The sequence below is a fragment of the Manis pentadactyla genome, chromosome 10 (assembly GCF_030020395.1).
Source record: "Manis pentadactyla isolate mManPen7 chromosome 10, mManPen7.hap1, whole genome shotgun sequence".
In the NCBI taxonomy this organism is placed as follows: domain Eukaryota; kingdom Metazoa; phylum Chordata; class Mammalia; order Pholidota; family Manidae; genus Manis; species Manis pentadactyla.
Window position 1 is genome coordinate 4,026,364 of NC_080028.1, and position 105,503 is coordinate 4,131,866.

The following is a 105,503-nucleotide window of genomic DNA, read 5'->3' on the forward strand; positions in this document are numbered from 1 at the left end:
AATGGTAATGACCTCCCAGTGTTGACTGAAGGTGGTGTCTGCCAACTTGGTGATATTTCTCTAAAGAAAGTCTCCTAGTCCAGTTGGAAATGTCTTTTCTTCTCCAATCTCCAGCAGAAACAGAGCACTGGATGGCTCCCATCTCCAAGCTCTGTGTGCACGTCCCCTGTGGTGCCCGCCCTGCCCCTCCCTAAACACCCACTGTACACAGGCCCCAGGCTGCTGACCCACCAGGCTGGGCCTTACCTCCAGCCGCATCCATCTCACTGTGGCATAATAAACAGAAGGCTTGGCAGGAAAGCCACTGACCGACCTAATAAACTTTCTCATGTTTCCCTAGGTTAGTATTCTCTGCCAAATTTTTGTGGCAGAGAAAGAAAAAAAAAGCCCTTTTTTTCCTTCAATGGAACTGAAGAAGTCTGGAATGTAGAACATGCCCCTAAATCCCAATGGATTAATTATGCTGAAATGAATTTCTTCTTGTTCACCAAAACCACTACTGTTATCAACAGTGAGCCATCACTGGCACAGGCCAGAGTGGGCTCTCCTGAATCCTCAGTGCCATTAGCATGTGGTCTGAGGATGCCCAACACTTTCTCGGCTGAGATTGGCTCCTGGAAGGTCCTCTTTGCTCCTAACAGGAAGGGCTCAGGACGAGCATCTAGGGAGACACGGAAATAATTCCTGTGTGCAGATGCAAACTCTTCCCACTGGGGCAGGCAGGCTCTGCTCTCTAGAGCAAGAATCAGACGCCTGCTGTGTAGACAGCAGTGTACCAGTCAGAGAAGAAAGGATGTTCAGGGGAGAGCTTTCTTGGGAATCAAGATTTCTCCTAGGTTCTTCCTGACTGTGCCCACTTAGGAATACAGAATAGGCTTTCGCCTCTTAGGAATGATCCCAGATCACTGGCTAATAAACAGACCAAATGGAATAGTTTGCCCATTAAGTGCAGGCATGGGCGGGGTGGCTGGGGCGGCCGGGGTTTGGGCCTCTGAGAGCGAGGGTGTGTGCGGGAGCCCAGGCCGGGGAGAGAGGTGGTGAGCGTTTCCACCAGTCGGCTCTGGTGAGCACTTCGGATTCCCATGCAGGATGCCAGAACTGGCCACTATCCCGAGCAGGGGCATCAGATGGCCGCCTCTGTTCCGTGACTTTTCCATAGCTTCTGGGTCCCACTCTCCAGGTGAGCCCCTCTTCCTCAGCCCAGTTCCACGGCCCCTGCCTCGGCCACTCCCCTTCCTCAGTTCCACAAGGGGCACCCGCCTCTCCCCCTGCCCCCACTTCCCACCACAGCCTGTCCCTTTTCTAAATAGTCTTACCCAAAGCTAGGGTTCCAGGACAGACTTTGGGTGCATGCAGGATGTAGGGGTGAGAGCGGGTTCTGGAGGGGGCTCTAGGCTTCCCCGTAGCCTGGGCTTCGGCACCAAACCCTAAGGTTACCTCAGGTTCACAGGTAAATGGACACAAGCTGACTATACACAGAGACCATGTGCTTTGTTCCCGGATGACCTGCAGAGGGAGGGAGATGGCAGCACACAGGCCAGCAGCATCATGGTGCTATTTCACCACTGCCTTGACACCAAACCCAGGTTGAGGCCCCCCATGCCTGTCCCTCTGGCGCCCACAGCTGTGTCTGCCCAGATGGTGGGAGAGCAGAGTGGGGAGAGGCCCTTGGAAGGCTGTGCCTGACAGACAGGGCACCAGAGGCTGAGCGTGGTGGTGATGGTGGTGGAGACCACGCTGGGGCACATCTGGTCCAGACAGCAGCCCCGAGTGACAGCCCAGCTCCTGAACCTGAGGCCCCCTGGGTGGGGGCTCCGTGATCAGATGTGACTGCAGAGGACGTGGCGTGCCGGCGGGCGGCTGCTCCATGCCCAGGCCTAGCAAAGGGGGAGCCTGGCGACTTTCCCTGCTGCTAACAGCCACCTTCGCTGGGTGCGTTACCTGCACGCAATCAGCTATGCAATTACCTAGGCTGGTTGAGGAGAGCAACCGTCAAGTTGTCAAGATGGGCCGTGGGATAAGAGCATTTCCCACTCGGCAGAGTGGGGCACATTCCGGTCTCATTTCCAGATCCCAGAGGGCCGGCCGTGCTCAAGCACCTAGTACTCTGGGGACGGCCCAGCATAGGCATGTATGCACAGTTTTAAAACCTGAACTGCAGTTATGGAGGTCTCTGTCAGACAGGCCCTTTGTATCGTTACTGCCGCCTCTCCTCCCAAAGCTGGCAGTGTTCACACAGTAGGGCAGCATGGAATTTAAAGAGGATGGGCGGCCTTGGTTCAGGCCAGAGGCCAGAGGGCAGGAGGAGGCAGCTGAAATGGCTCCTGGTCCTGCTGACACAGATATCCCGTCAGAGAGGCCGGTCCATTCCATGCAGCAGGGCCCGGGGGACCTGGCTGGGTCCCGGGGTTTTTTGAGGAACTCTCTCCTGGAGAGGCTGAAGTCAGAGTATGGGAGAGACGGGCAGGTGAGGAGGGGTGGGTGCGGGTTAGATCTCAGAAATAACACATGCCCAGAGACTCCAAGGCATCTGAATTCCAGGGGGGATCAAGAAACCCCCTAGAAACTCATTGCCCTCTTCAACCACCACTGCCAGCTGTGCCCACCTGCTGCCACACTGACGTGATGGTTGTCGGGTGGCGCTGCGGTCCTGTGTCTGGGAGCGTTGCAGCCACTCCTGTCTATCTGCAGTGTCTTAGCTCAGGAGCCCACAGCAAAGTACCAAAGACTGGGGGGCTTGAACCGCAGACGTTTGTTTCTCACAGCTCTGGGGTCTGGGAAGTCCCAGATCAGGGGCAGGAAAAGTGCGTTTTCTGGGGAGGACTATCTTCCCGGCTTGCAAACGGCCACCTGCTCACTGTGTCCTCACATGGTACAGAGAGACAGATCTCTGGTGTCTCCTCTTCTTCCCAGAAGGACAATGACCCTATCAGATCAGGACCCCACCTCCATGACCTCATTTAATCTTAAGTACCTCCTAAAGACCCCATATCCAAAGGCAGTCACATTGGGGGTGAGGCTTCAGCATGTGAATTTTAGGGTTGGGGTGCGGGGAAATTCAGTCCACAATGCAGTGTTTGCATATCTTCCATCCAGTAAGCATTTCCTGAGAGCCTGTTCCCATGCCGGGCACTGCGCAGGGGTAATCCAAAGAGCACAGAAGTGAGTCCCTGCCCTCCAGGCACCCCCTGCCTGGCAGGGGACAGACACAGGAATGGACATTTAAAGTGCAGTTCAGCAAGCAAATGCCACGGAAAGATCCTGAATCGCAGCAGAGAAGGGATGAACTGAGCACACCTGGGAAAGGAGGTGTCTCAGAGAAACAGGCATTTCTTTTTTAGCGTTTTTTAAAAATTACGGTAAAATACACATAGCATAACATCACGTTAACCAGTTGTAAGTGTATAATTCACTGACCCTAAATACATTCACAGTCCTGCTGTGTCTCTACTCTTCGTACCCAAAGGGTTTTCATCAACCCAGTGAGAACTCTGTGTCTACTAAACACGAGCTCCCTGTAACTCCCCCTCCCCCACAGCCCTTGGAAACTTCTAATCTGCTTTCTGTCTCTGAGAATCCTTTCTTATAAAGGGGATCACACACTATTTGTCCTTTCGTGTCTGGCTTATTTCATTAAGCATGATGTTTTTAAGGTCCATTCATATTGTAACATATATCAAAATTTCATTCTTTTTTATGGATGAATAATATTTCCTTGTGTGTACAGACCACATTTTGTTTATCCATTCATCTGCTGATGGACACCTGGATTGCTTCCACCCTTTGGCTATTGTGAGCAATGCCGCTCCGAACGTGCATGTACAAACATCTGCTGGAGTCCCTGTTTCAATTCTTTCGGATCCACACCTAGAGCAGCCAGCACTGGGTCTCAGAGCATTAGGAGAAGCTCACCGGGCAGAGGAGGTGGAAAGGTCATTATTCCAGGTGGCAGGATCTGTGTGTGCAAAGGCTCAGAGGCCTGTACATCAAGGCTAATGAGTTCTTGGATCCTGCATAGAGGAGGTGGGGGGGCTGGGGGGAAGTTGGGTTGGGGCCCGAATGTGAAGGGTCCTGCAGCCACACTGCAAGGCTGGTGTGGGAGCCCCCTAAGGATCCAAAACTAGGAGGAGCGCCATCTGATCAGGGTTTGGGAAAGATAACCTGACAGCTTCAGGGAGGATTGGATAGTGAGGGGAGGAGCCTCAGGTGAAATAATTTGCCATTGGGAGGGGGTGAAATGAGGTGAATGAATGAATGAATGAACTAAAGGGAGCCCATAGAAGGAATGGGACCAGAGGTGTAGTGTCTTGCAAACGAGGCAGAGGATTGAGATCAAGTGTGCTTTACTCTAAAGGAGCAAGTTACCAGGATGCAGCAGGCCCAGGGGTGGGTGGGCGCAGCCGTAGTGGGTGAGAAGGGTTTGGGTATTTGGAGACCTCATGGATGGTCCAGGAGGAGCTGCACTGGGAGGATGCCTGGGTTTATTTCCTGTGGCAGCAAATACATCACCCGGAAGGCAGCTCATAGAATTAAAGCACTGGACTCTAAGCACCTGCAGAAAATCAACAAAACACAAGTCAAAGTGACATTTATCTGCAGGGAGATCAAGTCCAGGAGGTTTTAATGATTCAAAGTAATCACTTCAGCCTGTCTTGTACCATTGACCCTTTCCCATACCTGACTTCATGTATTACAGTACCATCGCTTAAGTGACACTGATCCATGCAGGAGCTGCCACAGGTATTAATAAAGAAGCTGTGTTAAAAATGGATCACTCATCATCACGTGCCCAAGCCTCCTAATGCCCCGTGGTGCTTAATTATTAAACATAACACCTTGAACCTGCAGTGGACACTGAATCTCAATTAAATCCTGCAAATGGAACACGGCTGCCTTCTGTCCTCTGTGCTGCTTGCTGTCCCTGAGGACGTCTGATTTCACGGAAGCAGTCGTGCGGAGGTGGATATTTTCCCGTGCTCTGATTCTCCCTCCTGGCAACAATTCCCAGGGAAACAGGTGCCCTGGATGGAGCTGCTCTGCTCGAGATGGAGACCAAGGGGACACGGAAGGTGCCTGCATCCACACTCGAGTATGCCTTATTGTTCAGAAACATGAGAAAGCAGCAGTATTAGCTCGCTGTCTATGCTCTCAAGAAATACATAAACCAAGAGATATGTTATTATTAGGGCAGGAACTTAAAATTACCTGTGCACACATGGTCTCAGTCTTCCAGGGCTGCTGGAACAAACCACCTCAGACTTGGTGGTTCAGAACAGCAGATACCGATTCTCTCACCCTGAGGGAGGCCCTGAGGAGGCTTCTTCCCTGGCCTCTCCCCCAGCCTCTGGGGCTTGTTGGCCAACTTCGGTGTACTCTTTGGCTTGTGGACACATCACTCTACTCTCTGCCTCCTCTTCACCCAGCCTTCCTGACGGGTCTTTGTGCCAAATCTCTCTCTCCTTTCTTTCATAATGACACCAGAGCCCTTAGGTTTAAGGCCTGTCTTAAATCCAGGATCATCTCATTCTGAGATCCTCAACCTGATCACATCTGCCAAGACCTTATTTCCGAACAAGGTCACAGTCCCAGGTTCCTGGGGTTAGGACCTGGGCATATCTTTCTGGGGGACACTATTCAATTGCTTACATGCTGATAAACTGTACCTTCTAACCGCAAACCTTATTTCAATCACCAGAGTGGGGGTGGGGGCACTGTCCTTCCAGCCTCCCATCTCTCCTCAGTCCCCCTGCCCTCCTCTATCCAGACTTGGGAGCTGGTGCCCTGGGGTCCTGCGCACATTGTCCTGCCTGGCCCCTAGTTCTGGCTCAGGTCACCCAGCCTGTGAGTGGCGGGAGCCCTGCCTGGAACCAGGCAACCACGTCTGGAGACCCAGGTCAGGCAGTCCTGGGACCCCTCGGGGAATGCGTTCAAAACTCATGTTGTATAAGGGAGGTCTGAGTCCTGGGTGGTGGGTGCCCAGGAGAAGCCCCAACTCTGGGAGACAAGTTTGGGTTGAGGTTTGAAAGATAAGGGGTGACATGTCCATTTTTTGTATGCCATGAACACAAAGTAGGGGTGGTTTTGTTAAACAGTCCCAGGGTGAATCCTTTGGTAAATGAAAAATTCCTTTTGTTAAGGAAATACAGTTGACCCTTGAATAATGTGAGGGTTGGGGTGCTGATCCCACCACAGTTGAAAATAAGTATAATTTTTGACTCCCCCAAAGCTTTAACTAATAGCCTACTGTTGTCCCAAAGGCTTACTGATAACATAGTCGATAAACACATATTTTGTATGCCATATGTATTATTCTTACAGTATGCAATATTCTTACAATAAAGTAAGCTAGAGAAAATTTTTTCAAATTGTCACAAATCTCCAAAAATATTTCCAATGTATTTATCAAAAAAATATGCACATGTAAGTGGACCCACAGTTCCAACCCATGTTGTTCAAGGGTCAACTGTACTTATCTTCTGCTTGGCACCCACGCCCCACCCCGGGGAGCTGGGATGCTGTCTTCTTTATCTTTGTGTCTCCCCCAGAGAGACACAAAATGTTTGTTGAGTTGAAGCAGAAATATAAGCCATTTAGAAAATATTAAGGAATCGTTGTTAATACAGTTAGGTGCAACAGGTATAAGGATTTTAAAAAGCCCCTATCATTAGAACTTTAGACCTACTGTGTAACAGTTCTTGTGCTGTTTTACATAATCACCCCATTTCATCCTTACAGCCACGCCTGTGAAGCACGTGGGGTTGTTTTCATTTTGTAGTGAAAACCGAGGCTCTGCAGCATTAAGGAATGTACTCAAGTGGCTGGGTCGGAACCTGAGCCTGCAGAACCCACAGAGCTTCTTTAATGTTAAATTTACTATCTCATCAAATCATCGTTTCTTGGAAATGCAGATCAGCCCTGTAAGACAGCCGCAGTAGACCTGGACCCCGGTACCCCTGCGTCAACTGCAAAGCATTCCAGCCGTCTTTCACCGAGGGCAGCTTGCACTGGAGCCGCTGAGTGTGGGAAGGACCCTCTCCCGGGAGGAGCCGGCGCTCCCATCTTCCCACGGTGCCCCATCCAGGCCTCAGGGTGAGAAGCCTCCAGAAACCGCCCTCTCCAAGGGCCCCGGCTCAGCACTGCCCACTCCTGCAGACTTGCCTCGACGCTGCAGTGGGAAGCCGGGACCACAGTGGCCACCCTGTTTCCTGCTCTTCATCCTGAGGTTGCCATTCCTGCAAACAGACCTCAGCCCCCCCCCCCCAACTTCCCGGCCAAGACCCCAGTTCACTGGCATCCAGAGGGTTCAGATGGCTCCCTGGGCTGTCTGGCCTCACATCAGTTCTGCCCTGTCCTGCCAGATCAAGATGCCCAGGCCCTAGCAGGCCAGATGACTGGCTGTCCCAGGCCTGGCTTTGACAGACTGGGGCCCCAAATGAGTGACCCCAGAAATGCTGGGAGTTCCCAAAGGTGGCTAGTGACTGTGCTCTGCAGAGAGGGAGTGGTGCTGGTGTGAATTACCAGGACACAAGCCACGCTGAAATCCCGGAAGGGTGAAGTCCTATGAGGGGTCTGAGAGCTCAGCCAGTGCCGGGGTCCAGGCTGCTGAGCTGAGCTGAGGCGTGGGGGTGGGCCAGGGAGAGACCTTGAGCTGAGAACGGGGTCAGCACCTAAGATGGGATAAAGCCCAGCAAGGATTCCAAGGAGAGGCATGTGTGAACACCAAGGGCCCTGATGCTGAATCCCTGTAGGCCTAGTGGGCCTTGGGGTCAGGGCTGCAACTGGCTTCACCATGAGCTGAGGGTGGTGCTGGAATGCCCTACAAATCCAGTCCACCCACGGCTCTTCTGACCCAGGGTTTTAGAGAGAATGGAGTTTGAATCTGACACGCTGAGTTTGAGTCCCCTCTTGGTCTTGGTTGTGTGACTTGGGGCTGTTGGCTTCTTACTGAGCCACTTGCTCAGCTCACCCTTAAACTGGGGGTGACCACGCCCACCTCACTGGGCTCCAGGAGGAGTAAATGAAGCATCACAGGCCCAGCGCGTGGGGACCCAGCACACACAGGTGGTCATGTCTTCCGGCTGAAGAGACTCGTTATTTCTCCCCAGTGACTTCTAGAAGGGATCAGAATGCCCACAGGGGACACCATCAGAAGCTAGAGCTCTGTGACTTCTCTAGCAGCGCTGGACGTGGGGCATGGAGTGGGCCTGAGCAAACTGGACGTGCGGCATGGAGTGGGCTCGAGAGACACTCCTCAAAGGGCAGGCATGACATCACGTGGGAAGCTTTCCCAGGACACATGCTGGGCTCCACCCCAGGAGGCAGGTCTTGGGGGACATTCCCAGACCTTTTGCTAAGGGAGGGCCTCTTCTTGAAAGACTCTCACACACAGCCCATCAGGAATACCACAAAGCTGTTTATTTTCCCACCTATGATAGAAAACATGGATGCAGGGTACAGAGAACCAGCTGTTCCCCTGGTGAATGTCCAGGGGCCACACACGAATCTAACAGGCTGTGTCTTTACCAAAGGGTTTTTCTGTTTCAGCAAAACTGCAGTTCACCATCTAAGTGCTCCCAAGGCACTGTGCCGAGCTGCTTTGGAGTAGAATTTATCAGCCCTGCTCTTTATCACTGGGAGACCAAATTGAATTGGCAAAAAGTACCAAATGTCACATTCCATACAATCAGGGTGAGCACTCGTCTTCTTGCAGCATTTGGACAGGCTGGCCCCTGAAAACTTCTTCCCTTTGTCCTTAGCGATGCCAGCCCACAGGCAGAGAAAGGGAGCTACATTTAACCATTGCATTAAAAAATAAGCAAGGTTTTCAACTAAACAGTTGAGTAATTGGACCCTATTTAAACACCAGAATACATCAGAGGGACTTATTCATCTGGCTCAGCTTAGTACCTGTCAGCCTAACACTACAAATACATAAAAATAAGAAATGTCTTAGGGGGTACAAACAGGGACAGGGCATAGTCCTTGGCAGCAATGACTTGGCCTGGGGGAGCAAACTTGGCTGCGCTGTCGATCGGCCCTCAGAACCAGTACTCGGAGACAAAGATGTGGACGTTGACAACATTTTGGTGGGACACCACACCCCCGACCACGTAGTTCATCTCTAGCTTCAGGACGGCGTGGAAAGGCCCCACGATGGGCCGCACTTGGCGCACGACACCTGGGGAGAGAGCAGAAGGGGCTTAGACCTCACCAAGTCCCATTCTTAGCCGGAGGCTTGGGTCCCCTGTGCAGCCTCTTCCTCCCAGGGGTCATCCCTGGGCTCTGCCTCCGCCTCCAGGCATGAGTGGCAGTGAGCTCACCACAGCCATCTACCCGACAGGAATGTAGAGAGCCAGGAAAAGGGCCTGGCATGGTGTGGATGCCCAGTACACACCCGGCCCCTCCTGTGCCCAGGTCTGACCCTTTGGAAAAAACAAAGCAGATGTGATGCTTCACTTTGTAATACTGGAAACCCTGTATCCAAGCAGAGCAGCCCCCATGGGACATGGCCCTGGAGCCCTCACTGGCCAGGCCTCTGAGGAGGGTGGCACCTCAGCTCATTGTTCAGTGTTTGTGGTAACAGGTGAGCCAGAGGCGATTCCAGCCCCGGGGGCTCGGAGTGGGTCCAGCGCGAGCAGCGGGGATGGGCCAGGGCAACCAGGAGGACGGGGCAGAGGGGAGACGGGTGTCAGCTCTGGGGGAGCAGGAGCCCGCTGTGGGAAGCGGCATGGGTGCAGGTAGCTGTGTCTGGACCAGGGCAGGGACCACGCACAGGCTGTGACCGGTGGCCTCCTCTGCCGGGGCACAGACCAGCTCAGCTTGGCCGGGTGGACGGGGAGCACCCCAGGTGTTCTGCAGGCGGGCAGGGAGCCAGGCTGCATACTAAGAGGACTCTGAACCTCTCCGCAAACCTGGGCCTGGCCTGCTCCCCGCTTCCAGGCCAGGCCCTGCTGGCACTACCTTGCTTCTGCAAGGCACCCAAAGGCCCAGGGAGAACTCCCCTGCACCCTGAATGAGAGGGACAGGCCCAAGGTGAGTGCTGTCATCCTGGCTGCATTATGGAGACTGCTGTCCTTTCTGAGCCTCAGATTTCTCAGCAAGCAGACGATGCCATGTGACCCTGCGCTTCTACACCACACGGTCCCAATGACCCACAGTGTCTGCCAAAGGTGTGAGCTCCAGGTGTGCAGGGCGACCTCCCTGGCAGACTGAGAGCTCAGCTCGTCACCTCCACACACATGCATGCATTCCGCGGCGGGCACCAGGAGCTGTTCTCAGTGACAGGAAAACTAATAGAGTCCTGGGTGCAAAGCCAGAGGAGGATCCAGGAAAGTGTCGTGCTCTGATAGAAGCCTGCACATTGGCCAGCAGTGAGGAATGGAGGTGAGGACGGCTGAAGAAGTCAGAGAAGGCTACTCGGAGGAGCTGCCCCCAGCTGTTGACAATAGGAATGAATGATCTCCAGGGTCCCTCCTTTATCCCACCTGCTCTTACGTTAGGGCGTTTGCCCAAAGCCACTGGGCTGTAGGGGTGTGCTGGTACCTGCAGAACAGCCAGCTCTCTGGTGGTTCTATATGACGATGTCTACAGCTGATTTCAAGCTTCCAGTGTGACATCGCTGAAGGCGGGTCTGGGGGAGTGCATTACTGGCTCCGTGCACCACACATGCTTGTAAAGGGCGTGCTTGAAGCCTACAGCTCCACAGCCATGCTGAGAAACAGCCACCAATCCTTTGCTGCAACAAATTGCCAATTCCAGGCTGGTTTCTACAAACAGCGCCATCACTGACTTAGGCAGCGTGCACGGGGCAGTGCGGTCAGACCCTTGGTGCCCACCCTGCAAGCAGCAGAGGCTCCGGGGAGACTCAAGGGTCACACTGGCCTCCCACACTAGAGGCTGGCTCCCAGTCAGGAGCACCAAGTTCATGCTCAGAAGGGGAATTTGGGCGTGCCGTCCCCCCTTTCACCCCCTAGGCTTATGTTTCAGAAGTGCAATGCCCAGCGGCCGGGTGGAATTCCAGGCTATTCTAAGCAAACAAGGGTTTTAGCTCTGATGGCGAGATAAGCACAGGCTTCTGTGGGCTGTCAGCACCCTTTCTCTGCCCCTACCTGGCGATGACACTGCAGCTTTGTCCTGTTGGAACGCCCACAAACATCTTCAGCTCCCACCTAAAGACGGGGGCCTGTCACCACCCTCGGTTTGCCAGCGGCCCCTGATGACCGGCCCCTCCCTGGGCACAGTCTGACGGGTCGGCTGGGCTCACGGGTGCAGAGTCACACTTGCCTCCCACCCCCATGAGGAGCACGGCCCCATGCCTTCCTGCCCCCTCAGAGTCCCCATCAATATCACCTCCTCCTCTCCCCGAGACAGGGGCTGCCAATGGCACCCAGCACTCTCAGTGGTCTGGGCTGCCTGCTGGCTTCACCCACCCTAGGGACAAAGGAGGTTATTAACTGCAGGCCTCAGAATTCCAGAGCCTTGAAGGAAAGAGGCGGGAGGCTGGGTGAGCCTGAGAACTACTGCAGACACAGGAACAGTGGGAGTGGACAGGGTGTTTCTGCAAGCTACGGTCAGATAGGTATTCATTCCTGCATATCATTATTCTGTTTCTGTAGCATATAATTAATACATAGTATATATTAGTACATAGTATTATTATTATAAATACAAAATATCTAATATAATTACATAATATAAAATACATAAATGTATTTAAAATATACAAAAAAATCTAACTTATATATAAGATATATAAAAGATGTATTTAAAAAATTTACTTTGATACATAGCTATATATTGTTTCCTATAAATGTAATTTATATTACTATGCAATATGGTTCGTATATTAATATATGAAATATAGTTGTTATATTACAAAGTATCATGAAATAATTATAGTATACACACACAAGTTTAAATACAAATTTCTTGCTGCATGTGGAGGCTTTGAGAGCATCAACAGTTCAGACCCACAGAAGTTTCTGGGCGTACCTCTAAGCACTAGGCACCTGTTAAATAAGTACAGATGGAGTGATGGGCTGTGCTCGGGGGGCTCAGTGTGGGGGCAGAGGGGGACAGAGACTGCGGCCTCGGGGGCCAGAAACAGCAGCGCGGCTCCAGAGGAGTCATTAAATTTTCTGAGTCTCAATTTCCTCTTTGTGCAACGGGGATTAAAAATAGCAAACTTCAAAATCAGAAAGAAAATAAACACAAGGGCCTCCCTCTTTGCCCCCCCTCACAAACGACTCCTGGATATCAAAAAGCATCCCCATATTTAAATATGATCTGGTTTCCAGTTAAAGGGCAGCTGAATTCTGCATAATTGAAAAACAGAGCAACTGTTGAGGATTCTTATTGGACTGATTTTAAGGTTTTTTTGAGAAAGGAAAGCCCTGAATGTGGTGATGTTTGTATCTCAAGACACCATACTAGTGTCCTTTCCACGGCTGAGTCTCTGCGATGGCCAAAGACCAGACCCCGTGCTGTAGGCTGACTGTTCAGACCACAGGCAGTGAGGGGGCACATGGAAACCCAAAAGGGGGCGAGGGCTGCTTGTGAGAAGGGCCGGGCAGGGGGCAGGCCCAGTTTCCGGTGCAGGTCACACTCGGCACCTGGGTTTTCACGGGATCTTTGGGAAAAGACTGAGGTGGAACAAATAGGCATGCTGTAGAGTTAAGTGGGGAGCCATATAAGTGCACTTAGCAGGTGTTCAAGGAATGTGGTCTTCTTTCTGCCTCCCCACAATCAGCCACTCAGGTCGCTTCCCTCTGACCTGAAGTCATCGTTGAATCTCCAAGTCCATCCATAATCCTAGTCAACCCAGGGCTCCCTTTTGCAGGCCATGCCCACTCAGGGGCCCTGACCACTACTTCTCCAGCCCAGCCACACTTCCCCTGGGGCTCCGGTTTGGGTGAACATGATCCCTCCATTTCTAGGTTAGCTCAAGCTTGAGTTCCACCTCCTAGTCCTTATACTTTGACTGAAGCCCGGCTTTCTCCTAATATCACATCTTACTTCCTGTCCCTCTATCCGTCCACCCACCCATATATCTATACACACATTTACCCATCCATCCCACGGAGGACATCTTGCACAGGGGAGGCTTAAGGAAAATTCTACCGAGGAGCTGACATTTAAATTGGATTTTGAAGAATATGTAGGCACCCAGGAAGCAGGGAGGACAAGTGTAAACCCCCCAATGTATGAAGGTTCAGGCCAGTTCTAGGAATAGTGTCCATCTTAGGGGAGAAACAGGCAAATGGGAGGTGGTAAAGGGCTGCTCCGGGGACCCACACCTCATCAGCCTCACAGAACCAGGAATCTGGGTGGCGTCTTTCCCACCGCCGATCCGTTCAGAACCACTGACGACCTTCCTGCTGCAGGGAAGCCAAGGAAGGAAGAAGAAGATACACTTGCTGCCCACACGTGGCATCAGGAACATGAGAAAGCCTCCACCAGCCATCCCAGTCCATCTAGTCACTCGATTCTGCAGACACGCAGCTGGCTTCGCTGGCACTGGGGACCGGCTGGACCACTTACACCTTTGTTTGGGAAACCTCCCCACCCCACATCATGCCACCTGTACCTGGTCTCCCTCAGCTGGAACACAGCGCCTGCCAACTGCAGGGAACTTCAGTTGCCCACCTCCCACCCTCCAGGGACATGGTCTGCATCTCTGTCCCACTGTCCCCAGCCCAGGGTCTGGGGCAGGACACAGGAGGAGCTTTGTCCTGATTACTGAGTGGGATGAAGGCAGAGGAAGAGAGGAGAAAGAAGGGGAACAGAAGGGGAGGAGAGAGGAAGGGACCTCAGTCCTGAGGCCACCCCGCTATCCGGGAAGGGAGGCAAAACTTTGTTCTGAAGGAGAGAGGAGCCACAGAAGGCTCTGAGCAAGAGCAGTTTTATTTGGAAAGACACTCTAGCGGCAAAATGCAGGACAAAGGGAGGGGAGTATTTCCGTCCTGCCTGGCTTGTCCGTCGTACCTGCTGGGCATTTACCTGCTCAGCTTTCCAGAGCCCCAGAGGAAAAAAAAAAAGGCAACATTGCTGAGTTCAACGGTGTTGATCTTGCAAATCCTCGTCCTTGGCATTTCTGCTTCGGGTCTCAGACGCTGCTGGTATTCCTCGGCATGTCTGTGCCTCTTAAAGACATAATTAGGCCTTTTTTTTCCCCTTTGAAAAATGTAGGCCCCCTCGGGCACTTCGCCTTCTTGCCTCGTCCCTGCTTTGTGAGCTGGAGCTGAGCTGCCAGAGGTCCGGGAGCCTGAACGCGGAGTACACGCGGGGAAACTCAGCCGCGGGGCTCCGGGCTCGACTCAGCGTCTCTGATGTGAGACGCTGGTCCACAAAGAGGCCTGGTGTCCCGGCCAGGGGTTCCTGCATGGGTTCCTCACTGAGCAGCAGGGTGACCCTTGTAAAGTCACCCTTCTTGTGAAGTTCACCCTCCAACCCCAAAATCCTGCGACTCTAATTCAAAAAGTAGAACGGTGTGAACAAGGTTGTTACAGACTATTTTACCAAGCCAGGTGGTGATTCAGGAGACTTGGTGATATCTCATGCTGATGGATTAATTAACCGTGCTTTTTAAAAGAGATTCGAGTCAGGAAAGAAGGAGGTAAGAAAGTCACAACATCAACATCATAAAAGTCAGAGGCGGTCATGACCTGACATCAGGTCAGAGAGCCGTCTGCTTTCCTCACTACCACCAATCCACATCCCTGCTGCAATGCAAGACCAGAGGCCAGTGGCACTGTCTTTCTTAGCTACTCCGGCACCTCTGGCTCTTGGAACATAGTATGTCGTTGGTCATACTTTATACCTGACACACGGGAGTCACGCAACCAACAGTCAGGAATGAAACAGTGAACCAAAGAGCACAGCATTCAGCACAATTTACAAAGTCAAAAATTTATCACCCGAAAATGAAAGTGTTGGGAGAGAATGGATGACAGCCAAAGGCCACTGAGTTTTCGGGTGTTGGCCACTTGGAAGGAGAAGGAAGACAACCGAGAGCCCAACACACTGTCTGGCCTTGGTGGCCACCATGCAGAGCCAGGAGAAGGGACGAAGGTGGGATGTGGGTCTGTGTGGACAAGATGCTGGAAAGGAGAACGCAGGAGCTCAGAGGAGACCCACCTGGTCTCACCAAACACAAACCCAGGTCAGGACGAACAGCAGAGACCAAGGGCAGGAGGAAAAATCAAGAGCACAAAGAAATACTGGCATACTTGCCAAGGAAAAACTAGAGAAGGGGTGGCTGGGGAAGAGGCACACAGCAGGGGACCGGGAGTCGTGGACCCCAGGTGCCCATCGCTGCTTTCGGTCCTCACCACAGCCTGTCGGGAGCGACCTCCACCCTCCCTTCCCAGATCACACAGCTCACGGGAATGGACCGCATCTGGATGGGACTGACCCCAAAGCCCAGCTCCTCCTATGCCCCTGCATCTCCCTCCTCACAGTGCCATGTGATGCTCTCAAGGGACTGGAGAAGGGCAACCGGCTTGGGGAGGAGGGCAGGTGTGGTGGGGCTGCCCTTGGCTGAGTCATAAACACAGCAAAAGTGGACACAGGGCGAGAGTGGCAAAGAGGAGTGGTAAGTAATCACTTCAGTAACTGGCAGTGAAGGAACTGAGTTCTGGAAACCCTGTCTTCTCTTCTTGCTCTGAAAACCCAGGTAGGAGCTTGGAAGGAAGGTCAGGTGTCTGGGCTGCATATTTAAAATACCAAATGGTACTCAGCGTGTCTCAGCAGTACTCATCACCCGCATCTCTCAATTACTGTAAACGCGCTACACAGTCTCCCGAGAGCCGAACCACCCAGTATAGACGGAGCAGCTGTGGGCAGCTGAGGAAAGGACTCAAGCCCCAGGGTCCTCCTTCCCTCTGCAGCAGAAATATGGAAAGAAATGTCATCTTTGCGCTGAACTTTGAGCCCTCCTTCCTGATCGGGTAACTAACATTTCTACAGCACTTTGTCGCCATGAAACCCACTCCCCTCCAGTCTCCTTCCCCCTCATCCTGACCTCGTGTCCGTGGTCCATGGAGGAGGGAACAGGCGAAGTGGGCTCTGAACATCATCAGGGAGGCCGGAGCCTGTCACAGCCCCTCCACCACGCCGTGCGGCCTGGCAGTTTCCTGGATGGGATTTGCCATCCGATGCACCTGCTGTACCCAAGTTGCCAAAAATGTGACTGACGGGACAGGAAATCATATCCACTCCCTCTGTGGCCTTCCTGCTGGACCAGCCCCTACCCGCCTGCCTGCTGGGTCCTTCACCCCCCGAGACCCAAACTCATCAGCCTGCTCAAATCCCTCCAGATGCCCCAGAGGGCAGCTCCCACACAACCTGCCCCCCTCCCCCAAGCCTGTTGCCCTTCTCCAGCCCCTTGAGAGCTTGGAGTCCTCCTGGACAGGCCGCCTGCTGCCATCCCTCACGCGCAAACACTGCCCGGTGGGCACGTTCTGTCCGCAAGAGCCTTCAGGCTCCTCTCTGCTCCACTCCCAACCTCACCGGCCTCAGCGTCACGCTGACCGCTCACAACGCCCTCCTCCTTCCCCGGCATGCACCCTCCCACTGCGGCCACAGCCGGCCCTCTAGAGCACCAGGCAGCCCGGCTAGTGTTGTGGCTCTGCTTAAATCTCTCCTCACCCACTACAGCCCCCAGGCTCGTTGCAGGTAAAGGCCACCTTGCCACGCTGATTAGGCTCTGGCCACCCTGCCCAGCCCAGCTTCTTGGCACACTCTGCCCCAGTCACGCCAAATCCCTGGGAATCCCAAGGAGAGCAAAGGCCACAGAAAGGCAGGATGTGTAAAGGCCTTGCTAACTTGACTTGGCTTAGACCTGGGAATACCAGAGGGTGACAAGCCCTACCTGGGCTTTCCAGACACTAAGGCTATACAACCTCTTTCCTCAGAGGCAATTAAGGGCTGGGAATGCAGAATAGGCACCTCAAACCCCATGCCTACTGGCAGGAGCGAAGTGCCCTTTCTTCTCCACTCCTTTGGCAAACATGCAGCGTCTGTTCCGGGCACATGCTGGAGGCTGGGGTTACAAGTGCTGGTCTGGCTCCTCATGGAGCTCTTGGCCTGCTGGGGAAGACAGACGTAGATGACAAGGCCCAGAGGCTGGTAAAAGGTAAGCAAAAGCTTCAGTATAGCCACGGAGAAATGTTCACCCCAGACCGGGCACCAGGTACTCGTGGAAGCTTTGTCAACGAGTCTCAAGCTGACCCTTGGGACAAGGTGGCCTGACAAGAAATAGTTTGGAGGAGGGCCTCCGAAATGCAGGGAAATACAGATGCAGAGAAATTTTAGGACTGGGCCGGACCTTGAATAGCAGGACTCTGCCCTGCCCAAGGTCATATAGGAAGGTCATAGCAGCAGGAACCCCACATTGAGTCCCAACACTGCATGCACTCCTAACTCATGCAGCCTGAGCCTGAGACCTCCTCTGTGCCTCAGTGTCCTCATCTGGAGAATGGGGATAATCACCTACAGAGTTGCTATGAGGAGCATATAGAACATTCTGGAAGAGTGCCAGGCACAAAGCGAGGGACACCAGGGGGTGAGCTGCTTATTTAACAACTGTGAAAATCGGGACCCGCTTCCTTGTGCTCTCAGCCTCGGCGGCGTGTTGAATGTTCCCAGCAGAGTCTATCTGGAAGCAGCCGAGGCGGAGGCTGTAGGATGGTCTCCATGACGGTGGGGGTCGTGGGGGTCTGGGTCCTTTATGTATTTATGGCTGTCAGGTGAGGCCATCGGGAGATCTGTATCATCAACAGACTTTTTTCCCTAATTTTGCACAACAGGCCTCTACTGCTGTTTGACTAAAACACTTCAGTTCTTTTAAAAAGAGCAATTTATGAATGTGCACGGTGATATCAAAGGCTTTTCAAAAGGTGCATAACAGCAGCAGTAAGAGGGTCACAAATCATTCTGGCTGTACACAGATGATCCCCAATAGAACCTCAAGAGATGCTAAGAGGCTGCTCTGGGCTCCTTAACCCCTTTATGACTCTGGAAGTCAGCAGCTATGTGTGATCCTGCAGGCTGCCGGGTGTCGGGTCTGGGGGACTCCCTAGTGGGTGTGCGTGTGCATGTGTGTGCATGAAAGAAAAACAAGCAGGGTGACAGAAGTGGCTATTGCACAAATGAGCCCATCGTAGGTCCTTGTCACTGGGAATTCACAACTGGAGGAAGAGGAAGTCAAGCAAAAACTCTCAATGACGTGACCACCATGTCCTTCCCGTGCGCAGCCTGTCTCTGCTCCGTCCACAGCATATCTAGGAGGAGTCCGCAGCGCTGTAGCACCGCCAACCAGAGCACCTTCCCTCCACCCGCCCCACGGGGCTGGCCTTGCCAAGGTCACCTTTGTGTTGCTGAATCCCATGGTGGATCCTTGGTCCTCATCTGACTAGACTCAGCAGGCGTGACACAGTGTCATGACATTGTGGGGACGTGACCACCTGGACACACTGTCCCCTCTCCTAGAACATCACAGTCCGCCTCCGCTCCCTCGGCGGCCCTGCTCATCTCCCCGACCTCTGAGCACAGGAGGGCCTCCCTGCCTGCCCTCTGGCTGCTTCTGTCCACACACGCTCCCCTGGTGAGCCTGTCCGGCCCTGGGGCTCTAACCACCATCCACACGCAGACGTCTCCCAGGCCCATTTATCCCAGTCCACGTTGCCACGAGGTGTACAGGCACCTCAATCTTCGTGTCCACAGTGAGCGTCTGTCCTCCCCAAAGCCGCCGTGTCATAGCCCTCCCTGTCTCAGCCTGGGGCCACCCCAGTCTTCTCTTTTTCCAGGCCGGAACCTGCGGAGTCATCTCAGCCCACATCCAGCTCGTGAGCAGCACCGTCACCACCTGCCGATTATTTGCCGGGGCCGTCACGCCTTCTGCTGGAACCCGCGGCCGGAGCCGCCACCCCCTCCAGCTGCCTGCTTCCAGCCTCAGCAGCACCCAGAGGGAGCCCCCACATGTTAGGTCAACTCACTCCTCGTCTTGAAGCCCTCACTCGGCTCCCACCCTGCCCAGCAGAAAAGCCAGCGGCGTTAGGACGCCTCAAGACCCCACCCACCTCATCGCCCCGCCTCGTGCCCTGCTGTGCCCTGCTGCCACTCCTGGGGCCCCCTTGCTCTGGTGCACACACAGGATGCCTCTGCCTCAGGGACTTGGCATGTGCGGTTCCCTCTGCCTGGGGCTCTCTGCCTCCAGATGGCTGCAGGGTTCATTTCCTCAGCTCCTTGGGCCTTAGACACACCACCAGGTTTGAAGTTGCTCCTTTACCACCACCCCTCTGCACAGAACTCACCACCATCTGACTGTGTATATATCATGCCTGTGTCTAGTCTGCTTCTACTCTCTGGACTAGAACGTGCACATGGGGATTTGCGTGCCGGCCTCGGTTGCTGCTGTGCCCCCTAGAGCAGGGCCTGCTTCCACAGGCACACACACTGTTTGCCCTAAGAATGTGTATGAGAAAGGAGGGTTCTGAAAAAGGACCACCTAGGGCACCATGGAAGCCCACAGGGAGGAGTTGCATACTCTGCCTGTGGAGGAGTTGATGGCTGACCTGGGCTTTGAGGGGTGGATAGGAGTTCACCAAGAGGAGAAGGAGGTGAATGTCATGGTTGAAGTCCAAGAGAAGAGAGAGACTGTGGAATGTGTGGGGCCTGGGGCATGGGCTGGTGTGGCAGGGGCAGAGTAGAGGGGAGAGGAAGGGAGAAGGGTGCTGGATTTTGAGGAGATGGGGAGGCCTGGGCTGAGGATGCCTCAGGGTTTAGAACCCAGCAGTCCCAGTAAGAACTGGCTGTGGGGCCAGGAGGAGGGGAGGGCCCCCAGCTTCCAGCTCTAGGAACCAAGTGGCTGGTTTCGCCATGACACGGAAGCACATCTTGCTGGGACCTGGAAGCACATTGCTAGAGCAGAGGGATGCTTTGGCTGGCTCAGCGGCGTGCGCACAGGGCCCTGCAGCCAGGGGAAGACGTCCGGGAGGCAGGGGCACCTGCGTGTCTGAGAAGCAGGCCAAGCCTCACACATGGGGGTACAGTGGGGCTGTGAGGCCGTAGGAGACATGTGAGAAAGGCAGCATCTTGGGGTCCCAGGACTCACAGCCGGCCTTGTTAGGAGGTCACAAGAGGGGCGTCTGTCCCCACACTGTCCCTGGACTGGGCCATATAGCCCACTACTGGCCCTACGCATGAGCTCCCAGTGCTGGCGGATGGCCTGATCTCAGCCACCAGAGGGCACTGCTGGACTCCCTCCCGTGGGCCAGGCCCCCTGGTGTCCAGGGTGAATGGACATACTCGTTCCCACCTCTTGTCCCTCTCTATGCCCTCCCAGACTCCCCGCATGGCACTGCAACAGGCTGTGACGCTGCTGCCTTTCACCTGCTGGGTGTGCCTCCATGTCTTCATGCACCAGAGATTTGTAGCCGCGCTGACTCGGGCATGTGTCTATGGGGACCAAGTAGGCATGGGGGTGCGAATTCACAGATGCCCGCCGGGCCGGTGAGTCTTCCAGCCCTAACTGGGCACCACTGCCCACCAGCGAGGCAGGCATCTTGAGTTCTGTCTCCTCCCACCCTCCTGCTGGGGCTGTAACAGTCCATCTACACTGACCCCACCAGACGTGGACACAGGGCTGTCTGGCCTACCAAACCATTTAACCGTGCCACCTCCTTGGAGCAGCACCACAAAAGCCTGTCCAGGGAGGGCTCGGACCCAGCGTGGCGGGCCTTCTGCCTCGAGCCAGGGTGTCCTCCTCATGCGCTCTTCTCTCCCCCACACTGTCCCTTCTCCGAGGGGGCTGCTGGCGCAGGAGGCACGCCCCGGCCAAGTCCTGGGCTGCCAGCCTAAGATCTGGCCCGGAACGCTGATCTGGGCGTGCGGCGCGGTGCTCCGCGGGCAGGCTCCCTCACGGCAGACGCCTCGGGCCCCAGACAGAGCCGTTCATCCGCTTGGGCCACCAGGGGCTGCCGGGCAGGGGCAGGGAGGCCCCTGCAGCCTCAGTGTGCCTCACCCGGGGGGCCTCAGAGTGGGCGCTGTGCCCCAGGGAACCCCCCGAGCCCTCCTGAGTCCAGCCTGAACCGGTGGGGTGCCTGGGCCTCACCGGCTGTGTGACTGGGGCTGACCTCTGAGAGTTTCTGAATCTAAGAAGTCGGGGGCTGTGAGCCCCTTGCAGGGCTTCGGAGGGTAAAAGCCGCAGTCTCAGGATGGCTGCGCGCTCAGGCAGAGCACTAGGCCGGGTGCCTCCGACCCCTCCTCTGCTCCCTGGGGTCCAGCATGAGGAGCATGGAAATATCTGCCCCCTCTCATCCCCCATCTCGTCCCCTCTGAGAGACGCTCCCACACGCCCTCCGCCCCCCACTGCCCTAAGTGACTGCCGGCCTGAAGGTGAAGTCAGGCCGCAGCCCGTCCCAGGCCCCGAGGCGGCTGGGCCATCACCCTGGGAAACAACTTGGCTGCTAGCCAGGGTGTGGCCCCGGGGTGACGGGGCTGTGCCTCCCCGAGAAGAGAAAGCGCCTAATCCCTGGGATTTGGCGTGAAAGCCGGGACAGGGCCAATCACTCATCACTAGGCAGGGACAGCCGCACTGTTGTTTTTAGGTGGAATTTCTGAATCTCATTGGTAATGTGTACTGATCCCCGGCCAAGCTTTCCGAACCAGGCTGGAGGATGGGGTCAGCTGAACACGGTTAACCCCTTAAGAGGTAATGATTGTTAAGAGGTGCTCTGGGTCCTGCTATCTGAGATGGCTGATGGTGACTTGAAGCCAGGTTGCTGGCTCTCGAGCAAGCTTTCCTTTGAATGAGGCCTCGCCTGGCCAGGGGCAGAGGTACAGCTAGGTTGGTATCTTCTCCCACAAGCTCTTGTACTAGGACTGCTGTGCACAGTTGAGTAGGTTGTGTACTGCTCATCGAAGAGGCTGAGGATGGTGCCCACCTCAAGGGTTTTGCAGTGCACAACATATTCAGCTATACATGGCAGTCCTGCCACACACCACTTCTGTCTCTGAGACATTAACAGGTACGAGCCTACCACTGAAAACCATCATGTTCACCTGCAGGAGCTCACCAGCTCAGGCCACAAGACGTGCCTATGAACTAGCTCCCAGATAGCTGGAGCCACTATGGGGTAAACAGACCTGGCACAGTCCCGTGTGCCTCACTCCGGCCTGTTGTCCCCTCAGGGGCCTCCGAGTTCTCCCCAGCTCTCACCTCCAAATGCTTTCCTCACAAAGGCATTTTCTCCCTAACTACCTACCCAGCTATGTTAAAATACGCACACTTCCTCTTATCCTCATACCACGGCAAGGCAAGTATTGTTACAGCAATATTGCTGAGAAGGAAACAGGCTCAGAGAGGCCACCCCAGCCACCGATATTTTTCAAACAGTAAACCTGAAATAGTAGTATCCTTATACACTCACAGATGAAATTAAGAATGCTATTGCAAAGTGTAAACATTTTTTAGTTCCCTTTAAGAGGGGGAGTGAGGGTATTGCATGAGGCTGTCAGCAACAACAGTCAAATTTAGAGGCTCCCACACCACGCTTCGGCACAGACGATGTGGGAAGTGGGGACTGTCAAGCCCGTTTTCATGGAAGGCTGTCAGGTTCCTGTTCCTACCGACCTTCTGCACCTATTGCATGCCAGGCGGTGCTCGGAGCCATCACAGAATCCTTTCACCTAATTACATTAATGGGCGTCTGTAATTAGGGCGTAGCCCTCCTCCTCATACAGGCAGCCACCTCTACAGTGAGCCGGACACTTGAGGGATCCTCTACTCACTCAAGACTTTACTGAGGGCAGGACTGGCCTCCATGCTGCCCAGCCAGCCGGGCCCAGGCCAGAAGCAGGGGGACGCAGGGGCCCTCAGAGCCACCAGGGGGGCTGAAGAGCTCGAGGAATGGAGAACAGACGTGGCAACTTGCCGACCTGCTTGCCGACTGCAGCCCTGACGCCCTAGCTTGGGGACCCTGGGCTGGCACTTCAGTTTTTTCTTATTTAAGCAGTGATGCCAGCCCAGGGTAGCTGACCCAGGAGGCTGCTCAAGGATCTAAGTGTGTGGAGCTCAGGCAGGGCTCTGTGCACAGGGATGAGTGACCTCACATGGGGCCGCCAGGCAACGCCACCACTCCCATGCAAAACCGTGAGCAGACTTTCCAGACTCTGCCCTTGGGCCCAGGGTGGCCTCAGGCTGGGACATGAGGCCAGGCCTTGATACTACAGGGCTCTCCTTTCTCCCAGCCAGCGAGTGTGAAACATCTCAGAAATCAAAGCCTGGTGCAAACACACTTGTGTGAGTCCCCATCTGCATACACACGCACACATGTACACACTCACCCCCATGTGCACGCAGCCACACACTCCCTACACATCCACACTGAGTCAGACTGGAGGGCTTTCCCAAAAACAAGTTCCCAAACTGGAGTGGGGTCTGAATTTCTTTTCAGATCTGCAGGTTATAATTAAAGCATATTTCCAGCCAGAGAGGATCCTGCCCAGCCTACAATAATCTCCCTAAATTGCAGCGTCTGCCTGAAGGGGGTGCAGCCCGGCCCAGACTGAGCAGCCCTGCCCTGCAGCCCTGGACCACCCGGCAGCCCTGCCGGCAGACGGGCAGGAGGCAGACCTGGGGGTCCCGGGCAGCAGCCCCTGGTGCAGCCACCTGTGTAAGCAAGAGCGAGTGGGCACTGGCCGGGTGAAGAACCAGAGGGGGATGTTCCATGCTCCAGGACCCTGCTCCCACCCTCGGGATGGTGGTGTTTGAACCCCACCTCTTGACCATATAGACTTGAAGGGGTTCTTTACTCAAAAGGGGTGGCCCAAGGCCCCAGGCCCCATCCAGGATCATTTCAACTGCCTAAAAGGAGGTGCTTCACTCCGTATCCTGTGTGACTGGGGCACAGAGCCCCGCTGGCAGACACCAGCCAGTGTAGACACCAGAGAAAAACAGGGCTGCCCGCAGGACATGGGGATGGGAGGCACTGGAGACGGGTGGCCCTGGGTCTAACTCTGGTCCTCAGATGCTCCCCAGCTGAGAGACCCTGGGGCGCAGCTAAGTTCCTCTGGCCTCGGTCCTCTCATCTGCTAAGTGGGGACAGCCGCGCCCCGTGCTGCAGGAGGCTGCAGTGAGAGCCAGTAACACAGGCAGTGCAAGCCCCCCAAGAGGCATCACAGACCCCAGAGGCCTGGTGGGCCGCAGAAGGGAGCCCTGGCCCTTTGGCCCCTGCCAGCTTCTCCCCTCGCCCCCACATTGGTATACCCTGGATTCTCCAGCAGTGCCACACTGCATGGGATGCCTTTCCACCTCCCTGCCTCTCTTCATGCCACCCTTGGGCCGGGAATGCCCCTTTGCCTGGCTCACTCCTACTCAACCATCAAGACTCAACCCTGTGTACCTCCTCCAAGAAGCCTCCTTGGCCTGCTCCGTGAGGCCAGCTGGGCTGCCTCTCTTCTGCATGTCCAGTGCTTTCCACACAGTATTAGAAGGGTGTGTGGTTTGGCGTCTGTCTCTCTCTGCAGGCTGAGAGCACCCAGGGGTGTGGGGTATGTGTCTCTCAATAGTCTCAGCCTCCCCAGAGCTGACCCAGGGCCTGACCATGGGCGGCCTCAGTCTTTCGTGGATGGCAGGGGTGGATAGGCGATGGAGTGACAGTCTCAGCAGGAGCCCCAGGTACATGGGACTCAGGGTGAACCAGGAGAAAGGTGTAGAAGAGAGCTGATGTGTGGGTGCATGAGTGTGTGTGTTTGTGCATGAGTGTGTCTGTGTGTCTGTGTGTGCGTGCATGCCCATGTGTGTGTGCCTGTGTGTGTGCACACAGCCAGAAAGATAAAAGCCCAACCTGCACTTGACACGTGGGGTGGGAGGTCCCGGGGCCAATGAAGAGTGTGACAATATTCCAAACCCCAGAACTTGTGGATGTCACCAGTGAGACTTGCCGACCTGCACCAGCATTTAAGGCAAAGAACTGAGTGAGACTCAGGCTAAGTCACTCCGCGGTTTGCATAGGAGCGATTGTCTTGGAGCTTCAAGGCCATCACTGCTATGAGTGAAGAACCACTTCAAGTCTATATGGTCAGGACGTGAGGTTCAGACACTACTATGCTGAGGGAGGGAACATGGTCTTGGAGCATGGAGTATCCCCCTCTGACTCTTCACCCAGGCCAGTGCTAAGCCAGCCCAGGGGCCACCTCCTCCCTGCAGCCTGCCCTGATTTGCCCAGAGAGGGGCAACCCACACTTTGCTAAGTGGAGTCTCTGGTCCCTAGTGTGTGAGTTGAGATTCATAAAATTCAACCATCCTGGTGGATGTCCCTTATAAGTAAAAATAATTAAAATTAGAACATCTTTAAAACTACTAGCTAGCTAGCACTGCCAACCCAAAAGTAAACAGAAATAAAAGACAGATTTGCTAATTGCTCTTTCCGTGGTTTTTTTTAGTTAGTCTTGCATAATGAAAAGGAAGGCTCTACTTTTATTAAAACAAGGACAAACATGGAACAACAAATGCCAGCACCTTGGGACAACACCCCTCTGAGTGATCCTGTCACTCTCTGGGGACGGTCAGCCTCCCTGGAGGCAGAGACTACATCCTCTTCACCCAGCACATAGTAGGTGCTCAGGAAACACCACCCACTTAATGGGTTAGCCCTGGCGCCCTCTGGGCCCCCTGCCGACTCCCCACAGCCCAGGGCTTGCCGCCCTCTCCCAGCGCAGCCTCAAGGGAGCAAAGCCAGGCTGGGCAACGTCAGCTCCCGCTTAACCAGAAGGGAAGGGACGGCGAAGTGCTTGGGGGCACCCGCCAGCTTACGGAGCGGCCCGCATCTGAAGCTGCCGTTCATATCTGAATGGAATCTGGGCGAGAGTCAGACTTGTTCATTGCCTGACCTCTGAAGCTGTGACACAGGGACTGTCACATTACAGTTTAAGTGAAAATCTCACGAGGGCCAATGCTAACACCTTGGGCAACTCCAACCCTGATTGGTTCTTTTGTGTTTGTCCTTGTTTTAATGAAAGTAGAGCCTTCCTGTTCATTATGCAAAGACCAAAGAAATGCAGAGGGAGGAGCAATTAGCAAATCCATCTTTTATTTGTTTACTTCTGGGCTGGTAGAGCTAACCAGTCGTTCCAGGGATGTTGCTATTTTTATTTTTTTTATTTATAAGGGACATCCACCAGTATGGTTGAATTTTATGAATCTCCACTCATACGCCAGTGACCAGAGCAGCTGATTCCTCTCGACAACAGGAAGTGGAGAGGTAATAGCATAAGGGGGCTGTGCATGGTGTCAAGATTCCCTTGTGTTCTGATGGCTCTTCAGAAGGCTGCTTGCCTGCTGAGCCTGCGGGAGCTCGGTGGGGCCTGCGTGTCTTTTCCACTTGGCCTTCGGTAAATATCCGATTGCACGCTCTATGTCAAATGCCTGGTGGGGAAGCAAAGTCCCAGCCCCCCCAGCGCTCACGCTGCGCATGGCTGATGTGACCACACTCTGCGTGTCCTTAACCTCATGAAGCGTCTGGGGGATCTTGCAAAAGCTGCTAAATCGATCCGGTCGGCTACCATATGGACCAAAGCTCAGGCGAGCCATATACCAAATCAACTGGCGGGTCTAAAAAGCAACTTAAGCTGAATGCTGTCCAATTCCTCTTGGATATGGAGACGGTTTAACAGAAACATTGGCAAAGCTGACCCTCATCATAGATGAATTTTTTTTTTCTGTCCTTAGAAAAATAGTTAAAAATAAGGGGTGAGCGTGGAGGATGGCAGAGAGGGCCGAAGCTCGGAGGTCTGCCGAGTCCAGGAGGGGCCCCAGTTGCTGGTGGCTGATGATATGTATGTGGCCTGCGCCCCCCTCGGCCAGGGCTCCCCCGTTCGTCATCTCTCAGGAGCCATTACCTGAAAGACCCCTTCTCAGAGCAGTCCCTGATTACAGCCTGGACCCTGCAGAGCAAGGAATGAATCTGGGGCTGGATAGGGAAGGCTTTGTAGTGGCCTGAGAATACCTCAGGCATTAATAGAGCATTTTTGCACAGGTTGAAAACGCATTCTTCATTTTTCCTTGACAGCTGGTTAAAGAGGAATGCAACAGGCCGGCTGTGCAGGGCTTTAGAAAGACAGCAGGCTCAGCCCAGCTTCAGAGCCGCCTTTATCCCTGCGCAGAACTGGTTTTTAAAGGCTACGTTAGGGGAAGGCCTGACCTTTCTAGGTTCTCAGCCGATGTGGGGCACTTTCTTCTTCTGCTGTCTGGGGAAGGCCCGAGCTCCCCGGCCCAGGGGTTGGGTGGATTGTGTGCTAGTTCTTTTCCTGGGACTCAGACTCTAAGCAACTTTGGCTAAGCCAGCCCATCATCCATGGGTCCCAGTTCTGGCGGTTGGGGAGGACGGAGCTCCAGGCCCGCTGCACCCCCAGCCCTGTGGCCCAGGACAGGTCCCTGCCCTCTCTGGTCCTCGTTCCCTCATCTGTTAGGGGTAACTCATCTGTTACAGGGTTGTGGTCATGACGAACACGTGCTCCAGGTATTCACTGTTAGTCACTCCTTCACATGCATCGAGGCTCAGCGTGACCTCACCTCTTCCAGGAAGCCCTCCTGACCCCTGTATTCAGTGTTCACAAAGGGCATGGGCTAGAGCAGGCGGCGGTTCCACCAACACCTGGAGTAGGTACATGTCCCTTCCTGGATACTGCAGGAAGCTGGGGGCTGCTTGGTGGTTCCCAATGGGCCTGGAAGCCCCCCCCCAGCCCTTGCTGGGGTGCAACAGATGGGAAGTTTGAGTGGCCCCAGAAAAATGCTTTCTCTCTTTCCACTGACAGAGAGAGCTTCTGGCTAAGGTTGCTTGAAATGAGAAGAGCATGGGTGCACATCAGTCTGCAAACACGGGACCTGCAGTGTCGGAGGCGCTGGGTCACAGGTGGTCTTTGGCCAAGGGAGACAAGCACATCCATGATTTGCGAGGATGGAGGTGTGTGTGTGAGGTATTTGTGAGGCTGCGGGCTGGTGTGCTCGGCGATGGCTCCTGGGCTCCCGGCCAGCGGCAGGATGCCCCGCTGCAGGCAGACAGGCCCAGAGCGGCAGCACCAGGCCCAGGTCTGGGGCCGCGTGTGCCAGGGCTGCCCCCAGAGGCCCAGGAGCTCCTGGGCTGCACAGAAGTTACTTGGGGCAGAAGCAGAGAGGGAAGGAAGGGGGATAAGGAGGCCCAAGGAAGAGACCCCAAGCAGAGAAATAACACAGCAGCTGGTGGGTGTACAGACAAGAGCCCCACCTGAAACACGGCCTGGGCCCCACCTCAGGGAGACTTGTGCCCTCTGGTCTTAGTCCTCCGTACCGGCACCAGGCAAACTCCAGGACCCCAGCCAGGTGGACATTCTACAACCACACCACAAGTGGACGAGCCCACCGGGGAGGCAGGTCTACATGCAGATGAACTCCCAAGGACCGGCCAGGGCCTCCCACACACAGCTCAGGGGGTGCAACTAGGCGGTGAGAGAAGCTGCTCAGCCGGTACTTTCCCACAGTCCACTCCCAGGAAGTCCACGCGGGCTGGCCCCGTGGTCGCCCCTCAGCCCCAGGGGCTCTGTTCCAATCCCCCCTCTATCTGAGAGGCACCTGGAGAGAATGGTGAGCCCTCTCACCTCTCTGGCCCTCAGCTGCCCCTCTACAAAAGGAAGGGGTGCAGGAGATGGTCTCCAGGAGCCTGCAGGCTCTGGCACACCAGAATTTTCTGCCCCAGTGGATGGGAAGCTTAGAAGCAGAGACTCCCAGGTTGGTTCTGTTTGGAGTACAGATGCCACTAGAAAATGTGCTGGTGGGCACTGGATCTGAGCCCAGACGCTGCCCGACCCTCTGGCGTCGGTCACCCCAGGAAGGATTTAGCTGGGACCGACTACAGGAGCAAACGCGGCATGGAGCCCACCCCCAAGACAGCCCTGGCCATGGGGCTTGTTACAGTCTCTCTGGGCATGCCTGTCTCAGCATCACGTTTTGATGATCCCGTTTATGGGGCTTTCTCCCCTGCTGGAATGCAAAGCCCTCGGGCAGGGGCCGCATGGTACTTATTCATCTGTGCATCCACAATGCCCAGCCCAGAGCCTGGCGCAGGTGGGGGCTCAGGAAGGCGCAGAAATGGAAAGAATGAACAAGTAAATCAGAAAGTTCTGATTCCAGCTCCTCTGGTTCCAAAAGCTGAGAATTACCCCAGGGCAGCCATGGTGCGGACGCCCTGGCAGGCCCCGCATCACGGGCGGCAGGAGGTGGGTTTCTGTGCACAAGTGCTGCAGGTTGCTCACCATTCTCCCGACCCAAGCCAGACAAACCCTTGACCCCACCTCCGCCTGTCCCGCCTCCTCCTCAGGCCCCGAGGTCCCTTAGGGGTCTCTTCATCCGATGACGAGGGAAGCTGAGGCTCAGAGCGAGCAGTGACTCAAGGGTAAGCAGCAAGTTTCCTGACTACTGACAATCAAACCGCACGCCCTCCCCTTGGAATCCCAGCAGGACTAATGGACCATTAATTGTAATTAACTAATTATTCCTGCTGCCAACTAGCGGAGGAGGAGGCTGGGGGTGGGGAGCCCCTAAATGAGTCAGTCATGTTTACAACATGCAAACCCATTTAAGAGCTTGTAAAGTCGCTATAAATGGCTCTTGGCAACAGGGGAAATAATGATTCCCAGTCTCCAGATGCCAGTTTAACAACCGTCGGGTTTGGGGGCAGGCGGCCCGGGATTCCAAGATCCAACAGCGCCACCTAGAGGCCGTGTCCCAGAACGCTCCGCTCCGGGGCCCGCCGCTCCGAGGGGACGCCCCTGTTCACCACCTCACGAATTCAGGGCACAAGAGACCCCGAAGCCCACTTCTCCCCGTTCACAATGGGGAAACTAAGGCACAGGTGAGGATACGGCCTGGCCCTCGGTTGCTCATCTGCTTTGAAAATTTTCAGTGTCTAAATCTAAGTCCAAAACGCAAATGGGAACGTTTTCATTTGCCCATGAACTTAAACTCTGAAACATGGCAGTTCAGGAGAGGTACTGTTCCCAGACTCACTCACCTCTCCACCTGGGCCTGTGGGTGCCCTTTCACCCCCAAATCACCCCCAGCCCTCCTATTGCTCCACGGCACTGAAGCCCCAGGGGGAGGCTCCACGTCAGGGGTGGACGCCAACCCCGCACTCTAAGGGACAGCCATGCGGGAGGGACAAGTGGACACACAGCCAGGCAAGCCAGTTCCAGCCAAGACCAGGCCAGGCTCCAACTGCCCGCCTGCCATTCCTTCTGTTGGGCCACAGGGATAAGAAATCGCACCGGCCCCCTTTGACAGGGGTCTGCGTGAGCCCTGGGACGGACCGGCCCTGAGACCACCTGTGTGATCTCGTCTTACCTCCACGGTCCTGAGACACAGAGATCTGGTTAATCCACCCACTTACAGGTGGGGAGACCAAGGCCCACGGGGTCACCCTGGAGCCAGCCAGGCAGCCGGGGGCAGATCCCAGGCAGGCTCCACCCTGGGTGCTCCTCGAGCTGGGACTGGCTGGGGGCGTGGGGGTCCCGGCTGGGCCCTGAAGGACAAGTGGGACCGGCTACAGGAGGGGGACTCAGACCAGAGCCAGGGCGGTCCAGGGAGGCCTTCCCTCCCGAACGGCACAACAGGTCCCGGCTGAGCAGCCAGCAGGGGCCGAGGGGGCCCGGATGCCTACCCACAGTCATGCCGTCCATGTAGCGCTTGATGATGTCGAAGGAGTCCCGCAGGTTCCCTTCTGTTATGTCGAAGATGATGTCAGCATGGTTGGCAGGATACACCGGCATGATGGCCCGGAGAAAGATGATCTCTGTGAGAGAGGGGCACAGTGTGGGAAGGGGTGCAGGGCCAGACCCCACCAGCCCCAGAAGTGGAGAAGATGGAGGAGGGGTCTTGAGGGGCCATACACCACAGCCTAAACCCTTTTCGTCAATGGGGAAACTGAGGCCTGCAGAGATTTTTAGATCTCCCCTGAGGTCGCTGGAGCTTATCAGGGGCAGTGCCAGAACTAAGAAGTAATTAGTGATCAGCCATGAAGCTTCATGAGGCCGGGGAGACAGGGAAGGGGGATGGATGAGGGGGCAAAGGGGGAGAGGTCAGAGGGACAAGGCAGCGGGCTGGTGTCCTGCCCTAGGGTGACTCGGGTCAAAGCCACTTCTTCGGGTGGGCTGGGCAGTTTGGTGGCTGGGTGCCTCTCCCAGACCACCCGACGTGATGCAGGGCGAATTGCCCTGGGCTGGGGGCACAAGGCCCTGATTCTGCCCAGGCTCTGGGCGATCTTGGGGGTGTCCTCTCTCCGGGCATCAGTTTCTTCACCCTTAAAGTGAAGAAGGCAGACGCCTGGTGCCCACTAAGTGTCCTTTCAGTGCTAAAGGTCAAAGTCTGGATTTCCTGAGCCCAAGATACTAACAAGTGTCTTTAGCCACATTCACTTCCCTGTAGAACCAACTCCCAGATCATCCTGGGCTGAGAAGCCACAGAGCTGGCCAGCAGGGATTTGGGAAGAATTGTATGTGGTTTGGTAGAACCTGTCATTCCGCACAAGGCAAACACCACTCAGTGATTTTTTCCGATCCAAGTCCGTGCCACCTGCAAAGATTCTGGGCTTCCCTTCCTAGAGGAAGGAGTCGGCGAGTAGGGGGCCCGGAGGCCACTGCTCCCACGGGCACCCAAGCCTTCGGGGAGCCTCTCCGGCCTTGCCCTGCCCCCACCAGGTTTCTGCTCTGGCTGTGCTCCTGCGGCACCCTGCAGGGTGCTGTCACGGCTGTCCCACAGGGGTGGTCAAGCTGGCCTAGTCCTCTCCCCTGAAGGATTCAGAGGGCCCTTCTTGTTGCTGTGTCCCAGAGCCTGGCCTGAGTCGGAAACACAGGCAGCCCAGGCAGTGTTTGCTGAATCAACCGTGGTGAGCTCCTCCCAGGAGGGGCGAAGACTCTGCAGAGGAAGTGGGAGGCTGCCCACCACCAGCCCTGACACCTGGCAGCACTCCTTGCAGGCAAGGCGGACAGAGCATCCTTCTGCCGAGGGCTGGAGAGTGCTGCCCTGAGAAACGGGCACTGTGATGGCAGGTCCACACAGCAGGCCCAGAGCCGCCTGCAGGGAGGGGGCGGGCATGGGAACCCTGGCCATCTACTCCTGGGCTCCCTGCAGCCCATCTGCCCCTCAGTCTCCAGGGTGACATTTCTGTACCCGAATAGCATCAGGTGCAGCCCTTTGGGGCTTTGGAGTTGGAGCCCTGACTCCAAGTTCAGGCTCAGCCTCTCAAGCCCAGCTCTACCACTCCAGCCAGAAAAACTTGGTTTAGTTCCTCAAATGCCCAGAGCCTCCGCTCACCTCTAGAACTTTCTAGATGAGTTCTGCTCTGCTCGGTACCCTCCACTCTCCCTGCTCCCTACTTCTACTAGATTACCTCCTATTGACCTCTTAGGCCCCAGTGTGGAAATCACTTCCTCCTGGAGGCCCTCCCTGACTCCCCAGTGCCTGGCACAGAGCCCGCGCATAAGAGCTGTTTGCTGTAGGACTGCCAAGAGACCCCTGAACTGAGAACCAGGAACAGGCTGGCACAGTGCTGGGCCTGCTGGGGACATGGAGGAGATGGAGGCAGACCCCCTCCTTCCAAGGAGCGGCTCCTTTGGGCCGAGATCTCAGCTCAAGCCCGGGAGGCCAGGGAGGGGGCTGCCTCACAGGGATGCTTCTCTAGACAATAGCCTCCTCCGGGAGCCCCCATGCCAATTCCAGGCCATGGGAGTCGGCACTCACCTTCCGGGCGGGTGAACTCGCGGAAGGTGGGCAGCGAGACGACAGTGTGGGAGATGGTGTGCACTGGGTCCAACACGCAGGAGACGTCGCTCGGGCGGCAGGACTTGATGCAGCGGACTGTGTCTGTCTTCTCCTGGCGGAGCCTGTGGGGAACCACAGCACAGAGGCGGGTGGGTAAGTCGGAACCGCAGTGCCCACACAGGCTTTGGGAGGAGCGGCAGGTGGCCGGGTGGGGAGCCCCATCCCAGAGGCAGCTCCATCCGAGGACCAAAGCGGCCTCTGCGGCCTGGCTCCGGGCCTTCCTGCAAACTGGACCAGGACCCAAACGCCAGAGACACACTCCAGTTCCCATCTGCTCTGGCTGTGGGTAAGCAAAGCTTTGCTATTCGCCAACTGTACACACTGAGCTTCAGTTACAACAATTGTAAAATGCGTTCATTCATTCACTCGCTCTGCGGGTGTGTTTGGAGTGTCTGCTGGGTGCCAGGCACCAGGGAAACCAAAGCAAATGGTCGTGCCTACCCAGAGCCCTGAGCTAGGGGAGGCCCAGGGGAGTAAGGGAGGGAACACACAGAGTACCCTGCCTGGTGGCCAGCACGCAGGAGTGAGGTCTACAGGTCATGGCATGGACAGGAAGGGAGGAGAAGTTGAAGTCTGTAACGGGTCTATGTTCCAAGCATCGCGCTAGACTTAGTTTTAGAACCATCATCATCACGTGATTTTTAAAAATATCAGTATGAACTCACAGATGTCAACTATTTGATGGATTTAAACTCATTACAATTATTATCTTTTGTTGGAGTTCAAGTTTTCCCATCTTCAGCCAGAGGGAAAATCAGGCTGGCTCCTGAGTCCCTTTGACCCGGCCCCAGGAATCTGTGATGGGCCTGCTCTCCGGCCTGACACGGTGGCCCAGCCTTGTCTGGTACTCTGACTGGCCCAGCCATTTCTCCAAGAAGTCTTGGGCTTTTTGTTTTGTGTTGTTTTTTAGTGGCCAATGACATTTCAATCTGGATACCAGGCATGCTCAGGGCTACTGCGTTGGTCCTTGTTTCTAAGCCTCTTCAGTGGACATTTTTAAAAAGAAAATACATGGGGAGTTCATACTGATAACTCTAATTCAAATCAAGAACCACACAGTTCTCTATTACAAAGGATTCTTCTCTTCTATATTGCAAATCTCTTCTCTATTACAAAAGATATATTACTTTCTTCCATATGAGAATCCCGGTTCTTAAGAACACAGGAGATGATAGCCTATCCCATTGTTATTTATTTAGTTTATTTGATATTCTGACATAGTAGTCTCAGAATAGCAAAACTAAAATTACAATAATAACATAATTACTTAAAATAATACTTTTGGGGTGTGTTTTCTGTTTTACCTACAATTTTTAAATAGATGCACCGTAGCTGCATTGTCTGAGCATATAGTGCTTCATACTATTCTTTTTTCTCGCTTAGTTGTAGTCCTATGAGTAACCGTGCTTAATGCTTGTATGTTAATAATAGTTTGCGCCCTTTGTAAACACAGGTCTGTTTTGTTGGGTATAAATCCTTGGCTCACCTTTTCTTAAATATCCTAAGCATTCATCTTCCTCTGGCGTAAGTGTTGCTGTGAAAAAGTCTGAAGATAATAAACTTTTCCCCTTATAAGTCACTTGCCTTTTTTGCCTAAATGTTCATAGGTGGTTTGTTTTCTCTTTTCTTTAAAGTCCAATAATATCTTGGTGCTGATTTCTCTGAGTAGATATGTTCAGCTATGTTGTGTGTTCTTTCAATATGGAATTTCACATCTTTTTTTTTAATTTCTGGGAAGTTTCTTGAGTTACCATTTTTAGTGTTTATTTTGTCGCCCTGTTTTGAGTGAGTTCTTCAGAGATTTCTATTATCTATGCTCATCTTCTTGGCCTCCCCTCAGCACCTGTCACTTTGCTTTTTTATCTTTTTTTTTTTAACTTAAAAAATGTTTCTTCTTTTTGGTTTCTCTTTTTCATTAAGTATTTATTTCTGAAATTGCTTTTTGCTTTAATTTTAAATTACTTCTAGTTTTGTCACCTCACTTCTCAGTTTTTCCTAATTCCGACTTACATTTTCCTTCCACTTTTGATGGTTTTCCTCACGCTTTTACTATGTGTTGATGCAAGTTGCCTTTTCTATCTCATCTGTGAGTGGATCTTCCTGTTGTACTTTCATTACCCAGAGGGAGGTCATTCTGGTCCTTGTCAGCCCACAATAACTTGTATGGATTCAACCTTGATACTTTTTGGCTCATCATTTTTATATGAAATGAGTTTTCCTGAAATTTGAGACAGAGCCGTGTTTCACGGCGGGTTTTCTGAGTTCATGGAACTCCCTCTCCTGTCACCATGGGCGGCTTGCTTTCTGATATTCCTCTACATTCCCCTGTATCTTCTTCATCTATAGGTGCCTCTATATTGCCTCTTCATATATCACAACCTATATTGCCTCTTTCCTGCTCCACTTTCTACTGTTGACCCTTGAACAATGCAAGGATTAGAGTTGCTCACTCTCCACAGGGTCAAAAATCCCTGTATAACTTTGACCACCCAAAAAGTCACTACAAATAGCCTGTGGACTGGAAGCCTTCCTGATGAAATCATTAACACATTCTATATATTTTACATGTTATATACTATATACTGTATTCTTACAATATAGTAAACTAAAGAAAAATCTTTTCAAATTGTCACAAATCTCCAAAACATTTTCCAATATATTTTTTGAAAAATACTCCACATATAAACAGACCCACACAATTCAAACCCATTCTGTCCAAGGGTCAAATGTACTTTGTATCCAACAGTTTCACTGGAGTGTGAGATGCTGACCTTATGGGAAACCCTGATGGCTCAGCTTCAAGAGTTCTTAGGGGCTAAACGGCGCCATCCCTCCTGTCCTTCCGTGAGTGCCTTGCCCACACCGGTCCACTGGAATGAGCAAAACGGTCCCCAGTCTCAGCCGCTGTTCCAAAACAGATCTACCGCACTTCCTAGGGAAAACCTGTTGACTATTTTGGGGTCCTCACTGCTTTCCTGAACAGATGCCAGTATCATGCGGGTGGGCACGAACTGTACTGGGGGGACTCATAGGGGTTTTGTCACCTTGTTTACTTGTAAATGTTTTCTATGAATTTCTAAATTTTTTATCTAGTTGTTCGGTGTATTTTTTGGTTGGGAGCCAGAGAGCTTCAAACACTATGCTACGGCCTCTTCCCGGGGTCTGCGGACACGGCACCCGGCATCTCATTTGACCTGCCCGGCTCTTCCCTCTCCACCACCCTGCCTCCTGTTTAGCTCATAAAATACCCCGCCTGTACTTGACAATTACAGAATGGGCTTAAATACAGGGATTTCTGAGATGAGGCTAGAGTGATAATCTGACCAGGGCTGACTGATCCCAGGAACCCCGCCCTCATCATGGCATTTTAAGCAGCAGGGGCAGAGCATCAGAGAAGAGTGCAGAGCCAGATGCCTGGGTTCGAGTCCCAGCCCTGCCTGATTCTAGCTGTGCAACATTGGGCAGGTCAATCATCCCCTCTGGGCCTCCATGTTTCCACTGTAAAATGGGGACCATAATAGTCCATCCCCAACAAGACTGCTGTGAGGATTGAGTTGCTTGGACAGAGCCTGGCCCACAGGAAGTAGTAAATGCATTAGCTGTCATAGTTACTATCGTTACAATAATGATACTCATGATTGTCATTTCCCTTTGGGAGCTTGGCTAGTACAGTGACACACTCAAAAGTTCTACAGGTCAGGCCCTCTACATATCTGGCCCTGCTTGGACGCGTCCAGACCCTCTGAACCTTCATTTCCCATTTAAATCAAGATCCAAATGAATATCCAAGTACCTTCCAATGAACGAAGAAACCAACACTTAGTGACTACCGACTGTATGCTAGATATGGTCTCCTGTGTAATTAATTGCATGCAATCTTCAAAATAACCCAAGGTGGGCTTGAAGCTCTGAAGGGCAAATGATTTATTGAAGGTCACAACTAGTAAATGGCAAGGAGGACATTCAAACTGTTGCTTGTTTTTTTCTGCCCTGTGTGAACTCAGCAGCATATTAGACTACGGATATGGAGCCACAAGGAACAGCACCCAAGTAATTCAGGTATCACCCCCCGACACACACGCACTCGGGCACACACAGAGAGCCATCTGAGATGCCCAGCAGACCCCCTTACCAGGCAGGGAGTTCCGCAAGCAAGGGAAGGTGAGGACAGCTGGATGCTCCGTTGGCAGGAATGTTGTACAGGGACCTTGGTCGGGTATGTAAGGTCACTGGATGGCCTCTAACACCCCTGAGGGTTTCTCCCCCTTATCACTCCCATGGACATAAAGGCAGAGGGCTGCTCCCACCCTGGATTGTCTGAACCACGATGAGAGAGTAACTGAGAACAATGACTGAGTGAGTCCCTGCTGTGCCCTGCTGCCTTCACTCAGGACGTAAAAGTTGAATTAAGCCTTGAAAACGCCATCCATCCATCCGTCCATCCATCCATCACCCACCCATCCATCTGTACGTCCATATATTCATTCATGTTTACTGTCTCCTCCACTGGCCAAATACTGTGAAGTCACAGAGACTGGAGACACACCCCCTGCCCTCAAAAAGGCCCTGGTGCGGTGCGGGTGAGGGAAATAACAGCCACAAGATGACAGGGTGAGCGCTCCGATGGGGTATGCCCGGGGCTGGGGGAGCGCCACGCGGGAGGGGCTTCGCTCGGGAGCTGACTTCCGAGCTGAGCCTTCAGGGAGAAGGGTGATTTGCAGGATGGCGTGGCCCATGATAAAGCCAGGGGAAGGCACGGCCCTGCATGACCAGAACACGGGTAATGGGGTGAGCTGGAGTGGGAGGGTGGTGGGGCTGGCAGGGCCTTGAGTGCCATTCCAGGGGAGTTGGGCCTTTTGTTAGTAAGAGAAACACAGAAGGTTCTAAAGAGGAGGGACGTCACCAGACTGGCCCTTCAGACAGGTCCTCCGGCTACAGCTTGGAGAACGCACTGGAAGAGGGGAGGCGGGAAGCCCGTCCGGACCCAAGGACGGCCGCATGGGAGGCCTGGAGATGACTGGCGGGAAGCGCGCATGCTTCCGCGGCCCGTCACCCGCTGCCTCTGTCGTCAGGTTGCAAGGCAGAGTTATCCGCATGCTTGTCTTCCTCACAGGATGGCAAGGCTGGGGACCCCGCCCTCACACGTGATTGGAGGAAGAACCTTAGGATCGTGCCGGGTCCTTTACTTGATTCCTCTGTGGTGTTCTGCCTTCCCTCCTTCAGGTTTCTGCTTGGAAACAGCGCTGGCAATCACAGAAATGCCAGATAGTAGCATAAGCTGATGTGGCAGAAAGCTATCCATTCCTTCAACAGGTATGGGCAGAGTGCCCACCGTGTGCTAGACACCTTGCCAGGAGCTAGGGACACAGCACTGAGACAGACCTGGGCGCTGCTGTCACAGAGCCTTCTGCGTTGTGGAGAAGATGAATACAAAACACAGATAAACGGGAATTGCACTGTGATACCATCATGAAGGACTTAGAGGAAACAACTCAAGGGTACCCAGGAAGGCCTCACTGAGAAAGAACACTTTAAGCTGAGGTTTTACCAACATTCAGGCCAAGGGTGCAAAGCACGTGCAAAGGGCCTGAGGCAGCAAAGAGCTCGGCAGCACGGCTCAAGGAAAGAGAGCAAGGGGAGAACAATTTGAGGTCAGGCTGAAGGTGCACACATGGACCAAATTATGCAGGGCTTTGAGAGGCACGCTGGGGCTTGTGATGATGGCTTGGCTGGAATCACGAAGGAAATGAAGAGAGGGAGGTGGGTCGAGGCCCATGCTGAAGGTATTGTGCCAGAATAGAACAGTAGGAGCGATGGAATCAGCAGCTGTGGGATCTTGGGCTAACTGCTTGCCCTCTCTGAGTCACTATGGGGATGATACACCTGCCTTGCAGGACTGGAGGTAATGCAGAGGAAGGACCCGACGCACACTTAGTGGTTTCCACGAGCAGCACATGAATCGTGCTGTCCTTGGCCTCCTCCCAACACAGGGCTGGGATGCTCAGTGAGGCAACTGACCTCACTTGAGCAAGAGCCACATCCAAGATGCTGCCCATGTTCAGCGTTTTCCCACCAGGGGCTCAGGCTTCTCGTCCAGACAGACAGAACAGGAGGCTCGATCTCAGGATAGAGCTTTCGGTCTCCACTAAATGCTCAGCTCCAGGAGACACAGCAAGGAAAGCAGGCCGGGCCTGAGGACCGGGCTCCGCGGCCTGGCTCTGTCCCCCACAAATAGGCCGTGTAACGTTGGCCAAGCCCTTGCCCTTCTCTGGGCCTCGGTTTCCACATTTGTAAAATGCAAGGGGATGGAGCTCGAGACTCTCCGAAGACCCTTCTCAATCACCTCGTCCTTTGGGTCAGCACAAAATGGAGAAGAGATCATTCATCAGAAATGATACCCTGAGCCTCGTTCTCCTGCCCCTGGGCTCCCTGGTGGCAGGTGAGGTGACCCCCGCTGACAGGGACTCCCAGCACACACCACCATGTGGAAAACACGGTGGCACCTTCATCCCCTGCGGGCACCGGGCAGTGGCCGATGCTCGGCATGGCCTGGGGTGACGAGCAGCACAGACTCCCCACCACGCCAAATAAAACCCAGGCACACGAGGCATGCTGTGTGGGATCGCCTGCTCCAGCTTTATTAAAATCCCGGAGGGAGGGTCAGGAAAGCAACAGGAGGGAGCCCCCCACGGCCCAAAGCAAGTGCTCAGAGCTCTGCGGACACAAAGACGTAAAGCTTGGCCACAAAGGAGCTGACGGTGCCGTGGCGATAGAGGTCCATCTTGACGGTCAGGAGCAAGTCCCTGGGCTCAGGGACGGGCTTGGTGAGGGCCACCACCCCACTGTGGTGGCTCACCTTCCGGGTGGTGAAAAAGCCCTCCTCATTGCCGTCGGTGATGGCCAGCTGCATTCTGTCCCCGGGGACGGCACTGGAGGGGCCCATGCGGAAAATTACCGCGGGTACTTGGATGTTGGTGGGGAAAGAGAGGTGGTAGTAGGTTATTCTCAGAGGCAGCTTGGGGCACTCCTGAATCTCATGGCAAGGCAAGCGCTCGCAGCGGCTGTAAGAAAGGTGGACAGAGAGACAAGAAGAGGGTTAGGGCGAACTCAGCAAGCGGAGACACGACAGAGAGCGGGGGAAGCAGGGGCTTGCTGTGCAGGGCCTCCCGCCCCCCCTGGCCAGTTCAGCCGGGAAGAGCACCCCTCACTCACCTGGGGGAGGTGCTGTGGACCTCCGGCCGCTGACTCAGGCACTAGCCTTGTCCAACACCCTCAGGGGGTGCTGGGTGGCTGGGGTCAAGGGCTGCGCCTGGAGGGAGGTGTGCCCCTCCTCACTGGCAGAGCCCCACCCCGGCCACTCACCAGGCACACCCTGCCCTCTGAGTGTCGTCCGGGCTCCTGGCCCCTCGCCCAGTGCTCAAGGCAGCACAGGGCTCATGGGCGGGTTGTGGAGATGCCCCTGGAAGTGATCACCTCCACCCCAACCACCATGGCTACTGCCATTTATCAAGCGCTGGCCATTCACCACTGTGCATTCTCTGGCAGGGCCACTACAGCTGCACTGTGCGGATGCGTTGAGCGCCATTTGTCCGATGAGGAAACTGAGGCTGAAGGAGGCAGTGACCTCCCCAAGGTCACACAGTGAGGGAATAAGCCAGATCTGTGCTCAGACAGTGAGGCAGGGTCCCCATCCCCTCACCACGGCCTGCACTCCAGGCCCAGTTCCCCGCCTGGGACCACAGGACCACCCAGGCTTGGCGTGGAGACCGGGACAGGTTCCAGCTGCCCGTGACAGGTGGGGACAGGGACTATCTTTTGCCTTCTGAATGCCAACACCCCTTCCTAAGGCAGGCACAGACGCCTTAGGTGGCAAAGCCGAGGGGTGGAGCCCCACAGGACTCGGCAGAGCCCGCCCCGGCACGTCCTGCCGGCTTGACGCGGCTGGGACTCTCCAGGCAGAAGCACCTACTGTCCTCGCCTTCCACACAGCGACCTTTCAGCCTTTTACGTTTCTGTGCCTCGTGTGGGCTTACTCGGACTCATTTTACACTTGGCATTTACTGAGTGGGGTCCTTCTTATATCCTGCTCCCGGGTTCCTTCTTGGGCACGACAGGAGTCCTTTCACGTACCGACCTGAGCTCTTGGAAAGGACAGCCTGGAACGGGCTCCGCGGTACTAAATGCATGTGAGGGTCAGGAACGCTGAAGGGGGTGCCTGGGAGGGGCCCAGAGGCAGGGGGCGGGAAGGAGGAGATGGGCTTGGGCATGGCTGCAGGGCAAAGTCACCCAGTCCCGGAGCCACCCAGGCCCGACCAAACAGGAATGCTCCTGCTGACGTGGGAGACACACGGGGTGGTGCCCGGCACTGTGCTGGGCACGCCAGGGCTCCTGCTTCCACAGTTCACTTCCCTGTCCCACATCATTCTCCTTATGGTACCGACAGGAAGATGGAGCTGGTGAGAACACCGTCACTTCACACACACACACTCCCACACACCACACACGTGCACGCCAGTTGCTTCAGGTCTGGTCAGCAGGTGGCGCCAGAGACTCCTTCATGTGAATTAAGCTTTCCCACTTCCCCAGTGTGGCCTGTACCGTGTCCAAGGACAGGGTTTTGATGAGCCAGCTGGAAGCATCATTACCCTAGTCTGTGTGGGAGGCGGGGACTTGGGGTGTGCGTGATGTTCGGGTATAGCTCCTGCAGCCATTGCACACGAGAGCGTGATGCTCCCTCCTTGATGGTCTCCAGACCCCCAACCCAAGCCATTCACCAGAGCACCGCAAGCCCTTCCTCACAGTACACGTTTCTAGGCCTGGTTCCTTCTAGACCGCTCACCTCCAAGGGCGGGGTGTGTCCCTCTGGCTTTATCCCCAGTGCCCACAGGCTCGGCACCTACTGTGTGCCTAGCAAACATGCACACATGAATACAGCCGTCATTTTCCGGTCAGGTCCAACTTCCACTACCCTATCCTGCCCGGCCCCAAACCTCCTGGAACATCCCCTAAGCCACAGCTGCTGCATCCGGCGAACTGCCTGTCGGCCCGGGAATGGCACCGTCTTTGTCAGCGCGTATGTCTAGTCTTTGAGGAGGGACAGCCATCACGGCAACTACCGCAGAACAGAGCAGGGCCAGGTCCCTGGGACACACACCCTGGCTTCCCTCTAATGGCGCATGACGGAACGACATGCCCAAATTTTTCAGTTCAATGAATTTGATCCAAACCCCCAAGTTCTGCAGTTACTGAAAGCCACCAGACACCAGAGAAACAAGGTCCTCAAGGCCCAGTCCCCTCTCCCGGGAGGCGTGGCCACTCTGGCTACCCCCGGTCCGTCTGATGCCTGCAGCCATCCGTGCTGGCACTTCCCTGACTCTCGCGCTCTTGTCCTTCCGGAGATGCGCCCCAGGAAGCGGCCAGGCAGGGGGCTCCACCCGCTCCCCACCGGTGTGACACCCTCGGGCCAGGAGCTGTGCCTCGGAACCTGCCCCGCCGCAGCCTTGCTCTGGCCTCCAAGACCATGACTCTCAGGGGCTGGCCCCACCGAGGGGGTAAAGAGGATGTCTTCAGGGCCATCCCAGGCTCCGGGACACGGTGAACACCCCTCCTGTGGCGGAGGGGATCATGTGGTCGGTCTTCCCGGCCTGGTTGGTCTGTGAGGCCCAGGCCTGTGGCCTGTGGCCTGCGGTCCAGCCTGCTGGGTCGCGCTCTAGTTACCGCCCCTCAGCCACTGGGACACTGCCCAGGAGGAGGCTGTGTAGAGAGACAGAAGGCTGAGGCCCGGGAGGTGGGGAGGCGCCAGACGGAGACCGAGAGAGTCTGAGACCTGCCTGCCAAGTCTCCTGAATGTTAACCACAGAAGTGCTGGCCACTGGGTCCTCGAATACAACTCTTTTAGATTTTACTAATTGCTTTCTGAAGGTCAGACAATAAATTCTTCAAGAGGATTTTTGAGGAGGAGGAGGAAAATGGCCTGTAAAATAAAACACTGCAGGCTTAGGAGTTTAGTTTGGAGAAGGTCGGCCCCCATCACCTGGAGCTCCGGCTGGTGTCCAGCGACGGCTTGTCACTACGCTCACACTAAGCTCCTGTGGTTCAGAGTGACTTCCCTGACTGTGAAGGGGCAACCAGGATAAGATCCCCCTGGTCCTTCTACTTGGGGTTCCAGGCCCGGCACCCACTTCCTACACCAGACACTGGAACCCTGGCTGGTCCGTGATTCCTCAACAGGGATCCATAAAGGAGAAAACTGCAACCAGATAGATTCCTGCAGGCACACAGGCCCTCAGGAGCCCACGTGTTGTGCCATCTGAGGACCAAGCAACTGGGCAGTCACAGCTGGCAAGCTGCAGAGCTAGAACAGCGACAGTCCCCTGAGGAACGCTACTCTGACTTGCTGTGTCCCCAGGAAGAGAGACTGGATGGCTAATTATCACCCTCCTCGCCGCCTCCAGCCCTGACCCTCACTGCCCTCCAGTCCTTGGCGAGCGGGTACTCTCAGCCCCATGTTGCATGCAGAAAGGGCCCCTGGGTGGCCAAGAGACTGACCCAAGGCCTTGGCACCGAGAAATAAGAGCCAGGCCCTGGTTGCTCCCCTCTCCGCACAGCCTTGCAGGCCGTGCCCCACCCCAGACACCAGGGGCACCCCCATCTTCCCTGCATCCGTACATGGGTCAGTTAAGAGTGCCTTGGGGTGCCTAGCACGCTGCACCAGGGCTGAACCTAGGCTGGCTTCACGGAGGGGCTCTGCAGCACCATCACAGGAACTGGAGGGTGACATCACCAACCCCCGCACAGCTGAGAATATGGAGGCTCCAGAGCTTAAGGGACCCGCTCAGGGGCAAGGTCCCTGGAATGGACTGAGCTGGGAGGCAAACCCAACGGGCCTGACTTCAAAGCCAGCATCTCCCCAGAAGGCCAAAGCGCCCCCACGAGGCTTGAGAACAGCACAGCGGCTTGGCCTGGCCCTCCTCAGGCCAGCACCCTCAGCGCGGGGTCTGCCCCATGCCCGGCTCTATCCTCCTGCACCCCTGCCCAGGGCACTGGGTGGCACTGGTGAGCAACATGTGCATCAATCCCTCGGCCATCTTCCTGGAGGGCCACCTGCTTGGGGCCTCACCCTCCCGCTTCTTGCCTTTACAGTGTGTGGGAGTCCATTTCCTGCCCTTACTTACAGAAAATGATGAGCCACCAACTATCAGCTCCAGGGACAGGCTGAGGAATCCACAGGATGGGGACAGATCAGGCCAGGGGCATCCACCCTCACCCTATGAGCAGGATGCTGCTGACAGGGGTCCCTGCTGACAGCTCATTTCATTGCAGGGAACTCCTTCACGCCCCTGCTCGATGCATGACCACAGCTCAACTCCAGTCCCGCCCGACTCCCTCCTCTCTGCCCATCTCAGCTCCTCCCTCCCCTGAGCATTGCCTCCTACCCCAGGCACTCCGCCTCCCGCCCAGCCAGGTCTCAGCACCTCACTCTGTGGCCATTGCTGCCTCTGCACATGCTCTTGGGAGGTGCAGTGCAGGGTATGGGGACTTTTGGGGCCCACTGTCTGCCCAGGTGCCTGCACATAGTAGGCTCACAGTCCCCAAATAAGTAAATGACTTTCCCCAGCACTTACAGTGGCACCGGATTCAGCAGTATGAGGGGGCGGAGCCAGGTCTGCAAATTTCAGCCACAACCTCAGAACTCGAAGCCAACCTGCCCGCCGTCAGGCTAAGGAGGCATGAAGACCCCTGCACAGGGTGGTCCCCTGCAGTCCCTTCCCCTTTTGGTTTCGTGGCTGTGTGTGAGTCAAAGTCAATGTCGAACAATAGCCAGTCTCCCAGAATCCTCAAACCCTGACACAGACAAAAGGCTTGGGAGCAAGGGAACTTATGACAACAGCAGGGCCTCACACAGAGAACACAGAACTGTTCTGACGGCTCTACGGAGCGCCATCACTGCCTGCTGGGTTGCTGCACAACCCGCAAGCTCTTTGGAATGCTGCACACTTGCAAACCCAATTCTGGAGTGGCTTTTCCCTAACTGGGGCACAGGACGGAAGCGACGTGTCTGGTTTCCAGGCAGACAAAAACTCACGCAGGGGGGACAGTGCAGGCCTTGGGGAGGTGGTGAGGCCGGTGGAGGCCCACCCCAAATGCTGGGAGGAACACAAAGGGCTGCCAAGGAGATCGTGCATCTGAGCAATGGCACTTGGCAAGTAGATGGCTGGGCTAAAACCACAACCCTGGGCAGCCAGCCCTCAGGGCTGAGCAAGTGGACACTGAGGCAGGGCACATTGTCTAAGAAGGCACTGACCCTTGGTGGGCAGAGCAGGCTCAAGGTCGAGAGGCCAAGGCACACAGTCAGCCCAGCTGCGTGCTGGCTTTGCACATTAACAGGGGCTAGAGGCAGGGGTCATGAGTCCAGCTCCTGAAATTGGCTCCCAGCATGGAGCTTGTCCTCAAACCACTAAGAGTGGTGCTAAATAAGACCTGCTGAATAAAACTGGGGGCCAGGTGGGGCATGGTGAGGCCGGAGGGTCCTCCCTGCTCCCTGGGGAAGGTGCTCTTGGACACCCCAGTGGGCGTCCTGGGGGCCTGGGAGGGACTGAGCTCCCAAGAGCAAACAGACACTCAGCTTCAAGCAGACAACAAGGAACCTTCCATGCTGTTCCTGCGCAGCCACTGGGCTGGACGGGATCAGGCTTTCAGGTAGGGCTGCCTAATAATGACACCCCGACAGGCCACAGGCTCACCCGAAATCATTGCCACCTTCCTCTGGGCCAGAGCACATTCTGGTGTCTGCACTTCACAGATAAGGAAACCGAGGCCCAGAGAAATGAGGCCTGGCTCCCCGCACAGGTTCACCTGAGAGCAGGCCCATGACCTTCAGTTGATTTGAGTTCACTACCTTGGCTTTCTGCAACCAGTCTTGCTGGCGTTAGGGGCCTGAGAATCAGGGGTCCTCAGGCTGATACTCCCATACGGGTGCAGCTCATTAACCTCCAACCACGCCGGGAGCCGTGCCCCCAGGAAGGCCCACACAGACAGACTAGCGCAGGCCGAGGGACTTACGTGTCTGCGGAGCGGCGGTAGTTCTTGGGGCACTCGAAGGCCAGGCAGCGGAAGCCACCCTGGATGTTGAAGCAGGTCTCGTTGATGGAGCAGTTGTGGATGCCGGTCACACACTCGTCAACGTCTACAAGAGACCCCAGGGCAGCACGGTGAAGGCCAAGGCCCCGGAGCCCCCCTTCAGAACTCCTGAGGTGGGGGTGCCCAGGCTTCCCACCAGTGGGAGGTGGGGGGCAATCAGGCCATCCACGCCTCCACTGGCTGCGCCAGAGATTTATATTCATAGAGTTTATTATCCACAATCGCTGGACTGAGCCGAACAGTGACCACAGCAGGCATCATACAACGGCCCTGGGAGAGCGCTAAAGAATTCTCTGAATTCTCTAACAGTTCAAGGACGCAAGCACTGTCACCATCCTCGTTTTAGGCGGGGCTCACAGAGGCTCCGTGCCTCGTTGGATGTTTTAAGTGGCAGTGTTGAGCTTTGAACCCAGAACACTGGTGCCAGGGTCTGTGCCCTAATGAGCCAGCACCTCTCCGTGGCTGCGAGCCCATCACCCTGACCTCCTCTGCAGCGTGTACGTGACACCCTAGCAGGGAAAGGGCAGAAGGGACTACCCCATGTTACAGATGAGGAAACTGAGGCTCAAAGGGGTGTCTGGGGGGGTGACATTGGGGCTGGACCGTGACCAAGCCTGGGGCACTGTCACGAGAGGGTCCTGGGTGGGCACGGGGAGCTGCCCCCACTTCCACAACTCTCTGGAGCAGCCAAATGTGGGGTCCAGGGGACACCGCCAAGCCTGGGAGGCACGTGTTAGGAGGTCCAAACACCCCATCACTGGGGGCAAACCCTGAGCCTAAAGGCCGAGGCTCAGGAATGTGTTTTGCTGTGTCTGGCAGGACCCCAGGCTGCAATGCGGGAGCCTGGCCAGGAGCAGGGAAGTCATCTGCTCCATGAGAAATGCGAAAACAAAGCGACTTCCATCCAGAACTCTGGGCAGGCTGAGTGGGTCCCTCCCAGGAAACGCCACGGCTCCCGCCCGCCTTGATCAAAGTCACCTTCTTCATGAGCAGAAGTGACATTTGCAGAACACAGGGCCTTGGGACCTCTGGGCTGACAGCCACGCCGAGGGGCCCATGAGGAAGAGGCTGGGCCAACCCAACCTCTGGATCTAGCCTCTGGGGCGGTTCCCAGAAGGGAAGCGATGTGTCTGTTGCAAGATCGCTCATTCACAAATATCTACTTACACCCCGTCTCAGCTACTGAAGGGATGGCCCCAGGACACATGCCGACCCTTGGGTGCTCTTAGGTATAGGGGCTGAGTAAGGACGGAGGCCACCGGCCCCTCGTTTGGCCTGTGCTGGCGCAGACCCCCGGCCCCAGAGGGCCCTCAGTCAGTGTTCAGACCTCAGGGCTGGCACACACCCAAGCAGCCCCATCCCCTTGGCTCCTAGGGACAGAAGCCTCCACCGTCTGCTCACTGTTTGCCCTTAATGGCTGCAGCACCTGGTGGGCAGCAAGGGCTCACCAAGGGGCTGAGGAGAGCATGAGCAGCAGTGGGGCTGGGGTCTCCCGGGTACCACCTTCCCATTTCGCCTGTGGAGGGCAGGCGGTCAGCCCCTGGTCCAGCCCCCCTCGGGTTGCTGAGGGCAGGGCAGGACGGCTCCGAACCCCGAGGACAAGCATTGCAGGTGTGGGACAACAGGGTGCATGTGGCCCCCAGGTCAGGGAAGCACATCCCCCCGACAGTGCAGGGTGCCAGGCACGGTCTGAGCAGCCCTGGCGAGTCCCACAAGGCTCACCTTGGCAGTTGCGGCCGTTGGGGGCCAGCCTGTATCCGGACAGGGGGCAGCTGCACTGGAAGCTTCCAGGGGTGTTGATGCAGCGGTAGGAGCAGATGTGGCCCCCGGTGGGCAGGGCGCACTCGTCAATGTCTGTGATGGCAAAGCCCCCCCTCAGCATCCTGTGTGCACCCTGGTCGGGCTATGTCCCCTCAGTGGGCCAGGCTGGGGCAGCTACAGAGACTTCTGGTGTCTGAAGGGGAAACTGAGGCCCAGAGAGGGGCGGGGCCGAGCCTAGGGTCTCACAGCATGTTCACGGTGTGCAGTGTGTATGGATGGGGGAAGGAGGCAGAATGGGCAGCCGGGCAGAGGGGAAAGGCTTGGGGCTTCAGAACACACTGCGCAGGTGCCAGCAGGCTGCAAGCACAGCCTGACGCTAAATATTATAAATGTACTAATAAGAAATACACCTTACATGGAAACACAAACAATCACAGTAACAGTTGCTGTTTAAGCCCCTACCTACAGTGTGCCAGGCACTTCTGAGTCACCATCCAGTTTAAGCCCCCATAGGCTGGCCAGTCTGGGATTAACCCCTGCCAGGCTATACAGGAGGGCACCCCACCTGGTGAGGGGCTTCAAGAGGCCAGAGGCAGACTGCACGTCATGGGTGCGGGCGGCCCCTAAGCCCCCTCCCCACCCTGGGTCACACTTGACCATGAAGCCCTTCCATAGGCAACTCAAGGTCCCGGCTGCCAGGGCCATCACACCTCCAGGAGTTTAAGAAAAATCCATGCATGGATTTGCTCCTTCCTAAACCTCACGCTTGATGATGGGACAAGTGTATCCAAATGAATCTCCGTTCAAGAGGAAAAAGCAAACCACCTGCCAGCCTGAAAGGGCATAACTAGAAGGGGGTGAGGGTGCTCCCCACTCAGCCAGTGGGGTGCCCTCACCTTCGCAGGTGACCCCGTCCACGTCGCTGAGCTGGTAGCCTCGCCGGCAGTAACACTGGTAGGAGCCGTACACGTTGGCACACTCCTGGCTGCAGGGGCTGCTGTTACACTCGTTCACGTCTGAAAGAGAGAGGGTCCCCACACGCCACTGCTCAGAGCCTCGTCACCTGCCCCTGGAGGGGCCATGGACACAGCACCTCAAGTTAACACACATGGGGAGCCAGGGGGCCCGCTCTCTCAGTGGAGGCCCGGGGACCCACCTGGGGTCATCCAGAGGGAGAGAGGTTCCTGCTGCAGCCCCCCAAAGCTGAAGGATCTGGAACCCCTCCTCACCACTCACGTCAGGATGACAGTGAAGCCTCCAGGCTTGGCTCCTTCAAGTTTGGCCCCAGGGGGAAATCTCATCCCGCCCCCATGCCCCACCCTTCACCCTCTCTGCAGATGGGGGCCCTGCGTGACCTAGTTAATACACCAGCACTCCTGCATATCCAACACTTAGAACTCACCCAGCCACTCAGCAACTCTGGACTCTCGCTCATCCATTCCCTTTGTCTAGAGCAGGGATCAGCACACATCTGGCCCACCACTTATTTTTATAAATAAAGTTTTATTGGAACACAGCCACACTCATTTACCAGAGTCTATGGCTGATTTGGGGGCTACACTGGCAGAGTTATGTAGTTGCAACAGAGACTAAAAAAAGCCTAAAATATTTACTATGTGCCATTTAGGAAAAAAGTTTGCCGACCTCTGGCCTAGAGGCTGCTTTTCACATTTGCTTACTTCTAATTCTTCGCAGAGCAGAAGGGGTGAGCCGCCGGTGAGTAGCTGAGAACAACCACTAGCCTCTCACCCCATAGCTCAGCCCAGCAGCCCCCACATGCCCAGCAAGGCCACCAGCTGGTCACCTGTTCACTTGCTCACCTCTGCCCAGGGCAGTTTCTCAGCATATCCTAGACACACTCCCTGAAGGCAGGAGCCGTGTTCTTGCTACACACCTTGGGCAGGCAGGCAGGCAGGTGTGTGTGTGTGTGTGTGTGTGTGTGTGTGTGTCTGTGTGTGTGTGCGCACGCACACTTTACAAGAGCTTAGCGGAATAATATAGCAAGGCTGTGTGTGTGTGTGTGTGTGTGTGTGTGTGTGTGTGTGTGTGTGTGTCTGTGTGTGTGTGTGTGTGTGTGTGTGTCTGTGTGTGTGTGTGTGTCTGTGTGTGTGTGTGTGTCTGTGTGTGTGTGTGTGCGCACGCACACTTTACAAGAGCTTAGCGGAATAATATAGCAAGGCTGGCCAGTCCCGGCTTTGTGTCCACAACATCGACCATGATGCACATATGGACGTCTACTTCTTGGTCACAAGGAGTGACCGGGGAGAGCGTCAGCCTGAATGATAATGACAATACCAGCAGTCTCCACACTGCCAGCACCTTAAACAAGTGTCCAGCTTTTGTTTCTCCTTGACACATCACCCCTGGCCCCCACGAGGACCCGGATGCCTCCAAAGCCCACGCTCTTAGCCATATCCCACGCAACTTCCTCAGCCAGCGTGTGAAGCCCCACGTGCACAGCCTTGGCTTGTGGACGTCACCAGCCCTTCCAGGGCCCAGGGGATCGGGGTGGGCCGTGATCCACGGTAAGCTGCCTCTCACAGCCACTTCTGCACCGACACAGCACTTAACTCACACTCAGGAAACAGACGTGAGTCTGCAGAGCGAAGGCGGCACCCTGCAGAGGAGGCAGAGGTCACGGCCCCCGCCCCCGCCCTCACCTTCACAGGACCGGCCATCGGCAGACAGTCGGAAGCCCCTGGTGCAGCTGCAGAAGTAGGAGCCCGGCGTGTTCTCACACTTGTGGCCGCACAGACGGCCGGGGTAGCGCCGGCACTCGTTGATGTCTGCAACAGAACAGGGCGCCAGCTCAGGGGGGCGTCCACCCACGGCAGGACACACTCTGCCTCCTGCCAGTGGCGGCAGCTTCGCACCTTTGTGTCCACCTCCCTCAGAGGAGAGAGGCGGTGACTTATCTCAAAGGCACAGCGAGTCGGCAGGGGAGCTGGCACCACACCCCAGCCTGTCTGCCCTTGGGTTGGGCAAGTCTCCCACTCCTTCAATAACAGTGTGCTGGGCATGGGCCCGCCTGCCAGCTCTCCACCCCAGAGCCCAGAGGGATCTGACACAGTGCCATGGGGGCAGGCAGGACAGGTGCCACCTCCCCTGACCACACTGGCTTGGGGATGGCAGGCGCCAGCCAGCAAGGTCTGGCCCTAATCCTGCTGGTTGGCCACCATGCTCTTTGGTTCTTTCTATCGTGGACTATGTGCACACATGCAGGTCGCTGGTGAACTCCTGAAATCTCTAATTTTGGGCATGTGTAGAGTGGGCTGGAGTCTCATGAACACTTGAAGGTTTTGGGTCGAGCCGAGCACCTGTTCTGCAGGTCGGGAACCTGGCTCACACTGGGGGGGCAACCGCAGAGCTGGGGCTCGAGTGGGGGTGTCCTGACCCAGGGTCTTTTCCCTCGGACTGCCTGCACCTGGGGTTTTCTGCTGAGGAGTGGGCCATGGGCACTGCAGCGTGCCACAGGCTGGATTCTCTTTGGCCCCGCCTGGTTGGGCCCCCAAGGCCTACAGGGACACCCACATACCCACACATGTCCTGCTGATTCCATCGAAATAGTAACCAGCCTTGCATTCGCAGCGGAAACTTCCAGGGGAGTTCACACAGAGGTGCCCTGGCCCACAGGGCTCGGAGGACGGCGAACACTCATCCACATCTTGCAAAGGAGAAAGACACATTGAAAAATCTTTAGTGGTTTTTTCCCTAAGATGATCAGAAAGAAAGACAAAAAAAGGAGCAAACTAATATGGACACTGACAAAGCAGCATCAGTTATTCTTCAACATGATTTCACAGAGCACCTACTATGTGCCGGGCCCCAGGCTGGGGAGACAGCTGACCTGGATGCAGCCGCTGCTCTCAGGGGACTCCTGTTTTGGCTAGCCAGCAATGCCCCTAGTTAAGGCAGGAAGTGCCCAATGACCCAGGGGACACGCTGGGCAAGTGCTCTGGGAGTTATAGGGAGGAAGACTCCTTCCAGCTGGCAGGGACCTGGGCAGGCTGGGTGCAAGAGCCTTTGCTCAGGATCCCAAGGAATGTAGGAGCAGGTGGGCAGAGAGAATAATGTAAGCAAAAAATCACAAAGAAGGGGCAGGGCTTGTCTGGGGGGCGACAAAACCTATTCCATCTGCACTGTAAGGTTTGTGAAGTTGGGGCCAGCTCAGAAGGACTGAATTGTAAGCAGGAGCATCTGTCCTCTGTCACCAGAGGGGAACTGTCACCAGTGAGGGCTATGAACAGGGAAGATGAGGGGTCTCAGCTCAGGACCAACTAGGCAGAATGAAGAGGAAAGAGCTGAGGGTGGCATTCTACTGCAGTGGTCCAGGCAATAGATGATGAAGACCTATGCTTGGAGGTCTGGGATGGATGGGCAGGTGGAAACAGCCTCACTTTGAGAACCTGCTCTCCCCTTCCAGAAAAGGGAGGGGTGTGCTGGGAGAAGACAAGAGAGCTGATTTCAAATAGACATTGCCTTTTTTAATACCAACCAACACAACGGGTTCCCTCCTCGTTGAGATGGTAGCCACGGCCACAGTTGGGCACGTTCTTCTGGCATGTATAGGAACCCTCCGTGTTGATGCAAGTCTGCCCAACAGGGCACGGGGCACTGATGCTTAAACACTCATTGATGTCTACAGCATGGAGAGATGGAGATGGCACCGTTAAACATGGAGGGCTTCCCAAGCCCAACAGCTGGATCTCTAAAGAAAACCCACTTCCCTCCTCTTTGCAAAACCACAAACAAGATGTACAACTGTGCCCTCAACCTGGACCACACAGCAGCCTGGTTCCCAGATTTCGCCAGCACACGCCACCTTCAATACCACCTCCTGGTCCATCTTCCTGCCCTGAAACCTTCAAAACTTCCCTCCTTGCTGCACCCAGTCTGAAGCTGCCTGCATGGCTTTCAGAGCCTCCCATGATCACGGGGCAATGTCCCTTCCGAGTCCTACAGGACTCCAGCCCACAGCGTGGACTCAGCAATCCAGGTGCCACTGACATGGAATATGGAGCATCTTTACTGAGCAGGGCACAGGGCAAAGGGAGACAGAGAGAAAGCCGTTCCCTCGTTGTCGGAATTCTTGCCCAGCAAGGCTCTGGGCTCCTCCAGTGACTAGCTGGGCCCTTCCTGCTCCCAGCCTCTCTCTGGCCAGCGTCCCCTGCAGCCCAGGCTGGAGCCCTAACAACACAGTTACATCTCCCAGAGCGGACCCTCGGGGCCCACCTCGCCTCTGTTCACGTCGTCCCTGCCTGGGAGGCCATGTCCCCGTGTGCCTGGTAAATAGTTTTACAGCTTGAGTGCCACCTTCCTGCCCACCCCCATCTGGCTCCTTGGCTGGCTCTGACTCGGCCAGGCCGGGAAGGGCTGCCCACCCCACATCCGCCGCACAGGTCTCCCTCCTCGCCTGTGCCCAGGTCACCCATCTGTCCACTTCTCCCGCTCAAACACAGCGCAAACTGCACGGACTGAATTCCTACTAGGTTCAGACACTTCCAAAGCATCTGGGATGGGGGTGGAGGGAGAAGGGAGTAACGGTAGAAGGTCCCTGAGCTGAAGTAAAAAAAAAAAGGATCAGCTGTGCTGCTCCCCTCCCAGCCCGGCCCCCTCTTAACAGCTGAGGGATCAGCCCAGCCCCCTCCCTCCCCTGGAGTCAACCCTCTTGTGCCAGCCAGCCCTTTAGTTTACAAGAGCTTTTATACTCATTCCTGCCCTTGACCACCACGGTTAGCCTGTCAGTCAGTTGGGACCAGGATTACTGTCTGCATTTTATAAGCAGGAAGCTCCCCGATGGCAACGCTGGAGTCAGGGCCCATTCAGGCCTAGAACGAGGGTCTCTTGCCTCCAGCCAGTCAAGATTGGGAGCGTGTCACACAATCTCTCTTTTAAGGCTCTCCTGGGAAAGGCCTTGATGATCCCAGTCGCAAAGGGCCCATTCGCTTTAACCCGGTGCCCACGCAACCCTTCACTGCCCAGGGCCTGCAGACCTCCGAGATTAGAGCGGGTGGCAAGCCCTGCTCTGGCCATTTGCCCATCCTCAGTGTCACGGGAAGGAAGTCGGTGGGCACAGGGAAGGGATCAGAAGGAAAGAAATAAAAAGCAACGAAAATATAATACCCTCAAGGCCCTTGGTGACCAAATTCCAAGACCTAGAACATTCTACGTAGGTCTCTGACGTCTAAAAACCCTGTCCCATCCTTTGCGCTGGCCCCACAGGCAGAGCTCTGCAACTACAGGGCTGTCTGCCATATGGCCAGGCAGTGGGGGGGAGACACAGACAGGTTCTGGGGGCCCAGGAAGGGCCTGATGGGTTCTGGCCCCATGTAAGCCAGCTTCCCGCACAGACCTTGCCGTCCTGGGTGAGTGAGGGTGCTGTGGGCAGGGGGGTGTGAGCAGAGGCCCAGGATGCACGCAGAGGACTCTCCCAGACACCCTGAAACTGTTTTCCATCTCGACATGCTTATTTGGGATGATGCCATTATTTTAAAAGATGACAGAAAGGTACGAATGTAAAATGATGTTAAAATACATCATTAAGTGGCGAGGAAAGAGCAAGTGGCAGAACAGTCTGGACCCGCTGCATGAAAGACTGAAAGCCTGGAGAGCAGAGCCCAGGAGGGTTCATAGATGGCGCCAAGCAGGCGAGAAACTTCCCTTCCCATGCTTGAGTTTGTTTTGTAAATAAAGATGTATATGTATATAACTTTTGAAATTAAAAAAGATAACTTTAAAACGAAAGAATCCTGAATTTGGTTACAAGGATTGTGGGCACATGAAAAGGGGGACCCCCCCACCTCCCAGTGCTGAGGTGAGGGGCAGCTCTGAGAGCTGAATTTGGTTCACCGAGGACCCAGGTGCTGGCGGGCTGGGCTTCAACAGGCTGCCCTTCCACCGTCCCCCTGCCCAGCGCTGTACCCCTTAGAGGGAAAAACCAGGGCTATGTGGAGACTTGCAAATGGTTCTTCTTTGTGGAAATCGGGGCTGATTTTGCCATGAGGCAGGGTTTCCACCCCCAGCAGATGCAGCCTCCTCCATGGGGCCCCCCCGCAAGCACGCTGCAAGTCCGGGCAGGACCCTCCCCATCACCGGCCCTGGGAGAGCCGTCAGCCTCCCCCTCGCCGGCCCCTGGGCTGGGCGATGACAGCCCCGCTAGCAGGAGGCTGGCGAGGGGCCAACCAGAGCCCAGCCGAGGCCCCCACAGCTCAGGCGCCAAGACAGGGGTGGGGTCAGACGGGGCCCCTGTCCTGCGGGGTCGCTGTTCTACTTGTCTTTAAATATCCTGAGGTGGTTAAAAAAAAAAAAGCCAAGAGAGAGCTTTCAATCCAAACTACCATTTCAAATCAAAGATCAGTACATACTGATCTGAGAGAGAGAGAGAGAGAGAGAGAGAGAGAGATGAGACAGAAGCTCGCAGTCCCTTGCTCACGGAAGGGCCGGCGGCCTTCTGAGGAGGGCAGTGGGGCGGCAGGAGTGGGTGTGCTCTGACTGGGGGTCTGCAGCTCAGATCAGGGGAGAAGTCCCTCTGACCTCAAAGGCAGGGCCCAGAAGCTTCTGCTGAGCAGAGGGCCAGACCAGACCAGCAGACCTGGACTCAAGGGCCAGCTGCCAACAGTGGGTCAGGTGGTTACCCTGGGCACCTCCAGGACAAAGAGGAGCCCTCTCCTGCCCCCACTGACTCCCCGCACCATGCTGGCACCCTCGCCCCCAGCCCCACGCCGCTTCTCCAACTTGAGCAGTGCTACCCAGACCTATGGGTACTGAGTTCACACGGGATTTCCTTTCATTTCACATCCATCTTCCTCTGATAGCAACACGGTATTTTTTTAAATTGTGAAATACATGTAACATAAAATCGCCCATTTTAACCACTCTTAAGCATACAGCTCAGTGGCATTAAGTACATTCACACTGTTGTGCAACCTTTACCACCATCCATCTCCAGAACTTTCTCATTTTCCTGAATGAAACTCCATGCCCATTAAAGACTAATTCTCTGTTGCCCCCTACCGGGGCCCCCTGGCCACCCTCATCCTATTCTCTGTCTCTCTGAATCTGACTACAAACACAGAGTATATTTTGTAAACATTTTTTTAATATACCAGGCTCTTCACAATCACCTTGTTTAATCCTTGCCTCAAGTCTCTGAGCCAGATACTATGATCATTCCCATTTTATGGAGGAGGCCTCGGAGGCTCAGAGGAAGTAAGTAAACGACCTTAGGCCCCTCAATTCAAAACAAGGTGTCTCTGACTCTAAAATTCAAGCTCTTTTGTCTAAACCAGGGGTTGCTAAACTATAGACAGCTCTGGGGATAACCCCAGCCTGCCACCTATTTTTTAGAAATAAAGTTTTACTGGGACACAGCCCTGCCCACTTGTTCTGGGATTTGCTTCCCCATCTGTGGCTGCTTTCCAGTCACAACAGAGACGATGGCCCACAGTGCCAGACATATCTGCTGTCCAGCCTTGTAGAAAAAGCTTGCCGACCTCTGTTCTAAACATTATGTGGCCCACGACATTCTAGAGACGTGGCCCGTCACTGGACTGCCTAGCCTGCCTGGCGAGCCGCACGGCCCTGGTGGCAGCGTCTTACCAATACAGTTGCCTAGAGCATCTTGTATAAAGCCACTCTTGCACTGTAGCTTGGGTCTGCAGCGGAAGGATCCCAGAGTATTCTGACAGATAAAATCGGGGAGGCAGTTATGAATACCACTCTCACACTCGTCAATATCTGGTACATCATAAAAAAAGGAAATGGTTAGCAAGAGTCCTGCCAAAAGCATCATACAACACTTTAAAATCACAAAAAAGTTTTTTTTTTTTAATGCTCATTACTCCCAACTATAACCCAAAACATTCCAATCAAGAGGTCACTCATAAAAAGGGCCTTAAGTTAGCCAAATAGTATTCACATTGCTAAAGACTTAACATTTTTCCCCCCAAGGCTTTTATGAGGCAAACTGTTACATAATGAAGCCCAAGCGTTTCCCTGGCACTATGCGCCCTTTTTTTTTTTTTTTTTCATTTTAGGCTCACTGCATGTTTAGGTTAGATCATAGAGCAATGATCTTAGGGGCAATAAACACTGTCCCCATAAACTTATTCGTTTTGGAGTTGTTCCAAATACGTACAATGGTGACTGTCATGATCAGACATGTTGGCTGACCTTTCCCCTGAAGTTCGTGGCTGTCAAATGTTCAAAAGCGTAAACTCAGCTGGCTGGGCCCCTGGGTCCAAACCGCCCAGCGAGTCTGCAGGGGTGGAGTGGCGTGAGCTCGCCCAAAGCCCTCCGACGTCAGAAGGGCGTGCTTTGCTTTTAGAGTTACCCTCGTAATTCAAACAACGTTTCTACACAAGTGGTTTTGTCGTTCTGAGGGACTGGAAGCCTTCAGAAGAAAACTATGTTCTAATAGATCCTCATCAAAGCCTTATCTGCCAAATAGCATCTAAGGCTTGGCGGGGAAAGGCCGGCAGCCAGAAATGTCATGTTTTTATGAAGCGGAAGGGAATATGCTTTGAACTTCAAGGAAGCCTGGAGTCAGATGGAAGGCAGCTGTTGCACAAAAAATAATTTTGTTTGTAGGAAGCACATGTGAGCACCTGAAGTTCACCCTGGTCTGGTTTTTAAATGATCATGCTCTGAGCCTTTACAGAAACCCAAACTCGCCGTTGTCATTAGCTGGGCTCTAGGGCAAAGGTAAATCTTTACTAACAGAACTGAACGGTGCCCCTGGAAGCCATAGGGGGAAAGGTACCACCAAGCCCAGACCCCGGGGGCCCAAGGCTGCCTTTCCCGTCACACCACAGCCACTCCTGGGAGAGGGGGTTAAGGCTCGGAGCATGTGCTACCTTTGCAGTCATTGTCCTCGGTGAGCTCATAGCCAGTCCCACAGCTGCTGTCTCTCTGGCAGCGGAAAGAGCCCACTGTATTGATGCAGGATTCTCCAAGCCGGCAATTGTGGCTGCCCGTGATGCATTCATTGACATCTAGGCGAGACGGAGGCAATGCAGGAGGAACCAGAGAACCGACCCTCACGCCTCATCAGGAGGAACGTATACAGATCCCCGCAGCTCCCAAGTTCCCCACAGGCACGGATTCGGGCTGTGCACCAGGGTGCAATCCTGGGCATTCACGATCAAATCCAAAGCAATGGTTTGTCTACCCTCTTAAGCCTCAGATCTACTGCACTTTCTTAGCACCCACCATGCAAGTACCAGGCCCTGGACTGGAGTCACGTGATCTGGTAAACCCCTGTACAGGGCTTTTGTCCGTCACCTTCCTCCATCTCCTGGTCTCACAGGTGAGGGGCTGAAGGACATGCCCAGAGCCACTCAGCAGATCCTAGAGTCAGAGCCCGGGGAAATCCTAAACCCAGCCCTCCTTCCCAACACGGTGTTCACGTGCTCCTGGGTGGGAAGGCCGGAAAGCCATGCTGGGCCCCGCCTGGATGTCAAGTAGAGGCAGAGGCGCTCCAGAGCGCAGCCACCTGGTGTCCTGCTGCCAGGGACACAGTGACGTTTACCTTCACAGGAGACGCCGTCGGGCAGCAGCTGGTAGCCCACAAAGCAAGAGCAGACGACCGCCTCCCCTGCGTCTCGGCACTGCTGCTTACAGGGCCCGCCGCCTGAAACCAGAGCAAAAGTGAACCAGGGGCCAGATGCACACCAAACGCCTTTTGGTTTTCCAGCTCTGTTTGGACTGGGCTGGAGAAACGGCCTCAGGATGGACTGGCACAGACAGACAGGCTCCCTGCCCGAGCCCCACCACAGCCCTTACAGCACTCCGCCCTTCCCAGGAGAGACCCCCAGGGCCTGGCTCTGGGCACCCCCGGGCTGCTGCTTCAGGTCCTGGCCCCCGCGTCTGACAAATTGGGCAGCATGTAGGGCTGTTTCTGCAGGTTGTCGTGGGGCTGGAAGGAGCAAGGCCGAGAAGAAAGTACCGCTGCCACCCAGTGTAGACAAGGAGGCAGCAGGCCCCACGAGGAAGGCCGGGCCCTGACAAGCACCCCCATCTCTCTGGCCAGCCCGCTGCCCCATCCCCACCAGCACTGCCTCAGCTCCACTATCCCATCACCCGGCTCCCGGAGGGTCCCTGGTACCCCCTCTGCAGCCATGCTTCCTGCAGGGCAGCCGGTATGATGCTCAAAAGAGCAAACCTCATCGGGACAAGTCTCTAGCAGGTAAAGGTTCTACGAGATAAAGTTCTGGCTGCTGCCCAGGGCCGGCTACAGAGCCTGCCCCTCCTCCGGCCTCCCCCACCCCACAGCCCAGCAGCCCCAGCCTGCTGTGTAGGTCTGCAAGCCTCCACCCCCCGCTGTCCCCAGTTCCCTTTCAATGTTCCTTTCTGGGCTAACCCAGCCATCCCCTCCCCCAGGAAGACCCTCCCGCACCCCCCAGGGAGGATGAGACTCTGGGCGGCTCCCTGCCCTCTCTTCCCCGCCCCAGGCCTCCGTGCAGACTGTCCCTGTCCACCAGCCCTGTCATTTTGTGATTAAACTGGCTCCCTAATTAATGCCCAAGCACAGCTCAAGCTGCTGGAGGAACCTACGGAGCAGACCTGCCGGTCTGGACGTGCGGGAATGTTCCCTGAGAGAAAAGTGAGGTTTTATCATTTGGAAAACAAAGCGGTGAAACCCTACTTTACATTTGCAAACGTCTCCCTTGTGAGACAAAAGGCCATTACCAAGCACAGCTGGGGCTGAGGACACAAAGTCCAGGGTCACTCCCCTCTCCCCCAGGGCTGTGGGAAGCTGGTGGTGCCAGTCAGTGTGATGGCACCGACTCACACGGCCCCTTCCCTAAAAGCCCAGGAGTGCCGGGACCACAGAGCAGCTTACAGGTGACGCCCAGGCAGAGGGCCCTTCCCAGGGGAACCTGAGCAACGTCGGAGGTGGAGCTCCCAGTGAGACTGGCACTGGCTTTGCTTCAGGGGGAGTTACCCCCCAGACGGCCCAGTGGGGCCGGTCTCACCTCTGCAGCGGTCATTTAGGTACGGGTCCTCCTGGTCCTCGTCCACTGCGGAGATCTTGGCTGTGGGGAAGGAGACGCACAGACAGACATTTACTCAAGGACAGTATCCATCTCATCTCAGGAGGAACCGCATCGTCTCACAGCTATCAGGCAGTAATGCCCATTTGTCCAGCTTACACCAGCTCAGTATCCATTTTATCCTTCTTAAAAATAGGATTACATTCATAAATGCAGTTAAATCTCTATAAGACCTAAGACCCATTATAAGAGAAACAGCACTGGCACAAGCGTCTATAGCAACTTAGTGCTGAGTGAGGTTGCGGAGTCCAAATTACTCAAAAATTTCAGCAAAAGCAGCCACGGCCCTACTATAAATCAAGTCGGATCCCCCAAGCCTGGAGTAATGCACCGGGGAAAAGCTATTCTCGTTCGTTGAGATGCATCCCCCTAAGACGTTGCAGTCCTGACCCCCAGCACCTGGGAATGTGACCTCCTTTAGGAGAAGTGTCTGCAGAAGATCAAGGTAAACTGAGGTCATTAGGGTGGGTGCTAATCCAACACGACTGTGTCCTTATAAAAGGAAAACTGGACGCAGAGACGGACCCGCACAAAGGAAAACTGATGGGAGGAATCAGAGAGAAGGCCATCCACAGGCAGGGGACACCTGGGCCACCAGCAGCTGGGGGAGGCCTGAGCAGGTGCCCCCTCACAGCCTCAGGAGCCAGCCCTGCCTACACCCTGGTGGGGACTTCCAGCCTCCACACTGTGAATACTTGTCCGTTGTTCAAGCGCCCCCTCCTCCCAACCCTGCCAGTGGTTCTTTGTTCCGGCAGCCCCAGGAAATGAATTATTTTATACAGTTTGCCTCCTGCAGAGCTCTACTTAGGACCAGTTATATTCTCACTCCCGGTTCATTCAACAGGGTTCATTCAACAGCGGGGTTTGAGCATCTGCTGTGAGGGTTGAGGCTGAGGCACAGGCAAGGCCCCTACTCGTAATAGAGAATTTACCAGAGCCACGGGACAGAGAGGGGCCGGAGGGGTGCAGGGACCCTAACTTCATAGGGTGGTATTCCGCTGGAAGTTCTGGCCTGAGAAGAAACAGACCAGTCCTTTCCACCTGCATGGAGACAGCCAAGGCGGGAAGAATTCCAAGAAATACCGGAGAGCCAAGCCCTCTGACGGTGAGGCCCCTTGCGCGAGACAGAAGGGCAGGGACCACAGGTCAACAGCAGTCACAGGACGCAGGGTGGGAAAGCGTAAACCCAGGGGTTTCCACGGCACAATCACGCCTACACGGGAGAAGCCAAAACAGACAGAACAAGACTGAAAGGAAACATGGCCCAATGGAAACAGCATTTATCTCCGTGTCAATTTCCTCTTCCTCCAGCTTTCTTTATCTTCTCAAATGCCTAGAGTGCGCACAGAAGACATGTACACTGGAAAATAACCACTGCTAGGAAGAAATATATTAGTAATTTCAATATCACATATATACAGTTGACCCCTGAACAACACGGGGGTTAAGGGTGCTGAGCCCCACCCCGTGTGGTAGAAAATCCACATATAACTTTGGCTTCCCAAACACTTAACTATTAATACCCTACTGTTGACTGGAGGCCTCACCAATAACATAAACAGTCAATGAACACACATTTTATATAGGGATTATATACTGCATTCTTATATATAAAGCTAAAGAAAATAAAATGTTTTTTTCAAGTTGTTACAAACCTCCAAAAATTATTTCAACGTATTTGCTGAAAAAAATTCATATATAAGTGGACCCACACAGTTCGAACTGTGTTGTTCAAGGATCAGCTGTCCCAATTATGCACAGGGCATTCTTTTTTAGGGGTTATGTATGGTAGGGGTCCCTAAATAATTGAAAGAACTTTCACCTGGGGGGGAACTGAGCAAAAAACTTTGAGGGTTTGAACCCTCTCTTCTAGTTCAGGAGGCTAGGAGCACCTTTGCTGGGTGACTGAAGTGGGGGATTCTTCATTCACTTGGTACATTCAATCCAGGCAAAGTCCCAAGTCCCTCCCACGTGCCAGGCACAGGCCAGGGTGTCCAGACCCCATCCTCCAAAGGGCTTACAGTGACAAGGCTAGGAGGACTGGTGACGAACTGTTTATCACCCGTATATGAGGCGTCAGGATTTCCATGGCATCCTGTGCAAGCCCGGGAGCCTGGCACGGTAACACCACTATTCCTGGTAGGAGACAAATCCTAACCTGAGCCTCCCCCTCTCTGTCTCCCAATCTGTAGAATGGAAATAACCAAGACGTGCCCTAGCACAGGCCTTCCCAAACGCTCTGTGGTGAAGGAGCAGAGTTCCTTCCCCAGGCTCAGAACAACAGCTGGACAACATAAGAGAAAACAGAATGACTAGAAAAACAAAGTTAAGAAAATAAATATCCAAACTCCCATTTTAAAATTTAAATTAAACAGCATAAGTTGCTCTATCAAATGCTTATAGTTTCTAAAAAAATTCCTCTGTTTCTGTACTTGTTCTGTCGCGGGCCAGTACTGGGGTCGGGGACCCTCCGCGTGACCTGGCGGTAGCACCCAGTACACCCACAATAAACGACAGAGGGAGGGAGGGAGGCTCATCAGTGACTGGGTGAGGAGCGAGGGTGGGGAGTCCTCAGAGACTGAGGAAGTCTGGGGCGAGAGTTGAGGCAGATAAAAGACAAGCAGGAAATAAGACATCTGGGGCAGCAGGGAAGTCCAGAGATGGTTATTAAAACAAGACATAAATCAACAAAAATCCTCCCTAGAGGCACAAAAGAAACACTCCACCAGGAAGAATAGTTTGGGTTTGTTTAAAGCGAGAATGTCATCTCTGATTTCAAAAGTCAAGGAGGGAGCCACAGAGTGGTTCCAATTCCCCTTGATGACTGAGGTATCCGAAATCACCCCCTGGCACCCAGAGTGATAATCTTGAGAATTAAAAACAAGAATGAAAGACTGGTCCATTTGACCCATTTGCCTGGGATCACGAGGCCACAGCCATAGGTGGCCCAGCACAGGGGCCACAGGTCTGTGAGCCCTCCCTTCCTAAGCCCTTCCTGCCCCTTACCCATTTTTAACAGTGGGAAAGGAGCTCAGAGTGAGAAGGGAAGGGGCTCAAAGTCACACAGCAAGCTCAGGGCAGGAGGGCGCCTGCGATCTCCCAGGATAATCAAGCATTTCCACTACGGCACAGGAGACCACTGGAAGAGTTATTGGATAATCAGGAAGTTTCCAGAACTATATGCCCCAAGGCATTGGGATTCATCTGGCCTTGGACAAACAGAGGGTGGGGAAACTGGAACGGGGGACACATGGCTGGGAGCTCTCTTCAGGCTGCTTGTAGGGCCACTCGCCCCTTGGCTAAGCAAGCACCTATTACTTGAAGGAGCATAGCCTGCTTTTACCAAGTGGCACCCTCCCTCCCCCAGCCTCTTGTCTACCCATCATTGGCTCCAGATGGAGAGAGAGGGCACTGGCCAGGGGTCGAGAGGCCAGCGTTCTCCAGGCTCCCTGTGGCAGCCCGTGACCTCGGGCATCAGGTCCTCATCTGGGAAACGGAGCGAGGCCTGGCACCCAGCTGCCCGGGGCTGTTGGAGGGCAGGGAAGAACCGTGGTGACGAACGTTTACAGAGCCAGGCTCCGTGCTGAACACTTTATCCTTGTCCTCCCATTGACTCCTGCCAGCAACCTTATGAAGTAAGATCAAAATTATCCCTATTTCACAGATGAGGGAACTGAGGCCTGGACAAATCCATTTGCCTGAATACACATTAGGCCAGGGACACGAACCCTGATTTGTCAGATCCCAGAACCCAAGTGCTCAGCCTCACTTCAGAATAGTGGTTCTCAGACAAGGCAACAAATATGAGATGGCTCTGACACCTAGAATCAGTTACGGCAAAATGGTAAACGTGTGCCCAAACCACCTGTGGTGGTTCATTCTGTGCCAGCTTCATCAAGCCACGGTGCCCACATACTTGGCCAAACGCCAGTCTGGATAGTGCCGTGACAGTATTTTTTAGATGAGATTAACATTTAAATCAACAGATTTTAAGTAAAACAGATTGCCCTCCACGGTGTGGGTGGGCCTTGTCTAATCAGGAGAAGACCTTAAAAGACTGACCTTCCCCAAGCGAGAAGGAATTCTGCTAGTAGATGGCCTTTGGATTCAAGCTGAAACATCAGTTCTCTCTGCATCTCTGGCTGCTGGCTCACCCTGCAGACTTCAGACTTACCAGCCCCACAATTCTGTGAGCCAACTCCTCAAATCTCTCTCTCTCTCTCTCTCTCTGCACACACAGACACACAGACACACACACACACATCCCATTGGTTCATTTCTCTGGAGAACTCTGACTAATGCAGTGCCCTGGAGGGAAGGGAGAGGGAGTTACCTGTTTCCTGAAGGTCCCCAGTGTCCCCAGGGGCAAAGTCCGTAGTCTCCTGGCCCTTGACACAGCATGCTCGGAAGACCAGCCCACACTGGTAGCCAACCATGAGGCTGTACTCGCAGCTCTGGCCCTGCGCCTGGGCCGCCCTCCCCAGCAGGCAGCAGTGACAGCACCTCTGCAGACACAGGTGGAGACCCAACATGGAGAAGCCGGGCCCCATGGGCCTCTCCAATCCCCCCATGCCCGCTCACCCTGCAGCAATGACACATGCTGATTTAGCTATCTCTTCTAAATGTTGGTGGTAAATAGAGAAGCAAGTCAAGTCCCAGGTCCTGGTTTTGAAAGGAAGCTTAAAGGGGCTTGCACCTCGCACGTGATCTCCAATTCCTGGCTGCCCTCTGCCAGCCCTGCCTTGCCAGCTTATACACTTCCAGGAAGAGACAACGATATGAGGGACCCTCACCCGCTATGGGTCTATTGCTTTTTGCAAGGTCTAAGATTGCTTTATCATACCTGGAAGAATAAATATGCACCTTGTCTCTTCCCTCCTGAGTTAGAATGGTTCAGACAAGAGGAATCACATCGTGCTTGTAAAAAGCACAGGAACCTTAGGACAGTTAAGTGAGTAAGCAGGGGACAGAGTCACTGCTTGTCACCTGGACCTGTGTTCCCAAAAGTCGCACCTGAATCCTGGGGACATCACCCTGCCTGACACATGAAAAGCCCATTTTAGTCTTTATTACCCTAAGAAAGGCACAGAACTTTCCAAAATGTCCATAGCAGGAGCCAGGGAGGTGTGGCTTCACTTGAGTCTCTGCTGCTGGGCCCCCCATCTGCTCGTTCTAGAAGGCCCACTGCCAGACGGGGTGGGCGTGTGCTCGTCATCTCCTCCACCTTTCGGGGCATGAGTAATCCTTCCTGGAAACCTACATCACTCATCTGCCGAAGCGATCTGTTCCCGCTCCTGTTAGAATGTTCCATGCCTTTCCACACCTCCCTTTCCCCCAGTCTGGGGACATGGGCTGAGCTGTCGGCCAGGCAGACGGCGTCTGCAGAACCCCAGCCCTGCCTGGTGAGGCAGCCCCTGAACGCCCTAGGCCCTGGTTCCTGGGGCCCCCTTGGCCAGACCATCCCACCCTCACCCCAACCAGTGCCCTCCACCAGGAGGCCCCTCTGGGAAAGCGCACAAAGGCTCAGAGTGGGCAGAGGGGCTCTGGACCCCCACTGCCCAATCTGTGTGAAGAGAAATTCCCCAGGAAGGAACCCACACCCCCCATCCTGGAATCCAGGCTTCATTCTGATTCTTGCTTCTTGAAATTACTTCATGGACTTCCTAGGTGGGAATGGGAAATGTTTCTTCCAGGGAAGTAATTTTCACCACTAGTCACCTCCAGCGGAAACTCAGCTGACTGGCTTTTCCAAACCTGAGCTCCTCTGGCTGGGCTTGTTTTCCCCCTCGTAGGCGGCAAGGGAGGGACAACCTAGTTTCTCTGCAGCAGTGTTCAGACTGGGGAACACTCTCAGGATTTTGTCCACACCACGCAAAGATGCACCCCTTCCACCATGCCCAAGGCCCTGAGTGACCCGGCCTGGGCCTGGGGGTCCCAGGATGGATTATGTCATTTACTCACAGCTTACTTTCGGGGCAGGACTCCCTCTGGGCCTGATGGACCCCAATCCCAGCTCTTCTTCACTAGACCCCACCCCGCTGACCCTGAAAGGCCACGATGGAAAGTGGGCCTCTCTGAACCTCAGCTTTCTCTTCTAGGGGGGATCATGGAGGTCACGTGTTACCAGAGGCCTCAGCAGGGACCCATTCTGAACTCTGGGCTCCGATTAAGAAGCTGAAGGGCTTCTTGGGTGGAGTGGGGGTGCCTACCTTGAACTGAGAAGAGGGTTCTAAAGGCCCAGAGCCCAGTCACCCCTGCCCTGATCTCTGCTGGAGGTCCCCAGGACAAGACTGGGTCACTTCATCCCTATCTCCTCGGTGTGGTCCAGGGTTAACTCACCAAACTGGAGGAGGCAGGCAGATGTGAGTGGTCCCTCCTGCCTCCCAGGCTGGGCACCACTTGCTGCTCTAAAGGACAGCTGGCCTGGGGCAGGTGGTGCGGGGAGAAAAGTGCCCCAGGCCTCCCACTGATGGACAGCAGCTGCTGAGCTGGGTGGGGGATGGGGCCTCACCTTCACGAATGTGGCCTCAAGGCTGGTGTTGTCCCCGGGCGGCATGGTGCAGCTGTCCTGCTCGTTAGCCAGGTTGATGCCTGTGGCGCAGTGCAACTCCTGCAGCTGGTTATGGCAGCACTGCTCCTGAACCATCCTGCAGGCAAAGGGGCGGCTGGGCCAGGGCCAAGGGCTCAGCGGGGGCGGGGATGCGGGCGTGGCCGTCTCTACATGTCCCCTGCTTCCCAAGTGCCTCCACTCACCCACAGACACACAGAGACACCCACACAACACCTGGCATACAGAAGGTGCTCAATAAGTGTTTAATTACAAAGGCTGACTACAGGGTGGTGGTGGTGGAGTCGGGACCTGGTGGTGCTGCCAGAGCCCCAACTCGCCTCTCTGAGCCTCACCCATAATATGTTCCCACCTACTTAAAAACCGAAAGCAGCTGACTGCTGCCCCTGACCAGGCCCCGCATCCTTCACCGACTTGAATTCTTCTCGACACTCATCCCCACTTGCCAGACTCAGAGGGAACACGTCCAGAGGGTGGCGTAGCTGCCCAAGGCCACCATGTGAGCGACGTGGCAGAGGTGACGCCAGGCTGTGGTGTCATCTCCTGGCCCCGTTAGCCTCCAGGAGGAAGGTCCTCGTATCCCAAGGACACACGTGCATAAAGGACTGTGTGTCTTTTAGCAGAAGGACCGTCACCTGCCAGAATCAGCCCCTCCCACACAGCTCAGGCTGGTGAAGGCTGGCCCTGCAGGCAGGCGAGCAGGCGGGAGGTACCAGCAAGTCACAGGTGTGGCTCCCACCAGACCCAAAATAACCCCGGCTCTGGCCAAAGCCAGCAAGGGCAGGAGGAGCCGCCCAACCCGCGCTGTCCAGGGGGGGTTAGGTCTACCGGGCCTCCCTGTGCTGCTAGCTCGGCTGCCTCTGCCCGTGGGCAGCAGCCCCAGCCTGCCCTGCCCCCCACCTCCCCGTGGGGCTTTGGGCCCAGCTTTGCCTATGATTCGAGAACTACCCTCGGGCTCCAGGATGGACTGCCTATACCACACTGGTACCCCTTTCATCCATGTTTTCATTGGATTTGCAAATAACAGGCTTTTCACTAAATTGCCAGGAAGAGCAACCAGATATGCGGCCACCTGTCCATTTATTCGAAGATAATGGCTGAACAGAAAACAGTAAGTGTTGGTGAGGACGTGGAAATGCTGGAACCCGCAAGCAGTGCTGGCAGGAATGCAAAACAGCGCAGCTACTGTGGAAAACGGCACGGAGGTCCCTCAAAAAATTAAAACAGAACGTCCATGTGATCCAGCCATTCCACTTCAAAGGACCAAAAGCAGTGACTCTGACAGATCCTTGCACAGCCACATTCACAGCAGCACTATTCACAAGAGCCAAAAGGTGGACCAGCCCAAGTGTCCACTGAGGAGTGGATAAATAAAAGGGGTCTGAACAAGGCAACATGGTTCGGCCTCAACAAGGAAGGGAATCCCAACAGGCTACAATACAGGTGCACCGAGGACACCTCAGTGCAATGAGCCACTGACCAAAGGACAAATCTCAGTGACCCCATTCGTATAAGGAACCTGAAGGGGTGAAATTCACAGAGACAGAAAGCAGAAGGGTGGTCACCTGGGGCTGGGGTGGGCATAAGAGGGGGTTGGTTTAATGGGTATGGAGTTTCGATTTGCAAAGATGAAAAAGTTCTGGAGATGGATGTGGTGATGGCTGTATACCAATGTGTGTACTGAACTACACACCTAAAAATGGTTAAGATGGTAAAATTTATGTCACATATATTTTATTGCAATTTTTAAAAATTTGGCTCTGGCCCTACTGTGGGCCAGGCCCACACGGAGTCTTCAAGGATGCGGAGAGGCATCTCTGGGCGGGGAAGAGCCTCCCATTCCCAGAGGGCTGACTGGCCCTAGTTACTGAGCTCCGCCCTGGCAGCCGGGTGGCGGGCAGGGCCCAGGATGGGCGTCAGGACTGCTGCATCCGGATCCCTGTTTCCCTGCTACCGCCTGTGGACTCGGCACAGAGATCACCCAGCTCTCACACTTGAGTCCTTCAGATCTTGGCTCAAACGTGTCTTCTCAGGGAGGCATTCCCAACAGCCCTACCTAAACCTGTAAACCTGCCCCACCCAGGAGACCCTGTCTCTCGTCCTTCTCACAAACCATCTAATTTGTTGGTTATCATTTGTATCCTCTGTGGAAGAGATTTTGCCTATTTTGTTCACCGGTTTATGCCCATCTCATCCAGATCGGGGCCTGGTGCCTAGCAGGTCCCTATGAAGGCAGGAGTTGTGGGAGTGTCCACTGGACTGAAGGGCAGCTGCCCCGGGCCCTGCCCTAGGTTTAGGCCTGCTGTGTATACATATTTCCCAAGAGACTCGTGGGCTTAATGCAACCTGAGGCTTAGGCTAATTTAGATTTGGAGCCTAGGGAACACTGGCCCTTGCGGGACGCTGGGTGCAAGAAGCGTGGGGCAACATCAGAGCTGCCACCTCCTATGCCCCCAAACGTGCCAGGTACTCGAGGCAGAAGCTGACCACGCTGGGCTAGAAGCTGTGTGAGCAGAGGTGCCGGCCCCCCCTGAAGCCCTCTCTGATCACTCCCTCACCACCCAGGGAAGCCAGCCCCACAGAGCCCCGAGGGACTTCCTCCCTCAACTCTGACCGGGAGGCTCCCCACCCAGGTTATCCCAGCCCACCTTGCCCGCAGCTAGAGTAACATCTAGGATCAATAAAGACATGCTGAATGGGTGAAAACTGAGCCTGACAGAACACCACTTGGGAAGAAGACAGTGGCCCTGGAACTGAGTCACCGAGTGGTCAGTGATCCTTGTCCCTTGCATCTTTTATCCAGTACTAGTAGGACGATCCTCTTAACCAAATTAGGTTTCTGATCTCTCCCCTGCCTTCATTAAAATCGATGCCACTGAATTTATTAGAAAATCCTGGGACTGGGCATCCCCGTGCGACTGGTCACACCAGCCCATGCAGCCTGTCTGCATCCCAACCGTCCTCAGCCGCTGGACCAGGCAAGCATGGAGGGCTGAGAGCAGGGCTCGTTCTCCTGAGCATCCCCCCGCGGCAGCACCCAATGCCTGCTGCAGGAATTCAAACTCAGGTGCGTTTAGATGAGCAACATCTCCCCAGGCTTGGCCTCCGATCTCTGCAGATCATGTGGGGTTGGGACCCCAACATCAACAGAGGAAAGGGGAAGGGGTGCAGGGGAGGAATGGAGGGGCAGCAGAGCCCTGGGGGGTGCAGGCAGTGACACCGTTAGAGCCAGTCAGCTCAGCGGCTAACTAGCTGCGAGGCCTTGGACGCGCTGCGGCTCCTGCCCATGAGCTCACTGGGGTGGGCCGACGGGCTTCCTGGGCTCAGTGAAACAAAGGCTGGCCACCCCCAATCAGTGGCCTGTGAGTGGTGTTGCAGGAGTTCCATGCAATATGCCAACTCACCCTATCTGGCCAGAGTTTGACAGGCCCCGTGTGTTGAAGTGAGCTCCACGAGAAACAAGCAGGGGGTCAAAGGGAAGCCTGGACTAGCACCCACATTTCCCACAGGGAGAGAAGGAATTCCCTCTTGGCCATTCAGATGATACTGCAATTCAGGAAATCTGTTCCTAACCCATGCTTGCTATTTACCACTGACCAAAGTGTAGATTATAAAACAAATGTTGGCTGCATAGCTGAAAAGGTACTGTTGACCCTTGAACAGCATGGGGGCTGGGGGCACCGACCCCTGGCACAGCCAAAAACCTGTGTATAACTTTGACTCCCCAAAAACTTCACTACGAATAGCCTACTGTTGACCAGAAGCCTTACCAGTAGTGCAACTAGTTGATATATGTATTATATACTGTATTCTTACAATAAAGTTAGAGAAGATAAAATGTTTTCTTCAAATCATCACCGAAAATTTTTCAAATATATTTATTGAAAAAAATCCATGTAGAAGTGGATCCATGCGTTTAAATCCGTGTTGTTCAAGGGTCAGCTGTACTTTCCATGTAGTCTGGGGCCCGTTGGGGATTAAAGATAATTCCCAAAGATGCTGGTGAGTAGAAATCAGGAATAGATTTAGTGACTAAAACCCAAATTCACAAGCAGAGACCAGAAGCCACTAAATCTCTCTGACCTCAGTTCCTCCATCTGTATATTGAATGGGGGGTTCAGCTGGCTGACGCCCCACTTGGAAAATCTTTGATTTCGGTATTACCAAAACAGTGGCTCCCTGTTAGGAGCTGAACTGTGTCCTCCCAAATTCTGAGTGGAAGTCCTAACCCGTAGGACCTCAGCTGTGACTGCATTTGGAAATGGGGTCTCTAAATAGGTAATTTAGGTTAAATGGTCATTAGGGTGGTCCCCAATCCAATCTGATCAGTGTCTCTCTAAGGAGAGATGAGGACCCAGAGGGAAGCCTGTGGAGGACACACAGAGAAGACGGCCACCTACATGCCAAGGAGCGAGGCCCCCGATGAACACAAGCTACCAACACGCTGAGCGCACATTTCTCCCATGCAGAACTTCAAGGACACGAATTCTGCATTTAAAGCCCCCAGGGTGGCACTGTCAGGATGGCCAGAGCAGCCTACCGCTGCCGACCACTCTCATATCTGGCTATGTGGTGCTGGCTTCTTCCTCACCTCTGTCACCATCACAGCCCCAAAAGGCAGGTATCATGGTCCCGTTTTACCCTTGGGGAAACGGAGGCTCTGAGCTGGCTCAGGTCACACAGCCAGAATCCTAGCCCAGGTGGGTCCACCTTTCCAGGAGCAGCCGCCTCTCATCGGCAAGGTCAGTAAATAGCATGCTTGGTGCAGACCACCCAGCTCCATCCAACCCCTCTGGCATGTCTAGCACTAAGACACTCTTGGGAGCCAGAACCCCAGCTCTCAGTCCTCAGATGCTGCACATCCCAACAGCAAGGTGTCCAAGTCGTCTCAAACAATCCGAGCATCCTGTTTTCTCTTCCTCTTAGGCCTACAGTGCTTTTGACTTTTCAAGAATTTCCTCAATTGAGATTTACATCCCTCATCATGGCTAGCAGGCAGCACGCTGTGCTCGATGCCAGTACAACTCCAGCACAAGGAGGCAAATGAGCCTTCCCTGCACACTCCTTCTGTGGACCTCTCCACCCAGCGCCCCACAGCTCAGGGTCAGCACAGCTCAGACTTGGATTAGAGGAGGAAATAATGCACGTCAAATGGTGGAATGCCTTCTACCCTCGCCTCCCCAACATCTGCCCCCTAGACTAGCAGATCTGGGTCTAAATCCTAACACCATCACCTGCCAGGCATGTGTACTGGGGAAAGCTCAGTTTCCAGGTCTGTAAAATCGAATTAACAACTGTTAAATGACATAATGTGCATTGAATGTGCAGCACAAAGTAGATGCTTCACGAAGCCTTGTGGTTATTTTTCCTGTTTTTATATGGTGATGATCAGTATTACATAAATGATCAGTCATTTATTCTAAGCTTTTGTTCTTCCAAAACTTTGAGGGACCTTAGGTCAGTTCAGGGAGAGAAGAACCAACAGGTGGTCTGTATGTTGGCTACTGCGTAAGGTGAACAACTGTCTGGGGGACCACCTTGCTCTGGAAGGGCTCCTCTGAGTTTCAGGGTCTGAAGGTAGCCCACACTTTTATTTGCAAAGCACAGCTAGTCATGTGATCTCACCCCTCTCCCCGACAGCCCCCTGTACATTAGAAGGAAACTGCCGTGGCCATGGGGCCCAGTGGTGGCCAAGAGGGCTGCAAAGCCCGACTTTCTTGCAGTCCAGTGAAGGGGACAGATGCTCCCACCAACACAGAGCAGCCCAGAAAGGGTGAGCGCATCCTGTCCAGGGACTGTGGAAGCACAAAGGGGGCAAGGGTCGTCCACAGCCTGGGCAGATGCGACCCTGGGCACCCAGCTTCTCCCAGGGTTCTGGCACACATTGTCCCTTCCTCCCCCGCTCTGCTCTAAAAGAACAACTCCTGGGAAGACAGTGGCCCCTGGTGAACATACCTGCACTCCTTAGAGTCTGAGGCGTAGGGCAGTGAGCAGTCCCTGTGCTGAGTGGCCATCCGATGTCCATCTGCACAGCAAGCCTCCAGGGGGATGTCTGCACCCACTGTACAGGGGAGAGAGTGGTGACTGGCAGTGGGTGACCCACCCTCCCCCCCCAACAGGTCTGGTGACATGCAGTCCCCCTCAGGGGGCCGAGCGCACCCCCTCCAGGCTGCACCACCTGGGCACCCACTTCCTCAGATCCCTCTACAGCATCAGTCCTGGAACGACACCTCTGTTCCTTAGTCACTTGACAAACACACACTGAAGACGCACAGGGTTTGCACACACCCTGCTCCTTCCTAGAAAGGCCCAAAACCTCAACAGCCACCTTCAGAATCCAACTCTGACCAGCTACGCTCAGCCCTGGATCCGTGCTCACCCCGGCTGCATCCCTGCTCTGGCCACACACCAGGAACTCAGAGACCCTGCCCAGACGGGTCCCTGCCCAGACGGGGACCCTGCCTTCACAGTCCAGAAGGCAAGAAAGACAGGTGCTTCTGACAAAGGCGTGACTGAGCTGCCTTCCAGCCCAGCAGTCACGGCATCCAGGACCTGACCAACCCGACTCATAGGGTCAGCGACGGCCTGTGCTGCCAGAGACAGACAGTGCATAGATAGTGGGGCAGCCTGGAGGTTCCGAGGAGGACGGGACCAAACACTGGACAGCCAAGGAAGCTGCTCTGGAGGGCGGGGACCCTGCCTGGTGAGTGGGGCGCACATGGCGGGAGCGAGGCTTCCATAGAGCACAGAAGAGAGAACGGAAATGGGGGCCTTGGAGGCAACAAGCCACCCGGGCGAGAAGGGAAGAGCCGGCATTTCCGGCCCAGCTTCTGGGATTCACATCTGCGCTCTCCCTTCATCTTCGCGGCAGCCTGTCGGGGAGGCGTCAGGCCTCACCGCAGAGAAGGAAAACAGCCTCTGCGGGTCTCTGCCCTTGATCTGCCACCAGACCGCGTCCCGGCTTACAAAGCGGTTAGGAAGATGGAAGGCTCACGTGGTTGGGCAGCTGGGGGCAGCCCGGCTGAGCTGGGAGCCCGGGCCTTCCAGGCTCCAGCTGGGCTCTCATCCTCCCCCCCACTGCTGCCCCAGTGGGCCCTGGCTCAAGGGAAGGAGAGGACCCCACCGTGCCCCCAGAAGGTGCAGCCCGGGCCCAAGATGCCCACAGCAAGAGGGACTCACGTGGCTGGGACGACCAGCACCTCCAGCCACCGCAGCACAGGACGCTGCAAAACTGGACTTCCCGAAACCCCACGCGCTTACCGACGCCGCTCCAGCTCAGCTGCCCGCGGTCCCACCCCTCCTGGCTTCTCCAGCCTCTCTGCGGTCCTGGCCCGCCACCTCCTGCCACCTAGTGCCCACCAGCCTGGCCCGGGTGCCCCTCTGCACCCACATCACGCCCTGCGCATGGGGCCCGGCCCACCATACCCCACAACTCCACTGGCCTTGCCCCCCCATCCCCAACCACAAACGTCTTGAGAGCTGGGCCTGTCTCTCCTTACACTCCTCAGCACAAGGCTGGCACCCAGCAGCCAGAGACTGAATGCCAAGAGCATAGGCTTTGGGGCCAGAGCTCCAATCTCACCCCCACTGAGACCCTGGGCAGGTGACTTCCCCCAATCCCCACTGAGCCATGGCTTCCTCGGTGGTAAAATGGGGCTCGAAATACCTTCGCAGAGCTGCTGAGAAGATGTATAAAGCTTACAGAGTTCCGAGCTCGCAGTGAGCTCTCAGTGGACAGCTGGCTTGATTATGTGAAGGAACAAAGGGGATTCGCTTGCCTTGCCCAAGAGAAATGGGGAGACACGGCCCCATCTTGGTGTGCAGAATACCCCAGGGATGAGCGGCGGCCCCCAACACCCTCAGACCCCCTCAGAGAAAGGCAAGCACAGGGGACATCCAGCCGCCCCCCACGGGTGAGAACTTGGTGCCCTGAGCTGTAGAAACATTTGGAAATGATTCTCGCTGGGGAATCTTATTCTCAGCAGGACAATCAAATGTTGTCCTCTGCTCAGTCCGCAGACGTGGAATGTCCCTGGAATGCTCCAAGCAGCCACAGACCTGGAACATGTGCAAAGCGGAGCTGTCGGGAGGCCGTGTCCGGCTGGGATCAGCCCTCGGCCAGCTGGGAGCCTCACAGCTCTCGGGGTGAGCGCACCCTCCTGGGGCATGAGGCGCCGCGTCTGCAGGCCCCCATCTGTCAGAGGCCACGGAGAGCCCACCATGGACCGGGGCCAGGCTGGACGGTGACAAGGCCGAGGCGTGGGGAGCAGGCCCAGCAGGGCATCATCGTGATAAACAGGCCAGACCCGCAGTGGGCCCCACAGAGAGGGGCCCTTCCCTCACCACCTCCCACCCTCAACCCCTCACGTTTTTGATGCCACCATGCCAGACACGGGGCACCACCCTGTGAGCAGATGTGGCACCCTTCCCAATCCAGTCCCCCTCTCGTCACATCCATGTCGGTCCTGGCATCTCACTATCGGCAACAAACAGCTCTGGGTTGAACATCTTGTAAATCTTTATTCCTAAATCTTTGCTCAATTACCGCTTAGGCCAAAGCCCCTGAAGGAGAGGAGCGGGGTCAAAGGGCAGACCTTCTCAAGACTCCTGGCTCAGGCTGTGTGCTGCTGTCCCAAGAGGCTTCCCCGCTCGCACAGGGTCACCAGCTGGAGCGGGATGACCGGGGGGTTCAGACCCGGGCCCTGGGGCCCACGGGTGGCCTGCTAGAATGGGGCTAACTGGCCAAAGCTCCCGGGCTCCTGGTCAAGGCTGGGCTATCGGCCTGGGGACGAGCTGCGAGCTCCAGCCTAAAGTCAGAGGGCACCCGGGCAGTGTGCCAGCCCGCGTCCATCACATCCCTCTGAATGCTTGCGGCTGCCCTGGGGAACCCTGCAGAGCAGGATGTGGAGGAAGGTCTCGGCACTGGGCACAGCCGGGTCTGAACCCCTGCCCCACGTGGCAGCCCACTGCTCTGGGTCAACTCCGGAAGCTGCCTGTGTGTCGGGTCCCTGATGGGGGAACTGGGGCTCGGCCCACCGTGTCACAGGGCTCGCAAGAAGTGAACAGAAAGTGGACACAAGGCAGTCAGGGGGGTTTCTACTTCCTATTTCCATTCCTCTCCTATCCCCCTTCGCTGGGGCATTTTAGACTGTGTGCCTTAGTGCCCTGCCACCAGACTGTCACATCAGGGCTGTAGGTATAAAGCCTGGACTCCACACAAAATTATGAACAAAAGGAGCTGAACGGGATCAAGTCAACAAACAGTGAAGTGAACATAGATGCTAAGGTGTCTGCATTCCCACCCAGACCATGCCTCACCCCCAAAACCAGGGGGTGGCCCGCTCTGTGCAGTGGTCACTCAAAGCCCCTGATGCTCTCCTGCCTACCTCTCTTCCCTCCACTCGTCAGCCTAGGCACTGGTCCTCTGTCCCGCCCTGTCACCTCCCCACATCCACACATTATCCAGTTCAGTTGGGATGTCCTTCAATATCATGTGTCCCGCCCATCTCTGCCATCTCCACTGGCACTGCATCCTTACTGAGCGCTCTCTCTGTGCCAGGCACAACACAGCACTCGTGAATCTTACTTAATTCTCACAAGAACCCAGTGAAGCCAGTTCATTATGTTCCCCATTCTGCAGATAAGAAAACTCTGGCTCAGAGAGGTTAAGTGACTAGCTGGAAGTCACACAGCTAGAGGGGCCAGTGAGGGACAAAGCCAGGCATCAGGTTTGATTCTGGCAGCCTCCAAAGCTGCTCTAGTCTGCCTCCCCTTGAATTAAAAGCTCCTTTAGGCCTGGGATGGTACTCTCAGTACCCCACAGCACCCACCCACGCCCGGCACTATCAGCAAGGCTCAGCGTTAGTTAAACAGCAGAGCGACAGGACCGTTCTTAAAATGTAGTTTGCTTGCAAGGGGAGGGAATGCCCTGAGGAACAACACTGGGTGGGAGTGGACAGCGGCCAAGGGCAGGGCTGCTGAAGAGCCGTCTGCCTCTCTGCTGTCATGGTCAAGATGACAACAGAGGAGCCATCTGCAGCAGGCTGGTCTTTAAAAGACTTGTGCATCCAGTCCAAGAAAAGGTCTCTTATTAATTTGTTCTGAAACAAATAAAGCCACCCTTTGGACAGGGCAGGACGAGGCAGTCCCAAGCACAGAGGCCAATGCCACTCTCACCAGGGACACATCTCTTCCAAGATACATTCCAATTAGAAAGAGATGTAAAGAGCTGTCCTCACTGTTTCCCTACGTGTCCCCTTTGTGATAAACAAGCTCTGGCGATGAAAATCAAATGAAGTCAGAAAGGGAGGTGTGGTGGCCCAGGGAAAGAGTGGACGGGGCCTGGCCGGAGTCCCTGCTTTGTCCCTGATGTTTACTGGGGAAAGTGTAATCCCTATAAAGGTTTGCTGTAACCTGAAGGTAGAATATGAAAAATAATTTCCTACTGTGTTCACATTCAAAAGACCCAATTTGCTCCTCTACTAAAACCATGTTGAGTGGGACAGTCCAGGTTATGTCCTGGGTGTAATGACTATAACGCATGCTCGGGGTAAAACCAGTTTTAACTCCCCCATGACTGTTTTTGAGAGCTGAGCACCTAACATTAAACACTTTGTGTAAGATTTTATTGTCACAAAAGGACAAATCCTGTGTGATTCTACTTATGAGGCCCCTAGAGGAGTCGGATTTACAGAGATAGAAAGTAGAATGTGGTCGCCAGGGGCCGGGGGCGAGGAGTGGGGAATTCGTGTCTAATGGGGACGGAGTTCCAGTTTGGGAAGACGAAACAGTTCCGGAGAGGATGGTGGGGTGGATGCCCAGCAATGTGAATATGCTTAATGGCACTGAACATGACACTTAGAAATGGTCAAAATGGTTAATTTTATGTTAGGTACATTTCACCACAATAGAAGATAAACTTTAAAAATTGAATGTGTGCCATTTTGTACCATCCTCATTAGGAAAGGAATCGGATGTTCTGCCGATTAACCAACCTGCCTTTTTCAGTCGATGTAGTTGGAATGCACCAGTCTGCATAGCGTGGAGAGGACTAATTGGGTCAAGTATACTTTCGAACATTCTCGTAATGCAATTTGGTAGTGAATGTGAAGTTTTACATGGCAAGCACATGAGACCCCAAATAGGAACAGATAAAATGTTAAGTAACAAAGTAAATTGTAACTTTGCGACTAAAATAAAGACAATTTAAAAATTTTAAAAAGAACAACAAAAAAACAAACATCCCCAGAGATCATGCTTCCCCCGAGGGTCTAAGGGGGTGGCAGGAGGAGGGTGGGAGGGAGGGAAGAGATGCAGAGGGCCTGCTGTCCACACGCCTGGGCTTTGGGCTCAGGCGTCACTGCGGGCGCTCGGCTTGCTCGATGTACCTGGTGGTCCAGTCACCCAGTTACCTGAGAGCCGGCGTCCCAAGCTTCACGCCCATCACCAAAGCTGGGGGCTACTTGCCCACAGGGGCACCTCTCCTGCCCCCACTCCTGGATCTGTCTGTTGATGCCCCTTCCCCACTCATCCTGTCATGCCCTCAATGTGGCGCCTTCCCAGGATGGCCCAGCCGCAACCAGGCTAATGGGGGGAGCAGCTGGGTGCAGTCATTGTCACCGGGGAGTGTGACAAGCCCTTAGCAGAGGGGCCCGCTCACCCCCAGAGCCCAGGGAGGAGCCCAGCAAAGATGGAGGAGAGGCTTTCTGGAGGGGACGGGGTGCTCCCTTTCCAGCGTGACCTCCCTCGACCACACACAGTAGGAACTCACCAGTGTCAGTGGAAGGGGGGAGCAAGGGGCATTCCCGGGCGATGGCCTCATTGTGCCACTGGACACACAGCTGAGCCAGGGGTGGGTGGGGGCAAGAAGAGAACTGGGGACACCCCTGACACTACATATCACTGGTACCAAGGGTTTCACTGTAACCGATGGCATCCCACCCCAGGCCCCCCCACAGTCACAGACCCCTCCAACTGGCAGTACCCCAGATGGGCACAAAAGCAACCAATACCCCATGCACAGAGCCCACCGCATGTCCTAAACCACATCAGGAAAGCAACTCACAGCAAACGAGGCCACCACTGCTTCTATCCCCGACCCCAGGGGGCGATGCCAACATCTACGGAATTGCTTCAGGTGACCCCATGCTGGCCGCCCGCCCACGGCCATCGCCGGGTGTGGCCTCTCTTATGGCAGAAGTGGGGCCTCGGGCCAGCCTGCAGTCGTCTCTCTCAGATCAATTCGCTCTTCTGAGAAGCTTTATCTAAACACAGTTTTAATCTCTGGTTCCTGTAATCTGTGTGGATCAGATCCACAAAACATAACACGGAGCAGAAACCAAAAAGAAACTCTCCTGCCAGACCTTTCTAGCCTTTGACCCTGATGGTTCAAGGGCAGGCAGGGTTGTGGGGTAAAACTGCCTAGCCCCAAACCCGGCTCCACCTCAGAGCCGCTTCTCTCCCACTGTCCGATGGGAGATGAATGAGATAATCCAGACAGCTTAAATCGGTACCTGACCACGGAAGAAATAGAATCTTCAAAATAAAATAAATGCAGGAGCTGTCGCATCATTATGGGAGAAGATTCCTTTCATAAGAATCACACGCTCTCTCGGGCAACAGTTGCCAGAGGGCCACACCCCACCACGTCTCCTCTCTTCAGGAAAGAGATACACCTGCCTGAAGTCACCTGTGGGCAGGTGGACAGAGACAACTTGGTTCCCAGATATCAGATACCATTTGTCACCCACAACAGCAGCTAGATTTCTTGCAGGTGAATTAAGCCTTTGTAAAGATTACAGTGCAGACCGTGAAAGACAGTGACTTTGATGGATGCCAAGGGCGTGCTATGTGTCCTGAGGTACGCTGAGGCTCATGGTCTGGAGAAGCACGTGTTCTTGCCAACTGGCAAAGATATGCACATATGCTCCTCCCAAGACTATAGAGGCCAGATGGCCATTGGTGGAGGGATTCTGCACTGCTGCTTGGGTAGAAACTTCCAGAATGTCAGCTATAAATGTCACATGGACTTTGGGCAATACCTGATTGGTCTGGGAGCCACTCCTATGCAACAGCTAGTGTGCAACAGCTCGCGGGGAGGAGCTGAACTGGAACAGGCCCAGGGCTGGAGCCCAGAGGCTGTGGGTCTGGCATTACTCCACCACCAAGAATGTTGCTACCTGGGGCAAGTCCAAGCCTCAATTTCCTCATCTGTAAACTGGGCAGAGGAGCTGAAGTAGAGTTAAGCAAAAGCTTTCCAAAGTCCACCTCATGTACGGACACTGGTTTGACAAAATTTCCACTGCACTGCAACAAAATTAGGAAGAAAAGAAATGACTGTGGCACTTTCCCACAAAGCCGTCTGATCCCACGTAAAAGCCTTTTATTCTGAGACCTTGTCCTTCCAAAATGTGGGACATTAAAATGCCCTTTACGTATATGAAATGGAGAGATCTGAGATGGTGGTTGGTTGGGTCTCTGTTGTATATTTTAATATCCTCGTTTAGCAAAATAAAAAGTTAACAAGCATCTGTACATAAATGAGAAGTGGGGAAGTGTGTCCTCAGAAGCTAGCTGACAAGTCAAGTCTCTTCATTTCCTCTGCTCAAGCTTAAACCTCAGAGGCAGCTGAGGGGCCTGGGTATTGCAGAATGCGAGTGGGGTCCTAGCGTGTCCCGTGGGTTTCCTGAATGCCACCCTGCAAGGCTTACGCTGCACAGCACTACCTAAAGCTGCAGGAAGAAGTTGGAAGCGATCCATGATGTCCAGAACCTGCCCAACTGGGAGCCTGAAATGCAGCAAGATTCCAGCCAAGGAGATGCCAATGGGAAATCCCCACCCAGCAGAACCACGCACCACTCGGCTCTCCCCGGCTGGGGGCCCCCCTCCAGGGCCTGTGCCCGTGGCCGTCTGTTCTAACTTATCTATATTTTCAAAATGCCCCTTTAGGCCCCTTCCATGTGCAGGCCCTGGCCTGAGGACAGGAAATAGCCCAGGGAGACTTCAGGCAATTGTCACATGGCTGCAGCCCAGTGCCTCAGCCTCCTTTGCAGGTCTCCCCTTCAAGGCCACCCAGGGGGAAGCAGTAGTGCTGAAATCTGCTCTTAGGCTGCAGGCACTGTCCCCCACTGGGCTGCCTGCTCCTCACACTCCCACGCACCAGCACCCAGACAGAACCAGCCAGCAGGAGACGGCAAGAGACATCCCCACAGCATCCCACCCTGCAGGACCCATGTCTCCTGGTTTCCCTTTCAACTTTCTGCCACCTGCTATGTGTCCTCTGCACCTGGCCTTTGGAAGTGGGAGTTTCACAGGCTGGGTGGTCTGGGTCCACTCCTGTCCTCGGGCTAGCTCGTTCACGCCCACACCAGTTCAAAGACCTCCTCCTCCAGGAAGTCCTCCCTAACAGCCACCATGACACACACACACACACACACACACACACACACACACACACACACACACACGGCAGTCCCACTTCCTTCCCTGCATGATCCCTTTGTGCCCTGGATATCCCAGTACTTAGCACAAATGATTAACCATATGTGTACTTAGTGCCACAGGGGCTGGGACAGGCTCTGTCTCATTCTGCACCCTGCCCTGTGCCTGCCCAGAGCAGGCACTCAATAAATGTCTGGAAGAATCAGTGAACAAATGATCTCATGTAATCCTAGCCACTCGGTGAAACAGAGGAGCAGGGACAGATTAAGCCAGTTGCCTGAGGCCACAGAGCAAACACAGGGGTGGCCTCAGCGCCTGGCTCTGCCGCTAAACCTCACACCCACCCACTCTAAACGGCCAAAGGAAACTGGCTTCCCCCTAAAGCTGGACTTAGAGAAATCAAGACCTTTCTATAGGAAAGATAGGTAAGGCAGTTCATGTCCTGCATAAGAATACAAGGTGAGACCAAGCTGCCCAGATTCAAGTCCTGGTGGGGCCACTTAACAGCTGTGTGCCGCAGGCACACTACTTGGCCTCTCTGCGCCTCGGTGTCCTCACACCCCCATTAATAGAGGATGGGTGGGATGACGGGAGCTGTGTGGAGTGGGTTGTAGACAGAGGTCTTAAAGGCTTAGGTCAACATAAGAATTAGGGACGTAGCAAAACTTCCAGGACATTATACTGCAGCAGGTGTCATGATCCAAAAGGAAAAACAGGTTCAAGAAAAATAGCAGCTCAGCCCATTAGCATAAAAACACTATAGCTCCCATCTAAAAATCAGTCCTGGCCATGTCCCAGCTACCATCCAGGGCTCTGGGCACCCCCTGAGCAGGTGAGCTACCTTGCTGCATCTCTGTCCTCAAACTGCCAGGCAGGGCTCAGTCCCGTGGCCCCTTGTACCCACTCACCATCTCATCTCCCTGGGTGGCCTCCTCCAGCCTCATCTACAGGCTGCGATGCCCAATCTGCAGCCTGATCTCACCCAAGCCCAGACCCGTAATTGGCAGTCACCATCCAGCTAGCTGCTTGTGCCAAAATAAGGAGTCAGCCCGAGTTATTCCTTCTCCCTCACCCTCTACACCTAATCCCTGGCCAAATCCTGTCCACTCTAACTGCCAGCCTGTCCAGGGCATCTTTAGCCCTGAACCCTGAGGGAGCCTTTAGGCTGACTGATTCTGCCGCATTTCTTGTCTGCCTATAAGCTATGCACCATGCCACAGTCGAGTGACTTCTAGAAATATAAGTTAAATAATGCCACCCCCCATGTAAGTCCTCCATGGCTTCCCAGTGCACATAGGATAAAATCCACAGTCTGCACCCTAATTCTTAGGGCCCTGCATTGGCCTCTCCCATCTTGGCCGCCCTGTCAGGCACCCTCCACCCCTCTCCCTTTACTCTTGCCCCAAAGTACGCGCCTTCCTCCAGGCACCCCAATACACCTAGGCCCACCTGGGGTCCTTTAGGCCAGCTGTTCCCTTTGCCCTAATGGTCTCCCCAAGCCTTCTCACAGATGACTCCTGGCCTGTCACATCTCAGATGAAGACAGAGGGTGACATCTGAGGGATGAGGCCACCAGCCCGGGAATGCCAGGAGCTGGGATAGGTAAGGGCAGATTCTCCTCTAGAGGCTTCAGAGGGAGCGAAGCCTGGTGACACCTTGATACCTGACTGGCTTCCGGAATGGTGAGGATACATTTCTGTTGTTTTAAGCCATTCGGTTTACAGTAATTTGATCCAGAGCCACAGTGAACTCACGCAGCATGCTCCTTGGGGCAGGGACCTCGCCTTCCCTGGGTCCTGGGGGCCTAGTCCAGGACTGACTCCCCAGCCAGCGCTGTTGGGTAAATGCACGGACAACCTGACATGTGATGGATGCATGACAAATGGCTCCTCAGGGCCAGGCCAGGTTCACGGGACATGCTCAGGAAACTTCTGCTAAATAGAACTGAAAAACAGCCACTTCCCCGTTCTGGGCCTCAGTTTCCCCACCTATAAAAAGAGTGTACTCGAATGACTTCATTCGTTTGTGGAGTATAAAAATAAAGTAAAACAAAAGAAAGAAAACAGGAGCAAACTCACAGACTCCAAGAAGCAACTGGCAGTTACCAAAAGGGATGGGGAGGGAGAAGGGGTCTAAGGGGCATTGTGATTAGCACACACAACATAGGTAGGTCACGGGGAGGGCAGTGCAGCACGGAGTCGTCTGACTAAGCTGACGGACAGTGACTGCAATGGGGTGGGGGGGTGCTTGATAATATGGCTGAGTGTTGAAACCACATGTTGTTCAGGTGAAACCTTCATAAGATTGTATATCAATGACAGTTTAATAAAAAAATTTTCTTTGCAGATGTGTGGTTTCTTGATAGACAAACCATTTCTTCCCAGATTCTCCTTGGGGGCCCCACTGGACCACAAGGCTGGTTTGGTTTTACCTCTCTGCTACCAACCAGGAGGTGTAGGGACCCAGAGGGCCCAGACCCCCATCCAAGTGGCATCCCCTTCGACTGGCCTCAAGTGGGCAGCGTAGTTAACAGCCACATCACAAAGCCTTCCCTCGGGGAAAAGGAAGCTCTGGGCCTGTTGGAAGGCAATGACAGAGCTGGGCAAGAATCCGGTCTCCAGGCTCCTGGCACTAGCTACGTGGGCCCAGCCCTCTGGCAGGATCACCTGGCAAGGCCCGGGGCAGTGTCCTGACAGATGAAGCAGGAAGGCGACCTCAACAACTTCCAGGGCCGTCCTCTTCAGAGGCGGAGCCCACCCTACTGTGTCTGGGACCCTGGACGGCCAAGAGCACTTTCTTCCATAGATGTGCCAGGAAAGAGGTGACTCTCTCCACCCTGCAGACAGCTCCAGACCTCTTCTAGCATCCTGCAGCCAGAGCCAGCGGTGCACCACCTCTCCCTGCAGAGGGAGGGGCACCCTGACCTGGGTCCTCAGGACCCTCACCCAGATGGCAGCAAGGAGGGCCTGACTCAGGCAGGCCCAAGGCCAGACCCCAGCTGGACGCCCCAGCAAGCAGGCCCCAGCATGACCACTGCCCCTATCACAGGATGGGCTCACCCACAAACCTCAGCCCAGGCAGAGGCTGTCACCTCAGGGGTCACTTTCTGTCGGGCCAGCTGCAAGCCTCTCAAGGCCCCATGCTGTGGCTCCCACTTCTGTGGTCCCCCCGTGTGTGGACAACACTTGTTCTTCCTAAAGACCTCTCTTGTGCACGCACCTACCACTCCTTTACGGGATTAAAGTACTCCCCAGTCCGTTTTTATGTCCCCTCGTTAAGTTTAAGGCAAGACAGTCAAGTGATCAGGAACACGGGGTCCCACATCCCGGCCCTCTATTCACTACTGAGCAAGTGGCTTAACTATTCTGGGCCTTAGTTTACACATCTGTCGGATGGAAATAATAACAGTACCTGCTTCATAGGGTTGTTGGAAGAATGAGTGAGGCCCGTGGAGGAAGGGCCAGGTCTCTCTTCTTCCCTGTCATATCCTCAAGACCTTGAACAAGGTCTGACACAGAGCCACCCCTCAGCAGATATTCAGGGCACAAATGACCAAATGCCTAAGGAGACCAGCTGAGGCCACTTTGCACAGCCTATACCAACACAGCCTTGGTGCTCAACAGCTGCCGGCCCTGTGGCCCTGTTGGGCCTCTTGCCTATCTCCTAGCGAGAGAAATTCAGTATTAGGTAGAACTTTCAGAGCAATCTGGAGGAAAAGGATCCTGTCTGACCCTAGGAAAGGGAGAGCACAAATAACAGAGGATAACAGTTAACCACAGGTATTGTCCATCCCCCTGTTCCCTCTCCCAGTCCTGAAGGCAGCCAAAGGAGGAGGTTCCATTCTCTCCGTTTTACAAGAGAACACCACCAACCATCCCACGGACTTTTTCAGAGGGATGATAAGCAAATTTGTTTTCAGTCCCACAAAAGCCCGCAGCAGCCAGCCAGAACCCACAGAGCAGTGAGCCATGTGCTTGCCCCTCCACCCGCCCCACACTCCACAGTCCAGCAGGGGACATGCCGCGCCAGGAGAGGGCATGGGCCCCAAAGCAGAGGTCCTGGCACTGTCCCTGAGGCACCCGAAGTCTCAAACTTATGCATCCGTCAACCCTGCAGGCCTCCTGGGCCAGTCTGTCCCCCACACTGGACTGGGAAGCTTCCAGAAGCACAGCGCAGGCCACATGTTTGCAGGCCAAGTCCTTTCTCCCCTTTGTTCTCCCTGCCGGCGACTTTTCTCTGTAATCAGTCGGAAACCCTGCCCGTTGGAGCCAGAGGCCAAGAAAATCTTGGAGAAAACACAATCGTTTTTCCCAACACACTCCTCTTCGCTCCCTCCCACCCCCACTTATCTGTAAAGCCCAACAGGGCAACAGACCCTCAACAGACCCCTTGGGACGGAAGGTCAGCGCCTTTCTGCATTTCGGGGGCTGGGTCACCAGACTGAGTTTCAGCAGACTACCCAAGGGATCCCCCCTGAAGGCTTTTTCCATCATCGTTTTTTAAATGCACATTTCCTTGTGGACCCCACAGCTCTCTGGAGGGTGGGAACCGTGTCACCTGCAGCCTCACAGGGCTTCAGGGAAACTTGCAGCTTCCGAGCCAGCAGCCTCGAAAGGAACCAAGCAGGCCTCATTCCCTCTCCCCAAACCCTAGCAAACTTGACGCAACTCAAAAGAGGGACTTTCCCAGAAGAAACAAAAGGCCACAGGTAATCAAGGTGTTCACACCACAGTGTGCGATTAAGAGGCTTTTTTTAATGCTTTAAGTTAGTATCTTCTCTATGAGGCCTGTTGTAAACCATCAGTCAGGGCTGGCCTAGCCAGTCCCGGGCGTTCCTTTAAAGGCAGACACTGCCAGGCTGTGGGGAACCTTCTCACACAGAGGCAGGAACGACGGGAGACGGAGGTTCTGGGGACTCAGGCGCAGGAGAGTTCAACTAGGCCTTCTCTGGGCTTCCTTCCTCACCAGTAAAATACAGAGGGGTTTCCATTTCCAACAGGAGTCTCCCGGGGTCCCCAGTCTGTGTCCCACTCTGGGTTCCCACTCCAGCCAGTGGTCACCTGAATGGCCTTCCTCCTCTGCCCACCTGACCAGCTCCTGCCCAAGGACCGTCACCTTCCAGAAGCCTCCTGTGAGCCTGGGGAACCAGGATGGCTCTTGCCGCCAACACTAAGCCCTGTACCTCTCTGTGCCATCTATGCCATCTGCCCCACAATATCCCCTAAGACATGCCCAGGATGGAGCCATGTCTGCTGCAGCGAGGGAACCAAGAAACCTCTGCAGGGCCCTCCCCCAGTCCCCCAGCCTCTCCCAAGTGACCTTTGACCAAGGAGAAGGGTGGTCACCAAAGAGTTTAAAAGAAACTAAACTAAGACAGAGATAAAGGATCTGGGATTCCAAGGGCAGTAGTGGCTGTTGTCTGAACAAAGCCCCCAGAAGGCGGGCCTGGCTAATGACTGCTGAGCCAGGGTCAGCAGAGAGGTCAGAGGCCATGGCTCTGCTCTGATCGGCAGGGCCTCGTGGTCACCCCAGAGCTAGGCCTTGAGGATTCAGGGAGAAAGAAGGGCACAGCTGGGTCACCCTAGTGCTGTCAATCCCGGGGTTGTGGCTCTGTGCCAGGGATCTGCTAGTAGAGGCTCCAGCAGTCTTGCCAGGGAGTGGGTGGCTTTAGAAGTGCCCTGTGCCCAGCTGCAGCTGAGGCTGGAAACTGGCAAAACCTGTCCGGCCTGCGTCCCGCCCGGGAGGGCAGGCAGGGGTCTCCCCACACACAGCTATCAAACCTGGAAACGGCAGACCCACTCCCTTCCTTTCTGATTCCTTCGTGTCCACCCCCTACCCATGACCGGTTTTGTCTCTGGGTAAATTCCTGTTTCCAGTCTGAGTTTTCTCGCCAGCGAGCCGGGTACGCCAAGTCCCACGCGGGGTGGAGGTGGGGGCAGGGGGCAGGGAGAGCGGCCGTGCCCAGGGCGCTCCGGGAGCGGGGCCCTGCTCGGCTGGGCGGGCGCGAGGGGGCCTGCGGGAGGATGTGGCGGGGGGCTGGGGGAGAGCATCTTTAAAACAAACGCCCCAAGTCACGGAGGCGCCTAGGCCCCGGGCCAGGGCGGGTGAGGGGAGGAAAGGTCGCCAGCCCCGGCGGGGCGCGGCTCGCTCGGCGCGGGCCGGCGCGGGGGCAGCCCCGGGACTCGGGGAACTCGCGGCCGCGCGGCCGGGCGGGAGGGGAGGCCCCTACCTGGGGCCGCCAGCAGCGAGAGGCCGCCGAGCAGCAGCAGCGTCAGCGAGAGCCGGCGCGACGGCGGGGCGCGCTCCATGGGCGGCGGCGGCGGACAAAGGCGCGGCGGCTGCTGGGCTCGGGGCGCGGCGGCGGCGCGGGCTCCACGCTCGGGCCGGGCCTCGGCAGGCAACGCGGGGCCCCGGCCGCGCCGTTCAATTATCCCGCCCAGAGGAGGGCGCGGCGGGGGCGGGGCGGGGCCGCGGGGCCGCCCGTCCCCCTCCCGGACGGCTGCGCACGTCACCGCCCCGAGGGGCGCACAGGCCCGCGGCGGCGCGGGGGGCAGGGACCCCGGCTTCCCGCCGGCGGGGGCCGGAGTGGGGACACATCCTGGCAGCGCGCCCCCGCCCCAGCGCGAGGGAAACCCGAGCCCCTCCGCGCGCCGGCCCGAGGGGCGGGCTCGGCACCGAAGCCCAGCGCCGCCGGAAGCCTCGGGGGGCCGGAGGCGCCCTCGGGGAGAGTCGGGGGGCCGATACGGGCAGACCCTGACGCCCGCCCGCTGGGGGCGCTCCCCGTGGGACGCGGCCCGCGAGCAAAGCCCTGCTGCCGCGCTCCGCCCGGTCCAGCCTTGCGCGCCCTGCGCGCGGAGCGTCGGGGTCTGCGGGTCCCTGCTGACCCCAGGCAGTCGCGGGCTGGGACCGGCTCTGCCGTCCGGGGACCGCCAGTCGGGCGCGGCAGACAGACCGAACCTACATCCCAACTCCGGCGAAAAGTGAGGAACCCGGGACACCAAAGTCCAAAGGAAAAGATGCGTTTCCCGGAGAGGAAGCAGCCTTCGCTGGGCCTGCAGAAGCCACTTCTTTGTGTAGGAATTCATGGCAGCGACCAGTTGGTGGTTCCTGAGGATGGATCCGTCTGTTGGAACCATAAACAGATTTATTTTTAAAAGAAAGAAAAGTCATTGATAATGGGGGGAATGTAGGAACCACAGTGTTGCTCATGTGATTGTATATCAATGATACCTAAATTTAAAAAAAGAAAGAAAAGTGAGACTCGTGAAGGGGGAGAAACAGAGCCCTGGGATGGGACCCACAGAAAACACCTCTCAGCTGAACGTGGGGTCCCCTGGCCCAGCAATCCCACTCTCAGGCTTATGCCTGGCAGATATGCCTCCCTGTGTGTCTGCGGGCACCAGAAGTGAGGCACGGAGTGGTCGTGGCAGTGCTAATCCTAATAGTTTCCAATTAGAAATTGCCCAACGGTCACCAGCCCTAGAGGGAAACATGGTGGGGGTGTCAGACTAGGAGCCCGCCACAGCTCTGTAAGGTTAATGCTGCACGATTCACCCTGCAACAAAAAAGGCTTGTTGGGGCTGCCTGCAGAGAGGCCGGAAGTCATGGCTCTGCTCACCTCCAGCTGCTCTGATTTGCAGGGCCTTGTGGTCACCCCACAAGAGCTCTCACAGTCACAAGGGACAACAGAGCCGGACCTTAAAGGGCATGCTGCGTTATTCCATCTCCATGAAGGACAAGAACAGCTTAGAAGTCAGAAGAGTGATGGGCCTTGGGGTGCATTAGTGACTGGAGGGGACACAAGAGAGCTTTCTGGGGGCTTAGTGGTTAAGATCTGTTTTTTTAATCTGGGTATTGGTTACAAGGTTGGGTTCAGTTTGTGAAAATTTATTAAACTGTTCACTTACATGTGCCCTTTTCTGAATGAATGTTAGACTTTAAAATCAAAAACAAAAAGACAAAAAATTTGTTTCCCAAAGGATGCCTTGTAAGTCTGAGGTTTGTGGACAGCCCAGGAAAGCTCATAAAAGGGACCCACTTGCTAACTGTGTCCAAGATTCTCTAGGCTTCCCAGAAGCGGTGACATGAGACTGGCCCTTGAAAGATGAGCAGATGGTGGGAAGGGTTTCCTGGGCAGAAGGAATAGTATCTGCAAGGGCATGGAAGCACCAGAGACCCTGGGCAGTGCAGGAAAATGCTCTGGCCCACTTTGACGGGATGGCGTGGGGTGGCAGAGCAGTGGGTAGTTCCTGCAGGCAGTCGAACAGGGTGGGTGGGGAATTCTGACTTGGAGACTCACTGGTGCTTTAGTATTAAGTTAATTTTTTAAGCCCTGTGAGAATAAGGATGCCCTGGAAGGAGTTTAGAGTTCAGAGATGGTGTAGTGTGTGCACAGTATATTATTTCATTAATTCCCACAACTGCCATGGGAAGCTTCAGTACCCCCATTATGTAGATGAGAAAATCGAGGCTCAGAAAGGCAAGATCACTGGTCATATTCTCAGGACTAGTGATTGGCAGCACTGGGATTGGATCTAGGTTGTCTGACTCCCTGTCATGAGCTTGTCTGAGAGTAACTTGTATCAAGTATTCTGTTTCCCACTGGACACTAGCATAAACATTTCCCTATCTTATTTAATATCTTCATTGCACATCTAGTGAGTGAAAATTATGAAAGGTGTATACATGTTTACTTAACCACTCTCCTATTATGGGACATTTAGGTCATTTAAATTTGGGGGTCAGGGGAGCAGTTATAAATCATGCTGCAGTGAGCCCAGTGTGTTCTAGGCCCAGCTCCTGGTATGGGTGCACTGCAAGAGAACAGCTACACCCAGAAATGGACTTATTCACATTCTTGGAGAAAGACAGAAACCACCTCCTCTCCCTCATTGAGTAACATCTTTGTTTAATCTGGGCTATTTCCACAAGGCAAAAGAAATGGGCGTCTTGTTTCAATGTATCATTAATCATCATCTGACATCACAGAGGTTGGACATTTTTCATGTGCGTCTTAGCCATTTGTATTTCTTCTTTTGTGACTTCTTTCATAACCTTTACTCACTTCTTTTTGTAATAACAGAATTGTTTATTATAGTGCAAATAAAGAAAAGTTACATGCAGTGTCCAACGATAGCCTATTTATGGTATGTATGATTAGATTTGACTCCATGATATTCAGTGATTCAGTGGAATATTGTGCTATTGTTGAAAAAGCCCAAATACAAATAGGATCTTTGTGAACATAAAAGGATTATGTAAAAAAAGAAGAAACAAAAAACAAAATTTGAGTGTGAGTATATAGGTCCATACTGCAATCATGACCGCAAAAGCTATATCCATGTAGCTGAAGATTAAAAGGGAACTAAATGAAAGTGGAGGTTGTGTTTGACTAGTGAAGATGTGGTTATTTTTCATTTATTTTTAGGAAACAGTTGAGACAAGGAGAAATAATTATGCAGAAACCTGGAGTGATATAATTCCTGTACCTAAACTTGACCCTGAGTTCCTTGGCAACCAAAGTAAAAATCAAATTATGATCCCTTATACAGTTCCTGTTTTCTGACCAAAGAAAGTGCACCACCTTATCAGGAGGGACAAAGTTCTTTCTGGCACTAAGGTCTAACCATTTCTTCTGGGTCTTTATGTAAGAGTCAAGATACTTCCTGAGCGGCACATTTGCTTGTAGTTTGCAGAAGATGGAACTGATCTTCAGAGGGTTCCCATGGGAGGATTTAGGGACCTAGGAAGCCTCCCACCATCTGAACCCCGGGTCCCGGCAAGACGACACACACCCCTTGGGTTCTGCTCCAAGCAGGAAGTCATTCATTATGTTCCATTGTGACAGTTCAGCTGTCTTCCATCTCAGAGGAGCAGAACAACTGGCACTCTCTCCAGATAACAAATAGCTCTCCATTTGTCTGGGAGATCACTGTTGGCACAGGTGGACTGTCTTTCCCCCAAGTCAGAAAACAAATGCTGCCCAGCTTCTGGAGGAGAAGCCTCCTGTGGTTCTTCTGTGTGGTGTAACTACCCACACTGAGTGGTTTTCTGAGGGCAGCAGCTGTGCTGGTGCCTCCCCAACCCTTCAAGTGCATCTCAGCCCTGCACCCCTCACTCACTGGTGGCAGCCCCCGGGCCTTTGCACAGCCCCTAGAACACTCAAGGTCCCTCCTCTCCCTTCCTGCCTCTTTGCTCAGCCAACTCCTTCCTGTCCTTCGGGTTTCAACCAAGATGCCACTTGTGCCAAAGGCTCCTCCTGCTCATCATGCCAACCCAAGGCCCCTGACCTTGATGTTCCCTGTCCTGCACAGATCCATCCCCTTTACATCACTTTTCCCACTTCGTACTCCTTTATTTCTTTGTTAAAGTGTTCATTTTCTCATTGCCCACTAGCCAATGAGCTCCCTCAGGCCAGGGTCTGTGTCTGCACATCGTTGGTGTGCTGTACACCCTTGTTGGGTACGTGAAGAGAGAAAGCTGAATCCCTGGCAGCTGGCAGCGCAGCATGCTGAGAAAAGCACGGCCCCGAGTCAGAGCCATGCACAGCGACAGCCACCACCAGGATCAACATTGTCCTTCCGTAGTGCGGCAGAGGAAATGACAGCTTAAGGAGGTGGCAGAGCTGGGCCAGAAGCCCAGTGAGTCCCTGACACCCAGGGTGGCGCCCCAGTACGCCCTCTGCCAGCATGGGATCCCACCGCCTCCATTCTGGGCCGGCTCCCTGTTCCCTCTGCGTCTCCTCTCCACTCTACAGTAAGATCTATTCCTAGGAAGGAGCAGGCTGTAAGCAGGATGGCAAATGTGGAAAGATTTCCACCCCTTTGAGTGGGCTGCTGAAAATTAGAGGTTCCAAATTGTGCCACACACACAAAACATGAGAACCACTGGGCCTTCCCAGTCCTCCGGCAGACATCTCTCTTCTTAAATTCCCATACCCTCGAACCCGTGCCTCCCACACAACAGCTGCCAAATCAGGGCTCTTCTGGATGCCACGGTCATTCTCACCGTAAGGGGATGTGGAGTGGCCACTCTGTGATAGGCCCGTGCTAGGATCCTCCGGCCCCCTCCTTGCCTTCAGGGGTCTGCCACATCTAGTCGTCAGTGCAGCGCCTGACTGGGGGCCCATCTATACTTCTGTCTCCGCCATGACATCTAAGGATGTTAATGTCTATGTGTCCAGTGCCCAGCAGGCCTCGGACCTGTGATCTCATTTCACTTACACAGCAGCCATGGGGAAGGCATGTCCTCCCCACTGCATAGCCCCTGTTCCACAGTGAGGGAACCAAGATGGTACAGGAATCTGTCAGCCTCATGTGGACCAGTGGCAGAGCCAGGATGCAACCAAGACATGCCTGGGTCCTGAGCCCATGAGGTTCTCACCACTCACGGTGCCCATCCAGCACTGTACCAGGTGGTTGATTAGTATTAGAGGCTGCCTTCTGTCCACCCCAAAATCTACCTGGTGACGTTCTAACCCCCTTAGATTGTGATTGTATTTGGAGATGGGGCCTTTAAAGAGGTAATTAAGGTAAAATGAGGTCATTAGGGTGATCCCCAATCCAATATGACTGGTGTCATTATGGAAAGGGGAGATTAGGAGACAGACATACACAAAGGGACGACCGTGTAAGAACACAGGGAGAAGACGGCCATCGACAAGGCAGGGAGCGAGGCTCAGAAGGAACCGACCTGCTGACACTTTGATTAAAAACAGTGGAGTCTTTATCCTGCAGGACTGTGAGGCAGTTTCCATTGTTCAAGCAGCCCAGTCTGTGGTACTTTATTATACAGCCCTAGCAGACGAACACAGGTAGAAAGAGAGGGGCAAGGAAGAGGTGCTACGTGTCACGGTCTGGGACATTGTAAACAGGCAATAGAACCAGGGAAGGAAGGGAGATGGAGAGCGCAGAATATTCCAGGGCATTCCAGAACTGTCCTGGGAGCAGGCTATGGATCAGAAGAATTATCAGGGCAAATTCAAATAAAACCACCACCATTTATTTGTATGTTAAAACATAGCTCTAGAGGTGTTATACTCTGCTCTAAAGGCTGATATTGTGCCACCCAAGGGGAGGCCCAGAAAACAGAAAAGTCCGATGAGATCCTGTCTTTGGAAGGGCGCGGCACGGAATTTAGGCTGTCCTAAGAGTAGCTCAGTACAAGTGGAAAAAGTGATTGTCAAAAAGATTAAAAGCATTGGAGCTCATGCAGTTAAAGAAAAAAAAAAAAGAGCTAATACACGGCTGAAGCAAACGTGATTCTGTTGTGGCCAAATGAGAGCACTCTAACTGGTCAGGTTCTGGAAAAACTGCCCCCTGAGGCCCTGGGGCAGCGGTGGATTCTGGTTCTACCTTGTGTTGGGCTTTTCTTTGTTTCAGGACAGATTTGCATTCCTTCTGCTGTTAGCCACAGATGGGCAGCTATCCCTTTGCCCCCTTGGTTTGAGGAATTCCCCACTGGAGTGCCTCAGGAGCAGCCCTGCTCTCTCCCCGCTGCAGACCCTAAACCCTCGCTTCTCCCACACCAGCCTCCCTTAACCAGCTGACCTGTAACCAAGGGAAACCAGCCCCACGTAACCACGTCACACTTTGTAGTGGCAGCTGGGCATGGAAACAAGCAGAGTTGCTGGTGAAGCCCTTTCGTTGTCTCTTAGAAGTAGCGGCAAGAACAGTGAATTCCTGGGGTCAGCGAAGCTGTGGCATCGGGTGTTGAATGACCCCGTAGCAGGCGGCAACATCAGCTGACTGGTTTTGGAGCAGAATTTGGCTGTGGCCCTGGCTTTACTCCAAGTTATAAATGTCGCTGGTCTGGTCCAGCTTCTAGGCTTTGTCTGTCATATTCCTGACAATTCTACAAGCTACCCAATACCATTTCAGTAAGTTTCTTTCTATTTACATCAGCCAAGTTGATTTCTGCATCTTGCAAATAAGAGTTCTGATTAACACTGGGATTGTTAAAGAATTACAGGACTGGAAATTCCCCCTAAAGATGGTGGACCCTGAGAGCAGTGCCCTAATTTCATTGTGTCTGGATGTAATATTTGAACATGATTTTGGTTGCCTCTGGTGGGGGTTAAGTTAGTAACTTTGTAACTGTATGTGAGCTAGTTGGGCTGAGTTGAGCAAAAACAAGTCTGTATATAGAGAGAAAGAGTGCATGGGTGTACTAAGCAGTCAATGGGTGGAAGGCAGTGGGCACCTTTGGGGAATTATGTGCACCCCATAACTCCTTCCTTTTGAGGAAGTGCACCCTTTGTTAAAATTTTGCAATTTTTAGAAGTATAGATCTTGCATCTTACTTCTATACTTCTAAATACTCTCTGTTTTTATTGTCATTCCAAATGGAATATTTTTTCCATTATGTTGTCTAATTCATTATTGCTGACCTAAAGGGAAGCTATAAGGTTTTATATATTCATTATGCATAGCTCTACATATAGGTATATTTATTGCCCTGAGATTTATAATAGAAACATAAACATGCCAACTAGTGTATAAGAAAGAGGAAGAGCTAAGTGAGATCTATGACATATCCCCACTGTGGAATATTATATAACCCTTTACACTTATAAATATGAAGGCTTTTGCAACAGAGGTTCTTATTTTTTAAATAAAACAAAAATGAAAGCAGAACTTACAATTGTATGTATAATAATGCATGAACAAAACCGAAAGTTTCTGTGATGACTGCCCTTGTAATGTTCACTATGTAACTTATTCACTATGTAAGAATTTGTTCTCCATGTAAGAACTTGTTCGTTATGCTTCAGAAGATTGGAGACTGACGAAAATTAGGCTCGGGGTGGATTAATGATTGTGCATTGAGCATTGACTCCCCTATACAGAATTTTATTGTTGTTAACAACCATTTGATCAATAAATATGAGAGATGCCCTCACAAAAAAAAAAAAAAGTATATACTTCCAATGGTAAAATAATAAGTAACCGGATGTAATGAATATAGTCAAGATATTGTAATAGCTTGGTATGGTGATAGCTGGTACCTAGAATTATCATGTATATAAATGTTGAATCACTGTGTTGTACACCTGAAACTAATGTAATACTGTGTGTCAACTACCCTTCAATAAAAAATAATTATCTAAAAAAAAAAATTGTATGTATAATAGGCTTTGTGAAAATATATTTAAATGTGGAGAAATACTGAAAGAAAAAGGTATATATCCTATTATCACAGGACAGTGGCATTTGTTGCTCTTTCTGCACTGAATATATTTTACTCTCTACATGTATGACTTTTTTGTTAAGGAAAAAAAAATCTAAAATAGGACCTACCAGTGTGTGGTTCTGCAGAACTCGTTTTTATGAAGTCACTTTAGGAAAAGCAGCCATTGTTTCTTTGTTTTGGTTTTTGTCTTTTCTTTTCTTTCTTTCTTTCTTTTTGTTTAATAGACTTTTAACTGTAACCACATTGCAGAAAATGAGAAAAAATTACCCATATTCCTATCCTCTTGACACAACTAGAATTGTGGTAGATTTATTTCCAGTATTTTATAAGCATAGTTTACATAGCTGATCTCAGAGTACATAGTTCTATAACCTTATTTCTTTAATTAACATTTTATTATAAACATATTCTGTGTTGCTATAAAGTCTCCAAAGCCATTCCTTCTAGGTGGGCAAAAAAATGCCATCAAGTTGGGGAAACATCGTCAACTCATTTCCCCATTAGATATTCAGGTCGATTCCAGTTTCTCTGCAGTTGTAAGAAAGACTGCAAAGACCGTTTATTTGTTCATGAGCCCTTCCATATTTGGGATTATTTCTTTAGGACAGAGTCCCAGAAGTCAGATGAATGGTCAAAGGGCACATACTGCTCTAATGAACATTGCTTTCTAAGTTGGCCCAGCCACCTGCCGTTCGCTGGAAGGACAAATGGTTCTAATTAAAGGCCCGAAGTTTCCTCACAGGTTCCAGCTGTGCAAAGTGGGGAGCCGCTGGGGTCTTTGCAATCCATGCAAACTTACCAAGCTAAGTGGATGGTGCAGGGAGGCCCCATAGGTAATGTTTCTCTAAAAGGCACTCAGCAGTCTTTTGTGTTGACTCATGTTTTAGGAAAATCTATATCGCTGTGAGCCCTGCACAGTGCCTGCTTTGCCTAGCAAGGAGCAGGCCCACCAGGACTGCCCTAGAGCTGGGCTTGGGAGTGGCTGCCTCCATCCTTGCAACTGTGTGGCCGCTCAGAGTATATGAAGTGCTTACCTCTCTCTTTACCTCAGATTGTCCCCATCCTACAGGTGAGAGCTGAGGCTCAGATGGGTGAAGGGGTTTGCCTGAGATCACCCAGTAATTAAGCAGCAGAGCCGATGCTCAGTCTGGTCCTTCCCTCTCCAGGGCCACTGCACAACCAGTCCACATCGCACTGGATTCACTCCCCGCACAAACACGGAGCACAGATCTGTGCCGGGCCCTGTGCTGGGGCAGGGGTCCCAGGGGTGTCAGGCCCAGCCTCCTGGAGCTCACAGTCTTGGGGAGACCAAAACCAGTCACCTCAGTCCCAGGGAGAACAGGGGGAGCCCTGAGAAAAGGTGGGCTGCAGGGAGCAGGGGGCTCTCAGTGTTGCCCAGCACCAGTTTGCCAGGTGGGCGAGGAAAGAGGGAGGAACCAGGAGAGGAGAGCACGCCATGCACTTGGGCGCGTGGGACATGGGCCAAAGCCCCAAGACCCTCAGCTCCCTGTCCCCTGGATGGAGACATGTGCAAAATAAACCCTGAAGGAAAACGATCAGGACCACCCCCCACACCCAGAGCCCCGTGGTCACCCATCTCACACCTGGCCATGTCTCCTGATGGCGAAGATCAAGCTTTGTCCTCGCAGAACTGCTTCACCGAGGTCTCTACCCCTCACTGGCCCATGACCTTAGGCAAGTCACTACCTGCTGCGAACTTCAGTGACATCTTTGTAAAAAAGGATATTGATATCCCCCCCATGCTGTGTTGGGAGGATTAAATTAAGTAATGTAGGGAAGTCTCCAGGCCTGAGCTTAGCGCAGGGGGTGTCTGGTAAGTATTAGCTGTGATGGAGGAGAAGGGCAGAGAGGAAGACAATGCTGGGGAGAGCCAATCTTGGAAGACTTCATGGAGGTGCCGACTGTGAGCTGGAAGGAGGACGAAGAGTTCCCTGGGCAGAGATGGGAGGGAGAGGCACCAAGGCAGAAAGGCAAAGGTTGGGAGGGTGGCCCGGCCTCTCCAGGCGGGCCTGGCATTTCCATTGCTGTTTTCAGCCACATCCGGGTGTCTTTATGGAGCCTGACCCAGGGAAGCCCTGTGCCACGTGTCGGCACACTGTCAGCTCTTGCTGTCCTCCCAGACCCCGCAGGCTGGTTTACAGAGGAGGCCCTGGGGGTGATGCACCCCCGCACCCAGGCTGCACACTCTGTCCTGGTCACAAGGGGCCTCCTCCTGATGCCTCACGCCTGTCTGCTGGCCCCTGGCTTCTGCCCTGGCCTTTTCCCCTCTTTCTTTCTAGCTGCATGGCGTTGTCCCTGTTTCCCACTTCCTCTTGCCATGTAACCTTGAGGTGGATGTGGCCAGAAGAAGCCTTGCTTGCACCACAGGTCTTCCCACAAGACGGGCCAAGTCCCTGGGCCGTCCTGGAGGGCTGCAAAGTTTGTGGCTATGGCCGTGGTACTGCCCAGGTTCCAGCGGGCCCCAAGCCCAGCCCTGCCTCCCATGGTGCCTGGGACAGTTGGGCAATAGCAAAGGGATCTTGCTGCATCTCTGCTGGCTCCCCACTGTCTGCAGGACTCTGCCCAGGGCCTCAGACTGCCGCACGAGGCCCCTGGGACACATGGCCCTGCCTGCTTTCTTCAGCTTCGTTTTCAGCTCCTTTTCTTTGCATTTCCAGTGAGCTGCTTACTCATCCATTCACTCAACAAGTATTTGACTGAGCACCTACTACGTGCCAGGCACTGTTCTAAGTGCAGATGTGAATCAAAGAAAATCCTGCCTCCATGGAGCCGATGCTATGTGGGACAGGGGTTCCATTCAGACATGAGACGGCCTTTCTCTCCTGTGGCTGCCACCCCCTCACCTGCAGCCCCGTCCCCTCCTGGCAAAGCCATCCCCCTTTCAAAAGGTGCCCCAGGTTTCCCCGCTCTCTTAGGAGCAGCATGATGACAGGGTGGCATCTCAGCACTGCCCCTCCTAGCCCACCCCAATCATAAACAGAAGCTCCGCTGTCTGGAGGTCCTCTGACGCAGAGTTGGGGCACCTCACCGCACAATGGGCTCCCACGTCTCCTTCAGTTTTAGAGTCAGTCTTAGCATATCACTGCAGTGTTTACTCGGACACAGGAAAAAGCCTGTGTCTTGGATTTCACAATTTACAAGGCTGACTGCATTTATGACCATATTTTATGTGCTCTCGTGTTTCAGACCACCAAACGCCTTGAACTCCCTCTGGGATTTTGGGGGGTGAGTTTGGGCCCTGGTCGGCGGTCTGCCGGAATGTGTTGGGATGCATGCATCCTCTCCCATTGGCAGTCACTGGCCTCCATGGGGCCGTATCCCCTGGGTCCTGCACTCCCCAGCCTGTGCTGGCATTCACTGTCTGCCTGTCTCTCTTATCACAGGGTGGGGCTGCTTTTGTTCATCTCAGGGACCTCAGCTCAGGGCTTGCCTGGAGAAAGTTCACATTTGTGCTGCCTTCGCCAACATCTATGGTCCCACGTAAGCAGAGGGAATGAATGGGAGGGCCAGACTAGTGAGTGAGTCTAATCAGATCATCCCGTCACACCCTGAGCCATGTGTGTGTCCCTCTGCCATCGCCCTGAGCCTTCCCGGCCGCCTTTTGTACATGCCATGGACTCCGTGGCTCAAATGCAGACTCAGCCAAGCACCTGCAAGCCACACACAGCAGGCCCTGAGTCCTCAAACAACCTGTGAGGCAGGAGCAGCCTACTTTAGAGGTGGAGACACTGGGACTCAGTAGGGCCGGGGCCTTACCAGGTGTCATACACCCAGTGAGAGGCTGAGCCTGGTGCTGCCCTTCCCCTGCCCTCCCGGCTCCAAGCCCAGACCTCAACCCAGTAAAGCACCTGAGGATGGGCAGGAGACTTGAATGAGTCAGTGTGATTAATCCTTCCCAATTTTTTAAGAAGGAGGCATACAGGGACCAGATGAGGAATGCAGATTCTCTGCAGGGGAAGGAAATCACCTGGTGTAAATCACAATGGGAAGAGTGGAGGGGCAAGAGCCTATTGATAAGAACTGGGATCCTATCTTGCAAGCCCACTTCAGGCAGAGCAGCAGAGCCAAGCCTGCATTTCCAAAATGATACTTTTGAAAATTCTAGGAACCACATTTTAATCATACTACAGGAAATCAAAAGCACAGAGAAAAATTGACAATCCTACCACCCCAACCCATTAAGCTCATTTTCCATGTTCCTCTCTAGTTCTTGTTCACTTCATCGGAGGATTTTTATAGTTGTAATCATGGTGTAGATACAATGTTAAATTTTTTTATACTTAGGCATTTTTTTTTAAGCCAATGTGTGGATAAACTATGTAGGGGACATTCTTTTTATATGTTTAAATTGGAGTAAGTAGTAGATAATCACAGGCTAGTGTTCCCATAGCATCAATTAGAAAAAGCTGGATAAATTGCAAAAATCATATTATTTCAGACATGAAAGAGCTGCAGAAGCAATGAGGCTTAGATTAGATTAGATTCTGGCATTGGGAGACCCTGACGTGAGCTGACAGTCTCCAGCCATTGTTTTTCCTGAGGATGGGGGATTGGGCTGCCCTTGACAGCGAGCCTCTGCCAGGAGAAAGAGAAGCCAGCAGATGTTCGAGTAGTCACGTGGGGAAGTGCAGCAAGGGACTCTGAGGGAGTTCAGAGGCTCAGCCCATCTTTCCTGATGTGCTGAGTTCTGGTGCTGTGCAGGGATCTGGTGCTGTGCAGGGTGCTGACGACCAAACTCAGAGAAAAATCTGAAGTTTCAGATTGGGGCTTAGGGCACAAAGACAAGCCAGGGAGGAGGCCTGCCTCAAACCCACTGCCAGTCTCCCCACCACACAGCTGCCAGATGTCGAAGCTCCTTGGGCAGGACATGGGAGAACAGGGCTAGAATCTCTGCAGGGCAATGCTGACTCTCCTGTAGCCTTTCAGGGCTAAGGAGACAAAGTCCCACCAGAACAGTTTTTTATTTATCATTTTTCACTTAAAAACAGGAATATTTTAGGAGGTGAGGAAGAAACATCCCAGAGGAAAATAAAAGTCACCAGGAGCCTGCTTACTTTCCCTGTACAATGTCCAGCATTCAATTAAAATTACTAGACATGAAAAGAGTGAAGAAAATATGACAAGTAATGAAGAGAAAAAGACCAGCAAAGGATGCACAGCCACAGCTGATCCAGATATTGAGGTGAACCGACAAAACTTTGAAATAACAATGATTCATATATCAAATAAAATAAAGGAAAATGTAGGCAAAATAATGAAAGGTAGGTTTTCAGTAGGAAATTGGAATCTTCAATGGAAAGGTTTACCAACAGATTAGACACAGCAGCAGAACACAACAAAAAATGAACAAAGCCAAGTGAATAAAAATATGTAAATTGAAATACAGAAAAAAAGGAAGATGGATTAAAAAAACAGGAGAAAGGTCATAGTCAAAAGGTCTAATGTACATGTAACTGTAGCCCCAGAAAAAGAGAGGTGAGGGGGCAAAGGCAGTACTCAGATTACGGCCAAGATTTTCCCCCAGACAATGAAATACGCCAACCCACAGATTCAAGAAGCTCAATTTATCCGAAACAGGATAAACCCAGAGAAAACCATGGAGCAGTCAAACTGTTGAAAACCAAACTCAGAGAAAAATCTTAAAAGCCACTGGAAATGGGGAAAATACATGATCTTCTGAAGAACCTTAACAAATTGGGTGGATGAGGAGGGGCAATGGGGAACATAACAACACTCCGTGCCACTCACAGAGACACAGACGCATTAGACGCTGTCCCCACAAAGGGGGGGACAGGCCAGGAAAGAAACAGAGGACTGCAATGCCACGTGATTGGGACACAGAGACCCAGAGGAGACAGGCAAGGCAGACCGGGGGCAGGGAGTCTTCCCAGACAGGGAACATCAGAGTGGAGGCCTCGGAACAGGCGAGAACCGCCTAGGGAAGAGAGGAGGGTGTTGTAGGGCCACCAGCAAGTCCTCTTGGCACCGACCAGCCACCTGCACCCCACTGTCCGGGGCCTCCAAGAGTGTAAGGCCCCTCTTCTTCAGGATCCCCCCGAACTTCTCGTGGGAAGCCACCACCCCCAACAAGTTCTGAAGGAGGAACGGGGAGCAGGGCACAAGCCCTACCCAGGAACTTGGCAGCATCAGATCTCTCCTCTTCCCCTTCCCAGTCTCTCCCTTCAAGCAAAGCAGCTGCTTGGATTTCAAGGCGCAGTCCCTGCTCAGAGTCCACAGGTCCGTCTGGGAGCCGGAAGGCACCACAGCATCCTTTGCCCAGAGGCACGGATCAGACACCTGGTGCCCCACTCATTTAATACACCTCTTAGCATCGAACATTCTCAAATAATCCACTTAGCAGACATCTACTGAGCACCTGTCTCCGTCGGACACTGAACCAGGGACTGAAAACTAAAGAATGAACCGTCCCAGGCTTGCCCTTGGGGAAGATTCTCAGTGAGAAACGCTTGGAGGCCAACCACTGGGTAAATGGCTTTCAAGCCCATGTGCTGTGATGCTATTTCCTTTTTTTTTTTCTCCCCTAATGGGGTTGCTTTAGAAATATATTTGGCAAGCACATTTAACAACCTGCATGGCCCCCAGCACATGTTCATTATTTGGCATAAAAGAACATTGGAACTATGACTATCCAACTATCCGAAATGCATGAAAACATTTGGAGGTACACGATCTCATAATTTCATGCCAGTTTTCCAGTTTAAGTTTTGGCAATTTAAAGTCACAATGGGGATATAGGCCAAATAAATGAAAAACAAGCCTAAAGCAAAAAAGAAAAAAAAAACATGTCTGTATTAAGACCATCATTATCTACGCAACACTGAGCTCTGAAATCAAATCCGAGACATTCCCCGGAGAATGTGTATACTTTTTATGGCAGGTTTTACACATGCCTAATCTTTCTCTGCACATGAAGATCACTTTAATAAAACCTCCCCACATATTCGTGTTCTAGAAAGAGAGCATCTGTTGGCAATTCTGAGGTCTTATGACTGTATTCCAAAGCCAGGGAAAATTCAAAATATATTTTTTAAATTTTAATGGAAAAATGAAACTGCCTGTAAAGATACGAGATCTACTTTAGAGAGACAAGTAAGAATTTGTTCATTGCTATATAGAATTTTTAAGACTTTGGAACTGATTTTTAAAAATTGTTTTAATCACCAAAGTCACCATGGAGACTTAAAATGAGGGCTGTGCTGCCTGTGTGACCCTCTGTGCGATAACAAATAAGATCCAGTGCTTTAAAAACACCACACAGAGGCCGCTCATTGCTCAGATGTGTTTGAAAAAGAGTCTGTTCCACATGTGCAATTTCCCCCCAGGAGTGAATCTTATCCCTTCAAGCAATGAGCCTTTGTTTTTTCATTCTGACAATTTTGAATGGAAAGATTTCCAAAATGTAGAATGCATTTCCTTGCTTTTAGAAACAGAGTATGAGCTTATTTCACTATGTTCCCTCTGATGGTTTTGCCATCATGCTGATGGTACACACTTTGAATCTTCAAGGGCAGGACTGTGCCTGGCTCATCCTTTGGCACCCAGCACATGGCGCAGCCCAGGACGGACACATGGAAAAGCTTTGTTGATTGACCCTCTCTATGGGTGAAACTTAGAAGATGAAGAGACAGGGAGGGCAGCTCCAGCAGTCTAGCGTGAATGACTACAAGTACTGTGAACGTGGCTCAATAAATCTGTTCCCCAGAAGCCAGGGCGTATGAGCAAGGACCAAGACAACCCAGTGAGACACTTCCTACTCATGCACACTTCTGACCTGCTAGCCAGGAAATGCTGCCCAAATACTCTTCACTACCAGCAAGAGTCCTAACTGGGCCTGGACTGATGAGAACCACACCAGGAATTTCCCACCTGCCTCTACCTTTGGATAAATATCAACCACTTTGCTGGGTGAATAATGGCTAAATAATGCCATTCTGCACCTTCTCCCCTTTTTAAAAACATGCTACTGCTTTATTGGAAGTTTGCAATTGCAGAGGAATAAGAGAGGAGAGAAGTGAGGCAGGGAAGAAGGGTAAATCCCTGCAAGGAGAGCAACAGAGTCATATATACATTTTTAATTTCTAAATATGCTAGGGCTCGAAAGTGTTCTCTGTCATTTTCTCCATGTCTTAGCAAAATAAGGAATTGGAATTGTTTATAGGTTTTCAGGCCAAAATTCTGCAGGAAAGATCCAAAACTATGTTTTTTCAAGTTTGAATTTGAGTGCTTTGCTTTCTAGCCACAGACCCCACCACTCCCTATGGCCATCTTGGCAGCTTCACTTGTTTATATTACTGGCCCACCCTTGAAGCCATTTCAATTTGTAACTCTTGGTTCTAGAAGCACAAATTAATTCATTCCACGTATACTAAATAACTACTGTATTGATAGAGGGATTGAGAGTTGAGGAAAGATTCAAAGATTAGTAAACGAATTATGTCAAACATTTAAGAAAAAATAATACCAATCTTAGGCAAATCCTTTCAGAAATCAGAAGAGGAAGGAATACTCCTCAACCCATTTCATGAGGCCAGCATTATTCTCTTACCAAAACCAGACAAGGACATCATAAGAAATGGCAATTGCAACTCAATATCCTTCGTGAGTAAAGACAAAAAAAAAAATCCTTAACAAGATACTACCAAATGAAATCTAGCAATATATAAAAAGGTTAACACATCATGACCAAGTTGAAGTTATTACAGAAATGCAGGTACATATTTTATTATGCATATTTCATTTTTTGAGAGATTATAAAGTATATACCGTTTACATTTTGGGTCCACATGTTCCTTGCTAGTATATAGAAATAAAATAGAATTCTATGTGTTTCTCTTATATCCTGAGATATTGCTGAACTTGTTTATTCTAGGGCTTTTTGTTTGTTTGGGGTTTTTTTTATAGATTCCTTGGAATTTTCTATGTAGAAAATTATGCAATCTACAAATAAGGACACTTTTATTTCTTCCTTTCCAATCTGTGTGCCTTTTCTTTTCTTGCTTCAATACACTGGCTCGAACTTCCTGCAGTCTGTTGAATAAGAGTGCTGCTGTTCCTGATCCTAGGGGTGGTTCTAGGGCGAAAGTGTTCCGTCTTCCACCATGAAGCATGAGGTTACCTATAAGGTTTTGTAGGTGTTCATCAAGTTAAGGAAGTTCCCCTCTCTTCCCATTTTCTGAGTTTTTATTATGAATGGGGCTGAATTTGTCAAATGTTTTTTCTGCATCAACTGATAATAATCATATGATTTTTCTTCTTTAGCCCATTAATAAGTGGATTAGTTAATTTTCAAATATTGGACTAGATTTCATCCCTGGAGAAAAACCCATGTGTTCAGGGTGTATAGTTCTTTTTATTCATTCTAAATTCTACTTCCTAGTATTTTGTTAAGGTTTTCTGCATCTATGTTCATGAAGGATATTGATATGTAACTTTTTGTTTCTTTTTTTATTATACTGTCTTTATCTTGTTTTGACATCAGGATAATGCTAACTTCATTAAAAGAATTGGAAAGTAGTCCTCCTTCTGTTTTCTGGAAGATATTGTATAGGATTAATGTTAATTCTTTAAACATTTGGCAGAATTTTTTCAGCAAAACCAGCTGGGCTTAGAGGCTTTTTTTTTTTTTTAGGAGTTTTAAAACCATGAATTCAATTTCCTTCAAAGTTATAGGGCTGCTCAAATTAACTATTTTATTTTGGGTTAGTTGTGATAGTATGAGCTTTTTGAGAAGGTGGTCCATTTCATCTAATGTGTCAAATTGGTGTGTGTGGAGTTGCTCATACAATTCCCTTCTTCTCCCTTGGAATAGTGATATTCCCTATTTCATTCCAGATTTTGGTAATTTGTATATTCTCTCTTTTTAAGAAGTTTTCAGTCTTGCTAGGTTTGTCAGTTTTATTTTTTCAAGGAACCAGCACTTTGTTTCATAGATTTTTCTCTACTTTCTCCTTTTTCCAATTTCATTGATTTCCTGACTTCTGCTTGCTTTGGGTTTATTTTGCTCTTCCCCTTATAGAATCTTCAGGTGGAATTTTACATTATTGATTTAAGACTTCTCCTCTTTTCTTTTTTTCCCCCCCTTTTTTCCAATGTAAGCATTTATTGCTATGAATATCCCTCTCAGCACTGCTTTGGCTGTGTCCTACAAATTTTCATATGTTGTGTTTTCATTTTAATTCATCTCAGTGTATTTTTTTTACTTCCCTTGAGACTTCCTCTTTGATCCAGGGATTATTCAGTGCATTGTTTTTCAGTGTTTGGAGATTTTTCCTGTTCTTTTTATTATTAATTTCCATTGTGATTAAAGAGCACACTGTATGATTTCAATTGTTTTAATTTTTTTGAGGTTAGTGTTAATGCCCAGGGTGTTTCCTGGTCTTTGTTTCCTGGGATTTGAAGAATGTGTGTTCTGCTATTCTTGGGTGAGGTGTCCTATAAATGTTATTTAGGTTATGCTCCT

At 53.5% G+C, this 105,503-nt stretch overlaps 1 protein-coding gene across 2 annotated transcripts; it reads right to left on the bottom strand.

Annotated features, from left to right (window-relative positions):
• Window positions 1-8,393: 8,393 nt before the first annotated feature.
• FBLN1 (fibulin 1) lies at window positions 8,394-88,653 on the bottom strand. Of its 2 annotated transcripts, XM_036906592.2 has the most exons (17): window positions 87,042-88,650; window positions 72,329-72,434; window positions 66,317-66,452; window positions 64,139-64,310; window positions 59,728-59,787; window positions 58,281-58,382; window positions 57,607-57,744; window positions 56,351-56,488; window positions 52,248-52,391; window positions 51,288-51,416; window positions 50,413-50,538; window positions 48,649-48,768; window positions 47,714-47,845; window positions 45,914-46,037; window positions 32,771-32,913; window positions 30,693-30,824; window positions 8,394-9,178 (listed from the first exon to the last, which is right to left on the bottom strand). In XM_036906592.2, the coding sequence occupies exons 1-17, from the start codon at window positions 87,946-87,948 to the stop codon at window positions 9,039-9,041; spliced, it is 2,949 nt and encodes a 982-aa protein (XP_036762487.2). In that variant the 5' UTR covers window positions 87,949-88,650; the 3' UTR covers window positions 8,394-9,038. The 2 variants fall into 2 exon arrangements, with proteins under 2 accessions (XP_036762487.2, XP_036762486.2); XM_036906591.2 differs by lacking the exons at window positions 8,394-9,178; window positions 30,693-30,824; window positions 32,771-32,913 and adding an exon at window positions 39,462-39,912 and having other exon boundaries at window positions 87,042-88,653.
• Window positions 88,654-105,503: the final 16,850 nt, after the last annotated feature.

Excerpts from the sequence above, each read along its gene's own strand:
- FBLN1 (XM_036906592.2), bottom strand. The coding sequence starts at position 87,948 with ATGGTTCCAACAGACGGATCCATCCTCAGGAACCACCAACTGGTCGCT. Across the intron at positions 52,392-56,350 it reads TGCTCTAGGCAACTGTATTG|ACATCAATGAGTGTTTAAGC; the intron begins GTAAGACGCTGC and ends TCCATGCTGTAG. Across the intron at positions 30,825-32,770 it reads CGAGTTCACCCGCCCGGAAG|AGATCATCTTTCTCCGGGCC; the intron begins GTGAGTGCCGAC and ends CCTCTCTCACAG.